Here is a 135,683-nt window from a genome sequence, read left to right on the forward strand (position 1 = left end):
TCTCTCTTCCATCCGTGGCTTCTTCCACTTGTGCTTGTACATGCTTGGCCATTGATCTTGTGAGAGGACCTAGACGGTCTAATGGCACACCTAGACGCTCCATGGGTAGACGCTTTCCTTCTTCACGGTCTAGACGCTCATTCCTTGGAGCTAGACGCTCTCCTTGGTCTAGACGCTCTTCATGGTGTGGGCTAGATGTGCTTGGCCCTCCTCCATCATCCCCTCCCCCTTGGAAAGGATTTGTCCTCAAATCCAGCTCGTCATCGTCATTGGTACCTACAAATGGAGAAAGATCAATTACATTAAAAGTGTCATGTACTCCATATTCAAGAGGTAGGTCCAATTTATATGCATTGTTGTTGACTCGCTTGAGAATATGGAAAGGTCCATCTCCTCGGGGACTTAGTTTGGACTTCCTTTGAGTTGGAAATCTATCTTTGCGAAGGTGAAGCCAAACTAAGTCTCCTTCCTCAAAAATTATTTCTCTCTTCCCTTTATTGTTGTATTTTGTGTACTTTTCATTTTGTTGTTGTATTTGGAGTTTAAGCTTCTCATGCATTTTCTTTACAAAATCAGCTTTGATTACGCCTTCCTTATGCACAAAATCTTGTGGATTAGGAAGGGGTATCAAATCCATGGGTGTGAGAGGATTAAAGCCATATACTACTTCAAAAGGAGAAGCATTAGTAGTCTTGTGAACTACTCTATTGTAAGCAAACTCAATATGGGGAAGGTACTCATCCCAAGATTTGTGGCTGCCCTTCATGATAGCCCTAAGCATAGTTCCAAGAGATCTATTGACTACTTTGGTTTGTCCATCCGTTTGAGGGTGACAAGAAGTTGAAAATTGTAGTCTTGTTCCAAGTTTACCCCAAAGAGTTTTCCAAAATTGGCTGATAAACTTGGGATCTCTATCGGACACTATACTTCTAGGGAGACCATGGAGTCTCACCACTTCTCTAAAGAAGAGTTTAGAAATATTTTGAGCATCATCTACTTTGTGGCATGGAATAAAATGGGACATTTTGCTAAAATGGTCCACTACCACAAAGATAGAGTCATAGCCTCTTGCAGTCTTAGGAAGTCCTAAAATGAAATCCATGCTAATGTCTTCCCAAGGAGCATTTGCAATCGGCAAAGGGGTATAGAGTCCATGCGGCATTGTTCTAGACTTTGCTTTTAAACATGAGATGCATCTAGAACAATGTCGTTGAACATCTTTCCTCATGTGTGGCCAACAAAATTTTGCTTTTAAAAGATCTAGAGTTTTATCAACTCCAAAATGGCCCATGAGTCCCCCTTCATGTGATTCTTTGACAAGGAGTTTCCTATGTGTTCCTTGGGGAATGCAAAGTTTTCCCTCTTTAAAAAGATATCCCTCGGACACATAATAACCTCCTTGCGCTCTATGTAGACATTGGGCATAGATGGATGAGAGTTCTTGGTCATCTTGGTAAAGCTCTCTTATGTGGTAAAATCCAAGAATTTGGGCACCCAATTTTGAAAGGAGTGTATGCCGTCTTGAAAGAGCATCGGCCACTATATTGGTGCTCCCTTTCTTGTATTTGATTACATAAGGAAATTGTTCAAGAAATTCCATCCATTTAGCATGTCTCTTGTTGAGCTTGTGTTGGCCCTTTAAATATTTTAAAGACTCGTGATCACTATGTATGACAAATTCTTTAGACACAAGGTAGTGTTCCCAAGTCTTTAGGGCTCGCACAAGAGCATAGAGCTCTTTGTCATAGGTGGGGTAGTTGAGGGTGGTACCATGGAGTTTTTCACTAAAATAAGCAATGGGGTGTCCACCTTGCAACAAAACCGCACCTATGCCTACCCCCGATGCATCACATTCTATCTCAAAGGTTTTGGAAAAATTTGGAAGAGATAGGATGGGAGCATTGGTGAGTTGAGCTTTTAGCCTTTGAAAGGCTTGATCATGCTTTTCATTCCAACAAAATGCAACATCTTTTTTAACAAGTTCATTCAAAGGAGATGCTAGGCTAGAAAAATTAGGCACAAACCTTCTATAGAAGCTAGCTAACCCATGAAAACTTCTTACATCACTTACATTTTGTGGAGTTGGCCACTCTCGGATGGCTTTGATTTTCTCGGGATCTACATGCACCCCCTTATTGTTTACTATGAAGCCTAAAAAGACTACACTATCTACACAAAAGGTACACTTATCCCTATTTGCAAAAAGACTATTTTTCCTAAGAACTAGAAGAACTTCCCTAAGGTGACTTAGATGGTCTTCTAGGGTTTTACTATATACTAAAATATCATCAAAGTAAACTACTACATATTTACCTATACAATCCCTCAAGGTGTGATTCATAAGCCTCATGAATGTACTTGGGGCATTAGTAAGCCCAAAGGGCATCACCAACCACTCGTATAATCCAAATTTGGTCTTAAAAGCGGTTTTCCACTCATCACCCTCCTTGATTCGAATTTGGTGATATCCACTTTTAAGGTCAATTTTGGAGAATAGAGTTGACCCATGCAATTCATCAAGCATATCATCAAGCCTTGGAATTGGATGCCTATACTTGATGGTGATGTTGTTGATTGCTCGACAATCACAACACATGCGCCATTTTCCATCTTTTTTTGGCACCAACAAGACAGGTATAGCACAAGGGCTTAGGCTCTTTTGAACCCAACCCTTCTCCAACAAGTCTTGAACTTGTGATTCTATCTCCTTAGTTTCCTCGGGGTTGGTTCTATAAGCAGGCCTATTTGGTAGGCTTGCCCCCGGAATAAAGTCAATTTGATGTTCTATTCCCCTTAGAGGGGGAAGCCCAATGGGTCCTTCTTGTGAGAATAGATCTTCAAATTCACTCAAAAGATTTTCGATTTGAGGAGGTAAATTCATAAGTTCACTACTTGTGGCAGTGCATGTAAGTGCTCCTTTACACAAGATAAGGCTTGGTTGTTCAACAAGAAGCAAGTTTTCAAAGACGTTTTCAAGAGGCTTTGCTTGTTGACCAACCTTGTGGGAAGGAACACTCTTCTCCCACTCCTTCCTATCCCTAAGGATTTTCTCTTTTTCTAGCGCTCTTTTTTTTTTGTTTTCCTCATCCCTCTTTTGCTTCATTTGTATTTGGTCTTTTACCACTTGAAAATGTGGTAAAGGACTAAGTACAAACTTTTTATACTTATGGGTGAAGGAAATTTCGTTAGTGAGACCATCATGCAAGGTTTTCTTATCAAATTGCCATGGTCTCCCTAATAAAATATGACAAGCTTCCATAGGCACTACATCACATAAAACTTTGTCTTTGTAGTTCCCTATGGAAAACTTGACTTCCACTTGCTTGTCTACATGTAGTTCCCCATTTTCATTAAGCCATTGAAGTTTGTAAGGTTTTGGGTGGGGAACCACTTGTAGCTTAAGCTTTTCAACCATCCTAGCACTACAACAATTACAACTAGAACCACTATCCACAATGAGAGAGCATATGTTTTCTAAAACATTGCATCTTGTATGAAATATGTTCTCTCTTTGTGTTTCAATGGATGTGCTAGGGTGATTGTTGAGGGTTCTCCTAATCATAAGCAATTCTCCCTCTAGTGGAGCTACCCTCTCATCCTCTCCCCCTTCCTCTCTCTCACTAGGCTCATCCTCGCCACTAGTGTACTCATCTACACCTTTAAGAAACAAAGTCCTTTGGTTTGGACATTGTGCTTGCACATGCCCCCTACCATAGCACTTAAAACATTTAACATCTCTAGCTCGGATGGGTGGGGTTGAGGTTTCTTTGGTGAAGGGCTTGGTAGGCTCTTTTGGTTTTTCCTTGGATGTACTACCCTCCCTTCTAAACTCTTTCTTGGGATAAAAGCTAGAATAGGGGCTCACCTTTTGACTTGAGGTTTTGCGCAAGTTTTGTTGCTCAACTTTAATGCAAAGTTGAACCAAATCATTCAAGTCTTGATAAGGTAAGAGCTCTACTCTATCTCTTATCTCAAGTGATAGGCCACTAAGGAACCTAGCTATGGTGGTTTCCTCCTCTTCTCTAATGGATGCTCTCATCATGTAGAGCTCCATTTTTTGCCTATACTCTTCCACACTCATGTTCTTTTGTTGGAGTCTTTGGAGCTTGTCCATCAACTCCCTATGGTAGTAGGAAGGTATATGTCGACGTCTTAGGGCTCCCCTAAGGTCATTCCAATATGTAATGGAAGGTTCCCTATGAAGACGTCTATCTCTTTCGAGAGAGGTCCACCAATACATGGCGTTCCCTTGGAAACTAAGGGTGGCTAAGGGTACTTTTCGTTCCTCACTTACCCTATGGCAAGCAAAGAGTTGCTCTACCTTCATCTCCCAATCTAGATATACTTCTACGTTTTCCTTTCCATGAAAATGAGGTAGGTCTACTCTTGTTTCCCTTGGCACCTCTTGTTCCCTTTGCCTAGTTCTTCTAGGGGGTGGTTGGTAATAATCATTGATTCTACGGCTTCCCTCCCCTAGAGACTCAATACTTTGAGAATGGGATGCATGAGTTTTTTTTTATTTTTGTGATTTTTGTGATTTCTCTTCTTGAGCTTTATCCAACTCATTGATTTTGTTCTCATTCTCCAATTGTCTAAAAGATATCAATTGTACCGCTTGGGATACTTCTTTTAAAAGAGTTTTCAAAGATTTTACTTCACTTTCTATAGACTTTGGAGAGTGAGAAGAAGAAGACATGGCTAAAACTTTGTGTATATAGGTGTTTTACTTTGAGAAAGTTTAGGAAAGTTAGAGAAGGTAGTTTTCCAGGTAAGGGAGGTGAGTCACAAAGGACTACTTAAGTACCAAGACTTTTCCTTGCCAAAAACTATCCCCCAATATCTTCACACAAGACTTTCTCTTAGTGAAACACTTAGAACACAAATAAGTTGAGAAATAAATGCAAGAAAACAATGCAAGCTAACTATGCAACAAAGCTAGTCGGTTTAGCACAAAATTTAAACAAAATTAAACATGCAAAGCGTAGCTATGAAAGCAAGAAAAGCAATTACAAACAAGTAACAATTACTAATCAAAAATTGCTATACTATTCGGCCCTAGGTGAGGCTTCTTGGACACTTTGAGCCCTTGAAGACACACTCACCGTCTAAAACGTAATTAACAAGGTAATTAAAAAAAAAAAACCAAGTTGCAAAGGAAATAAGAGAACTCCCTTTGTTGATCCTCTTTTGATTAGTGCACTTCCTTGTTGTCTTTGATTGTTGATCTTCCAAGTGTTTGTAGTGTTTATTTCAAGAATGTTTGTTTCGGCTTTGACCTTGTCTTCTCCTTAGAATGATGGCCTTTAATCCTCCAATTTCCAGCACCTAGCAAAGGGCTAAACCTTAACCAAATCAAGTTCCCATTCACATAAGCACCAAAGAAGAATTAAATTCCAGCACCCAAATTAGAGGTCAAAGAACAAAAGCAAGAAACAAATTTAATTGAATAAAACAGTACCACCAAAAGGATTTAGATTGTGACAACTAGAAAGAGAGTCAAGTAATTAAAGCAAACAAATAAAGGTACTCAAATAAAAGTTGACACACAAAAGAATTCCTAAAGAAAAGCACTAGATTAGATGACCAAATAAAAAAAACAGCACCACTGGAAAATGTTGTGGGCCAGAAAACGTGTTTGTTCCCCGATTTATGCTGATCTTTATTTTTGGAATTTGGCTCTGAAATTTGTTATGCAATATATTCAGGATCTTATCTAAAATCTGGCTTTGGATTCACTCAAAACGGATGCACCATTTTTTTTTAATAAATTTTGCAAAATTGGTGTTCGGTTAGGCTAGCTGGAGCGCTTCAGATTTGCACTCTGATCTTAAAAGATTTATCATTTTTTTTCTGTTGCTTCTTTTGACCTAATTCTTTTTTTGTCTTTTCTATAACACTTTAAACTTGCATTTTCCAGAAAATCAGAATTTTCCTATGGGTGGAAATATTTTTCTGGGTTAAAACAGCCAAAACAGAGAAGGTGTAAACAGGGGAATCTGAAAACTGGAAACAAAAACAGCAAGATACCAAAGTTTAGACACAATGGAAATTTGTGAAATAGAATTGTGTATGATCTAAACACAATATGAACTCAAACTAAAAATTAAAAAGGCACCAAAGGAGCAAAGAACAGCAGATTCAAGCAAAATAAAGAGACCCAAAATCAAGAAAAAAATAAGCCAAATAAAAGGACTACTATGAATTGTTGACAATATGGACGAACATGACTTGACAAAACATGTATAGATTCAGAAAATTAAAGACTCAAAGCATAATATGAAGCAAAAATAATGAAAGCAATAAAGACTCAAAGCCTAAAACAAAATAGCAACACAAAGGTGTATGGAATCCTATCACAAATTGCACAAGAACTTGTTCAAGATCAAATGAACAAGAGTGCTTCGGTTGGATCTTCCACAAAGCACACCAAGAACAAATTAAAATGTAAAAAACAGCAAGACAAGTAAGGAAAGTAAATGACAATATGAAATAAAGAAGAACTAAAATTTAAAAGACAAGGAGCTACTCATCTTGAAGAACCAAAGCTCATGATACCAAATGATGGCATTTTCATGAAGTTCTTCTTGAATCATTGTAGAGTATGGGGCGGAAGCAATGAATGAGAGTGAGCAAGATTCTCCTAAGAGTGGTGTTGATCTTGTAGGTGCATGATAGGTATGGGTATTGAGTGGTTCGGCCAGCTCAAGGGAAAAGATGAAGGAATTGAAGTTTAGAGCCTAGGATTCTAGGGAGAAGCAAAGTTGAGCACAAATGGGCAGCATAACTTTACTCACAATAAACTTGCCAAATACATGAGATAGCCTCCCTATTTATAGGCTATTTGGGACGTAAATCATAAGCTAATGCTTAATGAAATGTAAACCAAATGAAATGCAAAGCTATGCCATGTGCCATAACCGGTCACACCTAGCAAAGTTCTAGAAGGTTTCATTTCAAAATACTTTCTAGACTACCCTATCTACTAAATACCCCTATTGGGCCTTGATGCAACATATACAAGGCTTTCTCTCTTCCATCCGTGGCTTCTTCCACTTGTGCTTGTACATGCTTGGCCATTGATCTTGTGAGAGGACCTAGACGGTCTAATGGCACACCTAGACGCTCCATGGGTAGACGCTTTCCTTCTTCACGGTCTAGACGCTCATTCCTTGGAGCTAGACGCTCTCCTTGGTCTAGACGCTCTTCATGGTGTGGGCTTTGGCTCCCATGGCTAGATGTGCTTGGCCCTCCTCCATCACACAAGCCCCCTAGTCTTAAGCGGAGACTTGTCCAGCGAAAAGACTAAGAAGTCACGTCACCGTCGATCTACGTGGCGCTGGTACGGATTTCCGTACGTCCGTACCCTCTGCTTTTCTGACGCTCCACCAAACCCTCTTTTTTTTTAATCGCTCGACACGTGGCTTCATCAACGGTCGTCTTCAGCTGTCGTTTGCGCTTCCGAAAACGTTCGAAAAACCCTTAAACCCCTTGCGCTTCCACTGTTCCATCATCTTTCTGCACTCTCAAACGTTCTAAGTGTTTCCTCTGCAACCCACGAAGCTTCTCAACTCTCTCAATCTCCAACTTTCTTCAACGCTCATCCGATCACAAAAAGGTACCCCTTTTACTTCTTCTGTTGATATTTGCTGCATTTTAACCGATTCGCATCATCCATTATCTGTCTGGAGCATACGTTGTGGGCTATTTTTTCCTTTTCTCCTTTTCTCGTAACCTAAAGCTTCGTTCTTCGTAACGTTTATCCCAGCGAACCCCTTTTCGCTCATCTTGTCTTCTTCGTCCTCAATCGAGTCGTTCGGTTGTCCTCATTTCATCCCTTTCTCTTTCCTTTGCAGTTCCTGCGATGGCTCACATGAAGTCCACCGCGAACCCTCCTCCTTCATCGCGAAACCCTCCACCCCAAGCGCGTAGGGTTGCTCCTGGGGCAAATCCTCCACCAGCGCGCAACCCACCACGAGCATCTGGTGCTCCTTCTAACCAGGCTGAGAGGCCTGCTACTTCTCACGCCAATCCCACCCAGGCAACTCCGCCAGTCGCCGAAAGGAGCTTCCCTTCCTCCACCAGACTATGAAGAACTCTATCCTTGGGCCACCCCAACCTTGCTAAAAGAGACTTCTTCAATAAACACGGAGTTGGGCGTGCACCGACTAAGGAAAGGATACCAGCCCGACCTTTCCTTCCATAAAGAACATCATAGCAAGGTGGTCGTGCTGCCCTGCTTCCCGGGTGAACCGGTCTGCGCGGACGATAAGGGGAGCAACGGCGAGTTGTTCTGCTTCATCTACACCACCGTATTCAAGAAAGTGAAGCTTAGGCTTCCTTTTACCCGCTTCGAGAGAGAGCTACTAACCGAGCTCAATATCGCCCCCGCCCAGCTTCACCCCAACAGCTGGGCGTTTATAAGGCATTCCAAATTCCTTGTGCACATCTGCTGTTACCGGCCTCAGTTGACGTCTTTCTCTTCTTATTTGAGGCAAAAAACCCTGGAGATCGCCTCTGGGTCAGTCTGAACGGGATTGCTGGGAGATCCATCTTCTCAATCTTTCAGCAGTCTTACAAAGACTGGAAGGGGAAGTTCGTGAAGGTGTGCCAAAACGACCAAGATCCTTCACTGCTCGACGGCTTCCCCTTATATTGGGTACATAAGGGGGACAAGGACGCTAAGGACAGCTTCAGAAGACCAAGGAGCCCTGACAACATGGGGGAATTGGACAAGGACCTTTTCCTCTTCTGGAAGAGTGTAGCTGCCCCCAACATTACCTTCCCCACTGCCTCAATCATTCCCTACGAGTTCTTCGAAAGCCAACTTGAAATACACATAAGTTAGCTCCTACCTCCACACCAAGTCCTTCACTTCAAGTTAATACTTAACTTAGCGTCTTCTCCGCTCTACTTTGGCATTCTATTACTCTGTGTTGCTTATGTTGTCTCTGCATAAATATGCTTGTATTATCTGCTTCTGTTTTGATTGCTCAACCGTTCTCTACCTCATGCATATAATATGTTGGGAAAAGGGAAATTAGCAGAATTGAGGGCGATCGCCCGATCTCACAAGCTGGCGGCGGGCTCCCAAATCGTGCCTAACCCGGTGGTGGCGATCGCCGCTACTCAAGACAAAACCCCGCCCCGAGGTGCAACCTCTTCCGGGGTACTACCCGCCCCTCAAAGGAAAAAGCTTGTCTTGAGGAAACCAAAGAGAAAAACTCCTCAAGTGGTACAAGAAGAAGATGATGATGAGGCGACTGAGGATGGCCTCGTCACCAAAAGAACAAGGGTGGCTCCCTCTTCACCACCTGCACTCCCAACACCAACACCGCCCTCACCTCCAGCTCCAACACAACCAGTCCAAGCAACACCCTTGGCTGTCGCACCCCCCGTGGTTGAAAACAGCGACCCCAATTTCATAGAGAACCCTCCGAGCGCCTCCACGCCGTTCGTATCTGCTGGAGAGGGTCCTTCTTCAACCACCTCTATCGCTGGGGCCGCACCAGGAGGAGATGAGGGTGCTCACAACTCTCCAATACTCATAACCGAATCTCCAACCTCACCACCACGCCAAGAAGCCCCCCTTGCTCTGCAAACTCAAGAGGGTGGTGGTGAAAGTCAGCACCAAGCTCCTCCAGCACCTCCACCAGCAACAACTTCAAGCCTCCCATCCTCCATCGAAGAGATCTTGGGGCCCTTCACAGCCAAGCTGAAGATGATGGCAGAGGATCTCCCCTCAATTGTATCGAAGGCTGTGAAGGACTCCAACAAGAAGCTCCAAGATGAGAATTCAGCGCTTAAGGAGTCAAACCGCCTGATAAGGATGGAGGCGGAAAAGCTCTCTTGCAACCTGATGATGGCGGAGATCGACCATTCAAGGATGGAGGACGCCATGGACGCTGAACTAAGAGGCGCACGTAAGGAGGCCTCCGATCTGCGCCAAAAACTGCACCTCCAAGCCCAAGAGAAAATCGAGCTGGAGAGCAAGCTTGTACCTTACAGGCTCAAGGTGGCCAACTTGGAGGCTGCAATGAAAGCAGATGCGACCAAGGTGGAAAACCTTGAAAAAAGATCGGCAGATCGACCTCTCCATGGTATCAATCTGCAACGAGGTGGTGGATGGGAAGATCGTGCCAACTGAAGACTAACTGCCTCCCTCCATCACCTTATTTTTGAAACTTGGCGCTTATCTTTGTTTGTAAAAACTTTATATGTAATAGTTGTTTGTGTATAAACCTGTACTGATGTTGCTTTATATAACTTCTTCTGCTAAGATGTTGTTTTCTGATACTTCTCTTTGAATACTTCTTCCTCGCTGGGTGGTTAACCAACATAACCAGTAGAACTTACTCAAATAAATCAACTCAACGATACTCGGGCTTAACCGTTTACTCACTGCTTTGAACTTGAACAAACTGTTAATCTTATAACAATTTATCAAACTGTTAACTCAAAGTAAAACTTGAGCAACTATTAACTCTCAAACGATGACATTTAATACAACTTGCAAACTTAAGGCAATAAACCTCAACATGATCTACTTACTAGGCAGCAGGTTTTAACTTAAACTGGTATCACAATACAGTTTACCTGATCTGCCCGGCAAGGATAGCCTTTACTCCCGTCATCGCCTGGAATTCTTTTGATTGCCGTAGGGTTCTGTCGATGTAAACTTTCTTTGCCTTCATAACTTGACTATTGTTCCCTCATCTGGGGGGTAGAGGCGCCTTTCGGATCCTTCTCTACCTCCCTAAGTTTCAGAACAAAGAGCTGGATAGCGAGGTGTTCTCTTTGAACCTACCTTAGCTATCTTTTAAACTTCTTTCACCCTTCACGCCATACTTGAACTCGTTCAGGACGAGAAGGATTTTATCTGCCTTCACACCGCCTACAAGCGTGGAAGCTTTCTCTGGTCTTACTAAGTCAATATTGATGTTTCACTTAAAGGGGGAAAGGCGTTTTCCTTCCCTTCCCGCCGTTTAAGGTCACGAACACCCCTGACTTTTCAGTTCATCTTGCCTGAACTCACTCTAAGGTGAGAAGGACTTTTTCTGGTGCCTCAACTTGCCCAGGGCGTACATCTCCTCCCCCCTGGATGCACTGAGGACTTTTAACCTTGCCTCTATCTGTTTGTGCAGAGAGGTCTTTCAATCTGTTCTCGCCTGCGCTCGCTCAAGGCGAGGAGGACTTCCTTCATTCTCGCCTGCGCTCGCTCAAGGGCGAGGAGGACTTCATCTTGCCTGAACTCGCTTAAAGGCGAGAAGGACTTTATCTGGCCTGAACTCGCTCAACGGCGAGAAGGACTTTATCTGGCCTGAACTCACTCAACGGCGATAAGGACTTTATCTGGCCTGAACTCGCTCAACAGCAAGAAGGACTTTATCTGGTGCCTCAACTTGCCCAGGGTGTACATCTCCTCCCCCCTGGATGCACTGAGGACTTTTTCTCTTTCTCGCCTGCACTCGCTCGAGGGCGAGGAGGTCTTTTACTCTTTCTCGCCTGCACTCGCTCGAGGGCGAGGAGGTCTTTTTCTCTTTCTCGCCTGCACTCGCTCGAGGGCGAGGAGGTCTTTTTCTTTTCTTGCCTCAAGACGCACGAGAGCGTTGAGGTCTTTAATCATCGCTGGTGCCTCCGATCGCCGAAAGACGATGAGGACTTTAAAACTTCAACTACTGCCGCCGATCGCCGAAAAACGATGGGGACTTTAAAACTTTTATTTAGAAAGCATGCAACATAACTTTGAACTTGCCTTGAATCACGTACGAGTGATAAGGTCTTTTTATTTTTTTTTCTAAAACTTTCGAAACAACAAGCATGCAATCTTAGAAGCTTTAAACTTTGAAAACTCTTCTTTATTGGGTGGCCTCATTAAAAACCCTCCTTAGGGAAAAAAGAGTGCCCCCTTCAAACTGTTTTAACAGAAAGCTTGTAAATCTCTTCATGTTCGATTTACTTACAAAGCTTTAACTGTAATATAACTTGAGGTGTGTGGCGTTCCAGGTGCGAGGAATCGCCCCACCTTCTAACGTCTCTAAGCGGTAAGCGCCGTTCCTGAGCGCCTCGGTTATTCTGAACGGTCCTGTCCACTTAGGCGATAACTTGTTCTCCATCTCGTACTGATGGGCCTTCCTCATCACCAGGTCGCCCTCTCTAAACTGCCTTGGCATCACCTTCGAGTTATACCTTCGCTCAATCCTCCTTTTCACTGCCTCAGCCTTTACCCTTGCCTCCTCCCTAACCTCATCCAATAAATCCAGATTCAACCTTCTTTCTTCGTTCGAGTCTTCCGCCACAAAGTTCTGGAATTTCGGCGACCTCTCCTGGATTTCGACTGGAATCATTGCATCACATCCATAGACCAAGCTAAATGGGGTCTTGTGGGTTCCTGACTGCTCAGTGGTATGGTATGCCCAAACTATGCGGGGTACCTCTTCAGCCCACGATCCCTTAGCTTTCTCTAGCCTTCTCTTCAAACCTCTCAGCAACACCCGATTGGCAGACTCTACTTGGCCATTTGTCTGCGGGTGCTCAACGGATGCAAACACCTGTTGTATTCCCACCTCTTCGCATAGCTTCTTTAGTAGGTGACTTGCAAACTGAGTCCCATTGTCTGACACCAAGCGCTTAGGCACACCAAACCGGCACACGATGTTCTTCCATACAAAACTCTCGATCTTGTGTGCGGTGATCTGGGTTACTGGTTCCGCTTCGATCCACTTGGTGAAGTATTCAATCGCCACCACCAAATACTTCATCTGCCTGACCGCCAATGGGAAAGGTCCCAGAATGTCAATTCCCCAAGTATGAAACGGCCATGGGCTATAAATTGACTTTAACTCTTCTGGAGGCGCCTTGTGCCAATCGGCGTGCTGCTGGCATTGCTTGCAACACTGTGCATACTTCTTGCAGTCCTCCCTCATCGTTGGTCAGTAATAAGCTGCACGGAGGGTTCTTGCAGCCAGAGCTCGTCCCCCGACGTGACTCCCACGTATACCTTCATGGAGCTCGGCCATAATTCTAGTGCATTTTTCTCCGTGCACGCATTATAGGAGTGGGTGTGTAAACCCAAACCCATACAGCTCGCCATCGATCATGGTGAACTTGCTGGAATTCTTCTTTATCTTCCTAGCCTCCGTCGGATCCAGCGGGAGAAGGTCGTCTGCCAGGCAGCGCTGGTATTGCGTTATCCATGTGTCTGGCTCATGCGTAGCGCAGAACTGCGTCATGTTCACCCTCTCCCCCCGGCATGCCCTTATTCTCGGCGATCTCAAGGTCTCCTGGGTCAAGGACCTGTGACTCCTTGCCGCTTTCTCTGTCGACTTGCTTATCTGCAGAACCAAGTGGTCTGCCACAAATGCTCTAGGCGTCTTCAGAGTTTCTTGGATCACTGTCCTCTGCCTACCCCCCTTGCCCGAACTGGCGAGCTTGGCTAGCAAGTCAGCTCGGGCATTTTGTTCCCTGGGCACATGCACCACTTCAAATGAGACAAAGGAACTCTTCAACTCCTGCACATACTCCAAGTAAGCCGCCATTTAGGGATCCTTGGCCTGGAACTCGCCTGTTACTTGTCTCGTCACCAATAACGAGTCACTCTTGGCCATCAGCACCCTAGCCCCCATCTCCTTGGCCAGCAAGATTCCGGCGATCAACGCTTCATACTCTGCTTGATTGTTGCTAGCTTTGAAGGCAAACCTCGGGGACTATTCTATCAGCACGCCGTTGGTCCCTTCTAGAATGACTCCAGCACCGCTACCCTGCTGGTTAGACGATCCGTCCACCGAAAGCACCCAACGAAAGTCGTCCCCTTCAACTCGTGCTGCTTCTGACGAGAGCTCGACCACAAAATCAGCGAAAATCTACCCCTTGATCGGTCCTCGGGGCTCATATTTGATGTCGAACTCCGACAGTTCCACCGCCCACTTTACCATTCTCCCAGCCACATCAGGCTTCTTCAAGACTTTCTGAATGGGCAAGTCGGTCATCACCAGCACTGTAAAGCTGTGAAAATAGTGGCGCAACCTCCTCGCCGAAAATACTACAGCCAGTGCAGCTTTCTCCAAGGCCTGATACCTTACCTCCGGGCCTTGCAACACTTTGCTGACAAAATAAATAGGCTTCTGAGCCTGGTCTTGATCTTGGGCGAGCACCGCACTCACCGCCCTCTCAGTTACAGCAAAATACAACCTGAGAGGGGTTCCCACCAAAGGTTTGCACAAAACTGGCGGGCTCGCCAGGTACTCTTTAAGCTTCACGAGAGCTTCCTCGCACTCCTTCGAACAGACAAACTTGTTGCTTCGCCTCAAACATTGGAAATACGGATGGCCCTTCTCTCCACTAGCTGATACGAAACGAGACAGGGCGGTCATCCGACCTGTAAGCTGCTGCACTTCCTTCACGGTAGTCGGGCTCCTCATCGCCAATATGGCAGCACACTTATCAGGATTTGCCTCTATTCCTCTTTCAGTCAAAAGGAAACCCAAGAATTTCCCTGCCTCCACGCCGAAAATGCACTTCTCGGGGTTTAGCTTTAACCTGAACTTGGCGATCGTGGTGAACAACTCCTCTAGATCCGAGACGTGCTTGCTCTTCTCTAACGAGGTCACGACCATATCATCTACGTACGCTTGCACATTCCTTGGCCCCCACATTCTTCAACCTAAAGGGCATCACCTTATCCATCAATCTTTGGTACGTGGCCCCCACATTCTTCAGCCTAAAGGGCACCATCTTGTAACAGTAGCACGACCTCTCAGTCATGAAGGCAGTTTTCTCTTCATCCATAGGATGCATCTTTATCTGATTATACCCCGAGAAGGCGTCCAGAAAACTCAGCAACTTGCACCCTGCTGCACTGTCGACCAGGGCATCTATGCTTGGCAAAGGATACGAATCCTTTGGACAAGCCTTGTTCAGGTTAGTGAAGTCGGCGCACATGCGCCACTTCCCGTTACTCTTCTTCACCAGTACGACATTAGCTAACCATTCAGGGTACTGGACCTCCCTAATATGGCCTGCGACGAGGAGCTTCTGTGTTTCATCCCTTATCGCCTGTCTCCTCTTCTCATTAAACTTTCTTCTTCTCTGCCGCACTGGTCTGACTTGTGTGTCCATTGCCAAATGGTGACACAAGAAGTCGGGGTCAATTCCCGGCATGTCTGAAGCAGACCATGCGAAAGCATCCATATGCTGTTCTATCACCTTGGCGATCTGGTCTTGGAGCTCACCCTCCAAAGATCTTCCCAGCTTGAAGATCTTGCCCCCGATCTCCCTCTCGAGCCACTCCTCGACGGGCTTGGGTCTGGTTTCCCTGGCGATCACCGCCCTAGCGATTCCCGACTCCCTCGCTTCCTCTGGGCGGTTTCTCGCTTCTTCTTCTCGTCTGGCGCTCTCTCCCTCAGCCTCAACATCCATCTTGGTGACATCGCCTCCGGCGGCCACTTCCATCGCCGCATCAACAACTCGCCATTCTGTTGGCCTGGGCTTCACATCGGGAGGCGGCGTCGTGGTGATGTAACTTACTGACCTTTTATTCTTGAGGCTATTTTCATAGCACTTCTTCGCCTCCTTCTGGTCAGATCTAATGGTGATCACCACCCCCTCCATTGATGGTAACTTAACCTTCATGTGCCGGGTTGAGGGCACAACTCCTATTCTGTTGAGGGTCGGTCTCCCCAACAGAATGTTATACGCTGAGGGGGCGTTCACAACGAGGTACTTGATCTTCTCCGTCCTCGAGGCCACCTCATTCGTGAACGTCGTTCTCAGCTCAATGTACCCCCTGACCTCCACCTGATCGCCAGCGAACCCATACAAGCATCCTCCATAGGGTCTTAGCTGGTCAAGGGGTAGTTGCAACTGCGTGAAAGTCGGCCAGAACATTACATCTGCCGAGCTTCCTTGGTCCACCAGTACCCGGTGGACTTTCCTTCCCGCCGTGACGAGCGAGATAACTATGGGATCGTTGTCGTGAGGCACAACGTCCCTAAGATCCTCCTTTGTGAACGTGATGTCCACATCTGGCGAGTGATCCTCGAACATATCCACCGTCATCACAGACCTCGCGTATTTCTTCCTCTGTGATGTAGTGCATCCACCACCCGAGAAACCTCCAGCGATGGTGTGGATCTCGCACAGAGTGGGCATCTCATGCTGCTGAGCCTCACCACTCGCCGGCTGGGAGCTCGACGCACCTCCCGTCCTCTTGTCCAGCAGATAATCATTCAAAAAACCGCTTTTGACCAGGTCGTCAAGCTGGTATCCCAGGGCCAAACACGAATCAACGGTGTGACCAAAACTCTGGTGGAACTCACACCAGGCGTTTGGTTTTGGTCCTAACACCTTGTCGCCCACTTTCTCATGCGCCTTAAGCCTGGCTGCTATGTTGGGAATGGCGATCAGATCCGCCAACCCCATGACAAACTTGTACTTTGGTGGGCGATTGTACTCCCTGGGCACCCTGGGCCCCTTCCCTTGTTTTTTCTTGGATCATAAGGATGGCGAGTCCTCTAATCCTTCTTGGTCGCCATCGTCTCCAGCACCCTCTGCGGCTGGATTCTAGTCTGGGCTCGTGGCCTAGCAGGGGCCACGCTCCCTCTCTTCTCGGCGACCTCACTCTCGTCGGTGATGTGGGCCACCGCAAGTTGCCTAACTTCAGCAAACGTGGCGGGGTGTGCCCTAATCAGCGCCTCACAGAAAGATCCCGGCAGCACGCCCTTTTTGAAAGCGTATACCAACATCTCCTCGTCTTTAGCACGCGAGCGGACCATCTGTGCTACAAAGCGATTCAAATAGTCCCTGAGGGACTCTCCCTGATACTGCCTTACGTCGAACAAACCATAAGACACCCTAGGTGGCGCCTTGTTCACAATGTACTGGTCGACGAAGAGCTTCGAGAACTGCTGGAAATTGGTTATGTGACCTGTAGGCAGGCTGACAAACCATTCCAACGCTGTTCCCTGGAGCGTGCTCACAAACATCTTGCAATATACAGCATCTGAGCCTCCTGACAGCATCATCTGCGTGTGGAACGTAGTGAGATGTGCCTCAAGATCCTCCACACCGGTGAAAGAGGCTTTCACAGGTACCACGCTCGCAGGGATCGGCGTGTCCGTGATCACCTGAGCGAACGACATTGGGAAAACGCGCGGTGGCGATGACGGCGCAACTTCCTCAACCACTGTGCGTCCTCTCTGCTCCTGAAGAGCTTGTCGCAACTCCTCAGTGACTTTGCTGAGCTCTTCATTCCTGGCCTGAGAGGCGACCAGGTCTTCATGCATCTTCGCCTGCTCTATGCGCGATGCTTCCACGTTCTCTTGCAACGCGCACATGATTTCCATCATCTGCGCCATGGTCATGGCGCCTTCTGCAGCAGCTGGCACAACGGGACTTGAACGTGTGCTTCTCATCTTTCTCATGAAAAATCAACAGAATCAAGCTTCAGCGAACAAAACCTTCACCAGCAAGCAATCGATCTAGCGATCAATCGGTCAAAAGCTCTCAAACTCCCAAAAACTTCCAAGAACGCAACCTCAACAGCACACCGATCGATTCAGACGCAAAACCTTCACAGAAACTTTCGATCTCAGCACAAACCTACTGCTTCTTCGCCACAACTCCCGATTCACCGGTCAAAAGCACGAGCGAACGGTAAAGGCTTCGATTTACCGATTGAAACTCGTACAAACAGCGAAACTTCAACTCACCGAACAAGAGCTCACACGAACGGTGAAGAACGTCAAACTACCGATCAAAACATCGAACGAAAGATGAAAAACGCCGATGCACCGAATGAAAACTCGAACGATCGGTGGAAAACGCCAAAAATGGTTGCACCAGCACCCAACCACACAAAAATCTTAGAAACCTCAAGAACTCACGCTGTGGATGGGGAACAGGTTTTACAGGGCCCCACGGTGGGCGCCTGATTATCCTGCAGGTTGACTCGAGTGCAAGAGTCTTGCCACGTCAAAGGTATCTCCCCCTGGATCGGCTTTGCACCACGCTAGCTCCCGTCCTTCACACCTCGATTCTCCTCGAGAACCTGAAAAAGACAGAGTGGCGCCGCTGCGACCGATCGCGCTCCGACGCTCAAGTCAGTGACGAAATCACCAAAAATCTAAGAGAGGAAAGCTAAAACTCAAGGAACCGTGCAAAATCTCTCTCAGCATACTCAAGTGTTCTCAAAGCGTAAAGAAGTGTTCTAAACGCGCGTACCTTAGAATCTGTTAAGAGTTCCTTATATACCTGAGCATTTTCTCTCTCCTGACGGTTACACCTCCGGACACGTGGCTCGCATCCAGCTGTACACGTGTCACCATCTGGAGCGTCCTCTACTTGAGCGTCACTTCTACTCTTCAGGCTGTTCGACTAAGTTACTCATGCGAGGAGTAACTCGGTGCATAGCTGCCTTGGAGCGCGATCTCTTCTAGTGGCGAACACGGGGTGTCACCATGCACACCTTCTCTGTGGTCTCGCCTGCCGCTATGATGATCTGCTTTAGTTGCTCATCATGCATGTTCTGGTAAACTGTTTCCTTGCCTCGACCTCTGCCAGGGAAAGATCATCTGATAACTTCATCCTTCGTACTCGTGCCCTTTGAAATCCTTAAGCAGGCCTTCCTGATCCTTCGGCGATGTGCTCCTTTCGGCGGTCTCTCACTACTTGGTCGCCTAAGCTCACATACGGCGACTATGACACAAGCCTGGTGACCGCCGGTTATACATGCTAAAGATCGGAGAACGCCAACTTAACGATTGGCGACTACACAGACTTCCCGATGTACTTCCCTTTTGTCAGCCAGGTGTTCCGCTCTACACGCCTATATAATCGCTTGCTGCCACGTTATCACTCCCGACTACCTGGTCGGTACAGTTTATATGATTTAGTGTATAGAAATTTTGACTTTGCACATTACTTTATAATTTCATTTTATTGATTATATATTGTTTTATACGTATTTAAAAGTTTTTTGCATTATTATTGAATCTGGTTGGGGTTTTAAACTAGACAAGTCAACTTAGAGGGAGAAATGTAATAAACATACCAAACAAACAAAAAATCGACATAGGCGACAAATTTTACCAAAACTGTAGTTTATGATTTATCGAAAAGGCGATGATTTTGACTATAATCATTGTCTATGCTTCCCTTTTGTGCTTTTTTATATGGCTCTCTCATTAGGCGATGATTGGTCAACTAACCTTTGCCTATGAGGTATACATTGGCAACAATTCACACAAAAATTGTCGTCATATAGAAAAATATACGCGATAACTTGAGTCATTGTGTATATTCAATTACTTTAGACAATGTTTATGATTTTAAATTTGTCGCTTAATGTATTTAAAAATCACAGTCTAAACACCTTAATATGCTAAAAGTTCATATTTCAAATATGACAACAAATGTTATGCTGCTTTACCTCAAATTTCTTTAATTAGTTGTCATCTTTTTACTTTCCCCGTGACTCTTTTGGGTTTGATAAAAAGAAACATACTTAATATTGTTGCAGCTATGGTGTATTTGTTGAATATAATTCTTCTCATGAAGAACTTGAAGATTAAAAATGTCATATGTTTCTTTTATTGAGCCCAACTAAAGCCTTATTCTAAACTTTTCTATTATGCCTAAGTTTACAATAATTAAATCCTAAGAATTACAAGTTTAATCAATAAATAAAATAAAGGAAAGAACTCTTTGGTGAACAATAACATTAAAGAATAATTTTTTTTACAATTTATAAAAATTTAAATAGGTTGAATTTGAGTTATTTTCATTTCAAATTGTTTAATTTTTTATTATATTATTGTTTTAAAAATTATGATTTACCAAGTATGAATTCATCTATTCTTGCTAAAGATTTTGAATTACAACAAAATTAAGATGTGAACCAGGACAATGGATTAAAAGAAAAAACGAATTTCATAAGATATTCACAAATTATTATTTTATATAAATGACATTCACATATTAAATATGTTGTATCAAATCTGTTAGAATATATAGCTTTAAACAAGAGGGGGTGAATTGTTTATAAGAGATTTTCGCAAACTTTGAAGGTATAATGAAATTCAATGCTGAATTACAAAGAAAAGAATCAAGGAAACAAAGACTCAAAACTGTTTTAAGATGATATCAGAAAAACAATCGGTTATTTATACCAGTTAGAACTTAAACAGCTTAAAAACAGAATTTAAAGAGTTAAGGGTAGGAGATAAGCACACAAGCAATTTATAGGTTCACCCTTAGACCAAGAGCTACATCCAGTCCCCAGAAACCACTAGGTAATCCACTATGCAATCAAAACCAGATTACAAACACCACACACCAAAGTAGTGACCTTGAACCCCTCAAGAAACACACTACCTTTGGCAAACCACACCAAGAATGTTGATCTTGAACACCTCAAGAACACACAACACTCCTTGGCAACACAAATACAAAAATACAGTAATCAAGGAAGAAGGGAGTAGAATACACCTGGATATTACAAAACTTAAAGTTCAGAATTACAACCCAATCCTATTCCACACACCTAAGAATGATCCAAAGCTCTTTCAAATCTTGGAAAAACTGTTTTGATAAACTCTTTCTCTTACTTCAAGATTAAGAGCGTAAAACCACCTTTATATAGACCAACCAACTGGTAAAAAACATTTAATAAAGGAGCCAAGGTAGTTAGGATCATTTAAAACATATTAAAACCACTTAACAGAATTTTGTTAAGATTTTCAGAAAAACAATCGATTGTTTTGTCGAAACAATCGGTTGAATTGACTTGACAACAAAGTCAAGCTTTTCAAAACTTTTTCAAAAACTGCTAAGGTAAAACAACCTGTTGTTTCGAAATTTCAACTTGTTGAAACTACTAAGGTAAAACAACCGGTTTCAACAGCATTTTAGAAACTCATCTTTTCAAAAGGTTAAAGATTCAAATGAATTTGGATCATCTTAAGGAGTGAATTAACAAGTTTCAAACAATTAGACAACACACACACCCAACAACAAGGTCTTCAAGCTTTTCTCTTGGTTTTGGAGACATCAAAGCATCTTGTTCAACAAAATCAATATAATAATTAATCATTTTGATCTTTAAAATTAATTTTTATTTAATAATTTTATTATAGTGGTGTGAGTGATAGAAGATCTTATAAGAGATTAATGATAAAAAGGAGACATATAAAAGTGTTTCACAATGGTTAAGTGGAAAATACACTTCAAAAGGATAAAAGTTAAATAGGGATTTTATTGCTCATCTAAACTTAGAAACAAGAGTATTTAGATGAAAGAAGAAAGTAAATAGATATAGTTATTACAAGAGTGAATTATCGAGAGGAGAGGAGAAATGAGGGTCCATAATCGAAAAATAGAAATTAGTTGTTGTCATACCAAGATTGCTTTTGAAGATAATCAATTGTGCTCTTGTCGACCTGAAAAGCCTTGGTTAGAACCTCAGGAGAAATAGGTGGATCAGATTTAAACAAAGCATTTGCAATAGTGATAGTTCCTGGATTTTGGCTGCTAAGACCAGCAATTGCAACAGCATTGCCGTATCCAACATTAAGTTGGAAATGAATGAGACCAATTGGGAAGACAAAGACATCGCCCTTGTTCAAAACTTTGGTAAAGAGACGGTTTCCATCTTGATTGGAAGTAACAAATCCAACATAAAGAGTACCCTCAACAACAATAAGGATCTCTGTGCCCCGAGGGTGAGTGTGGGGAGGGTTTAAACCCTTTGGTGCAAAATCTATGCGAGCCAAAGATATGCCCAATGTGTTTAGTCCAGGTAGTTGATCAACAAACACTTGAGTCACTTGTGATCCTAGTGGATTCTCAGTCTTCGCAGGTTCCACATGCTTGAAGAAATCTTCAGCTTTCACCACCTTCGTATCTTTGCAGAATTTTCCATTCACAAAGAGAAGACCGATGAAATTTTCCACATCAAAAAGAAATAAGTGTTTCGGTAAGACGTTACTGTGATATTATTTTATTCTGGGAAGCTCGTTAACTAAATCAAATATCACTTTAGACTTTGTCTCAATATTACCCACTTGATGATATGAACATGAGATTTCTACTTTCTAAATTTATTATACTATTATCTTTTGACTTTGTATTGTTTTGGCCTTATAATTCAAATAATTCCTCTCGATATATAATTTAAGTTAAAAAACATATGATAAAGTCATACGTGGATGGATATATAAAGTCATACTTCACCACCCAAACAAAAAAGTCACACATATCTAAAATAATTTATATTAGACCCATATTTTAATTTCTGTATATGGAATAAATACTGTTTTTCAAATCCAAATAGAAATGTAGGCAAGGAAGGCATGAAACTCCACATGTCTTTTCCTCAATTGAGAGTATTTGCACCAATAAGGTGGTGGCACTTGTCGCATTCTCATTTGATAGGTTTTAAGAGACTTTCTCCTATAAATAGGAGTCCTATTAAGAAATGTGACAATCAGTCGGTTGAAATGTCGTTTTAACCGGTTGAATTGGTTTTGACAGTTAGTCAACCAAGTCAAAAACAGTTTTGAAAACCTTCAAACAAGCTAAGTGTAAAACAACCGATTATATCGTGATTTCAACCGGTTGTTTTTCTCTTTGCTTAGAAAAACATTTTTCTCTTTTAAAACAGATTGATTCAGCTTGTGCATAGGATTAAGAATGATATTTACAAGAATTCTAAACACCCTAGAACTAAGCTCCAAACAAAGCAGCAAAGCATCAAGCCTTCATCACAAATTTTGTTCATCAAAGCTTCCATGTTCTACAATCTCCCCCTATTTGATGAAGACAAATCCCTGGGATGCTTTTTGGAATGTTCTGTTTAGAATCTTGCTTAACTTGCATTCACAAGCAAAATTGGAAATATAGGATAATCTATTCCAGATTAATCAGGCACCATAAACTAGTTTCCACTAGATCATTTCCAAAAAGAAACATGATCCTGCCTGTTGACCGGAACGCTGGAAACTGCCTCGTCAAGGGATCGACGTGCGCACCGCTTCAAACCTCCGTTCCTCTTCGAGATCCACCTCAAGAACCTGCAAGGGAACAGAACGGCGCCGCTGCGGCCGATCGCACTCCAACGCCCAAGTCAGTGACCGAATCACCAAATACTAAGAGAACAGGAACCGTGCAAATTCTCTCTCACAGTAAGCTCTATAACTCGCAAGCGTAAAGAGTGTAATCTGAACGCGCGTACCTCAGAAAGTTCGTTGAGAACTCTTATATACCTGGTTACTTTCTCTCTCCTGGCAGTTACAGACTCGGACACGTGGCTCGCATCTAGTTGTACACGTGCCTTCATCTGGAGCCTCCTTGACTTGGGCGCTGCTTCTACTCTCATTTTGCTAAGTTACTTATATGCATGGTACTGCCCAGTGCATAGCTAACTTGGGAGTGCGATCTCTACTGGAAATGGCGAGTTAGGAGGCCTTCGTACACCTTCCCTGTGGTCTCGCCGGCCGCCTTCATAATCTGCACCACCTTCATCTCTGGCGATGTGCTTGCTCTGGCGATCTCCAATCACTAGGTCGCCTGAGTTTACATCTGGCGACTTCATCTTTAACCGGGTGATCGCCGGTTCTGGTATGCTGGAGATCGGAACACGCCAACTTAATAACTGGCGACTTCACGAGCCCCTCGACTTCCTTCCCTTCTGCCAACCTGGCGCCTTGTCAACACGCCTATACTGTAGCTGGATGCCACGTCATCACTTCCGACTACCAGGGCGGTACAAAACATAAGCCAAATTTTCCTAAAAGGAACATCAACCAAATCAATGTGAGAAACCAGTCAAACATGCATAGGTGCAGCATCAGAAAAACAATCGGTTATTTCACAGGAATAACCGATTAAAATATGTATAAGAGTTTTATAACAAGTCAAAAAACCAGTTAGAGCAATGTTCAATCAAATGTGCAAAGCAAAACAAATGCAAATATAGGAACATTACAACCTAAAACTCACTTCTCCCCCTATTTGTCTTCACAAATAGAATGAAAGAAGGATTAAAAAACAGCATGAATTTAAGATAAGGCTTGTAGATAAACTATTCCCAATTCATTTCTTAATGAATAAAACTTGTCTTTGGATAAGGGTTTTGTGAAAATGTTTGCAAGCTGGCTTTCAATGGCAACAAATTGAATCTCACAGTCACCATTACTGACATGATCACGAATAAAGTGATGTCGAATCTCAATGTGTTTGGTTCTGGAGTGCTGAACCTAGTTTTTTCTGAGATTTATTGCACTCGTGTTGTCACAAAATAAAGGGACCTTGCTGACTTTCAACCCAAAGTCCTCTAGTTGTTGCTTGATCCATAAGGACTTTGCACAACAGCTCCCTGCAGCTATAGACTTAGCTTCAGCAGTTCACAAGGCTACACAAGCTGCTTTTTGTTGTGCCATGATATAAGGTTTGAAGCTCGTTAACTAAATCAGATATCACTTTAGACTTTGTCTCAATATTACCCACTTGATGATATGAACATGAGATATCTACTTTCGAAATTTATTATACTATTATCTTTTGACTTTGTATTGTTTTGGCCTTATAATTCAAATAATTCCTCTCGATATATAATTTAAGTTAAAAAACATATGATAAAGTCATACGTGGATGGATATATAAAGTCATACTTCACCACCCAAACAAAAAAAGTCACACATATCTAAAATAATTTATATTAGACCCATATTTTAATTTCTATATATGGAATAAATACTGTTTTTCAAATCCAAATAGAAATGTAAGCAAGGAAGGCATGAGGTTTTAACATACTTTCTCCTATAAATAGGAAATTTTTGTACATGATTTTTAACTTTAATTTGAGTAATGATATGTTGTCCAATTGAGACACTTTTACTTGTTCAAAGTTCTATCCAGAGTTGTCTTCCTACTAGACAAATTCGAGACTCCTCCTAGTAGTGTTGACCGAACCTCACTCTAGAAACTAAGTGTTGGTTTAACATCACTCTAGAAACTAAGTGTTGGCCTAACATCACTTAGATTCAACGTCATAATTTTCATCTCTTTCAAATTTCTACAACTCTTCATGCTTCCGCAGTAGTCTTCATCATCCGTAGAAGATAATTCAAATCAAAACAACGAAGAAGAAGTACAAATAAAGATGCAAAAGCTAGGATTGCATCACATCATGTAGTTGATAACATGTACACATAAATATTTATGGCATAACATTGAGTTGATGGATCTAGTCAAACATTTGACTAGTAAAGTTTACTTTTATAATTCTTATAAATAATAGTACATATCTAATTAAAAAACGTTTATTTTGCTATTTTTTATTATAATCATCTTAAATTATGTACGAACTTCTATAGCAATAACAGATGCCTATGAATTATTATAATTTTCTCATTTTTAAAGGTAGATTCAATTCTTAAAATTAATGCATGGTTAAGTCTCCACACTAACTTTTCATTTTTAAAGGTGAGAGAATGTAAAAGTTGGCTTTGTGGTGTGTTCAATATTCACCTAAATGATAGACCTTTATGAGTATTGTGGTGAAGATGCTAAAGGGTGAAATTCAAATTTCTCCACCTCCATTTCTCTTCCAAAACCTGGTGGTTGTTATGCCAAACTTGACTAAAAGATTTTTTTAGCTTTTTCAATTTACAATTACAGTACACATTCTGCAACCCAATTTGTTGCCTAAACTAATTCAAGAATCTAACGGAATTCAGAGCATTGAAAGTAAAAGATTATTATAAAAGAATATTTCAAATGAAAATGATTAATTTTGAAAAGTTAAAAAATTCCAAACAAAACTTATCTCTCTTAAAGTCCAATATGAGGGATATTAATTAGAATGGTAGCATATGCTTGGATAGAATAATAAATTCAATTTTATGTAATAAAACAAATATAATAGTAAATTATTTCACCCCTTAACACAATTGAATTTTGTGTAACTTTTAATAAGGGTACTCCTAGAATGAGTACATGTAGATTATTCTTTTATGTATAACATATGTAATAAAACACAAACAGGGAAATTTGAAGCATACAACAATTTTTACTGCATTAATCCTGTCAAAATTTTATTCCCAGACAATTAACTATTGTATCTTGTGTTGTTGTCAATGAGCAGTGTTCTCATAGTGGAACACATTTTAGGTGGGTCTGCTTACAATCAAGATTAATAGCGGAATTCATAATCCTAAGCTACTCATAATGCAAAAATCCAAAAATAAAATAATAAATCCAAGGGATAAAATGTCGAGATACGCAAGTAATAAATAGACTTGGGGTACTGAAACCCCAAAATGTACGATAGTTCCTAGAACGAAAACACACCACAATCTCTATAGAAAATGCACCATCTAAAAATAATTTGTTCACAAAAACATAAAACACACTAAGAGTTAGCCACAAAAATGATCTAAGTCGTGCGAAATTGGGAAAGTGACAATTAATTTTGACAAACCAATTAGGGCACAAGCAGATAGAATATCAATTGAGGAATGAAGAAATCAAAAGAGTTGAATATGATATACAGTGGAAAATTCGTGCAAACGTGATTTCCTTTGAAATGAAACTCGGGTTGTATGAACGTTTTTCCTCTAAAATGAAACTACGCCCTTGGGAACGTTTTTCCTCTGAGAACATTTTAACTTTGAAATGAAGCTGCCATAGGAATATTTTTCCTCTGAGAACGCTTTGCCTTAAATGAAGTTGCGCCTTGCGACAATGAAGTTACGCATTGGTGAATGTTTTGTAAAACAGTGCGTAAGAGTGATACTATGTAATTTTTTTTTAAATAATATAAGCTTTCCTACGATTTGTTTAAAAACTGTCAACACTTAACGGGGGTTTGAAAAACTCCAAGTGGTGTATGTTTTAATGGAGGTTATTGTAACCTCAGTAAAGAAACCCTTGATAAAATTAAGATTTTTGTATTATTTGTTTACTATATAACTATTAAAATCATTTTAAAGATAGAAAAAGTAATATATATTAAAAGAGAATCAACCATGAATATAGGTGCATAAACGAAGATAAAATAAGAGTAGTTTAAAATCATGAAAAGAGAACAAATTCGTTATGATTTTGAGTCACATTATGCCTTTAGAAGCTTGTAATATTTTATCAGAACGACCTGAGAAATTTGATCGTACTCATGTTTACCATGGTCATTTTAATAAAATCACTTTCACTCAGAAAAAATATAAGTTTGCGGTTAGTTTTTCAATACCTTTACAAATAGAGGAAAACCAAATGCAAACAAAGTTTAATTTTGAACAATCTCTATATTGTGCTAGATCAAGTGTTAAACAAGGTGCTTTGATGTCTCCAAATCCATTCTTTATAAATCCAAGGTTAATTGAATCTCAATCCTTTTGAAAAATATGTGTTTTCTAAAGAGTGTTAATATTCAACCTGTTGAAATGTCGATTCAATCGGTAATTTTACACTTAGTGTATTTTGAAAAGGATTTGAAAAAACTTGACTTGTTGTCAAACCAATTCAATCGATTGATTCATGTTTTCAATCGATTGATTTTCTGAGAATGTTAATTGACTAAAACTAATTTTGGTTCTTGAAATAAATGCTTTGACCATCTGATTGGAGTTTAAATAAGTTCTTTTATGCTTCTGGTCAAAGATCAACTAAGAGAAATCATTCGAGTCAGTTTTCTAAGATTTCAAAGTGCTTTGGATCATTCTCAAGTGTGAAATAGGATTGTCCTATATTCTCTGTACTTTAATCATTGATTGTACCCAAGTGTATTTCATTCTTTCTTTCTTGATCACTGTAATTCTGTGTGAATTGGTGTTGTGCAATTTCAGAGGTCGTTCTAAAAACTATGGTGTTTTCCAAAGGTGGTGTGTGTTATGGAAGGGTTCAAGATCATCACTTTGTTGTGTTGTTTGTAATCAAGGTTTGATTACTTAATGAATTCTTAGTGGTTGTTGAGGACTAGATGTAGCTCTTGGTAAAGAGTGAGCTAGTATAAACATTTTTTGTTAATCTCTTTATTCTTACTCTCTTTAAAACTAGTTTTGCTTTGATTTTCAACACTACTGGTATAAACAACTGATTGTTTCACAAAAACAACCGGTTGATTTTCTGCAATCAAACTAAAAACAATTTTCTAATTGGCTGTACAGTTTTCTAATTGATTGATTCTTCACTGACTTTCAATTTACCTTCAATGTTTGTGAAAATCTTTCATAAACAATTTTTTCCTTCTCTTGTTTAAGGCATACAATTCTAACATCAAGTATACATGAAAATTATTATAGAGAAAAACTTAGTGCAGTGTTTCCTAAAGAAGATGATCAAAAGATTAAGCAACTTCACAAGGTAGAGAAACAAAAATAAAATCATACTCCTTGGATTAATCTTGTCTACCTATTAGGAAAGGGGTACAATGACCTTGGAAGCAAGGTCCTTTCTTCTACTTTTGTTCTTGTTCTCTTTGAACAAATGCCATCTGTTTTACTATTTTCTTATTTCTGCACGATGGTGTTTGATCCTAGAGCACAATAAAGAGAATACAAATATAAAGGTGGCAACCTTGGAGTAGAAAGTCGGGATTTGAGGACAGATGCTTTTGAAGAGGGAGGAAGGACCATCCTAACCACCAAAATAACTAGGTTAAGAAGAGAGGAAATTTTGATTAGAAGTTCTTTTTCTAGAGAATTCTCGTTTTGTAGCCTTGTAAAAATTGTATTGAGTAAATAAGATTTCCATTTCAGTCTTTAATTTTTGTATAGGATTTTTGGGCCTTGTATTTGAGCCATTATAATCTAAGATTTTAGGGATTTAGAGAAGCCAAGAGGGATGCCTATATGGCACACACAAGGCTTCACATAATCTTCCAAGATGACTTCCTTCGTGTGAGTCTTCTTCCTTTTCCACAAGGTGGTTTTTCCTCTTCTTCATGAAGCACATGGCGCATCTTATGCTTGTCTTCTCCTCTCCCTTATACCACACGTCCATTTTCTAATGGAGAGCTTTTCAAGAAATATTACAATAACAATCAAAAAATGGATAATTTTTAAGTTACTACATGCCACTCCATGAATTGAGAGTTTTTTATAGTTCTAATAGTCACTTTGGGACATTTCTAACTCTATAAGTAGAGAGTTTCGCTTATGTAATTCTTAGACTTGAATTGTGTAATAAATTTCTACCTGTTTGGTTTCAAAACTTTCTCTCAAGTCTCTCTTTTATCTTGCTCTCACTCTTTAGTGAAGTCTTAGAGATAGCTAGAAGGTTGACCTAATGATATGAATTGATTTTAGAATTACACATATTTTTAAAGGTTTCACTTGGATTAACATTTATGGTGATGACTTAGTGAAGATTGTCACTAGATATGAACTTAACCAAGTGATTAAGTAAGTGTGAAGGTTCTCTTCAAATAGCAAAGGAAAAAGACTCACACAAAGGAAAATATACAAGCGGAAAATAAGAACTCAAAATATAATAGAATTGGTTAAAATGAAAGGCATGGAATTAGAGAAGAATAAATGAAACTTAAATGGTTGTACTCATTCATGGAGGTGGAAGAATGGAGGTTCTCACACCACTTGGAGGATGGTAATTCGAAGATAAGTGATGAAGGGATTCACCACTTCAAGCATCTCTAGCCAAGATAAGACTCAGAGAATTTTAGACTCTTAGAAAATTACTCGCGCATAGTTTATTTACTAAAAATATGTTGTGAATTACAAAAGATAAATCCACCAATTTATAACATGAGATGTCGTGAGCTTAGTGGGTGGAGGGAAATTCAAAATTCAAATTAAACATGTTTAGGCTCTTAATGTGGAAAGTGTGACCACACGTGCTCCTCTAGCTAGGGTTTCTAGAAGCCTAAGGTGGGTTATTTTTCCTGGGACAATGTGAGCCCAATTTATTACATTTAATCATGTCTTATAAAAGGACTAAAACAAAGAATAGTTGATATTCTAGTCCATGCTCAAGTGTTCTTCTCCTGAGGATCCTAAATAATGGGATGTGCTTGGCCAAGCCCTTAGTTTTATGTCATGTTCATGGTTGTCCTCCTAAAAGGTTGGGCTGATTTAGTAGGTCCTTTATCAATTAGGATTTCATCACCTAACCTCCTTCCTAGCAAAATTCTCCTACAACAGACATTGATCTAAACTCATTCTTAGCCCATTTTGATCAATTCTTCTGTTGTCATATCTTTTCTCCTTCCATCAAATCATCTCAAATTGAAGAAGTTTAGAAAAACCCAAAGAGAAATTCTCAATTTCTCTTCTACTACTAGCATAATGATTGATACTCGTTCTATTCCTTGAATTTCTAACAACATTAAAATCTCCCATTGTAGCCCATGTTTTGCAGTTTTCCTCTGGTTCGATTCTTACTATTTCTTCCACATTTGAGCTTTAGTGTTATAATCATATAAGGTATATATATTTATTATTATAATCAGTGTATCACTTCTATTATACTTATCTAGAATAACCAAGAAACCCTTATCACTTGATGTGAGTTGATTTTAAGATTGCAGATCTTATGGGTTACTCTTTTGTATAGGCTTTTTGAGATTAACAAATATGGTGACAACCCAAAGAAGATTCCCACTGGAAACAAACTTAACCAAGTGGTTAAGTAAGTGTGAAGGTTCACTTCTAGAGGGCAAAGAGAAAAACATAATATGGTGATTATGATGATGAAGGTAAATTGGGAAAATGGAAAGAACATTAGATGAAGAAAGATAAGTGAAAACCAAAATAAAATACAAGCATAATAATATAAAGAGGAATGGAATGGATGGCACAAAAGGATGACAAATAGATGAAGGGATGAAGAAAGCTTATGGAAGAAGAAGGGATGTCATGCCACTTGAAGAAGGAGTCACTCCAAGATGAGTGGTGAAAGAGTCGCCACATGAAGTGCTCGCACACTCAAGATAAGACCCACTATGAGAACTCTCAAGTCTCACAACAACACTCCTGCAAAGTTTCTTTACTTTCAAAATTCAGTGTGATAAATACATGAGGCAAGGCACTGTATTTATAGGAGAAAGTGTCTTGGAGAACAAGATAAAGGGGTGTGGGTGTCATTTGTGAGAAGTCTTCTATAAGGTAGGTCAAAGAAACCATAAACCTAGAAGCACTTGTCATGAAAGATGGGCTTGGCACAAGCCCAAATTACTAAGCACAACCTACTCAAATTACTAAGCACACCCCACTCTAATTTATTCTTCTATTTGGAACCCCCAAAGTGAGTCCTATTTATTTACAAACATTTTTTTCTTGTTAGAAGACCAGAAGAAAGAACATTTGATGCTCTGGTCTATGCCCAGCTCTTCATCTGCCGAGGTCCTTCCGATTTTTGGTGGGGCCTTGTCTTGTAAGCTTAGATGATTGATCAAAGTGTGAAATATCTCTTGTTTCCTTGGTAATCTACTTGGCTAATTCAGTTTTATCATGCCCCCCAAGTTGGAAAGAATTCGACCATGAATTTAGAACTCTTGTAAATAACATAGTTAGTTTGTTCACAATTAAGACATTGTAAGATGTGGGTTGTGAAGTAAACTTATGTTCATGAAGCTTTGGAAGTTCATATGGGTGAGTTCTATATACATACAATGTTTGGAAAGAATATTTGGGGATGAAATGACTTTTTGGTGAGAATCCTCTTAGAAGGTGGGAACCTTTAGGAGGTTTTTGAATATCATCTTTAAAATTCTTTATCAAATTCTTTATCAAGTATTTAGAATCATTATGTAATGAAAAAGATAAGGAAGAAGAAGACCTTGGAGGTGCAGTTTGTATTGTTGTACGGGTGAACAAGATTGTTTTTGAAGTGTGAGGTGAGGTATTTATTCCCGTTTCATCTCCTCTTTCTTTATCTTTTTCATTTTCTTTTTTGTTTTCATTTTTATTTTATCCTCATTAACCTCTTTAAGAGAGAGAGGTTTTAACATAATCTCATGCCCTTGGTAGTTGAAAGAAATTTTGTTGGTATAACCATCATGTAAAATCTTTTTATCATATTGCTAAGGGCTTCCCAAAAGCACATGTGTGACTTCCATTGGCACAAAATCACAAAAAACTTCATCTTTATATTTTCCAATGGAGAAAGCTATGAGGACTTGTTTCTTAACAATGATTTCTCCTTCTTCACTAAGCCATTGTAATTTCTAGGGCTTTGTATGAGAGATGGTGGTTAATCCAAGTTTATCCACCACTCTTGTACTTTCCACATTTGTGCAACTACCCCCGTTAACAATTAATGAACATAATTTGTCATTAATATGGAATCTTGTATGAAAAGTATTTTCCCTTTGACTTTCATCAAAAGGTTTTTGAGTTTGTTCAAGCATGCGCCTTACTACTAACAAATTACCTTCACAAGGTAACTCATAATCTTCCTCACTTTGTGATGGCAAATTTCATGAAGGTCTTCTTGAATCATGTAAGAAAAAGATGCGGAAGCTATGAAGGTGTGTGAGCAAGATCCTCCTAAGAGTGGTGTTGATCTTGAAGGTGCATGATAGGTATGAACATAGGGAGGTTCGGCCAGCCCAAGGAAAGGTGAAGGATGTGAAGTTTAGAGCCTAGAGTTCTAGGGAGAAGCAAAGCTTGGCACAAAATGGCAGCATAACTTTACTCACAATAAACTTGAAAATACAAGGTGTAGGCTCCTCCTTTTATAGGCTAAGGAGGACCATAATGCAACCCTAATGCTAGCCAAATGAAATGTAAATGTGAAGCACATGGGTGCACATGGCACATGGGTGCACAAATGAGCACATGGGGAGGGGTGTGTCTAGTTTTTATGCTCACCCCCTCCATGGGCTTTCTAGACCGGCCTTGGTAAATTTAGAGGTTTTTTTAGAAACTCTAAGTTTACCTAGGTTGGTGTTTTAGGTGCCAAAATTAATTCTAAGAAAATTACAAATAAAGTTCCTATGCTAATTTTGACAAGAAATTAAAGTCTACTCTACACTAGAGTTTATGGCATTTGAACATGTAAAAGAACGTCTTCTTGGATCCTCTTGGCCATAACTCTATGGTTGGCCCAAATCTACCCTTTGGTGGGCTTGCATGTGGGCTTGTGCTTGGGCCTCTTCCATCATCCCCTCCTTCTTATAAAGGATTTGTCCTAATCCATTGCTTCTTCTTCTTCATGGCTAGGGGAATGGATGTGGCTGGATGGTGTCCATCATCTCCTTCTCCTTGAGAAGATCTATCCTCAGATCTAGAGATTTGATCTCGGATAGCAGCCTCTTGCTTCTTCAACTATGCTTGCCCTCCCGGATCAAACGTCCACCTAGGGGAATTATCAAATAAAGCAAATGAGTTAGTTGAAGCAGTTATATACAAATCAATTTTATGAAGTTGCCATTTTTGTTTTTCTTTTGTTTTTGGCAACTTTTTACAATATTTTTCTTTTGATGGTTGCATGTGTTCTCTAATCCTCTCATGCCATGTAAAATTTTCAATAGTGGTTACTTGTTCCTTAGGCATAATTCCTTTAGGAAGTGGTAACAACGCAAAAAGAGAAAGAGGACTATGTTCACATACAACTTCAAATGTAGAAATATTAGTAGTCTTGTGGACTACTGTATTGTATGCTTGCTCAATAGAAAAAGGATACTCATCCCAAGAATTGTGGTTGTCTTTCATGATTTCTCTAGGCATAGTAACAAGAGCTATGTTTTCAATTTTATGTTGACCATTCTTTTGAGGATGATAAGAATTTGAAAAGGACAACTTAGTTGCAAGTTTTTCCAAGAGAATCCTCAAATGATGGTTTTCAAATTTTGGAGCTCTATCCAACACTAAGTTTGAAGAGAAATCATGAAGACTTGTCACTTCTTTAAGGAAGAGTTTATCCATGTCCATGAAAATGGAATCAAAACCTTTTGTTGTCCTAGGAAGATCTAATATGAAATTTAGGCTTATGTCTTCCCAAGGATCATTTGCAAAAGGTGAAGGAGTATAGAGTTCATGAGGCATCGCCTTAGATGTATTTTTAAAACACAGAATGTATCTAGGGTAATGTCTTTGAACATCTTTTCTCATGGGTGACAATAATTTTCCTTTTAAAAGCTCTAGAGTTTTATCAACTCTAATTTGACCCATGAGTTCTCCTTCATGAAGAATTTCTCTTTTATATGTGAAGGTAGTCTCGTTGATACAACCTTTGTTCATGGAAATTTCAATTCGTTGCAAAGGTTGTCTCAATAAGACATGACAAGTTTCTTTAGGCACTATTCACATAAAAAATTGTCTTTGTAGATGCCTATAGATGACTTGACCTTCACTTGGTGATATCTTGGCATGTATGTAAAATAATCTACTATATTTTTATCTATGCAAGCCTTTTTTAAGGATTCTTCTTTTTTTTCTAGGCTTGCAAGTGTTCCTTTACAAAAGGTAAGGCTAGGTTGTTCAACAAGAGGTATATTTTCAAATGTATTTTCAACTTTTCCTTCTTGTTGAATGACCTTGTGGGAAGGAACACTCTTCTCCCACGCCTTTTGTTTCCCAAGGGTTTTCTCTTGCTTTTCTATTTTTACATTTTCTTCACTCTCACTAGCTTCTTTTTCTTGGCTACTATTCTCATCTTTGTCCCTTAAGATCATAGATCTTTCATTGAAACATTGAGATGCTAATTGATCATTGCCAAGGTATTCTAAACATGGAATTTCTCTACCTGGAGTGTGAGAGATATGCTTGGTTGGGTTTTCTTGTCTCTCTTTCCTAGCTCTCCTAGGGAATTGTTGATGATATTCATTTTTCCTAAGACTTTCTTCCCCAAGATAATCATGATGTTTAGAGCTAGATGCATGAGAATGTAATTTTTTTGAAAATTGAGACTTCTCATTCTTTGCTTTAGTCAATTCATTAGTTTTGATCTCATTCTCCAATTGTTTAGATGAAATTGATTGAATATCCTTAGTAAGTTGTTTCAAAAGAGATTTCAAGGATTTCACCTCACTTTTAAGAGATTTAGAGGAGTGAGAAGACATGACTAAAGCTTTGTGTGTAGAAGTATTTTACCTTGAGAAAAATTTAGGGAAGTCAAAGAAGGTAGTCTTCCAGGTAAGGGAGGTGAGTCACAGTGGACTACTTAAATACCAAGCCTTTGCCTTAGCCAAAAACTATCCCTCAATGTCTTCACACAAAGCTTTCTCTTAGTAAACCACTTGAAACACAATTAAGTTGAGAAATCCAAACTTTTTTTTCAATGCAAGAAAAACAATGTATGCTAACTAATTAACAAAGCTAGACGGTTTATCACAAACTTAACAAAAATAAGCATGCAAAGCGTCACTAACTAAGCAAAAGAAAAGGCAATTACAAACAATTAACAATTGCTAATTAAGAATTTTATACTAGTCGGCCCTAGGTGAGGCTTCTTGGACACTTTGAGCCCTTGAAGACACACTCACCGTCTAAATCGTAATTAAGAGGTAATTAACACAAATTAAGTTGCAAGGAAATTAAGAAAAACTCCCTTTGTTGATCCTTTTTTTGCTAAATGCACTTCCTTGTTGTCTTTGCTTGTTGACCCTCCAAGTGTTTGTAGTGTTTTTCAAGAAAGCTTGTTTCGGCCTTGGCTTTGTTTCCCCTTAGAATGAATGTTTTAATTCTCCAATTCCAGCACCTATCAAAAGACTAGACCTTACCCAAGTCAAGTTTCCATTCAATTAAGCACCAAAGGAGAAATAAATTCCAGCACCAAATTAGAGGTCAAAGAACAAAAGCAAGAAACAATTTAATTGAATAAAACAGTACCACCAAAAGGAGTTAGATTATGACAACTAGAAAGAGGTCCAAGAAATATTAAGCAAGCAAATAAAAGGTACCAAAATAAAGGTAGGCACACAAAAGAATCCTATGAATGGCACTAGAATTAGATGACCAAATAAAAAAAACAGCACCACTGGAAAATGTTGTGGGCCAGAAACGTGTTTTTCCCCAATTTATGCTGAGCTGTGTTTTTAAGATATGATTCTGAAATTTGATATTCAAGATATTCAAGATCTTAGCTAAAATCTGGCTTTGGAATCACTCAAAACGCATGCACCAATTTTTTTTAATAAATTTTTCAATTTTGGTGTTCAGTTACGCCAGCTGTAGCGCCTCAGATTTGCACACTGATTTTAAAAGATTTATCATTTTTTTTCTGTTGATTCTTTTGAACTAATTCTTTTTTTTTCCTTTCTATAACACTTCAAACTTGCATATTCCAGAGAATCAAAATTTTCCTATGAGTGAAAATATTTTTCTGGAACAAAACAGCCAGCACAGAAAATTTGAAACAGGGGATTCTGGAAACTGGAAACAAAAACAGCAAGATACCAAAATTTAAACACAATAGAATTTGTGAAATAGAATTTGTGTAGGATCTAAACACAAATAGGAACTCAAACTAAAATTAAAAACGCACCAAAAGATCAAAGAACATCAGATTCAAAGCAAATAAAGATACCCAAAATCAAGAAACAATCAAGCCAAATAAAGGACTACTAAGAATTGTTGACATTGTGGATGAACATGACTTGACAAAACATATATGGATTCAGAAATTAAAGACTCAAAAGCATAATATGAACCAAATTAAAAGTGCAATAAAGACTCAAAAACCTAAAAGAAAACAGCAACTCAAAGGTGTATGGAATCCTATCACAATTTGCACAAGAAATTGTTCAAGATCAATTGAACAAAAGTGCTTCGGTTGTATCTTCCAAATAGCACACCAAAACAAATTAAAATGCAAAAAACAGCAAGACAATTATGGAAATAAGATGAACAACATGAAATAAAGAAGAACTAGAAATGAAAAGACCAAAAGCAACTCATCTTGAAGAACCCAAGCTCATGATACCAAATGATGGCAAATTTCATGAAGTTCTTCTTGAATCATGTAAGAAAAAGGTGTGGAAGCTATGAAGGTGTGTGAGCAAGATCCTCCTAAGAGTGGTGTTGATCTTGAAGGTGCATGATAGGTATGAACATAGGGAGGTTCGGCCAGCCCAAGGAAAGGTGAAGGATGTGAAGTTTAGAGCCTAGAGTTCTAGGGAGAAGCAAAGCTTGGCACAAAATGGCAGCATAACTTTACTCACAATAAACTTGAAAATACAAGGTGTAGGCTCCTCCTTTTATAGGCTAAGGAGGACCATAATGCAACCCTAATGCTAGCCAAATGAAATGTAAATGTGAAGCACATGGGTGCACATGGCACATGGGTGCACAAATGAGTACATGGGGAGGGGTGTGTCTAGTTTTTATGCTCACCCCCTCCATGGGCTTTCTAGACCGGCCTTGGTAAATTTAGAGGTTTTTTTAGAAACTCTAAGTTTACCTAGGTTGGTGTTTTAGGTGCCAAAATTAATTCTAAGAAAATTACAAATAAAGTTCCTATGCTAATTTTGACAAGAAATTAAAGTCTACTCTACACTAGAGTTTATGGCATTTGAACATGTAAAAGAACGTCTTCTTGGATCCTCCTAGCCATAACTCTATGATTGGCCCAAATCTACCCTTTGGTGGGCTTGCATGTGGGCTTGTGCTTGGGCCTCTTCCATCACTTTGGCTTCTTGAAGAGGTAGGGGAGCTAGATCTTGAGGATTGGGAACTATGTTCACTCACTACAACTTCCCCTTTACCATCATTGTTATTTTGGTTGGACAGTTGGCAGTTGTGTGCCCAAAACCTAAACATTTAAAACATTTTCTACTTGAGGTTTTGGTGGGTGACTTAGGGGTAGAGGTGGAAGGTTGGTCTTTAGAAACTCTATGATGAGAAGTGGTTTCTTTTGAAAAATTTGAAGAAAAAGTTTTTGTAGAAACTTTGTTTTTATCCTTCCATGAAGATTTCTAGAAGCCTCATTATGAGCAGTTTTGAAATTTGTTTTCTTCAAAAGTTGTGATTCCACCTTGATGGCTAGGTGAACCAATTTCTCTAAAGAAGAGTACTTATATAACACTACAATATCTTTAATTTCTCTCCTTAAACCACTCACAAACCTAGCTATCTTTGACTTTTCACTATCATGCACATTAATTTTAGTCAAAGTGGTTTCTATGTCCTTAAAATATTTATCTACCATTCTAGGTTTTTTATGAAGTCGTTGGAGCTTAAATAAGAGTTCATTCCTATAATGATTAGGAACAAACCATGCGCGCATGCATTCTTTCAAATCATACAAAGAGACCATGACTGGCCTCTTCTTTAGCCTAATGTCCATTACAACTTGATGTCACCATTGCATGCATAGTCTAAAAACTCTAGGGAAGCTACCTTAACTTTCTAGTCCTCTTCGATTTCATACACATTAAAGATTTGTTCTACTTTAGCTTCCCATCCTAAATACAAATTGGGGTCACTTTCCCCACTAAAACTAGGTAGTTTAACAAAAGGAAAATAAGACTTTGGTGGTTGGTGTTGATGGCGCCTCTCTTCAAAGTTGTGCACTTTCCAATCTTCTTCTTCTTTTTTGTTGAACAAGATGATTTGATGTCTCCAAATCCAAGTGGAATGCTTGAAGACCTTGTTGATGTTGTGTGTGTGTGTCTAGTTGTTTCAAACTTGTTAACTCACTCCTTAAGTTGATCCAAGCTCAATTGAATCTTTAACTTTTTCAAAAGATGGATTTTCTAAAAGGAAGTGAAATTTCAACAAGTTAAAATTTTGAAATAATAGGTTATTTGAAACTTAGTGGATTTTTATGCTCTCAAATAAAATTCAATCGGTTATTTCGAAAAATCAGCCGATTGTTTTGCTGAAAACCTTAACAAAATTCTGTTAAGTGGTTTTTTCTGTTTTAAATGATTCCAACAACTTTTGGGCTTTTTTTGTAACTGTTTTAACCATTTGATTGAAAGATAAAAAGGTGGTTTTATGCTCCTATGCATTGACTAAGAAAGAGATCAATCCAAAACAGTTTTCAAAGAGCTTTTGGATCATCTCAAGTGTGTAATAGGATTGGGTCTTGTTTTCTGAACTTTGATCTTGTGATTTACCCAGGTGTATTTTATTCCCTTCCTTCTTAATAATTGTATTTATGTACAGGGTGTTGCCAAGAAGTGTTGTGTGTTCTTGAGGGGATCAAGATCAATATTCTTTGAGTGGTGTGTGGTTGCAAAGAGGGTGAGTGGGTCTTGTGCTTTCAAGATCACCTCTTTGTGGTTGTATTGTTTGTAATCTGTGATTGATTACATAGTGAATTCTCAGTGGTTTCTGAGGATTGGATGTAGCTCAGGTGTTTAGTGAACCAGTATAAACATTCTGTTTGAATCTCTCTATCCTTACACTCTTTAAATTGCTTTAAATCTGTTTTGATAAAACTGTTGATAAAAAAAACCGGTTATTTCGTAAAACAACAGGTTGATTTTCTGCACCAAGCTTAAAACTGTTTTATATTTGGCTGGACAGTTTTTTCCATTGATTAATTCTTCATAGCCTTTCACTCTATCTCCAATACTTACGAAAATCTTTCAAAAACAATTCACCCTCCCTCTTGTTTTAGCCCTATAATTATAAAATTCTTGACTCCCATAGTCAATATAATGTCTAGGAGCTCTTCTGGGCTCCCATCTCCTTTCTCTAGCTTGTTTTCATTCTTTCCACTAATTGTCTCATTTCCTCTTCTTTGTGGGCTAAGCTTCTCTTGGCATCCGCAAGCTCTCCTATAAAATATGCTCTTTGAGGAAATTGTGGCTTTAAAGACTCTCCCGAAGATAAATGATCCATGATTGTGCACAAAAGAAAGCAAACAATTAGTGAAGTAACAATTTAATTCACTCACTCACTTGTATCACTTGTCTATTTAGTAAAGGAAGGCAAAATTTTAATTCACTTAAGAAAGATTTGCACTCTAAAAAACTTGGTAGAAACACTTAAAGTGAAAAAGGTCAATGCTCTTTTCACTCGCTCACTAAAGAAACCCAATAAAATTTGAAGAAAATTTGAAAGACAGGCAAGAAAAGTTGAAAGAAAGAAAGCTAAACCAAAATGGAAGTAAGACAATGACAAAGCACTTATACAGACTCAAAGACACTTACTTGAACTTTAACTATGAAGGTTTAATGTCCTTAGAAATTATGAAAGCAAGAAGGATTAAATTCCACAAATATTTAAAACAATTTTCCATATACTTAGAATCCTCTTTGGAATTTGAAAAGTGAAAGTTGAAATGTGAATGCCCTCAATTTTTATTTGTCTTTGTTTTTATGGATTCAAAATTTCTATATCATTTTTCATGCATATTTTTAAATCACTTTTCAATATTTGAAAAAGATATTTGGGTTGGGATTCAATTCATATGAACATTTGCATTCTATGTTTGGAATTAAATCAACCACTACTCAAACCACTTCTAATTCGCTTTTATCCTTTCACAATTAAAATCAAAATAAGTAGAATGAATTTAAGACTCGAAAAACACTAAGAACATAAGACTCAGGGAAAAGGTGTAAGGAAAATAAATTGACAAAAAAAATTAAAAAGCAGAATTTAAAGTGCTTAATGAATAAAAATATGGAATTATAAATGACAAGAATCTAAAGGCGGAATTGAAATTGCTTGAAGATAAAAGAAAGAATTTAATGTGCTGCAATTTTAAAGAAGAAAATCAACTCAAAAAAGATAAGCACCAGTTAAAATCATGCACTGATTACCACATGATGTGAGTTGATTTTAAGATTGCAGATTTTATGGGTTACTCTTTTGTTTAAGCTTTTTAAGATTAACAAATATGGTCACAACCCAAAGAAGATTCCCACTGGACATGAACTTAACCAAGTGGTTAAGTAAGTGTGAAGGTTCACTTCTAGAGGGCAAAGAGAAAAACACAATATGGTAATTATGATGATAAAAGTAAATTATGAAAATGGAAAGAACATGAGATGAATAATGACAATTGAAAACCAAAATAAAAGACAAGCATAATAATAAAAAGAGGAATGGAATGGATGGTGCAAAAGGAAGACAAAAAGAGGAAGGGATGAAGAAAGCTTATGGAAGAAGAAGGGATGTCACGCCACTTGGAGAAGGAGACACCCCAAGATAGTGGTTAAAAAGCTACCACTTGAAGTGCTCACACACAAAAGATGAGACTCACTGTGAGAACTCTCAAGTCTCACTATAACACTCCTGCAGAGTTTCTTTACTTTCAAAATTCAATGTGTTAAATACATTAGGCAAGACACTCTATTTATAGTTGAGAGTGTCTTGGAGAACAAGATAGAGGGGTAGGGGTGTCATTTGTGAGAAGTCTTCTAGAAGGTAGATCAAAGAAACCCTAAACCTAGAAGCACTTCTCATGAAAGGTGGGCTTGGCACAAGCCCAAATTACTAAGCACACCTTACTTTAGTTTATTCTTCTATTTGGAACCCCCAAAGTGAGCCCAATTTATTTACAAACATTTTTGTTTTGTAAGAAGACTCGAAGAAAGAACATCTGATGCTCTGGTCTACCCTTCTGATATTTAAGTAAGTAATCTTCATTTACCATCTCTTATTTCAATTAGGATTTATCGTAAGATAACTTATATTGCAAATAATCTTATTTCATTTGAAACTTATTTATGCTTGCAACTGAAAATGCTTTTGAAAAAAATTGTGTTATGTAACAAGTACACCAAATACATGTGTTATTCGGTATAATGATCTAAAGATGTTCTTAAAAGAAATATATACTCGCCTTTAAGTTTTAAATAAGATCAACAATTACATCAATAAAATATCAAGTATAATAAATATAAGACAATATGATGGCAGAGCCTCCAGCCACACACAACCACATAATAAGGAGGATGAAGACCTAGAGGTTGTTTATTGATTTATTTGCAAAGATGGGTCTAATTGGGCTTTTGTTTCTTTTTGTAGGACCAATCAAGATGACAACTCTATGATGAAGGAATGTACAAACATATCCAAGAAGACCTCCAAGTCATCAAAACATAAACAAGAGCTTTGGCCAGAGGAATACAAGACTAAGTTTTTGATGACTACTCAACATTATTTGTGGGCCAAGCTTTAGCTTAAATAAATTGTATAAAGTTGTTTAGGATTTCATGGGCCATGTACTGGGCCTAGTAGCAGAGAATAATTGGACCAAATATTTGGGCCAGTACCATAGGTTTTCAGGCTTGTATTTGGGCCAATAGTAAAAGTAGGTCTAGTTAGGGTTAAAAGTGACTAGTTGGGGTAATAATTAGGCTTCTTTAAGCCCAATGTAATCCTAAAACGTCTAGGGTATTTTGGAGAACGAAAATCACCTTGGCATGGAGCACATGGACGTCCACATGGAAACCTAGGAGTGGAGAGGATTTAACATGGAAGGTGTGAGCTCAACAAGGAAAGAATGACTCCACATGGAACCTTCTCATTGGAGCGTTTTATTTTAAATTTTCAAATTTTGGCTCCAAAATGTTAAGCCCTCTCTCCTATAAATTGAGGTGCTTGGCTCTCATTTTATAAGATTAATGAATGAGTGAAATTGCTGCCAAAATATTGAGCCAATTCTCACTCTTGTCTTGCCTCTTTAGGATAGACACTTTAGTCTTCAACTCTCCACCCAGCTCAAGTGATTAGGCTTCACCTATCACTCTCCATACTTGGCATGCACCTCCAAAGAAACCACAAGCTCCATGTGAGCCTTCTTGCATGCCTCCTCCATTGAAGCTTTCGCCAATCCTCTCCAAAATTGAATCTAAGAATTCGGTCATGAAGGCACAATATGTAAAAGTTTGTTTGAAAGGTTGTTTGTATCATGAATTTGTAAGAAATTAAATAGAAAGCAAAGTAATGATTTGGATGAGTCAATTGGGAAAATTGGAATTAGGGTTCATCCTTCTCACTTGTTTGTATTTTTAATGAATAAAAACATATAACATTTCAGCTTGAATTACTCTACTATCTTTATTGATGTTAGAATGGATGGTTTTAAACTAGAGGGGGTTGAATTGTTTAAAGAGAATTTTCGTAAACTTTTAAAACAAGAATGAATTTATCTCTGGAAACTATTCATAAGAAATTCAGTTTACCAAAAACAGCAAACAAAAACAACAATACTAGAAAAACAATCGGTTGTTTTACCGAAACAATCGGTTGTTTTACCGAAACAATCGGTTGTTTATACCAGCAAACAACAAATAAAACTAAATTTAAAGAGTTAGAGATAGAGAGATTGTACACAGTTGTTTATATTGGTTCACTCCAAACCCTGAGCTACATCCAGTCTTCTCAGAAACCCTGAGGAAATCCACTAAGCAATCACACCTTGATCACTTACACAACAACCAAGAGTTTACCTTGAACACCTGAAGAAACACACTCTCCTTGGTCAACACACCTACACCAAGATTGTTGATCTTGATCCCCTCAATAACACACAGCCAATCTTAGCAAACAGAGGAACGAAACTTGTTTTACAGAGAGTACAAGGATTGCACTTGTTACAGAAGATAATCTGAAATCAATACAAACAGAATCCTATTCCACAACTTTGATCAATCACACACTCTTAGCAATCTCAGCTCTTTGAAAAACTCAAAAACTCTTAGCAAAAACTTATCAAAGATTGATTGTCAAATCTGTTTTTCTGAATTTATTCAAAGATGTAGTTTGTTATCAAATCTTAACAAACTCTTAAATTGCATTAAAAGATTGGTCAAAGCATTTAATGACTGGAGCGTAAGCAGTTAAAACATTTAAAGCTCAGTCAAAGATAAAAAAAAAAATTTTGTTATGGTCCCAAAACAAACAATCGGTTGTTTCCTCGAATCAATCGGTTGTTTTGGTTCTTAACAGTTCAACCATTCTAAAAACAGTTTTCAATCTTTTTCTCAAAACACCTAAGTATAAACAATCGGTTGTTTCGACAAAACAATCGGTTGTTTTAACTTAGTTTGAAAACATTTTACTTTCACAAAGATTGAGATGCTTATGCTTTAGATTTAATCAAAGGGTGGATTACAATATTCAAACTACCCCAGAACTAAGCTAAACCAGCACAGCAACATCAAACACAGCAGAGACTTCAACATCCTTCAAAGGATATGGATTCTTCAAAGCTTGAACACCACTTGGTTCAACAATTGATACCCTTTCTCTCCCTTAAATTTCTAAAGATACATGTTTGAAGTACTCGGTATAATGATCTAAAGATGTTCTTAAAAGAAATAGATACTTGACTTCAAGTTTCAAATATGATCAACGAATATGTCAATAAAAAGAGTAAAATTAGGTATACTTCTTAAATTTAGAGTTAAAAAAATTCCAGCGATCAGAGATTCGTTCAAGCCAAATGCAAAAAGATTAACATCCTCCATCTCCTTCAATTGTTTCATTTTAGTGTGTGTTATTTCAATTAGTTTAAATTGGATTTAGGGTTTATCCTGGTATATGGAATAATATAACCAAAAATGTAAAAAGATTGAAGTTGAATTGTTTAAAAATTGCAGGCATGGGAAGTAAAAGCAGAGAGAAGTTCAAAGCCATGAAACGGTAGTATCTAATGGCGCACATAATTTGTTCAGAAAATTGTGGATGAATAAATAAACTATTCCCGCCGTCGGAGAGTCATTCAAGCCAATCGGAAAAGAGAACAATAACTAAGAACAAGTCTGAAGAAATGATACCAAGTCTAAACTACTCTTTGACAATGCCTTTGTGGTTAATTTATAATTTAAGAATGTTACAGAAGAACAACTACGTATTGGGTAGACGTGGAACATCTTATTAATAAAGAATGGTTCATCACCTAATAAAGAAATAATAAATAATACCACAAGTTAAATACAGGGTTCATCCTTATAAATAGCAAAGGTTAGAAGGAAAACAAATAAATTACCCAAAATCATACAGAAATAGAGTGCAGAAGCAAAATGAAAGCTGTGTATTTCCTTGTGGCCATCTTGGCTTTGACGTCGTCCATTGCCTCTGCCTATGATCCAAGCCCTCTGCAAGATTTTTGTGTGGCTTTGAATGACACCAAGAATGCTGGTACGTACAACCATTCCTCAAGTCTTTTGCTATACATCAATCAACATGATAAGATTATTAAAGATGATCCTTTGAATTGAAAACTTTGTTTGGTGAATTTGTAGTATTTGTGAACGGAAAACTTTGTAAAGACCCCAAAGTAGTGAAAGCAGAAGATTTCTTCAGACACGTGGAACCTGGGAATACCTCCAACCCACTTGGTGCACAAGTGACTCAAGTGTTTGTGGATCAGCTACCAGGATTAAACACACTTGGCATATCTTTGGCTCGTATAGATTTTGCACCAAAGGGTTTAAACCCTCCCCACACTCACCCTCGAGGCACAGAGATCCTTATTGTTGTTGAGGGTACTCTCTATGTTGGATTTGTTACTTCCAATCAAGATGGAAACCGTCTCTTTACCAAAGTTTTGAACAAGGGCGATGTCTTTGTCTTCCCAATTGGTCTCATTCATTTTCAACTTAATGTTGGATACGGCAATGCTGTTGCAATTGCTGCTCTTAGCAGCCAAAATCCAGGAACTATCACTATTGCCAATGCTTTGTTTAAAGCCAATCCATCCATTTCTCCTGAGGTTCTTACAAAAGCCTTCCAAGTAGATAAGACCATAATTGATTACCTTCAAAAGCAATTCTGGTCTGACAACAACAACTAGTTAATCTCACCATGCCCCATCACTTCATCTTCTACACATCATTTCTTTTTCTAATAATTCAAAATTTGTCTGTCTTATATTTATATGTTCAATTTTCTTCTATTTAATTTAATATCAATAACAATAACATTCTCTTTTGTGCAATATAATATATTAAATTCAATGACTTTCTACATAACTCTTTCTCCATACATATATATATTAGAAATGATGTCACTACAAAAATTTACTTTTTAACAGGTTATATTTAACGTTTGCGGCTATTTTAACCCTCACTAAGTACGTTACCTGCGATTTGTTTTTATCCTAAAAGATTTAACATCGCTATCGACGATTTTTACTAACCTCTAAGATGTTTGAAAATGAGAGAGTTGTATATGTCACTATCTAATGGATTAAAATTGCATTTTAACTGATTTCACATAATTAGGAAATTAATCGATCAACACATCGTTTTAACATATTAAAACAAGAGATTTCAAAGACTTCATAGAACTTAAGTGATTTTAATCGATTAAAAACTTGTTTTATGATATAATTCATACTTAAAAGATATTATCAACATACTTGGGATATTATTATAAAATTTATTCACGAGTGAAAACTATTAATATTTATTTACTCAAAGATAGCATAATAATATTGTCATCACAATCTAATTCGGTCTCTTAACTACTATATAATGACAAACCTACTCATGAGACATCTCTAGTATATTTTCTTATATAACGTGACATAGTAGAAGCTAATCCTGACAGGGTACACAGGTCAAACTTTCTCAACCAAACATTTTGATGTTTCTCAACATTTGTTAGGGTCTCTAAGTTTGCCATGTGATTTATCTAATCGTGGAGATCCTCACATGATACTTCACATATTATCAAGACTCCTTTTTTTTTTATCAGCAAAGAATAAAGATAAATTAAAGAAGGTACTTAAGGGGTACACAACCCATATACAAGATCCAATAAAAACTAAAGATATTGGTTTCTAAAGAAAAACCTTACAACCAGCTCAACCAGATTCAAAAGAATCTAAAAGACCATTGTCTGGAAGCTCCCACAGTAAACGCACACCAGCACCTATCCAACCACATTCTTTATAACCAAATAAAGATTCATGGATTGTGGCTGCATAAGCTCTCATGCACCGCTAACCAACTTAACATGTGCCACCTCTTAAGAAAACCAACACCAATACCCTTTGAAAAAGGCTTAAAATCATAGAGCAGGAAGTTGCAGACTTATCCTTAAGGCCCTTAACAACTTGACATGTAACAAAAAATCCAACAACTTTTAGGCACAAAAGACGGTTGTACCCTTCCTTCGACTCCACCACATGGCTTCCAATTCCAGGCTCTTATCGCAAACCTATTTCAACCTCCAAGCTACACGGTTTCAAAAGGATAACAATTGCCCTGTCATGCTTCTCCTTATTGACATAAAACCTAGCCCTGCTTTTTCTACCTTTCAGAATCAGAAAACCCTCTGCTCCCTCACTAGCACCCCAACAACCAAGTGCTCGTTGAACTACACAAACCGATTATGCTGGGAGAGCACTTAGCTGCTCAACATCTGTAAAGCTCCATGAACATACCCTCAAAACACAAAGAGTAATCTCTGCTACCAAGGTTTCTTACTTCCATTTTAACACAAAACCAACATTGCATACATATATGTTGACTACAGCACCACCGCATATTTAACAACCAACCCAGCCTGGATCTTCTTATAATGCAACAATCAGTTGAATACCATTGCTGCACTGAATAATTAAAGCATATAGGCACCCTGTTGTGGTTGTAAACACTATAATGAGCATAAACCTACCATCCCACTTACCCTTGCTTGAACCAACAAACCATGTTCACCAAGTGCCAGAATTACCCTTAGCATAGTCAAACAAATGCTAACCAGTACTAGCATCAGAACTATGTAAGCAGGCTTCCCACAGAAAATTTTACAGCACAGAACCTGCACACCTCAACACCTCCGCCTCTGCTTCACCCTGCCCTGCTATTCCCTACTCCAAGCCATTTGGCATTCCCACTCCATAGGATAGCCAACTCCCATTTGAAAAACACTCCTTCAGTGGCACACGTAGAGAGCTAGACCACCTACACCCTCTATATCAGCAACTTTGCAAGCAGAGGTCAGGGTTGAGTAACCAATCCGAAAAGGTATAACTAAAGGGGAAGGTCCCATACTTCAGCCTTAGCCACGCTTGTAGTTGAGCAAAGTGAAAGGTTTCATCAGCATCGGGTACTCCTTGTTTAAAAACAACCAGGTTTCTTTGGTCCCATATACATTGGACTATAGCAACCCATATTCTCTTCCAAACCTGGTTCTGTTTAGCTGTGCAATGAGGTAGATGAAAGCTCTCAAAAATGGACTGAGATGTCCTTATGCTGAACAGACAAGATGCCTATCCATCTAAGGCACAGAGACCAAGCACGCTGAGCATAGATACATTCCAAAAACAGATGCTGAGATGATTCTTCTGCTGTATTACATAGAACACAAAGGGAAGAGGTGGCAGCCACACCTCTCCGGATGAGATTATCAAAAGTTGGAAGTCTTCCAAGCAGGATCCTCCATGTTGTAGACAACGCTTTGGGCATCGCTTTAGCTTCCCATAGGAGAGAAAAGACATCATTCACCAGGCCATTATTTTGATTACGCATGTTCTGATAAGCGAACTTCACTGAATAAACACCATTATGATCCCCATTCCAAACTAGGGCATCCTTGGTTCCCTTACTCAAATTCTTCCCTGTAATGAGGTTAAGCAATTCTCCCTCCATAGCTCTTTCCTAGCTGAATCTAGGTCTTCTCCACCTTAACCGCCAGTTCCACTCTAAATCCTCCCAAGAACCAACCTCAGCCACCGTCTTTCCTTGATCCAAAGAAACGGAAAAAAGCCTTGGGAATAAGGTTTTAAGCTTTTTGTTCTCCACCCAAGCGTCCTCCCAAAATCTAACTTTGTCCCCAGACCCAATTTTCCAAGCAACAGATTTTTGAAACCATCCCTCACTTTCTCCCTCATCACATTCCCTAAATATATCTCTCCACCACCAAGAATGTGACTTACTACTTTCCTGACCTCTATCTTCACCGAGACAATATTTAGAAACTAAAATCTCTTTCCAAATCCCCTTTTCCTCACTCAAGAGCCTCCATTTCCACTTTGCTAACAGGGCGCAATTGAACATTCTAATATCCTTGACCCCCAAACCCCCTTCCTCCTTTGGTTTACACACATTTGCCCAACTAACCCAAGAAATGTGTTTTTGATCAACACCCCATGCCCACAGAAATATCCTCTGAATGCTAGAGATTTTGTGACACACTGACATTGGTGCTTTAAAGAAAGAGAGATAAAATCCTTGTTAGTATATATTCTTTGGGTATCATATTGTGATCAACCTAATTTTACCATCACTTAAGTACTTTTGCTAATCAAATTCAATTATTAATACATTAAAATTTTACCATTTGTTACGATCAAATTATCTTACTAAACTAGATTTTAATAAATAGATAGATAGAGAGGATTTTCAGAGAAGCTGTGAGGTTTAATTTGAGGTTGATAACACTAGTTCAAATACACTTTTTACAACGACATATTTGGTTGGTTAAATTAGAACCGGTGTAAAAAAAAATGTCGTGACATTTTTGTAAATATTTGGCATATATTACACTGGTTGGGCTATCCAATCGGTGTGATATGTCCTGCTCAGAGAAAAAAAAGGTTTTTCAAAATTTTATCAATGGGATTACATATAACATCGGTTGGATAGAGGAACCGGTGTTATATTTTATAAATTACATATAACACATTCCCAAAGTTAAAAAAAAAAAATGAAAGCTTTAACTATGGACACTACATATAACACCAGTTGGATAGAGGAATCGATGTTATATATAATTTCCAGATTAATTTTTTTTTTTTAAACACAACTAGTGTTATATGTCATTTTAGAGTTAAAAAAAAGTTTAAGTTAATAAAAAGATATATTACACCAGTTATTATTTATAATGGTGTAATATATATTTTTTACCATATTTTCTTGCCTCGCGCCCTCACTCTGCATTCGCACTATTCTAAGTTTTCTTGCTCAAGAGTTCATTTTGCTTTTGCCACCGCAGCTGCCTCTACCGCTCCCCCAGCACTTCTCTCTTATTTCGTTCTCTTCATCTTAAGAACATCCATACCGATTAGAACACTTCTCTTCACACTTCTTTGTTATTTCGTTGCCACTCTTGTCGCCTTGCCTCCATTGTCGCCATAACTTCGTTCACATTCACGCTACACAAAAGTAATTACAAAAAGAGTCATCAAATGATGCTCATCTCCCAAAGCTTTAGCCTTGCTCCTAGTAATCCTTTGAGGCATAAAGGATGTTGAGCTCATAGGTTGGGCTTGGTGATGAGAATCAAAAAGATGTTATCAATAGAAGAAATGGACAAGGGCCAAAGCATTTAAAGTTCTTCTTATTAGTCTTTGCAAAAGATGAGGCCCAAGCCCAAAGCCCAAGCCCAAGCCCAAGAAGCCCAATTCCAAACCATGAGGGGCAAGGCCAAGCATTAAATAAAAGAGCATCATTTGAATGACTCTTGTAGGAGGTGTGGATATTAAATAAATAGGTGTGAATGTATTAGAGAGAGTCACTTTGTCCATGTGACTTAGTAGGGGGGTGTAGGTGTAGTTTTTAGGAGGTGTCATAGTAGAAAAAGGTCACACCTCCCATGTGACTTGTTTTTGGTGGGAATTTCAAATGAGTTTTATTTGAAATTTCCCACCTATTTTTCAGCACCTCTAGGCTATAAATAAAGGTGCTTAGCTTGTACAATTCAGATTGGAATTTTATAGTAGAGAGACTATACTCAAATTTGGAGAGAAATTGTGAGTCTTGAGTCTTCTTCTTCCTTTGCCTTATCTTGTGAGCAATGGTGAGCTTCAAGTGGCGGCACTCCATCATTTATCTTGGTTCAAGGTTCCAAGTGGCGTGAATGGCTTCTTCCAATTCTCAAAATCCAGCAAGCATCTTCCTATAAGTGTTCTTCTTCCTTTTTCTTCAATTTTTCCATTCGGTAGTTTTTGATTCCTAGAGTTTTACTTCATTTTCTACCGTTTAATTTTGTGTTTCCAGCATTGTTTCCTTGATTCTGTTTGGTGCAGTAGCTTAGCTTTTCAATTCTGTCCAGTTTTCAATTTGTGTTCTTCCTTTCTTGTTGTTTGATTCCATTTGACAATATATGGACTTCCATATGAGTTTTGGTTGGTGCAAAGTCTTGGTGAGTTCTTGAATTAGAACATTGATCCAATTCTAAGTAAAGTGCCACTATGACCAGCTCAAGTTGCTCCTAAGAATGTCAAAGAATCATGTATTCTTGTAGTTACATTCACACCATGTGGTATCTAGAGTCTAGGCTTGTTGTTGCTTAAATTTTGAGTTGTATTGCACTTTACTTTCAAGAGCTCTTTAATTCAAGTTGTTTACCATTCTGTTTTTAGGATTTATTTTGAGTTGTATTGCACTTTACTTTCAAGAGCTCTTTAATTCAAGTTGTTTACCATTCTGTTTTTAGGATTTATTTTGAGTTTTCTTGCTGTTTTCTTTTGTTACACCATGTGTTTGTGAAAAGGATTATGGCACTCATTGTTCATATGAGTATGGCTGCTCTTTTGGAATGGCACTCTCCTTCCTAGAGCTGACCTTAAGCTTCCTTTCACTTGTTGTTATACCTTGTTATATGTCTTTTAATTTTGTAATCATGTCAAGTTTTGTCTTAGTCATGTTATTCCATAATTGTCATTACTTCTTGTAGTACTTTTATTGCTTTGATTGTTTCTTGTTTTGGTTTACTTTCTGTTTTTGAGTTTTTTGCTTGATCCTTTGTGCATTTTCATTTTTAGATTTGAGTTCATGCTTGTATCTTCATTCTATACAAGTTCCTTTACACAAATTCCATTATGTCTTTGCTAGTTCATCTTACTGTTTTTCTTTCCTGAATAGGATACTCTGTTTTCTTACAAACGTGCTACTGTTTTCAATTTACTGCAATTAATTGGCTCACTGGAAATTTGTGAAAATTTGGATTTACATACTTCAAAGTGTTACAAAAGCATAGAAAAAAGAATCACTCAAAAATTCCAAGTACACAAAAAATGATAAATAAAATACGAAAAGTGTACAATACTGCCGAAAAGAATACGGTAATTGGGCAGCAATTTTGAAAAATTTATTTCTCTCAATTGGCTTACTGTTTTTACCTCATTCCAGTGCCATTTTTGAGTTAAGACATTGAAGTTTCTGTGGTTAATTTTTCACATTCCAGTTCGCTTTCAATCAGTACAGTTAAATCTGTAAACATAGCACAGTTTGTTTTTAAAAAAAAAAAAAAAAAAATTCCAGTAGCTGTTTTCTGTTTTCTTTAATCTACTCTAGTACTTTTCTTTAGGAATCTTTTTGTGTGCCTTCTTTATTCATTGAGTTCCTTATTTTTCTTGATTGTCTTTCATTCATATTCTTTCTAATTTGTCATACATTGCTCTCTATTTTTGGTTTAGCTTTTATTGTTTATACCTTTTTCTTGCTTGTCTTTTTGTTCTTCTTAAAAGTTGTGTGGAGACTTGTTCTTAAGTAAGTTGGTTTGCTGTGACATATTTCACTTGAAGCTACTCCATTCCACAAGCAAGGCTTGGTTGAGGACAGAATATTTTCTTGGAGTGGTTTGAGTGCTTTCTTGGGCATTTTCCAGCAGCCTACTGTTTTTTGGTCTAACAAGTTTCTTTCACTGTTTTGTTTTCTGTTTTTTTGTATTTTCTGCTCATGGCTCATTTCTCTAGTGGAGAGTCCTCCAAACCGTGTTCACCACAAAAGGCAGCCCTTTATGAAGACTTAAAGAATGCCAAGCAATCCAATGCTCACTATCTCGAGGTGATAAGGAAGATGGAAGCACAGCTCCAAAGTTTGGAGTTAAACCGAGAAGAAATGCATCAAAACCGTGAGAGAAGAACTCCTCCTCCTAGTCGGCATTCTTCAAGGCACTCCCATGGTTATTATGAAGATAATCCAAGGCCAAGACATCATTACCATGAAGAGAGGCGCCAACATGTGGCTGGCCCTTGTTTTCCTAATGTAAAACTTCCTAGTTTTAGTGGTGAAAGTGATCCCAATATATACTTAGGATGGGAGGCTAAGGTTGAGCAAATTTTTGATGTAAATGGGGTTAGAGATGAGTTTAGGGTTAGATTAGCTTCTTTAGAATTTTTAGACTATGCCATGCAATGGTGGCATCAATATCTCATGGACATTGAACTACACAAGAGGCCGCCCGTGGTCTCTTGGAACGATTTGAAAGCTTGTTTACGCGCTAGATTCGTACCCCCACACTTTAGGAAAGACCTATTGTTGAAACTCCAACGGTTTCATCAAGGCGCGCTAAGTGTGGATGATTACTTTAAACAATTAGACACGCTTTTAATTCGAGTTAATATGGATGAGAGTGAGGAAGCTAATATAGCTAGGTTTGTGAGTGGCCTTCGAAGGGACATTCAAGACGTGGTAGAGTTACAAGAATATTCTTCTTTGGAAAATGTGGTGCACCTTGCTAGTAAAATTGAAAATCAACTTGCAAGGAAAAATGCTTTCAAAAATTCTTCTAAGGATAACTACTACCACTCTTCTTGGAAAAATAAAAATAACTCTTTTTCAAATATCCCTTCTAAGGACTCTACTTTCAAACCTAGAGAGTCTAAGCCTTCCACTTCCAATTCTAGGCCTAAATCACCACCTAAATCGTCTAGTAAGAAGTGTTTTAAATGTTTAAGCTATGGACATATTGCTTCTAATTGCCCTACTAAACGAACTATGTATATGCATGATGGGGTAGATAGTAGTGAGCATGAGTCCGAATCTTCTAGACATTCCTCACCTTCTAGATCCCCAAGTGAGAGTGAGAGTGAAAAGCCACATGAGGGTGACCTATTAGTAATAAGACGCATGCTTGGTCAAGTTTTAAAACCTTTTGATGAAACTCAAAGAGAAAATATTTTTCATTCAAGGTGTCTTATTAATGATAGAGTATGCTCTTTGATTGTGGATGGGGGGAGTTGTGCGAATGTGGCAAGCACAAGAGTGGTAGACAAACTTGGATTACCTACCATCTCTCATGCCAAGCCCTACAAATTACAATGGTTAAGTGAGGTAGGTGAGATTGTTGTTAACAAGCAAGTCCTCATTACATTTTCTATTGGTAAATATAAAGATGAGGTCTTGTGTGATGTTGTCCCAATGGAAGCCACACATATTCTTTTAGGTAGGCCATGGCAATTTGATAGAAAAGTTTTTCATGATGGCTTTACCAACAAAATGTCTTTTAACTTCCATGGGCACAAAGTCATTCTTAAGTCTCTCTCTCCAAAGGAAGTTCATGAGGACCAAGTTAAAATGAGAGAAAAGAGAGAGAAAGAAAATGATATAAAAAATTCCAAGAGAAGCCTTCTCATGTCCACACAACAAGTTACAAAGGTAATAGTTACTCAAAAGCCTATTTTTTTAGCTATTCCTAGGACTATTGGATGTGAGTCGGCTAAGGATAGTCCCACATGTTTGAACAATTTGGTAAAAGAATATGAAGATATGTTTCAAGATCCTCCTAAAGGCTTACCACCTCTAAGAGGGATTGAACACCAAATAGACTTCATGCTCGGGGTTTCTTTACCAAATAGCCCTGCATATAGGACCAATCCCAAAGAAACTAAAAGAGAAAATGAAAAAACAAATGAAGTACATGCTAAACCGAGTCATAATACCTTCTCAACTAATTCAATTTTGTTGACTCGTGCTACGCCTACAAGGTATCCTTCTTCTTTGTCTTGTTCATTACCCAAGGTTCCTACTTATACACCATATTGGATGAAGAATGTTAAGGATGATTTTTTCATACCTTCTAGTTTTTCAAATAATATCATTTCTAAACAATCTTTTCCAACATGTGCTATGTATAGGACATCTTTTTCTGAACTCCCAACATTTCAACGTACTAAGTCATGTTTGCCTATTTTTTCTTGTATTCTCTTATCTAATTGCAAACTGACTTTGTTTTATGCAGGAGTACTGAATTCGTGGACGAATTCTCTCCAACTTGGGGAGTATGATGAGAATCAAAAAGATGTTATCAATAGAAGAAATGGACAAGGGCCAAAGCATTTAAAGTTCTTCTTATTAGTCTTTGCAAAAGATGAGGCCCAAGCCCAAAGCCCAAGCCCAAGCCCAAGCCCAAGAAGCCCAATTCCAAACCATGAGGGGCAAGGCCAAGCATTAAATAAAAGAGCATCATTTGAATGACTCTTGTAGGAGGTGTGGATATTAAATAAATAGGTGTGAATGTATTAGAGAGAGTCACTTTGTCCATGTGACTTAGTAGGGGGGTGTAGGTGTAGTTTTTAGGAGGTGTCATAGTAGAAAAAGGTCACACCTCCCATGTGACTTGTTTTTGGTGGGAATTTCAAATGAGTTTTATTTGAAATTTCCCACCTATTTTTCAGCACCTCTAGGCTATAAATAAAGGTGCTTAGCTTGTACAATTCAGATTGGAATTTTATAGTAGAGAGACTATACTCAAATTTGGAGAGAAATTGTGAGTCTTGAGTCTTCTTCTTCCTTTGCCTTATCTTGTGAGCAATGGTGAGCTTCAAGTGGCGGCACTCCATCATTTATCTTGGTTCAAGGTTCCAAGTGGCGTGAATGGCTTCTTCCAATTCTCAAAATCCAGTAAGCATCTTCCTATAAGTGTTCTTCTTCCTTTTTCTTCAATTTTTCCATTCGTAGTTTTTGATTCCTAGAGTTTTACTTCATTTTCTACCGTTTAATTTTGTGTTTCCAGCATTGTTTCCTTGATTCTGTTTGGTGCAGTAGCTTAGCTTTTCAATTCTGTCCAGTTTTCAATTTGTGTTCTTCCTTTCTTGTTGTTTGATTCCATTTGACAATATATGGACTTCCATATGAGTTTTGGTTGGTGCAAAGTCTTGGTGAGTTCTTGAATTAGAACATTGATCCAATTCTAAGTAAAGTGCCACTATGACCAGCTCAAGTTGCTCCTAAGTATGTCAAAGAATCATGTATTCTTGTAGTTACATTCACATCACTTGGGCCCCCACTTGGGCTTGGGATTCTTGGGCTTGGGCCTTAGACGCCTCCTCTACTTGGTTTTCATCAATACCTCATGCAGTCCTCCCTCTTAGTTGGCCAATAGTACCCAGCGAGAACGACCTTCAAGGAGAGAGCTCGCCCTCCGACGTGGCTTCCACAAATGCCTTCATGGAGCTCTGCCATGATATGGGTACACTAATCCTCACTTATACAAGTGAGGATAGGATGAGTGTAGCCATGACGGAACAACTTTCCGTCCACCAGAGTATACCTTCGTGCATTCCTCTTGACCGTCTTTGCTTCTCCGGGCTCTTCTGGGAGCATACCATCACCAAGGTAGCGCAGATAGGGCGTCATCTAGGTCTCCACTATGTCGACCTGTAAGACCTCCAACGAATCTTCTCCCGACAAGCAATAAGCATTTATCTTGGGCACCTTCAACGTTTCTTGTGTCAACGATCGGTGCCTCCTTCCTTTTACTAAGCTGACCTCCAAGGTCTCTATATGACTGACCTCTACTACTCCATTTGTAGTGGTCCTGGGTGACTTTAGGGTCTCCTGGATAACTAACCTTTTTCGACCTCCCTTGCCTGAGCTTGCCAGCTTGGCCAGCAGGTCTGCTTGGGCATTTTGCTCCCTTGGGACGTGCACCAGCTCGAATGTGGGAAAAGTTTCCCTCAGAAGTGTAACATACCTCAAGTACAATGCCATTTGTGGATCTTTGGCCTGGTACTTACCTGTGACTTGCCAGTTACCAACAACAAGTCACCTTTTACCAACAAACTTTGAGTGCCCAATTCTTTGGTGATACAAACCAAGACAACAAGAAGATGACCAAGGATGCACACTATGAAAGGTCATCTCAACATTCAAGTGAAGACCTCACCAGAGGGAAAAATGGACAAAGACCAGAGCATCTCAAGTTCTTCATGCTGCTCTACGTAAGAATAAAAACATGTTGTAAATAATTTAGGCTCACTTTACGGGTCCAAATAGCAGAGATAGGCTAGAATAAGGTGCCTTTAGCATAATAGGGTTTGTGGGTAGCATTTTAGCTTGTTCCTAGCCCTTTTGGAAGACATTTTGACCTAGTTTCTAGAAGTTAAGCCTAGGATGCGGGTTTGACTTAGTCAAACCCTAAGGCTGCCCATTTTTTCCTTTTTCCCATTCTACCCCTTTAGCTTGTTCTCTAAGGCTTCTTCACCTATAAATAGGAGACTTACCTAGTGTATTTTACAAGTTGAACTTAATAGAAGAAGAGTTACTCTGCACAATTTTGTGAGAGGTGTTAGTGAGGTTTGAATTCCTCTTAGCATTTAGGTCTTATCTTGTGAGTATTGAGAGCTCTCAAGTGACCGCTATCATCACTTATCTAGAAGGCCAATCACACTCCAAGTGGCGTGTTCCACTTGTCAACTTCATCACATAAGCTTTCTTCTTTCTTCATCTATTCTTCCATTTTCATTCCATTTTTACTCTTTGTATCATGATCTTGTTTGGTTTTCCTTGTTTCCATTCGACAATTCTATTTGATTTCCTTTCCTTGTTCTTTAATTTCGCACCTTCTAGTATCGTTTTCACCTTATAATTATCTTTTCCTTTTGCTCTTGTGAAGTGAACCTTCACACTTACTTAACCACTTGGTTAAGTTTGTGTCAAGTGGGGATCTTCTTAGAGTTCTATATTCTTGCTTAAAAATTCCAATCTAAGTGTCACACCATAAAATGAAAAATCCTAAAATCAACTCACATCATGTGGTTATCAAAGCTTAGGTTCTTGAGCTTATTTTTCTTTGATTTGATTGGTAGTTTACATTCTTTACATTCAAGCACCTTTAATTTCTTGTCTTTAAATTCAAGTACCTTTAATTTCTTGTTTTTAAATTCAAGTACCTTTAAATTCTTATCTTTACATTCTTATAATTTAATTTTCAGCCTTTATTTTCTTGCAATTTTCATTCGGCCATTTTATTTTCCATAGCTTTGTTTTGATTTTGGATTGTTATTTTTTGTGTTTTATTGTGTTCTTGCCTTTTTGCTTTAAGTCATATGTTCATTAGTATTCTAGGAGTCCTTGCTTTGATTCTACTTACTTTGCTTTTAATTTTAAAAGTTTGAGAAGTAATTAGAAACTTGTTTTAGTAGAAGTAGATTTAAGTTCCAAACAAAAGAATTCAAGTGTTCAATTATATTGAATCCTAAAGTTTTTGTGAAAACTGGAGTTGTTGGAAATTATGCATGATTAAAACTATGGACATTTCATTTCCATAATTCAAAAACTAGTATAAAAAAATAAAAAGAAAAGAAGTGAAAACGCAAATTTGTGGTATCAATTCCTAAAGAAAAACATTTTCCAAATTTTGATTCAACTTGATTGCCAAATTGATTTCAACCATTGTGGAAATTTTATCCTTTTGCTTTAGCAATTTCTAAAGAAAAGTTTCATTGTTAAAAGTTTAGTAAGTATCTTTGAGTCCTTTTTGTGTGCCTTTTTTCTTGATTGTCTTTCTTCAAGTTTTGTCATAATTTCTTTCTCAAATTTGGTTTATCTTTTCTTGCTTAATCTTTTCTTGTTTGTCTTCTATTTCTTTTCCTTAAGTTTTGTGGTGGTTTCCTTTAAGATCAAGTGCTTAAGGCCTTGACTTTTTCATTTGAAAGTATCTCAACCGCAAGAAAGACCTTTTGTGAAGTGGAAGAATTTATTTGAAGTGCTTAATTTCACCAAAAGCGACGCAAGCGTGAGGAGTGTTTAAATTGTTTTCACTAATTGTTTGTTCCTTTGTGCAAAAATTATGGATTATTTTTTTTTAGGTGAACCTTCAAAACTGCAATCATGTAAAAAAGCCCACCTTTTGGTTGAACTTGTGGAGGTCAAGATGCAACTTGTCCACAAAGACGAGAAAATAAGCCAACTAGCGAAAAGATTACAAAGACTAGAAGAAGCTCAAGCGAGGCAAATTCAAGAAAGGAGATTGGAGCTACCAAGAGCACCTAGACCATCCATGCACTATGGGAGTCAAGAACATGATGGGCTAGTGCACACTTTAGCAAAACAGCACCATCAACCACAACATTCTTTTGATTTTGTAAAGTTACCTAGTTTTAGTCGGTCCAATGACCCTACTTTGTATTTAAAATGGGAAGCTAAAGTTGAACATCTCTTTAATGTGTATAAGGTCACCGAGGACCAAAAGGTTAGGTTAGCTTCCCTAATATTTTAAACTATGCCAACCAATCCTTGCATTATCTATATGTGAACAAACTAACTATGTTATTTATAGGAGTTCTAAATTCGAGGTCGAATTCTCTCAAACCTGGGGGGCATCATACAAACCAAGACAACAAGATGACCAAGGATGCACACTATGAAAGGTCATCTCAACATTCAAGTGAAGACCTCATCAGAGGGAGAAATGGACAAAGACCAGAGCATCTCAAGTTCTTCTTACTGCTCTACGTAAGAATAAAATCATGTTGTAAATAATTTGGGCTTACTTTAGGGGTCCAAATAGCATAGATAAGCTAGAATAAGGTGCCTTTAGCATAATAGGGGGTGTGGGTAGCATTTTAGCTTGTTCCTGGCCCTTTTGGAAGACATTTTGACCTAGTTTCTAGAATGACAAGTCACGAGGGATCCATGCACGTGGTGTGTATAGCGCATACAGACGCAACACGAGTGGATAACCTTGGGGGCGCTAAGATCCATTAGGGTTAGGGTTTCCGGGAAAGTTGCATGCATGGCACGTGAACACTTAGGGCACCCACAAGACATATGTCTTAACTGTTAACTTAGGATAATTCTAAGGTCCACCTTACGTGGCCCAATATAATAGTTCAAACCCTCGACGTCCGATCTCTCCCCCTTCTGGCGAGGTCTGATGTCGAGGTCTATGGTTCCGATGTCCGAAGGCTGACCAATATCCTGATAGGTGTGTCTGGGGCCCAACTTACGTGGCCCCCTTCCACTATCAGGCACCAGTGTGAGATGTCTGAGGTCAGCCACTGGAGTCGATGACCGAGGACTGGTCGGGACATATACTGTGAATAATTATAAAGATGTAAAATATTGACATACATTTATATCTATTAGATTATATTATGACTAATGTTCTCTCTAAAAAAATCTTATTAAAAAAAATCTAATCCAAATTTATAATTAAATAATTATTATTTATATAATAATTGAGGTGTTATATCAATAGTGCATAAAAATTTGTAAAGTTAAAGTTTTTAGTGTCGTGTATGTTGAGTACTAGAAAAAAAGATGATGTAAAGACAATCATGCTCTAAAAAGCTCTAACATTGCAGGATTCAACAATCCTTAATTGGTTGAACAATTATAAAAACAAGTCATTCCATGAAAAAAAAAACTAATGCTTTACATGTGATTCTATGTGAATTGAATAAGCTGCATGCAAAGGATTGAAAAGTTTTTAATGAAAAAATGAGACTATAAGAGAATGAATATTACTTAGACATCTTTCACTGTGTGAAGTTGTTCTCTTTTACAGTAAGAGTTAACCAACTTATATTATCTTTGTGAAAGTTTTCTTGTAATTTTTAAATAAATTTGGTTGTGTTTCCTAAAGTGGCAATATGTACTTAACAAGAGGCGAAGTTGCACTTGTGTTTTATCCTAGGGAAAAATAAAGCGATTTTTAGGAGTCACTTTGTGCACTCAGGTGAGCTAGAAATAGTAATGTAAGAATACTTGTAATTAGTTTAATTAGTAGAACCCTTTACAATTTGTAAAGCGTAACTTATTGTAGTTCAATTATAACGAACCAATATAAAAACATAAAATGTTACATTACTAAGTTTATTGCTCATTTATAATCTCTTGGTTATCTAGTACACTTGTTGTGAAAATATTGCAAACTATTTTCAAACTAGTAGATGACCCTCTTTAAATATCTAATATAAGAATCATTACGAAAAGTTTTTCAAAGTGTTTTAAAATCTCTATTCAACCTCCTCTTCTAAAGCTAATCTTTATATTTCTAGGATCGTGTATGTAAAATGCATTAATAATATATTTATAGGTAGAATGATAGGATATGGACAATTAAAATTGTTTGTTCAGTCTTAAAAGAGATCATAGATCCATTACAAAAAATTTGGTGGAAGAGACCATAAATATGACAAATGTAAGATTGGTTGGATCATAATCAGGTTTAACGAATTATGGTGCGACTTGTTGCACGCAATCATACATATCATGATTCAAACATGTACACCAATATAATACAAATTAAAACAAGTATTCAAAGTTTATGACAAATTATTCATAAAATTGAGTTGAGGTATAAAGATGATTGGTCGTAATAATTGATAAGTGTTTAATTTTAGTAATATTTTATATTAAAATATAAGCACTTATGAGGATTTATTGTTAATTTACATATAAAATAATCCCTAATTTATGAATTTATACTTTTTTATATTTTTTATTATCTTTATTTGAATAAGAGTATTTTATTCCCAAATTTTGGGTTAATTGCAGATTTATAAGGAATAATGTAGATTTGGATTAAAGATTAATGATTTGAGCTAAAAAGATAAAGATGGAAGGTCTCAGACTTGGTAAAAGAAGCAAAGAAAGATTGGGCCTTTTTTATGTTTTATCATTTAGCCCATTAGCGCGACATAGGAAGCTACCTAACCCTAGAAAACTAGGATAAATAGAGGGTTAGAGGTTTAACCCTAGTGTGCCAGATTGAGAGGAAAACACCGTAGAGTGAATTGTAACCCAATTGGGAGAATGGAAGGTGCTAGAAGTATGCGTAGCTAATTCTACCCTTTGGGATTGGGAGTAATATGCTCAAACTCTTATTGAGGTGATATCTTATATATTAATATTCAGTTCTTGATTGATTATTGGTATTGTTGTTTTACTTTTAACTTTCTGTGACAAATTGAGAATCTTAAATCTGATTGAGAGGTATTTTTAGGGTTTGGACCTAAACATCAATAATTAGCATATTTGAGTGCTACGGATAGACTTGAAATGTTAATTGTCATTAACGTCTGAGTGTGATTCTAAGTTGTTTTTATAAATATGCGAGGGATCGATATTTAGGAAAAATTCTTAAGGATTTTATATGCGAGAGATCGATATAAATGAATTTTCTATGGGCATGAATTTTAATCAAAGAACTCAATATTAACATGGTAATCAAAATACATGAGACTGAGAGAGATGAAACTTAATCCCTATTTTTCCAATTGAAGCAACTAATTCTTTGTTTGTTTTCTTATTGACCAATGCCAACACAATCACTTCTAAACTTATGTTGTTATATTTAGCGAATATTGTACTAATTTACCGTTCCTTATGGGATCGATATCCATCCTTAGAGACAATTATTACTTCTGACAAATACGGTACAGTTACCGTAGAAAGTTATCAATAATATAGACAAAATTATGAGCATTAAGAGTAACTCCAAAGATTATCTAAAATTGAGATAAATAAGAATGAAGATGTACATTAGAGAAGAGAGTCTTCCTTGCTATTATCACACACCTCATCACATTAAAAACACATGTCCCAATAATCCTTAAATGTCAACTTTAAATCATTACAAAGTGTTGAACTAATTTCATGTATCATGTTTTCAATTATTTTATCAATAAAATTCTTATTCTTTTACTATTTTATAAAAAAAATAAAATTTGCATCATTCTAATTATCAATCTTTAAATGTCATTACTCGACTAAATGACATAAACAATGCGCAGAATAATTAAGTTTGACAAAAATTAAATTAGTATAATTTAAAAATAAAAAACTAATAACTTGTTATCTTCACAAACTTTGCAAAAAAAACCCTTAGTTTTTCAGTTTTCAATATTTTTTTTTCAGGCTTATACACCGAGATTATGCACACCACATATTTACCACTGGTTTCAATAACATAAAGACTACACAAAAATAGTTGAGAATTGCTTCCTATACCTAATCTTTTTGAATCTGCACCCAACACAGTTTTAAATTTTTTAAAATCTCTTCATTCAAGAAATAAAGATTTTGAAAATAATATATTATAAAAAATAGATCCAAAAAAGATTATTATGTTTTGGGACTAAAATCCAAAAACAAAAGATAAGATCCCATTTTGGATTTAATAAAAAAATTTATTTTAAAAAAAAAAATCCAGAAACAAATTTTAGAAAAAGGGGAATCGAAATGTATTTTTATATGTATCATATTTTATTGAAGGACTTTTTCGTCTTTCCCACTAAAATTGGTACTATGCTCCAGGAAACAATTGCCAAAATAATTAAGGTTGAAAAAAAATAACCTTAATAAACTTAGGGATGGCAAAGCGGGGCGGGCCGTGCGAGCCGGCCTGCGGCCCGCTAGTAAAAAATGCGGGACGGACTGACCTTTTCAACCCGCTAACCCGCATTAGCCCGCAACCCGCGCGGGCCAGCAGCGGGGTGGGGCGGGCTGGCTCGCTAACCCGCAAGAAAAAAAAATTGACACTTAGCAGCAGTAAGGCAACATAATTAGGTTTTCACAAAATTTCAAAGAAAGAAACACAACACAATCGCGTCAATAATGTTTATGTTTAATGTTTTTGAATTAATGTTTATGTTTAATGTTTTGGAATTAGGTATTTTTAATGTTTTGGAAGTGGAAGAATAATGATATTTGATGTTTATCTTAATGTCTAATGTTTGACTATATTTGGAAAGGAAGAAAAAGAATTTAGGTTTGATAGTAACAAATATATAGGTTTAATTTGACAATTTTTTAAGAACAAAATGTAAAAAAAAAAATTAAAAAAAAAAGAACGCGTGCTGGCCCGCAAACCCGCAGGCAGCTCTTATGCGGGGCGGGTTGAGAATTCTAGCCCGCAATAACTTTGCGGGGCGGGCCAACCCGACCTGCATTTTTGCGGGCCAAGCGCGGGGCGGGCCAATGCAGGGCGGGCTGGCCCGCTTTGCCACCCCTAAATAAACCTGAAAAAAAAATTATAAGAGTAACCAAGTTGTCATCAAAAACCTTTTTTTAACTTTGTCATAGTGTTTACAAGTTGACTGCTTCTTCCTGCACCTCCATCATTTCTTCGGTCATCTCTATACATTTTGAAATTCACAAATTTATCTTTCAGTAAAAAAATAAAAATAAAAGTAATATTTTATACTACAGATTACGTAATCCAGAAGTAAAAAATTACCACTTCTGGATTATGTAATCCAAAACATATTTAACCACTAAGAATACTGGATTACATAATCTAAAACTAAGAAAATAAATCTTTCGGATTACGTAATCTGGAAGTCAAAAATTATCACTTATGGATTAGGTAATCTAGAAGGTTTATTTTCTTAAATAAGTTTCAAATTATGTAATCTGGTATATTTAGTAGTTAAATAGATTCTGAATTACGTAATCTAGAAGTAATAATTTTGATTTTTGGATTACATAATTCAGTAAGTTTATTTTTTTAAATAAGTTTTGGATTATGTAATCTAGTATTGTAAGTTGTTAAATAGATTCCCGATTAGATAATTCAAAAATATTATTTTTGAAAGTGATACTTTTTTACTTCTGTGATTTGTAGTGTAAAATATTATTTCTATTTTTATCGTTTTATTGATGATTAATTTTGGAAATTTCAAAAAATTTAAGGAAATGAACTAAAGAAGTGACTGAGGTTCATGAAGAAGGAGTCTTACAAGTTTATCAACATATACACCAATAAATGTTACTCTTGTATTCAACGACATAGCTACTATCATATCAAAGTTGATAAAAATAAATTTACTCTACCAACCAAAATCATTTCAAACAACACATTTTAATCAACTCATTCAATAAATTCATTAGAAATATTTAAAAACTACTATTTCAAATTACAATTAATTAATATTAATGCGTAAATTTAAATAAATTAAACTTAATGATAACAATAATTTCCATTTTTTTAATATAGTTATCAATATATTTGTAATATTTATCCATTTTTATAATAAATTTAAATTTACAATAATAATAACAAATTATCATATTTTATATTGATAACATTCTGGAAAGATCATTCAAATATACCTTTTTAACAAACTAATTTAATATAACTTATATAAAAAAAAATCAAAAAATTATATTAAAAATAAAATTAATTGATAATGTATATATAACTTTTAAATTAAGAATCACAAAATTATTATACTTATTAATAATAATAAATTTTCATTTTTCTAATATAGTAATCAGTATATTATAATGTTGATACATTTTTCTAATAAAATTCAAATAACTATTTAATAATGTTGATACATTTAAATATAGTAATCAGTATATTATAATGTTGATACATTAAGTCAGATTATAATAACTATTTAATAATTATATTACAATGATAATAATATAAATGAATGGTTAATGAAATAAATGAATTTATTTTGAGATTGGATAAAAAAGTAGAGAAAAAGCTGCCTCAACTAATCTCTGATTGCAAGTGAAATCCAAAACATAATTGTGAAACATTGATTTTCACGGCATAATATGGACACTTGGCCAATACAATTTTGTGGAAGTTATGAATCATATCACAGTAGCATGTCAATTCTTACCCAATCAACCTGCAAATTGCTGGATTTCAACTCCTAATTAAATTACATTACAGTTGCAATTTACCATTCCCCCTTCATTAATATACATTTATGATGCATCACCAATATACCTGGATCCTGGTTTCCATACAAGTGGGCTACACAAATCCTTAACACTCTCTTTCTTTCAGGATATTTATAAACAATTAAAATTCACAGTAACATACACTTTTAACAATTAAAAAATAATACAATTTTCATCTCATCCATCAAATTCGTGACAAACTTTCATAAATTTAACATACAGTTTTTTCTTTATTTACTTTAATACAAATAAGGTCATTTTCTTAGCACCTTCCAAATTAACTCCCTCAATTCAAACCGAGACTGAAGACACTAAAATAAATATAGGGATGGGGGATTCAGGAAAGCAATACTTTATTTGATTACAGAAACATGAATGCCGAAATACATTGATCAGGAGTGTGAAGTATACCTGTTGATTTAAAACTTCATAAATGTACACTTGCTTTTTTCACTTTCAATTTCCAATCACACAACAACTTCAATAAACTTAGTGGACGCTGATATTTTGGCAGCATCAGAGAGCTTGCTCCCCTCAACCTCCATTCTCCTCAACCGAGAAGAATTCTTAATAAATAGCTCAATAGCATGAGAATCTATTCCGAAACAGTGCATAATATCCACATTTTGAAGGTGTTTGCAGCTCCTAAGCATGGAAACCACAGCAACACTAGTGAGTCCCTTACATCCTCTCACCCTCAGATCAATCAAACGAATGCACGAAACCAGCATCGAAACAAACTCCTTGTCAAGCAACATTTCGTTATGCGACAAGTCCAGCTTCCTCAACTGCCTCAAATGCTGGCCCAAAGTGGCAAGCAGCCCAGACTCCCTCTCAACCACGTCACAGTTCACCAGGGCTAGTTCTTCAAGCCCGCCGCAAGCTCCGGCAAGGGCCTTCAGGCCCTGCCCGGTTACAAGACAACAGCTTTGAAGCCTGAGACTAGTGAGCTTATTGAAGTTGGCCGCCATCGCTAAGAGATGGCCGTTGTTGAGGTCCAGAGGGAGACGGAGGTCGAATTTGCAAACCTTGGAGCGGCACCGAGTTAAAAATTGCTGCAATCCCTCTCTGCTACCACCATCATGAACCAAGAGAAAATTTAGGAAGTGACAATGTTCCACAAGCTCCAAGAGAACCCCGTACACCACACTCCTGCAAGTTCTGAGCTCAATTTCATGAACTCCGTGCAAGCACTTCACGAAAGAAGAGTAAGGCCCTCCAATACCCTGGCAACTCTGAAGCTTCAGTTTCTTAAGCTTGGTGCATCTTCTCCACAACCAACCCAGCCCCCAATCATCGCTGCGAATCCCCACCACACAAAGACTCTCCAACCCCAACTCCACGTCAAAGTCTTGGCTTTCTTCACCGCTGTTGACCCCACCAGGATTCCCTTGGTCAGGGGACAGGGATATGGACAATTGTTTGAGGCAGGGGAAGGAGGGAACCCAGCTGAGAAATAGGGGCCTGGGGAGGGTGATGCAGAGGGATGTGAGACGGGGGAAGGAGGTGGAGAGAGAAAGGAGGGAGCATAGAGAAAGGGGGGTGGGGCAGAGAGAGAGAGCAAGGAGGTTGGAGCAGGAGGAGGAGATTAGGGAGAGTATGTGTGGGGAGAGAGAGAAGGGTGGAGAGAGGAAGAGAGAGAGGGAGGAGAGGAAGGGGTGGTGGGAGAGGAAGGAGGAGAGAGAAGCGACGGTAAGAGAAGAGTGAGGGGTGAGGCGGAGGGAAAGGGATGTTGTGGAGGAACGGTAGAGGTGAAGCCAGCGCTTGCAGACGAGGGCGACGGAGGAAGAGGAAGAAGGAGGGAGTTTCTGGAAAATTTCTTGCAACAACTCATCGTAGAGGCTCTTCTCCATCTCACCAATTCTCTCTCTCTCTGTCTCTTTGTGTTCTCTAGTTTTCGGTGTTGAGAAATAAACCCATTGTTCTAGGAAGGTCTGGTTTTTTTAAGAGAGAGAGAGAGAAAGAAAGTTGATTAGGTGAGAAGAAGAGAAGTGAGTTTCAAAGAGGCACCTTGCTTTTCACGCGGGAGCAGAGGACGTGCAAGTCACGTCCTTCCCATCAAATACAAAATAGATTACAAAGAAAGTAATAGCTTAAGTGCACCTTAAAATTTGAAAAGAAATTAATAATTATTCACATCCACTTCAAAAAATTAAATTCAGCTTCATTTAATCTAAAAATTTATATTCATAAGTTTACCAGTTATACATAAATATAAAATTTCTATACTTTCAACTAATAAAAAATTTATTAGTATAGTTTTTAAAATCACTTATCATAAGAATTAACAGAATAAGAACGATATACTTACGCTTTTAACTTATCACCAAAAATCACTATTAGAATTGTGATTTGTTAACTAATGATAGAACAAAGAAAATGAAGTTTGTTTTCTCTTCATCTAAGTTTTTTGATAAAGATTTTCATGGAATAGAAAGCAATTTCCACTTCTTTTTATTATTAAGAAAATACAATAAAACATTTAAAATACATTAATGAAAAAATAAATTTGAGTAATGTTTTTAGCAAGTCAAATTTAATTAAAAATACTCAAATAGAAGTTAATTATATTTCTTATTGTTCATGGACAAGTTTAACATGCAAAATTTAGTTCATAAAAATATATATTTTTTTAGAAATAATTAATGATATAAAATAAATGTAGCTTATCATAGTAATATACGTCTAATAATTGTACTCTATGTCTAATTATGTGTAAATGAAATTCAATGTTTAATTTTTATTGTGGTCAAAAAAATAATTTCTTATTTTTTACATACAAAATATCTCTCAACTGATACTTTTGAATTTAATTTATCCAAAACATGAAAATCATTCAAATAAAATTTCCCTTTCAAAATTAAATATTTTTTCATATATAATTAAAAACATTTTATTAACATATTTAATTAAAAACATTTTATTAACATATTTAATTAAAAACATTTTATTAACATATTTAATTGTATTTAACTTTTGTTATATATAATCAAATCAAGTTAATCTAAGATGAAACACTGAAACACAGAATATGAGGATAATCATATCTTTCCTTTAACAAAATATGAAATAAAAAGATTTATCGTAAACAAATTCTTATAATGAACGCAATTTTCAAAAACAACAGGTGTACATGTCTGGATAGCTACCAAAATCACTTGTGATTTTTAAAAACATCCAAAAATTTAAAATAATAATTTATTCTAAATTATAAAAAATTTCGACTTGGTGCTGGTATAGAAGTTATGGTATCGTGGTGGATGCGAGTGGGTTTTCATCCCATGCTCCCTTGTCCAGTAGGGTTTGTGACACCTTTCACAACAATATTCAAAATCAAATCATAAAAAAACTATTCCATATAGAAAACATGCTAACTATTTTTCTCTTTCACTACAATATAATAAAACCTCTTTTTCCACACATTCATTCTGTGTTATTCACAGCCACACAACCTCCTTGCATTCATTTTGTGTTATTCACAGCCGCAGAAGCCACTCGCTCCTAGAAATGAGGCTTTCGTTTTAAACCATGATAAAATAAAATTGTAGTTCCTTGCATTTTACTTTAAATTGGTACTTAAGATTTTAAAAGTTTGAGCGTAATTAAAATTGTTATTTCTTATAGCTTTTTTAATTTATAACTTCGTATAAACTATTTCTCATGCTGTTTGTTTAAAGGTGAATAATTTTGTCGATTTTTATTTTATAGTTGTTCTTAGTGAGAAGTTCAGAGTTATAAGCTGAGTTGTGGAAAAGAAAACAAAATCCCTTTGTTGAGTTAGAGATTATTTATGGATGAGTTTTGGTAACAATGTTTGAATATCGAGTAAAAGTTTATTTACACAAATATTTTTTAATATTTAAGTCAGTAAGACTAATAATGAAAATAACAAGAAAATTATAACATTTTTTTATAAATGTATGCATTTATAAGTTTTTGGATTTGTATAACATAAGATTTTTTTTTTTTTGTGTTAATTGTACTTCACTTGTCGAGTACTTAATTATTGAATTTGATTTGGTTATGTAAGATAAGTGGATATTATTTTTATTCTGATAAGCTTGAGAGTAGGTAGGTACAAGACTCCACTCTCAAAAGTTGATTAAATGAAGTTTTAAACAAGTGGAGAATTAGTTCACATTCTTTGTAGCGAAGAGTACTTCCGGTTGGGCATCCAACAGGTAGCTTGTCTGCACGATACGTCACTGGAGGACGACCGCTATGACATTGAGAAAGTGGTGGTCGAAGGAAAACTAGTGCCGACCAATCCTGGCGACATCAATGAAGAGGCTGAGGCGGAAACTCCGGGACCACAACCGGACGCCTCGTTCGAAGAATTAATGAATATGCCATAAGTAATTGCTGGACCCGGCATGTGGGCGTCGTACAATAGTTTTATTTTGGATTTGCTGATTGACCGGATTGATATTTGTGAACCTTGTAAGTAGATTTTATTAAGTTGGATGCCGGCCTAGGCGTAGTTGATTTCATTAGCAACAATGCGAGTTAATCCTGATGCCGAACGAGGCATAAGTAATTGCAAAATAAGTGAATTCTGATGCCGAACGAGGCGTAAATAAGCTTGACTACGTTAAAGTAATGGTAATGCGTATGCTGAACGAGGCATAAATAATTTTCTTTAAAGTAATAAGTTAATTTGGATGCCGAACGAGGCATAAATAACTTTCTTTAAAGTAACAAGTTAATTTGGATGCCGGACGAGGCATAAATAATCCTTATTACTTTAAAGTAATAAGTTAATTTGGATGCCGAACGAGGCATAAATAACCCTGATTACGTTAAAGTAATGTTAATTCGGATGCCGGACGAGGCATAAATAACCCTGATTAGGTTTAGTTCAGATGCCGAACGAGGCATAAACAATCCTTATTGCGTTAAAGTAATGTTTATTCGGATGCCGGACGAGGCATAAATAACCCTGATTGGGTTTAATTCAGATGCCGAACGAGGCATTAATAATCCTTATCACGTTAAAGTAGTTTATTCGGATGCCGAACGAGGCATAAATAACCCTGATTACGTTTAAGTAATGTTAATTCGGTTGCCGGACGAGACTGATTTTATTTTATAGTGCCTCGTTAAAACCTTCTCGGTCGTAAACCCTCCTTAGGGAAAAACCGATCGAGCGAGGAAAGAGTACACTTTTTATTAAGTTCAACTGTAATAAAATTTGAGATGCGTGGCATTCCACGTTCTCGGTATGTCTTTCCCAGATAAATGTTCTAAGTAATAGGCTCCACCGGCTGTCGTATCTACTATGCGGAAAGGTCCTTCCCAATTGCTAGAGAACTTGCCTCCTTCCTTCCGAGCGCTGCTCCGCATTCGCCATACTAAGTCGCCTTTGTGGAACAATCTTGGTTTAACTTTGGAGTTGTATCGTCTGGCCGCCCGAATTTTGCATGCTTCTTCTCTAATTCTACACTTGTCCCGGAGTTCGTTGATGAGATCGAGGCCGACCGAGAGGCTTTCCTTGTTTAGATCAAGATCAAGGGTTTGCCGGCGGAGAGAGGGTTTGCCAATCTCGACGGGGATCATAGCTTCAGTGCCATACGTTAGGCTGTACGGCGTTTCTTGTGTAGTCGTCTGAGGAGTACAGCGATATGCCCATAAGACTTCTAAGAGTTCTTCAGTCCAGTTGCCCTTTGCTGGGCCGAGACGTTTCTTCAGTTCGTTCAAAATGACCTTGTTTGCAGCTTCTGCTTGTCCGTTTGTTTGCGGATGTTCGACTGAACTAGCGATGTGTTTGATGTGGAGCTTCTCGTAAAATTCAGCTAACGTTCGGTCGGTGAATTGCCGACCGTTATCGGTGATGATGATTTGTGGAAGCCCGAAGCGGCAAACGATATTTTTCCATACGAAATTTTGAACATTGCGGGCGGTGATTGCAGTCAGGGGCTCGGCTTCGATCCACTTGGTGAAGTAATCAATGCCGACTAGTAAGAATTTACACTGGCCTTTACCGGGGGCGAAAGGACCAATGATGTCCATACCCCATTGGACGAACGGCCAAGGTGATAACATAAAATGGAGTTCCTCAGGCTTTTGATGGGACAAAGTGCCAAACTCTTGGCATTTAAGACATTTTTGGACGAAATTGGTGCAGTCACCTTGGACGGTCGGCCAGTAGTATCCGGCCCGGAATACCTTGGCAGCCATTGTCCGTGCGCCGGAGTGAGTTCCGCAAATTCCTTCGTGCAACTCTTGGATGACATAGGAAGCTTGGTCTGGTGTCAAACATTTAAGGAGTGGTTGGGTATAACCTCGGCGATAAAGGTCGTCGCCGATTAAGACAAAACGGGCAGCCTGCAGCTTCATGGTTTTTTCGCCGAGAGGACTACATGTGCCGTCGAGTAAATATTGCTTGATTGGGGTAATCCAAGTAGATTCCGCATCGGTCGTTAGGCATTCCTGTAGGTCGATGCTTGGGTGTGCAAGCGTAACATGGATGACCGACCGATGCATTCCTTTACACTTCGTGGTTGCTAACCGGGACAGGGCGTCCGCGCGAGTATTGTGATCGCGTCGAACATGCTACATAGAAATTTCAGAAAAGGTGCTCATCGACTGTTTGACTAAGTGATAATATCGCTGTAAAAAGCTTTCTCGGACTTCATATTCGTCATTAAGTTGACCGATGACTAGCCTGGAATCACTTTTACAAATTAACTTAGTGATTTCCAATTCTTGAGCGAGGCGTAGACCGGCTAAAATGGCTTCATATTCGGCCTGATTGTTTGAAGTTTTGAAGTCAAATTTTAGGGCTTGCTCGATGACAATCTCGCCGGGACCTTCCAAAACGACTCCAGCGCCACACGACCTTTCGTTGGAGGAGCCGTCCATGTATAGGACCCACGATGAGTGTTCAGTCTCGGCTGAGGAAGGAGTGAGTTCGGCTGCGAAATCAGCAAGAGCTTGCGACTTGATGGCCCCTCGTGGTTGGTACTGAATATGGAATTCGGACAGTTCTATCGTCCATCCGATCATTCGTCCGGCTAAATCTGGTTTAGTGAGAATTTTTACGATGGGGTAATTTGTCCGAACAATAATACGATGATTTTGAAAATACATCCGCATTCGTCGGGCGGTAATAACGAGAGCCATAGCTACTTTTTCGATCGTTTGGTATCGGATTTCGGCGCCATGGAGGGTGCGGCTGACGAAATAAACTGGTCGTTCTTCCAAATTAATTTCTTGCACTAAGACCGAACTGACGGCTTCGTGTGAAACAGCGAGGTAGACTATAATGGGCTCTCGGACGTCCGGTTTCTGGATGACCGGCGGGGAAGATAGAAAAGTTTTCAATTGGAGGAAAATTTCTTCGCCTTCGGTCGACCATTCAAAGCGGGATGCTTTTTTCAATAGTCGGACGATGGGTCTCGTTTGTTCGGCAAGTTTAGGAACAAATCTGGATAAAGTGGTGAATCGGCCGATAAGTCTCTGAATTTCCTGAATGGAGTTGGGACTTCTCATTTCGGAGATAGCTTTACATTTCTCGGGGTTAGCTTCGATGCCTCTATGAGTTAGCATAAAACCTAAGAACTTCCCCCCCTCGACGCCGAACGCACACTTGTCAGGATTGAGTCGCATCTGGTGTTGGCGGAGGGCCTGAAAAACTTCTTTTAGGTCAGCAATGTGTTGTTTGCATGAGTCGGACTTGACAACAATGTCATCGACATAGACTTCAACATTCCTGCCGATCATGTCGTGGAATACATGGTCCATTAGTCTTTGATAAGTGGCCCCGACATTTTTGAGTCCGAAGGGCATAACTTCATAGTAGAAGTTATTGGAATCAGTCATGAAGGCTGTCTTCTTTCGGTCGGCCGGGTGCATTTGGATTTGATTATAACCTGAGTAGGCGTCAAGGAAACTGAGGATGTGATGTCCGGCTGCTCCATCAACGAGACGATCAATGGTAGGTAGAGGGTAAGAGTCTTTTGGACATGCCTTATTGAGGTCCGTGTAATCAACACACATTCGCCATTTTCCGTTTGCTTTCTTTACCATAACAACGTTGGCGAGCCATGTGGTGTAATGGGCTTTCCGAATGAATCCAGCTTGTAATAATTTATCTGCTTCGTCACGTGCGGCTTGACGTCGTTCCTCGCCTACATGTCTTTTCATTTGAGCTATTGGCCTAGCTTCTTTATACAGTGATAGTCAGTGAGTGATAACCTGTGGGACTACGCCAGGCATATCTGCGGCCGTCCAGGCGAACAGGTCGGCATTTTTAACGAGTGTCGTTCCGATGGCCGTTCGGTCGTCCGGCTTCAGCGAAGTGCTAATGTGCGTAGTGTGGCGATCATCGCGAAGCGGGAATGGATGCAAGTCTTCTCCTGCTTCCATACGAGGATCGTCCATACGAGGGTCGAGGTCAACAAGGGCTATCATCTGACGACGGGACATGTGCCGTCCGGAACGCCGAGTGAGGGATCGTCCTCGTTTTTGTGGGACTCGGTCGTCCGGATTGGTTGTGTAGAGTCGTCGAGTTGGCTCACTTTTCAAACTTGCGACATAACATTCTCTAGCGGTTTTTTGATCGACATGGATGGTTGCAATGTCGTTAGTGGCCGAAGGGAATTTCATGGCTAAGTGTGGGGTGGAGACAATGGCTTTTAATCTGTTGATGGACGGTCGGCCGAGCAGGATGTTGTAGGAAGTCTGGGCGTTAACTAGTAGATATCGTACGTTTATTGTTTTGTGGAGACCGTCTTCGTCACCAAAGGTTGTATATAAGTCTATATACCCCTTAGTGTCGACCCGTTCACCTGAGAACCCTACAATTTGTTCGTTATGGGGTTGAATATCTGATTCTGGGATACGCATTTTCTTGAAAATTTCCCAGTATAATATGTCGACCGAGCTACCTTGGTCGACCAAGGTTTTGGCGATTGCGAACTTGTCAATTTCTACAGTGATTACCATAGGGTCGTCCTGGGCTGGATCTATAGCTGTAAAGTCATCGTCAGTGAAGGTGATCGGAGGTATGTGTGGACGCCTCCTTGTGGTAGCATGAGCGGACTGGATGTCCCTGAGATGTTTCTTTCGGGCGGAATTTGAGCACCCACCACCGGCAAAGCCTCCAGCTATATAATTTGCTTCGTGGTTCGGTTCGCCCAAGTTAACGGGTCCAGCAATCATGTTGATGACTTCGCGGACTCGTTGGCGAGGACGGGTGTTTCGGTCGGGACTTGTGCTGCGGGCGCGTGTACGCCGAACGGGGCTTTCACTGCGTTTCCGCGAAGCCTGGTTATGGTCGGTTCGGCGTTTGTAATCGTTACGGTATGACCGGTCGACACCACGAGATGAACGGTCGGTACTCCGTGGTGGGGATCTTGAATTTCTTGTCCTCTTAACGAACTGTCTCAAATGACCAGCCTGGATGAGCTCTTCGATTTTGTCTTTCAACGCCTGACATCCTTCGGTCGTGTGGCCGAAGTTTCGATGGTATTGACAATGCTTAGCGGTGTCTGCATTCGGTGGCGTTTGATATTGCTTCAATATCGGGATTAAGTCTGTTTGTAGTGCTTCATCTAGGGCTCGTCCCCTCGGCAGAGTTAAGGGGGTATAACTGTTAAACCTGGGGATTCGGCCTCCTCTGCTCCGGTCGGATCTTGGAGTGATTCGGACGGTTCGTTCGGTCTCGACTTCTCTTTCTTTGTTCGGGGTTTGATCTTTGAGGACTCCAGATCCGACGGTTTTGAACCGTTGGTGGTAATCGATGTGTTCTTCGATTTGCATGAATTTGGTTGCTCGAGTTCGAAGGTCTTCCATGTCTTGAGGCGGCTTCTTGATGAGACTTTTAGTAAAACGGCTCGGCCGGATGGCCGAGACCAAATGGTGCAATGCAACTTCTTGCTTGAGTCCTTGGATGTGCATACATGCTTTGTTGAACCTATCTAGAAAAGTTCTGAGAGATTCACCTTTTTCTTGTTGTACCGCTAGGAGAGACATGGAGGACATGTGATGCGGTCGGCTGGTGGCATATTGAGTGGAGAATTTTACAGCTAAGATGTCAAAGTCGTCAATGGAGTTTGGAGGCAGCTCTGTAAACCAAGTGAGAGGTTCTCCCTGAAGGGACGTGGGGAATACTTTACACCACACATTATTATCTGTGGTATACAAAGTCATTTGTGTCTTGTACACATTTAAATGCTCGTCCGGGTCGGTCGAGCCGTCATAGAGTTTAATAGCGAGACCTCTCCATTTGTCAGGAAGTGGTGTGGTGATAATTTCGTCTGTAAAAGGATGACCCCTTTTACTGGACTTTCGTTCGACTGTTTCAGCTCTGGAAGCAGGATTGGTATTGGTCGGTGTAGGTATGAGAGAGGCGGTTCGGTCGGCCATATGGGATTGGCCTTCTCGTTCGGGATTATCGACCTGTTGCTGGAGTCGTGTATTCTGCTCTCTCAATAAGGCGATTTCTTCTTCTTGGCGGCGTCTATCTTCTTCATGTTGGCGATGGTCTTCCATCCCCTTTTGTCGCAGTTCCTCCATCTGAGCTTGGAGGGTTTGAATCATAGTCATCTGTTCTGCCATAGCGTCGTTGTTGTTTCTTGTCGCAACCATTATATCTTCAAAAAGTTGAAGATTTGCCTCGGCCCCACGGTGGGCGCCAATTGTACCTGAGTAGAGAGATGGGGCCCAGGCACGGTCGGTTGATGTAGTGTAGTTGCTGACGTGTCGGTCTTCTTCTCTTTAGGTCGGTCGCTCCTTCTTGGTGTCTCCTTCGGTCGGGCGGGGGAGGGTACCTGCGAAGGCACTCCGACGCTCAAGTAAGTGTGAGATTCTAAGTGTGGTTTAGTCAGTGAGTGAAAAACGTACCTTTCTCTGGCTTAAGCACATATTTATAGGATTGCCTAATGGGCTTTCTATTCCTTGGGCTCAGGGTAGTTGTGGATAGGTCCTGTCAATCGTGCTCCGAAATGTCCGGGGAACATATCTTCTTTAAACGCGCATTCCTTATTCTTCGGAGGTGTATCTTAACCACTTTTAGTTGTCATACATGCCTCACATTTATTGTGGCTTCAGTCGGTCGGCCAGGTTCGTCCGGTGCCTACCGATACAGGTAGGTACAAGACTCCACTCTCAAAAGTTGATTAAATGAAGTTTTAAACAAGTGAAGAATTAGTTCACATTCTTTGTAGGGATAACCAAGTTTTGTATAGGATTGACTTTTTTCACAATCGACTTATATATGGCTGACCTTTTGCGAATGATAGCTAAACATGTTTGAAAGTTTTTCAAATTATCCATAAGAACTTTAAATTTTTTACCATAAATAAATAAGTGTATATTTTTAACTAACTCAAACACAACTTTAAAGTAGGTTGGGTGTCGTTCCCAATATTAGAGGTGGCAATGCGGGCTCATTCATTCTACATAAGTACATCTTACGTTTGGTCCGTCCCACATAAGGAGTATGGACTTATTTCATTGGTTCGCCCGCATAAGAGGTAGTCCGTGAGACTGTGGATCAGCCCGCATAAGGAAAATATTTTAAAAAAAATTATTAATTATAAAAAAAACCTAGTTCTGCTGTTAAAAAGTAAAATTTTATTGTTTTAATTTATTCAATTAGGATAAAAATATGAATTCAAATGAGGATTGTTAAAAGGTTTGATTAAAAATAATTAGTTTTTGTTTTGTATCTATTTTCTATTTTCCCTATTTATATATGTAAATGTATATGGGTATCTTATTAAAGTTTTGCTACAAAATATTTTAATGACGATAACTAATTTTTTAATGAGTATCTTATTGAAATAGCTCTTTATATTATTATTTTTTATTAACAAATTTTAAATATAAGACTTTACTTAAAACTAAATCCACTATCACTCTTAATATTAACTTTTTTAAATGATTAAAATAAAAATATTCTTTTTTTTAGTATATTAAGTTGAATGTTTTTAAAATAAAATAAGATAAAGGTCACACGGTAACAATGGGTGAGTGGGGTATGATTTTTTTTTTTACAAAAAAATAAAATAATTATTTTTTTTATTTATGCGGGACAGGCCTAAGCGGGTCGGCGGACTAGATTAGTGAACCCACCCCGCGCTTTTTGGTAGCGGACTATGGGCCGACCCGCATGGCCCACCTTGTATTGTCATCCCTACCCAATATGGTCCAGTCTTCATCATTTATATTTCTTCATTCAAAAAATTTAAAAGGGAAAATTTTCAAAATTAAGAGCTCACACAAGGATGCCATGAAGAATTTATTTTTTTTCCATTCATATCTCACTCATTAGTTTTCATTCTACTAGCAAAGTACAAATAAGTTTAAATCAAGAGCACAATACTTGCTTAGTGTTGATAAGCGGATAGATATTGAGATTATAAAAGATCTTCATTATGTAATTAGAAATAAAAGTCTACTCAGTTTAAGGATAATAAAAAAAATTTATTCACCTTCTTGGAGTATTGACCTCATTTTTTTAATGCAAATGGGAAAATTTTACTGCATGCAATTGAGTTATTTCAATAATGACTATTATGAAAATCTTTTTTCTTGTATTAGATGTGTTTAATTGTTCTAGTTTTTAAAAGCATAAAAAGTATGAGATTGATAATATAATATAGCATAAAGACTAGCTATCATATCATATTAGAAAAAAGACCATAAAATTCAAATAATCAAAGTAAGAAGACACAAGAGTATATTGATAGACATTCATGCAATAAAACTAGACTCATGTGAGTCTTATGAAAAATAATTTAAGAAAATGATTTTAGTCCAAAGAAAACAAAATGTTTCAAATGTTTCATTATACATGGAATATCTTAATCTTATCTCTTTCTCTCTCTATATGAACTACATACAAATCTTTCTCCCTCGTTTTCATAAGAAAAAAGTGGGAGGTATAAGTAATCACTACAGAAGCGGTGTGTGAATGACTTCAACAAGTTGTAATTAAGGATTTGTTTTGAAAGGTGATGGTAGATTGTGGTAGTGTTTGAGAGGATGAACGGATATTGGTAGAGGGAACTACTCTTATATGTTGACAAACTCGAGAATGTTATGGCTATTAGAGAAAATTCCACTAGCCACTATTTTGATTAAGTGCTAGAAACAACAAAGCATAAAACATGGTCATGTTTTATCTATAAGATGCAAGCATTTTCTCAACAAATAAAACATGTAAGGAGCAAGTGTTCCATCTATCAAATGATATAGCATTGTGCAATCTTGTTTTTATGTTTGATAAGAATTGTGATTCTCATACGATATACACATTTAAGCTAACATAGTAGTTCTCGAATATTTGTATGTTTAATCTATGTTGTTGGGAATGCTTGTTTCATACGTCTGACTAAGAAGATCTGAAAAATCTTACATCATATTACCGATCTCTTGGAACACGAGCTAAAATTGCTTTGCTTAAAAAACTTATAAGTTCTTACTTTGTCAACTTGAAAAACTCTATATGTTTCATACGACTATGTGCTTTACTCAATTTCAAGTGAAGAAACTATATCCAAGGAAAGATAACTCCATCCCACTATTGGGATGTTGCTTAAAGAATAGGAGATCACTTAATGCATGCATGGAGCACATTTAATGCATCTTCTAAGTCCAAACTCATCAAACACAAGGAAGACATGCAAGTGATTTTAAAGCTTCCCAACGACTAAAAAAAGGATTTGCAATGACTATTTTTTCCAACACCTATATAAATTTATCATTCAAGAAGAATAGCAAAAGAATTTTGAACTGCAAAAGTGATAAATGTTATCAAAATTATTTTGTGCCCTAAAATAGCTTCGTAAGAACATTACTGTGTTCTTTTAGCAAACTAGAAGAGAGTCATTAATCTTCTAAATGTTGAAAGATGCAACCCATCTCTAATAAAAAAATCTCATGATCTTTTGATCACAACTCAAACAATTTCTTTGTCTTATCTAGAAGTGCCTTGTTGTTAAAGAATACTCGGGTTTTAGTCAAAAGTGACTAATTGTTAAAGAATACTTGTCAAGTTAGCTAGGAATGACTATATTCCGAAATAATATTTGTAAATATTAGTCAGGAGTGACTATGAGCCAAAAGAATACTCGTTTGTATCTTGAAATTGTAGTTTGCATGGTGAAACTCAATCAGTTGATTGAGTTCTAAACATTATCTATGCTATCAAACGAACCAATATAAAAACATCTTGAGTAATTTCTTCCACCCCTTACTTATATTGTATGTTATAACCCCTACACTAACTTAAGCAGGTGAATTTTGAACTCAGTTTGTAAAAATCTTTGTCACTTCGTCTTTCATTCAGAAGATACTTGCAAAAATTTAAAAAAAAATTAAAACACAAATCAACCCTCTCTTATTGTGTTTTACCTATTTTTCACAATGACACATTTGTTTACCTAGAAAACTAGCCATATGTGATATTTTTTTAGATTGGTGATACACAGTGAACATGGATTAAACTTGTTCCAAAGTCACAAACAGAGGTGAGGATGCCATGAAGAAGGTCATACAAGATATATGATGAATACTAGTAAAATCAGATTGACGCAACAACTGATGGTCTCTACTAGGATTGAGAAAGAGAAACAACCTTTGCATCTACTTTAGCTTTAGCGGTTGCTATTGCTTTAGCATTACCTTCAACATTAACTTTAGCCTCTACAATAACTTAAGTTTTGGCCTTTGGTACAACTTTTGCATCTACTAGAAATTTAGATTTTGCTTAATATCATTCAACTTCAAGTTGTTCAACTTCCTTAACTTTTTTATTTTCTTCTTCGTGTTAATTGGCATAAGCAGATTCAACCTTCTCGTGAAGGTAAGGAACAAACAAATAAGTGAGAGCGTCTACATTAATAAGCACACGATACTTAATGATATGATCATGGTAATATAGAAAATAAATATGGGAGTCATCAAAGTTTTTCATTTGTGGACAATCAAAGACGTAGATTCCCTTAGTGTTCATCTTTGAGGCCTAAGCATCAAAATTTGATGAACCAACACCAGTATTTAGTAAAGGTTGATAAGATGATATGGATGGTAGCTGGTTGAGGTGTTTTTACCAGAGGAAGGTTGATAGGAGATAACAAACTAGCAAATAAACGAAAAAAATATTCAAAAACCTAATACAAATAGACAACTAAGTAAACTACTCCAATAAAAAAATGACAACAAAATAAATAAAATAAAAACTGAAAAGAAATAACCATGTCATTCAGTTATGTGTTAAATTCATCATCTACATCAGCCATGAATGGTCGATCCTGCTTCATGTGTTGAATCTGCCCCGCCCCCAAAAAAAGTAACTAGTAATAGTTGTCCCCAAGCCAAGCAACATAAGCATCAAATTGATCAGAAAAAGGCATGTAGGGATTATGTTGCCCTTGAGGGAAATTTTGATATATATCTTGTTGAAGCCTCACTATCCCTCTATGATTGGCATTTTCATGCATTTGTATATGTTCCCATGTAGCTCTTTGTTCCAACTGCATTTGCTGCAACTGTTCCATTAACCTATCTTCCCTAAATGGTGCAGTGATTTTGGTTGGTGGATGGGTGAGTGATATATAGGAACATCTCAAACTTGTGATGATTGTTCTTCTGCAGAAGTACAATTGTTAACAATAAATTTCACATCAATTGGAGGTCTAATCTTAACATATGGGTTAACCTCCATACCATGTTTTGCACAAAGGGCAGTAATAAGAGCAGGGAACCCCCAAAGTACCCTTTGTCTTCTGATTGTTTGGGCCAATTTCAAATCTAGCAAATTTATAAATTTCATGACAAATAATTTTGGCCACATCAACAAAATAATCATCTTTTAAAATGCAATAAAGAAGATGACACCTAGGAATATTCAAGTCAGATACATGGCCATTGGGTACCAATTGGCCAGCATGAAAACCATCCAAGCTTGAGATAAAGTCTTCATATGCTTCCTTAATATCCTCCATGGTTTACCAGCTGAGCTTATTTGATAAGTGTGATTGGCTAGACAGATTTCCCTAGCCACTATGTCATCATTGAAGCCACAAATTTGAGCCTTCAACCGGTGATAAGTGCAATTCTCCTCTTAATTGCAAAGGGCCACCCAAAAAATGCACTAATGGAGTCCCTGTTAAAAGACACCCATCACCCTCGTATTCTTGATTGCAATTCTTGAGTTCCATCTTCTCCTACCCAAGCATTTGCATAAAATTCATGAACTACATCAGGATCATACATTTGAAGAGGCTCAATTAGCCTCATCCAATTCCTTCTTTGCAGCCCCCTAGAAGTGGGTCATATTGTTTTGAAAGAAATTGTACTTTTCTCTCAGGAATGAAAGCCCAATTCTTTATTTCTTCATACCTCTTATGCTTTTCTTTACCTCCAAACCTGTTTCGTGTTGTAGGTTCTAAAGACTCCATCCTCACTCTTTCCCCTTTGGCCATTTGAGTTGCAATACTCTTAGTCCGACCCATAGCTGCAAAATTTAAATGAGGCATAACCTATTGCTCATACATTATTATCATTCCAAACCTCAATTCAAAATTTAACCAATCTCATGTAATTCCCACATAAACATTTTTACAAACCCTTTTGTGCATTGTCAGCTAACCATAAAAATGAAAACCCCATGTGATTTTCACAAACACATTTTAACAAACACCTTCTGTGCATGCTTAAATTTTGGTGCAAAATAATAAGATTCCTAAGACAACCATTCAGAATGCAAGAATCAACAATCAATCATGCCAAACAAGGTCTATAAAACAAAGAATCTAACTTCATTTACCATAATCTTCTCAAAACTCAAAATCCCAAACCCCCCCAAATATTAACCCCCAAAACATAAATCCATGGCTTAACAAAGAAATTATGGCAAAATATAAAGGTAAAAGACTTACTTGGCACACAGTGAATGAAGATTTTGAATTTGGAAGATGAACAATGAATTACTAGAGCAGAATAGAGCAAAAATGAGAGCTTTTCACCAAGGGTTTTGAAAAGAATGGAACCGCTGACCCAATTTTGCATTCTTTTAAAAATGTTGTTAGGGGGCATCTCGCTTGAGGGAGTTAAATCTCGCTTGAGTGAGAATGCACCAGAGATCACACCCCTTTTAATGGCTTTCTTGCTTGAGCGAGAATGCCACAGTGAGCTTGCTCCAGATTTTTCTACTGTGGGGCAACAAAAAATATCAAACACATAAAACCTATTCTAGCACAAAATAAACAAATCAAAATTACTCGGTTGCCTCCTAGCAAGCGCTTTATTTTACGTCATACAGTTTGACGAAAGTTTTTATCAAGAGGGATAATTGTTTTGTTTAACCAATGCTCTTGTTACCACTTTTGTTTGAATATGGATCTTCAATTTCAATTGTTTCGTCCATCTTTAGCTCCTTGATAATCCATAATTTTTGCATCTTCTTTGGTCCTTTCTCCCTTGCTATTTTGAGTCTGATTGGTTGGCCTGGATGATATTCATCTTCCTCCCCTGTCTCTTATATCTTTAATTTTTATGAGGTACAACCTTCTCCCTTAGCCTTGAACCATCCATCTGCTTTTCCGCTATAGGGATGGCATAATCTTTTCCTGCAATAATGTTATTTACCTCATCAGAAATGTAAAACATGAAAGCTTTGATGATCTAAATTTGTGTTGAAGGTTGATGCTATGCTGATTTTGGTTAAGAGCTTAGTCTAGGGTGTTTAGAATTCTTGTAAAGATCATTCATAGTCCTTTGCACAAGCTGGTTCAATCTATTTTAAAAGAGAAAAGTGTTTTTCTAAGCAAAGAGAAAAATAGCTGGTTGAAACCACGATATAATCGGTTGTTTGTCACTTAGCTTGGCTGAAGGTTTGCAAAACTATTTTTGACTTGGTTAACTAACTATCTAACCAATTCAACTGGTTAAAACAACATTTCAATCGGTTGATTGTCACATTTTATAACAGCTTTTCAAAAACCTATAAAATCAGTTTTCAGTTGGATTAAAACTGTTTTAGCTCATGATTGACTGCATAGAACGCATAGTTTTAAGAGCTATAAATATGGCTTCTCTTTGAATTTCAAAAACAACAAGTATACATAAGAAAGTGAGATTGAAACTGTTTTTGAGAAGAGATTCAAATCAAAGTTTTGCAAGATTGCTAAGTAGTTGGCATTGGTTCAAGGTCTGATCTTAAGAGCTCGGTGATTCCTGTAAATCCAGGTGTAATCTGTTCCTTTCTGATTCTTGTAAAAGTTTCTTTTTCTGTAATTGTGAAGTGTGTCAACCTGTAAGGTCAGAGGGTGTTCTGACTAAGGTTGTGTGAAGGCAAAAAGGGTGAGTGGTTCTTATGGTATCGAGATCACCTCTTTGTGGCTTTGAGTGTGTGTAATATGTGAGAAACCCAGTGGTTGTTCTGGGAACTGGATGTAGCTCAGGGTTGAGTGAACTAATATAAATTGGCTATGTAATCTCCCTCTCTCTCTCTCTCTCTCTCTCTCTCTCCCTCTCTCTCTCTCTCTCCTTCTAAATTGTTTGATTTAATTTTGTTTTTTCTTATGCCATAAACAACCGGTTAAAATGAAGTTTCAACAGATTGAAATTCTTCAAACAGTTTCAATTGCCTTGTTTGATTGTCTTCCTTGATTACTTCTTCTGTGATTGTTGTTAAAACTTCATTCTTATCCAATCTTTTCAAAAATATTTTGACAAACAATTCACCCCCCTCTTGTGTTAAGCCATTAATTCTAACAAGAAAGTTTAAAAACAAATAAATTACCTATTGATACAGGAAGATTAAAACTCCCTAAATCCTTGAATTTTTTTTAGCAAGTCATTTTGTATCAAGGTACAACTTCCAGCTTCCGACTTTATATCTCTTTCTTCAAAGCAACACATCTTCTTTCTAACTCCTTCAAATAATGATTTTTTTCTCCGGCCATCCTGTAAAATAAATTTTTGGAAGCAATTTGTCAGAAAAAATCCTTTATTTTCTTTTTTTATAGGTATAAGAGAATGGAATAATTCTTTTGTAACACTCCTCTCTTCAACTTCCTTTTTTCCTTCCACTTTTCTTTTTCTCCTCTTTTTTTCCTCATCTCCTTCCCTCTTAAGCTCATTGTTTTCAATCTCAACCTTTACCATTTTACCATCTCCCTCTCCTATTTTTTTTATCACTCTTAGTAATGATCTTATTGCAATGCTCCTTAGGGTTGGTCGTGGTGTTGGCTAAAATTTGGCCACTTTGTCCCTCTGCTATTTTTTTGGCCATCTGTCTTATCTGGATCTCTATATTCCTGATAATTGCCATATTGTTCTTTTGATTGACCATAGTGGCTTGGACGAGCTTCTCCATTGCGTCCTCTAGTTTACACATTCTTTTAAGTATGGATGGATAATTGGATTGATGATGCTATTGGAAAGGCCCTTGCTTATTGATAAGAACAATGACCATTAGGATGATCACCTCCACAAAAATCATACTTGATTGGTATACTCTGACTTTGAGATGAGTGAACCACATGCAATTGTTGGGGTAGTTTAGCCATCTGTGCGGTGAGTTGCTTAATTTTCTGCGTCAATTTTTTCTTTTGATCTAGCAATGCATCTGCAGTGTTCAATTCCAACAACCCTCTCTTTTGATGACCTTGTTTGTCATGGTGAGCTTGATAATCGATTGTTGCCAAGGCTTCAATAATTATCGTTGCTTGATCTACATCCACAACCATCATTGTGTCGCCAGCTGCAGCATCTAGGAGCATCTTTGTGTTAGATTTGAGACCATTAAGAAATATGCTCAGTTCAGTAATATCTTCAAACCCATGATTTGGGCATTTTCTCAACATCATTTTGAATCTCTCCTATGTCTCACAGAAAGGCTCCTCTGCTCCTTGTTTGAACATAGATATTTCAGACTTTGCTTTGATGTAACGAGAGATTGGAAAAAATATTTGTAGAAATTTTTCCTCTACATCCTTCCAATTAGTGAGGCTCTGATTTGGATGTGATTTGAGCCACTCCTTAGCTTTACCTGCCAATGAAAATGGAAACAAGCGCATATAAACATTCTCAAGATCACTTGACTTAAAACCCATGGTTCCCACCAATTCATAAAATGTAGCCAAGTGTGTATGGGGACCCTAATGATCCATCATTGTGAATTGATGGGTACTAATGAGAGTGAGGAAAGCGAGTTTCATCTCCAAGGCCCTGTTTGTAGCAGGTTTTGTAATGCTAGAAAAATCTTTAGGCCCCTGATGCATGGCATAATCTCCAAGTGTCCTCCTAAGAGGTGGTGCTTTCTCTTCAGTCATGTTATTGTCCTTTTGAAAAAATATGAGTGGAAAAAGAAGAAGTTGTTCAAGATTCCTCTCTAGTGTCTCCTTGCTTCTCTTTTGTTTTTAACTTTCTATTTCTTTTAGCTGTCCTTTCAATTTTTGCTTCAAATAACAATTGGTCTTTGGGAATTTGACCTCTCAATATCATATAAAAACAACTAATTTAAGGGTTAGCAGAAAGATTCAGTAGTAGTGACAAAATATTTTAAAAAAAATAAAAATTAAACACAATTAAAAGAGACTAGAAAAAGGTAAATAAATTCATGAATCTAAACTAAAAAAAGAATAAATCTTGAAATAAATAGAACAAATAAAAGCAAATAATTTCAAAATTAGAATTAAAACAATAAAAACAATATAACCAATCTAAAAAAAATAAAAACAGTAAAACTTTAAACACAATTAAAAATAAATCAAAACAATAAAAGTATTCACAATATTTAGGAAATTATACTCAAAAATTAAATTGTTCCCCGACAACGATGTAAAAAACTTGATGACTTTTTACGGCAAGTGTACGCATTGCCAGAAGTAATAATGTATCCCTAAGGATGGATATCGAACCCACAAGGAATAATTTTATATTCAAGTAAAAGATTCACTAAATATAAAAACATAATAATAAAAGTTGGTTTAAAAATGGTTATGATGGCAAGAATTAACAAGAAAACAAATTAAAGAGTTTTTGCTTCAATTGGAAAAATAGGGATTGGGTTTCATCTTTCTCACTCTTTTGTATTTTGATTAGCATTATAATATTTTCCTCTTCTGATTGTCATTGATGCTCGTATAAAAATCATTTATATCGATTCCTCGCATATAAAATTCTTAAGGTGTTTCCTAAATATCGATTCCTCGCATATTTATAAAAACAACTTAGCTTTATGATTACACATTAATAGTAATTAACATTTCAAGTCTATTCCTAGCACTCAAATATGTTAAGTATTAATGCTTAGGTCAAAACCATAAAAATACTCTCCAGTTAGATTTAAGATTCTAAATCAATTGCATTAGGAGCAAACAATAATACCAATAATCAATCAAAATCAAAATATTATATTTAAAATATCACCTTAATACATCGGAGTTTGAACAAATTACTCCCAATCCCAAAGGGTAGATGATGTGATTCCAATAGCCACATAGAACAAGATTCTTGACACTTTGAGGAATCACCTTGAGCTGGAAAATGTAGAGGCACTTTCTTAGAAGTTGGATCATGGTTCTAAGATCAAGAACTCACCAATAACAAGTACCAAATCCCAAACTCATTTGGATGAACCAAATATTGTCAAATTGAATCAACAAAGGAATAGAAACTAGATTAACCGAACAGAATTAAGCTACTAAACAAAAGAACCGAACAGAATTAAAAACAAAACAGAATATAGGTGCTGAAAATAGAAAAACCGAAAGCTAGACAACTCAAAAACACAAGGCAACATGAACAATTGAAGAAGAAGAAAGGAAGGAGAAGAGAATGCTCATGAAGATGGAAGATAGGTTGGATGATCACGCCACTAGAAGTATGGATGCTCCTAGATGAGTGTGGAAGCCGCCACTTGAGGAAACCATGGTCCTTCAAGATAAGACTAGAGTAGAAGCTCAAAGCTCTCCAAATGCTCACTCCAATTTTGAGTATAGTTTCTTTAGATAAATTCAAATCTGAATTTTACAAAGAGAGCACCTCTATTTATAGCCTAAGGTGCTGAAATGTAAGCTACACAAATTCAAAAAAAACTCCCTCCCAAAAAGCTTCTAGAATTTGCGCCTAAAACAAGGCATGAGGAAGGTGTGATCCTTTCTCTCACTTTGGCACCTCCTTATTTACTCCTACACCTATCTACTAATACACCCCCCCTAAGACTCTTAACTAAAGACTAAAAGATGCTTTAACAATAGAGGTTTCTAATGTTTCCCTCTAAGCACCTTTCTAAACAATATTTATTTAAAACTTGGCCTTGCCCTTCATGGGATGGTCTTTGGGCTTTTGTGGGCTTTGGCCTTCTTGGGCTTGGGCTTGGGCTTGGGCTTTATCTTTTGCAAAGATTAACAAGAAAAACTTTAAATGTGAAGGCGAATGATCTTGTTCTTCATTATAAAAAGCCACCTTTAGTTGATTCTCATCAGTAGAACTAGCCACACATGATGACTATTACAAGCAGGGATGACATGAAAAGAAGATCTAAAATGTTTCTCTTTGAGGACTGCTTCCTCTAATATTTCTCACACTTTCTTATTCTCCCAATTGGGTTACAATTCACTCAATGATGTTTTCCTCTCAATCTGCCACACTAAGGTTGAGACTCAAGCCCCATATTTAACCTAATTTGCTAGGGTTAGGTGACTTCCTGCATTACGCTATGAGCTTGTAGATTAAAACATAAAATGGCCCAATGTTTATGGTGCTTTCTCGCTCATGCGAGATAGAGCTCGCTCAAGCGAGAAAGGCGTCGATTTTTAACGTTGCCACTGAGCAGTCTCGCTCAAGCGAGAATGGGCTCGTTTGAGTGAGTTGCTCTGTTGTTGAGTTGGGCTTTTTATGCTTTTTGTGCATTTTTGGGTCTTCTAGCTTTCTCCTTATAACTTATATTATTCCTTTTTAGCTCAGTCATCTCCATTCTTCCCTAGAAACCTGAAATTAACACCAAATTTGAGAATAAATTGCTCTTATTGAAATAAAGATCATAAAATGTGTAAAAATGTATAAATTCATAAATTAGAGATTATTTTATATGTATTTTAACAATTAATACTCATAAGTGCCTATATTTTAATATGAAATATTATTGAAATTAGGCACTTATCACCTAGCGATGCTATCTCAATGAAATTGAGGTCTGAACATTGACGCCATCTATGAGAATTGAAAACTTGTTTCCTTAGCCCTTGTATGTGGAGGCTTGTTCCGGTACGCCCAATATAGTCTCACATCACTTAAGATTCGAGGCCAAGAATAGTTTATATACATTGTTCTCCCTTAACCCACCAATGCAATCAGATGTGGTGATTGACCCTAATGATGTTATCGGATTTGAGGTAAAAACATTAATAAACATATAACATTTAGAAATCTATTGTTGTTAGTGTTAATCTCCTGAGAAGTTTTAATAGAATTACAAAAATATTGGGCTGAAATTGTTTTATAAAATATTTATACATAAAAATTGTATACAACACTTATAAAAATTCAATTAGTAAAAATATTCATTTGAAATTTTTACGATTTTGTATATATATTATATTTTTTTTTAATCTTTTAGAATCCCAATTAAATATAAGTATTTTTCTCTCCTTTTAAAAAAATTATTGATAGTCTTGAGAAAAAAAATCTTGATAAAAAAATCTTTCAAATCCAATTGAAATAATACACCCTTCAGTTTTAAAACAATTATTTGACTAAATTGGTACCCATTAGTTAATCACATGAATTTAATAAAATTTGTAACATGTGACAGATTATAAAAGATATAACTTCTATAAAGACTGATACTGTTTAATGTTAAAAATTAACATAAAGATCAATTTAATCAAACAAATGTAAAAGACTTAATTAAAATATAAGATATAGATAAGTATCAAGAATCCAATTCAAACGTGTATAGTTTTGTATTGAATAATAATAAAAGTGACGTCTTTTGAAAAATGAACAACTTTGTTTTTATCTCTTTCTTTATACAATTTTGTAGTTTAAAACTCACGTTAAACATTCTATCAACCCTTAATCTCATACACGACAAAGAAAAACTCCCGAAAATTTTCAAATATAAAAGTTATGGATAATTTTTATTTTTTTTTAATCAGCAATTAAAAGTTATGGATAATGATATGTTCTGGCTTTTAAAATTGACATTAAATTTCAAAAATTTAAAGTTTTTTCCTTACACAGAAGAAGAAAATACTTGAAAATTGAACTCATGATGATTGAAATTCCAAAGAGAAAAAAATATATTTTAAACAGGACGTGTATGAAATAATGTAGTAAGAAAAACTAATTTTTTATTTGATCTATTTAAATTATAAAATTAACTTAGAGTTTAATTTGATTTGTAAATTAATAAATCAATAAAAAATCAGAAAAACTTACCAAAATTAGTTTGCAAATGTTCTAACGAATTTTATATTTTAAATTATTATTTAAATTAATTTTACCTTTTTTACTCAAAATTAAAAATAAAGTATTTATTTTTTTGAGAAACTTCTTATTTTGAAAATAATATTATTATATACTATTGAACCTTAAATCTAAATATTATAATGTATTTTACTTTTGAATGTTAAAAATTTATTAAAATTTTTAGTATTACTAAATTATGAAAGTATATTTTTAATATTAGTTTTTATATAATTTAATTGTTAACATTACTATATAGATATAGATGTAACATGTATATAATCAATAATGATTTAATGATTCTTGTGATTTAAAAAGAAGATATTCCTACCTCTCTATTCAAGAAACTTGAAAAGTAAAAAGTAAGTATTTGGGAATTATGAGTTGATTTGGTAAGCATAAAATAAGAATATAAATTATGTAGAATAAATAAGGATTTCCATTTTTTTTATAGATATATATAAAGTAAATAACATTTTAGCGGAAGAAAATGTTTTGTTAACGCTCTTTGTTCACTAACAAAGATTTGACACTGCCAACGTGGTATTGGGTGAGGATGTGCCAGTGAGGTTTTTTGTAATTTTGATGGGAGTGATGTCGCACTGAGGGCAATTTTATAAGAGTGTAAGAGTTTAGCATTTGAGTGCAGATGCAGAAGTGGGAGAGTTTCAAACGAATGGGAGAAAGAAGCAGCGACCTCATCAGAGGGAGGGAGAAAGAAGTAGCAGGAAGCACAAACCAAACAGTAGAACAAGCGAAGCACAAACCATAAACGTATTTCTTGTGCGTTCGTCATTGTTTCTTTGTTTGTTGTTCAAGTATTCAACATCATTGGCTTTACTAATCAATCAGAACTAGCCATATATTACACCAGTTACTCGACCCAACAAGTGTAATATATGGCACAACTTCCTACAAACCTACTATCACAGCCAAAGTGATTACTTGTGTGTAAGTGGTCACCTGTGTTATGTTTATGGCCACCAACTCTTCACAGTATCAACTGTCTCAAATGAGCCACGAATTACTTCTGCATCACCCCTACAACATTAAAAACTCACCTTACTCCTCAATCACTTTCAATTTCTTCATTAAAACCCTTTGGGCTAATGACGTGGTTACCCATGGCAGAACTGGGCACCCACCCTAGCAGAACTGGTTACCCAACCACATGTACTGGCTGACGAAAATTTGGTTACCCGTGTGCTTGTAAGTGATCCCTTCTGTAACATTTAGGCCACCCACTCTTCATGAAAAATAAAATTCAAAAAGTTTTTGAATATGGGTCATATATTAAATTGGTTAGATGACTTAAATGGTGTAATATGGGTTATATATTACACCCATGGCAGAACTGGACACCCACCCTATCAGAAATGGTTACCCATCCACAAGTTCCTTCACATGTACTGGCACACACAAAACTGGTTTCCAATGTGCTTGCAAATGGTCACTTCTGTGACATTTATGGCCATTCACTCTTCATGAAAAAAATTCAAAAGATTTTTTAATACGGGCCATATATATCACCGGTTAGATGACTTAACTGTAATATGGGTCATATATTATACTCATGGCAGAACTTGACCCACCGTACCAGAACGAGTTACCCAACCACAAGTTCCTCCACATGTACTGGCACACGCAAAACTGGTTACTCGTGTGCCTGTATGTGGTCACTTCTGGAACGTTTATGACCACCCATTCTTCATGAAAAAAAAATTCAAAAAAGTATTTGAATATGAGCCATATATTACACCGATTAAATGGCTTAACCGGTGTAATATAAGCCATTCTGAGTAAAAAGTAATATATTACACCGATTGTTACTAAGAACCCGGTGTAATATATTATTTTTTACCCTACTACCCTATTTTAAACTTTTCACGTCACCAAATGCAATTTTACTCGTCAGATGTGTGTTACTTTGGCGGAACAATGAAATCTAAATAGAAAACAAAAAAAAAGGAATATGAACAAATAGGTGATGTCTGTTGAGTGGACATGGTGGGGTCCTCCTCTATATAAGGTTTTTCTCTAAGAATGATAAAGAATGTTCTATGTTCCATAACAACCCATAATAAGTTTCAAAAATAGTAATTGCGAAAACCTGTTAGGAATTAAGCAACGAATTAATTTTTACTTATAAGAGAATTATTCATTTTATGTTCTTTTAAGAGTGTTTTTTTAAAATATCAGAACTAACTATAGTTTAATAAAATAATCTAACACATGGTAGAATTTGTATAAAATTTCAATCGAATTAGTAATTTTGAGTTTGAAAGAAGAGTTTTTGTTTTTTATTGTATACTCTTATTTATCTCAAATAAGGATTATTTTAATATGTAATAGACGTGCCTTTTCTAAATAATTTCAATTTTTTTAATTTATATTTGATATTTAATCTTCATTGCTCGACTATACACACTTTAGTTTTTCACTTATTTATTTTTTATTCTTGGTATATTTCTTTTAAAACAATCTTATTTAAAATATTGTTGGAAGCTAAACTTGTTTTAGTTGAGGATTTTCTTGGACGGTATTTTTTATCCTTTATTTTAAAAGACTTAAGTGTTAACAGTGTTATAATTTCTAATTATTAGTACTAAGTTTTTTACTATTAATGCTTTCGTAATAAAGAGGTATATTTTCTAAACTGTCTTCTTATATATTTATTGGTGGACTTACCCAATTTATATCTTCAACTTCAACTTCCACTACCTACGCCTTTATCTGCTCTGTTTCACTTCGATCTATCCTCCGTCAGCTTCCTTTCTCGGCAACTTGTGGTACTCAGATTACCTTTCAGCATAAAAAGTATGAGGTGTGGCATCTGCAGGATTTCTTCAAAGTTTAAGTCAGGATTTCTCCAAAGTTTAAGTCAGTATTTATGCATTAATCATTCATTCAAAATCTAACTACAAAATTAAACGTGTTATCTATTTATATTATTCACTAATGGGCTTATTGGACCTGTCAGATTATATCCCTTTATTTATTTTTTTAATTAATCTTATACTTTGTAATTCTGTCCTTGATATTTTATTAATTCATTTATTGTATTTTACGTGACTTTTACTCTTGTAACATATGTACTTGTTTTTCCACATAAGCCTTTCCTCAATTAATTGTTGACCTTTTGGATTCTCGGTCTCGGTTAACTCTCAAGCTTTCGACATACCAGTTTACTAGCCCCCATGATGCAGGAAAACATTTGACGAAGATCTTAAAGGAAAATTTAGTTGTTTTTGATTGCTTTATTGGGTTTAATGATCTTTGTTTACGCAATCATTTTCATCCTTGAGCTTCGTGCGCATTAATGACAACTTTTCAGAATGATTCGAAAGGTCTTGATTCTGAACCATTTGATGCTAAAAGATCCAATTGTTGAGTTTTTGCATCTTTTGACCTTCCAAAATATTTCTATAAATAGTGATGGAGACGTGCCTTCATGCTTTTCGGATTTTGTTAGTGAATGGCGGAAGCATCATGGATTGAAGATGAAGCAAGGTTCTCCTAAGAGTGGTGGTGACCTTGAAGGTGCATGAGAGGTAGGGATTGAGAGTGGCGAGGCCAACTCTACTTGGAAAAGGGAAAATTTTTGTAGATTAAAAGCCTAACCTAGGAGGTTTTGGGCAAGAAGTGAAATTGACACAATTTGACAGCAATTCACTAAGTATATTAATCTTCCATTTACATGACCCAAGCTCCTCTATATATAGCAAGAGAGGGCTGAATATGAAAAGAGAATTGGAGGGAATTTCAAATGTTGGCACATGGGAAGGTGGCGCCTAAATTCAGCACATGTGAGTTAGGTTCTAGAATTCTTCCATGTGTTAGGAGATCTAAAACCTTACGCTCCACTTAGGCTAAATGTGGGTCGGACCTAAGTTTAATTAAGAGTAGGAAACTCTAATTAAACTTAGGTTAGCATTTTAGGTACCACTTTGCATGTTTCAACAAAAATGCAAAAGAATTAAACTATGCTACTTTTGACAAAAATGTAAAAACTATTCTACACTAGAGTTTATGACATGTAAAATGCGTCCTCTTGAACCCTCTTGACCATAACTCTAGTGGTTGCCTTAATTTGACATTTTTTGTGGTCTTTCAATGAATTGGTGTTGGGGCCCCTTCCATCATCCCCTCCCTCTTGAAAAGGATTTGTCCTCAAATCCAAGACTTCGTCCTCGTCATTAGTAGAGGGATGTGTGTGGCTGGATGGTGTCCATCATCTCCTCCTTCTTGAGAAAATCTATCCTCAAATCCACAGGGTCGATCTCGGATAGCAGCCTCTTGCTTTGACAACTATGCTCGTCCTCCCGGATCAAACGTCCAACTATGGGAATCGTCAAACAAAGCAAATGTGTTAGTTTGAACAGTTGTATAAAATTCAATTTTCTTAAGTTGCCATTCCTCTTGTTTTTTATTGTTTTTGGCAACTTTTACAAGATTTCTTAAGGAAGGAGTTCATAATTTTCTTTACTTTCAAAAGCTCAAGAGTTTTATCTACTCCAAAATGACTTATGAATCCTCATTCATGTGTCTCATTTACAAGGAGTTTTTCATGTGTTATTTGGGGTATGCAAAGTTTTTCTTCTTTAAATAAGTACCCCTCGTAAACATAAAACCCTCTATGTGCTCTATGTTGGTACTTAGCAAAAGTAGGTGCAAAATCTTGATATTCTTTATAAAGTTTAGGTATGTTATCAAATCCAAGAATTTGGGCTCCAATTTTTAAAAATAGGGCATGTCTCCTTGATAGAGCATCCACCATAATATTTGTATTTTTCTTATTTTATTTGATAACATATGGAATTTGCTCAAGAAATCCCATCCACTTTGTATGTATTTTTAACTTGTGTTGAATCTTTAAAGATTTTAAAGACTCATGCAGGGTCCTCACAAGTGTATAGAGCTCTTTGTTATAGATGGGGTAGTTGAGGGTTGCACCATGATTTTTTTCAATAAAATATGCAATTGGGTGCCCACCTTGCAACAACCCAACACATATTCCTACTCCCAATGCATCACACTCTAGCTCAAAAGTTTTTACAAAGTTTGGTAAAGCTAGAATGGGTGCATTGGTGAGTTGAGCTTTCAACCTTTGAAAGGCTTGCTCATGCTTCTCCATCCAACAAAATGGAGTGTCTTTCTTCACTAACTCATTGACTGGTGAAGCTAGACCATGAAAACTTGCTAGACCATGAAAACTCCTAACATCTCCTACATTTTGTTGTGTTGGCCATTCTTGGATGGCTTTGATTTTCTTGGGGTCAACATGTACCCCATTTTTGTTAGCTATAAAACCCAAAGACACTACACTATCAACATAGAAAGTACATTTATCACTATTAGCAAACAAACTATTAACCCTAAACACTAAGAAAACTTCCCTAAGGTGGCTTAGGTAATCATAAACTACTACATATTTACCTATGCAATCCCTCTTTAAAGATTCTATTTTTACTATGCTTGTAAGGGGTGTTGTAAGATATTCCTCATTCTTTGTAGATCCCTCTTCTTCTTTTTCAAACAACCCCACACTTGACTTTTCTATTTCTTTCTTCTTCTTCTTCTTCTCATTTTTTTCACTCTCACTAGGGTCTTTTTCTTGGCTACTATTGTTAGCATTGTTCCTTAAGATCATAGATCTTTCATTGGAACAATGAGATGCTAAATGACTCTTACCAAGATATTCTAAACATTGAATTATTCTAGCGAGAGTGTGTGAGATATGCTTGGATAGGTTTTGGGAAAGTTCTAGAGATGTTTCTTTTATATGTTCTTCCCCCCTTTGGAACTCATCCTTGTCATAAGATACAAAGTATGAACTTTGTTTTTGACTTGATTGTTTTCTCAAAATTTGTTTTTCAACTTTAATGCTAAGTTGAATCAAGTCATTTAAATCTCTATAGGGTAAAAGTTCAACTTTGTTTCTTATCTCAAGTTTGAGACCACTTAAAAACCTAGATATGGTGGTATGATTGTCTTCGTTAATCCCTGCCCTTTTTATATATAACACCATCTTTTGCCAATATTCTTCTACACTTAGATTTTTTTGATGAAGTCCTTAGAGTTTGTCCATTGACTTCCTATTGTAGTAGGAGGGAATATGGCGGCGTCTTAAGGCTCCCCTAAGGTCATTCCAATATGTAATGGGAGGGTCCTTATGAAGGCGTCTTTCTCTCTCAAGGGCAGTCCACCAATACATAACATTTCCTTGAAAACTTAAGGTGGCTAAGGGTACCTTTCTTTCCTCACTTACTTTATGGAAAGCAAACAAATGTTCTACCTTCATTTCCCAATCTAGATATGTTTCAACATTTTCTTTTCCATAGAAATGAGGTAGCTCTACCCTAACCTCCTTTGGGTTTTCTTTTCTTTCCTTTCTAGCTTTACTAGGGGATGGTTGATAGTATTCGTTAATTCTAAGGCTTTGTTCCCCATATGATTCATTACCCCTAGAGCTAGATGGATGTGAACTCTTTTTGGTTTTAGTGTATTCATCTTTAACCATTTTCAAATCATCTTGTATTTGAACAAATTGAGTCTCATGATGCAATTGTCTAAATAAAAGTGCTTGAACATCTTGGGCAACTTTTTCCGCAAGGTTTTTAAGAATTGTCATATCACTTTCACTAGAATTGCGAGATGGAAAAGACATGGTTAAAGACTTGTGTCCTAAGTATTTTACCTCAAAAAAGATAAGGATAGTAGTGAAGGTAGCTTTCCAGGAAAGAGAGGTGAGTCACTAGGACTTCTTAAGTACCAAGTCTTTCTTTGCCAAAAACTATCCCTCAAAACTTGTCTCACACCTTTATCTAAGTAAACTACGTGAGTCACAAGTAGAATGAAAACACAATTTTATACAAAGAAAACAATGCAAAGCAATTAACAATACAAAACAAGTAATTAAAGCAAAACAATTACTAAGCACAAATTAAAGATTGCTAACTAAAAAGCTTTAAACTAGATGATTCCTAAGGTGAGGCTTCTAGACACTTAGAGCCATTGAATGCAATTAAAACTCAAAGGAAATACAAAAGAAATTGAATTACACAAAATAAAATCCAGATTTCCTAAACTATGCACTCCTTGGCTTGTGGTTGATCTTCCTTTATGTGTTCTACAATGTGTATGTGTTTGGATTTATACTTGCTGCAGCTCCTTGCCTTAACCACTTATGGTTAGCCAATTAAAATCTTCAAAACAGTACCAACTAAGTAGGGATGGACTCACCACAAGGTTAATTCCAACTTAACAAGCACCAATTTGAATTTTGTTCACCAACAATTAGAGGTCAAGAAATGAAAGCAATGAACAATTCAAATTTAAAAATAGGACAACAGCAAATGGATTGATTTATAGGACACAACTAGAAGGAATATTGAATAAATTTAACAAGAAATCAAATAGGCACTCAACAAAAGGTGGCACACAAATTGAACCTAGAGAATGACACTAGAATTGATTAAAAAAAAACCAAAACAGTACTACTGAAAATTTTTAGGTACAAAAAGCGTGACTTATAAAATTTATGATGAGCTGCCTATTTGAAATCTGATTCTGAAATTTGAACCACAAACAATTCAAGGTCTTAGCAAACTTTTGGCGCTAGAATAACACCAAAATTATGCACCAAATAATTGTGATAAATTGTTCAAAATTCTTGTCAAATTACCGTTTCTTTTGGTGCCAGGATGTACACTTTTTTTGTTTGATTTATCATTTTTTCTATTTTGTCTTTTGATGCGATTCTTTTTCTATTGATTTTCTAATACATCAATCTGTATAGCTCCAGATTTTCATAATTTTTCTTCAACGTATTTTAATTTCATAATAAAAAACAGTCAGCACATAATTTGAAAAACAGAGTAATCCTAATTCTGGAATTAAAAACAGATTAAAGAACTTCAAAAACACAATGGAATGGATGTATATGAATTTGTATGGATCTAAGACACAAATATGAACTCAAAACTAAAAAAAAATGCACCAAAGGATCAAACAAACTCAGAATAAAACTGGACTCAAATCAAATCAAGAAACCAAAATTATAAAAAACAACACTACATGGAATTGATGACAATTTAGGAGAAACATGACTTAGACAAAACACAATTGGATTCAAAAATTAAAATTACTCAAGACACACAATATGAACCGATTATAATTGCAAATAAGACTCAAATAAACTAAAAACAAAACAACAACACAATTCTATATGGATTCCTACACAAATTTGAAAATTAGAAGCTCAAGAACAATTTGAACACAATGCACCGATTGGATTTCTACAAACAGCACCTAAATCAAATTAAAATGTAAAAAACAACAAGACAATATGGAGAACTTGAAGAACAACACGAAAACATATCTACTTTGAAAATTGCAATAAGCTGGTGGTTACATAACTACTTTCATATCAGTTTATAACGGTAACAATGAGCTAAATTGATTTTGGTCCCAAAAGAAATTTTTGAAAAGGCTTATCAGATTTGCACCAGTACAAAAAGAATCTATTGTTTTATAAAACATCAAATTTATATTTTGTGTAGTAAACTAATTTTGAAAAACTTAAAACAGATTTGAGAAAATTTTGTTAGAAATCCTTGTGCTTGAGCTCATCATCTTGGTTGTGAGATATGAGTTAGATCATAGTGCAAAAGGAATGTTTACACAACCTCTAACCTAATAAGGACCATGAATTACAATGCATCATTCTTCAAAAAGATTTTCTTCATCAAACAATTATTTGTCAAACAAATACAATGTTGATAACTAGCACACAAGCACAAACACAAACAAGATACAACAGTTCAGGGTAGAGAAAATGAGTCCAAAGGAAATAACAGTTCAGACAAAGAAGGCGAATCAAAAGAAAATATCAATTCAGAAAATGCAATCGGTAAGGAGAATGAGTATTCGATAATAGAGATTAGTGAAAGGAAAATACATGGTGTGATAGCTGATTGGAAAGAAGAAGAGTGAATGAAGCTTTTTGTTGCAGAAGAGGTTTGAGAGCGCAAGAGTTTCTGAAGTATGAAGTTTACGTGAAGAGTAAGAGAGGAGAAATGGGTTTTTAGTGTTTAAAGAGGGCAATGAAGCGGCAGCGCTTCCTAGCCGTTGATGCATATGCCACGTGGATGCCTCAGATTTAGTGTGGTGAGACGTCTCGTTAGGGAGCGCTTCGATAACCACACCTCACCTACTCGTTGGGGAAAACGTTATTTCAGCCGCTAAGTGCTTGTAAGCCTCTTCGCCTAGTTGAGGTCAACTCGGTTTTGGGCCAACCTAGTCTTAAAGGGTGGGCCATGAGCTCGACCCACGCGTTGGTAAGACAACTCAAAAAGATAGTTAAAATAGAATAAATGTTTTGTTTGTTTATAACACATACGCTAATTAAAATGCAAATAAAAGTTGTTGAGAATAATGTTGTTAGCACCCGAGAATAATGGTGCACGTGTAAACAAAACATTTTCCTGTTGTTAGCACCCGAAGATAAGTGGTGCACGTAAACAAGTGGTTTTTCTGTTACGATTATATGCTTTTTTGTTGAGATTATGATCTCATTAGTAGAAGTTGTTGAAGGGAAATCTGTAAAAGGGGCTTGAGACCCCCGGTAAAAGTATGCTATTTCTAAATACTTAAGACTAAAACTGATTACTTATTTTGTATGCTCTCACTGACTTGATCTTCGGAGTGTGATCAATAGGTAGAGCCCCATCTGTCTCAGTGGAGCGTTGTTCCAGTGTCCCAAGAGGAGACAAACCAAAAGCGAAACTTTCCATTCAGTCCAACCGATGTCAACCGGCGAGAACAATATTCATTTTTTTTTATATTTTTACATATATAGGTACTGTTAAATAATTTATTTATTTTAAATTAGTTCATGGGTCGTAATAATAATAATGTTAGAAATAACGTTCAAACCAATAGTAAATATAAATAATTTATAATAAATTATTTCAAATTATTTCAAATTATTTCAAATTATTTCAAATTCATAAATATAATGACAAAATAATATTTTAATTAATTAAAATATTATTTTTTGTGTTACATCAATTAAATTATTTATAAAATTTTATAAAAATAATTTAATATTTTCGCAATTTTTCACTCTCACCTCTTTGTATGAAACATGCTTTTGGGTTTGGAAAGCTATTAATTAATAACACAGTTACAATGAGAGGAGCTAGGGTTGGTATACCTTCCATCTATCTATAATACATATAGAGAGGACTCTCATGGTAACTTTTGATAAATGGAAACACTAGAAAAAAATTCAAAATAAATCAAAATTCAAACAATGCAAATTTTACCAAAAATAGGAATCCCAAATACATTCAGTGCGTGACAAGTGGCACTCTCTACTGTCTACATGTGTCCCATTTCTTATTTTGAATTCCTTCTCCGCGTGTCCCTCTTTTTTGTTACTTTTTACCTTTCTCTCTCTTTCATTTCTTCCGACGCACCTTTTTTTTTGCTTTATCTCTCTCTGCTCTTTGTCACTCATTTTGTTTGTTTCTCATTTCATTTTGCCTTTCTATTTTCTTTCACACCCTCCGCTTCACATAGTTTTTTTTTCATTTCCATCTTTCTGAAACTAAATCCCCTGTATGTTCAAGAACTGAGGTAAGATCTTTTCATTTTTCATTTTTTTTACGCATTGGATTTTTCATTGTAGGGTTTTTGAGGTTTAAATCGTGAATGGAGTGATTTTGTTTTTTAGTAACCATGGTTTCCACTTTTAATCGATTTTGAATCGTATTTCAATGTTTTTTTTTTCTCAAAGACCTTTCCTTTATTATTGTTAATCTTTGTTTTTTAATCGTTATCTCATTTTGGCTTTCTATATTCTTTCACAGCCACTACTATTCCCATAGTTTTTTCTTCATTTCCATCTTTGTGAAACTAAATCCCCTGTATGTTCAAGCACCAAGGTAACATATTTTCCTTCTGTTTTACGCATTGCTTTCTTCATTATAGGGTTTTTTAGGGTTTAATTGTGAATGGAGTCATTTTGATTTTTGACTATCTAGGGTATCCACTTTAAATCGATTTTTGAACCGTATTTCAATGTTTCTCAAAGACCTTTCCTTTTTCTGGTTAATCTTTGTTTTTAATCTTTGGCTTATTGATTATTTTTTTTTAGTATTTATGGTTTTACCTTTTTTCAATTTTTAACCATATTTTAAAGTAATTTTGTAAAACATATCTTCTTTTTATGGTTAATGCTTATCTTGATACATTGTCGGAATTCACCGTATATTCAGGCACCGATTTAAGGTTTTTCCTATTTTTGTACTCATGCGTTTTTTCATTCTAGGGCTTTTGAGGGTTTAAGCGTCTCATGTCGAAGTGGACGTCGGGGGAAGAAAGTTCAAGTTAGGGGGATCCCTCGTTGAAGAAGAGTGAAGGCTGATCATGGGTGTGATTGAGAAGCACATGAATGCCTTCGCATGGTCAGCATCCGACATGCCAGGAATCGACCCCGATTTCCTCTGCCATCGTCTGTCGATGGACCCCATGGTTCGACCTGTGCGACAGAGGCGAAGGAAATTCAACGAGGAAAAGAGGAAGGTGATCCACGACGAAGCGCAGAAGCTCCTTGCCGCAGGGCACATCAGAGAAATCCAGTACCCCGAGTGGCTAGCGAATGTGGTACTGGTTCAAAAGGCAAGCGGCAAGTGGAGAATGTGCGTGGACTTCACTGACCTCAACAAGGCGTGCCCCAAGGATTCTTACCCCTTACCCAGTATAGATGCTCTAGTTGATAGCGCCTCGGGGGGAAAGCTACTCAGCTTCTTGGACGCTTTCTCGGGGTATAACCAGATCAGGATGCACCCAATGGACGAATGCAAGACTGCGTTTATGACGGAACAGTCTTGCTATTGCTACAAGGTCATGCCATTTGGGTTAAAGAATGCGGGGGCTACCTACCAGCGGCTCATGGATAGGGTGCTCTCGCCCATGCTGGGAAGGAACGTACACGCCTATGTAGATGACATGGTGGTTACGTCCCAAGAGAAGAAGCATCATGCAGCTGATCTGGAAGAGCTATTCACCACCATTGCCAAGTACAGGCTGAAGCTCAACCCTGAGAAATGCATTTTCGGTGTGGAGGCTGGGAAGTTCTTGGGCTTCCTCTTGACAGAGCGGGGAATCGAAGCTAATCCGGAGAAGTGTGCGGCGATCGTGGCAATGAGGAGCCCAACGACGGTGAAGGAGGTGCAGCAGCTCACCGGTCGCTTGGCAGCTCTGTCCCGGTTTATGTCCGCTGGAGGGGAGAAAGGTCACCCATACTTCCAGTGTCTCAAACGCAACAGCAGATTTCTCTGGACACAGGAGTGCGAGGAGGCCTTCATCAAGTTAAAGGGGTACCTGGCGAGCCCACCAGTCTTGCGAAAACCCCAGGTAGGCATCCCTCTTCGTCTATATTTTGCTGTGACGGAGAGAGCAGTCAGCTCGGTCCTGGTGCAAGAGCAGAGCCAGGCCCAGAGGCCTGTTTACTTCGTGAGTAAAGTGCTGCAAGGCCCTGAAACGAGGTACCAAGCCCTCGAGAAGGCTGCTCTGGCGGTGGTGTTTTCAGCCAGAAGACTCAGGCATTACTTCCACAGCTTCACAGTGGTGGTAATGACTGATCTGCCTATCCAGAACGTATTGAAGAAACCTGATGTAGCAGGCAGGATGGTCAAATGGGCAGTAGAATTGTCAGAATTTGATATTCAGTACGAGCCTCGAGGACCGATCAAGGGGTAGGTGTTCGCGGACTTTGTAGTCGAGCTATCGTCAATCGCGACACCTGCAGAAGGGCTAGATTTCCGATGGGTGTTATCGGTGGATGGCTCCTCTAATCAGCAGGGAAGCGGCGCTGGAGTCATCCTGGAAGGACCAAATGGGGTACTGATCGAGCAGTCCCTCCGCTTTGCCTTCAAAGCTAGCAACAATCAGGCGGAGTATGAGGCCCTGATCGCAGGAATGTTGCTAGCAAGAGAAATGGGAGCAAGAAATCTGCTGGCCAAGAGCGATTCGTTACTGGTCACCGGGCAGGTTACGGGGGAGTTCCAAGCAAAGGATCCCCAGATGGCAGCCTACCTGGAGTATGTGCAGCTCCTGAAGACGTCCTTCGCCGAGTTTGAGTTAGTGCACGTGCCAAGAGAGCAAAATGCCCGAGCAGACCTGCTTGCTAAGCTGGCCAGCTCAGGCAAGGGGGGGAAGCAGAGGACCGTCATTCAGGAGACCCTGAAGGTGCCGCGCGCGTTCGTATCAGACAACCAGGTGCTTCATGTATGCAAGTCAATGGAGCGTCTAACGATCGGTCATCGGTCGTTGACCCAAGAAACGCTAAGAGCACCGAGGGTGAGATCGCGACCCTCAAAGACCGATGAGTCGATGGAGGTCCATGCGGAGAAGGAACCCGACACCTGGATGACGCCATACCAGCTATACTTAGAAGATGGTGTACTCCCGCTCGATCTGGCAGAGGCAAAAAGAATAAAGAAGGGTTCAAGTAAGTTTACTTTCATAGATGGAAGCCTATTTAGATTTGGATTCTCTCACCCTGTGCAGATCTGTGTACACGGCGAGCAATGCACCAGGCTCATGTCTGAGCTGCACGAGGGGGTGTGCGGAAGCCACGTAGGTGGTCGCGCTTTGGCAGGCAGAGTACTCCGCGCGGGGTACTACTGGCCAAAGCTGAAGGAAGATTGCATAAGGTTTGCTCAGCGATGCAAATAGTGTCAACTGCATGCAGACTGGCACAAGGCACCCCCTGAGGAGTTGAGGTCCATCCATAGCCCGTGGCCATTCCATACATGGGGGATTGACATCCTAGGACCCTTTCCCTTGGCGACAAGGCAGATGAAGTTCCTCATCGTGGCCATCGAGTATTTCACCAAGTGGGTGGAGGCAGAGCCAGTCGCACACATCACCGCACAAAAAGTTGAACACTTCGTCTGGAAGAACATTGTCTGCCGCTTCGGAATACCCAAGAGGCTGGTTTCCGACAATGGCACCCAGTTCACAAGTCATCAGCTGAGGAAGATGTGTGAAGAGTTAAAGATACAACAGGTCTTCGCATCAGTGGAGCACCCACAAACCAATGGGCAGGTGGAGTCAGCAAACCGAGTGCTGCTCAGGGGGCTGAAGCGAAGACTAGACAAGGCCAAAGGAGGCTGGGCAGAGGAGGTCCCCAGAATTGTATGGTCTTATCACACCACCCCACAGTCCAGCACCCATGAGACACCCTTCAGCCTTGTCTATGGGACAGACGCCATGATTCCTGTGGAGATACAGGAGAGCTCCCCCAGATTCTTGAACTTCGTTGCTGAAGAGTCCAATGAAGAGCGTAAGGTGAATCTGGATCTGCTAGACGAAGTGCGAGAAGAGGCCAGAGTCAGTGCTGAAGCTGTGAAGAGAAGAGTAGAGCGGAGACACAACTCTAAAGTGAGGCCCAGGCGCTTCCAGGAAGGTGATCTGGTGATGAGAAAGGCGCATCAGAATGACATGCAGAACAAGTTATCCCCAAAGTGGACAGGCCCGTACAGAGTGGTGGAGACATTAGAGAACGGAGCCTATCGCCTAGAGACTTTGGAAGGAGGAGCAATCCCCAGAACGTGGAACGCCACCCATTTAAAATTTTATTTCAGTTAAAGTTGTACAGCAATGACGTTCTCGCGCTAAAAGACACATGCTTTGTATGTGGTGGAAACAGTTGAACAGACAAGGGGGCACTCTTTTCCCTAAAGAGGGTTTTTAACGAGGCCACCCAATTAAAGAAAAATTTCCAGCATATCAAGTGTGCTCAAGTATTAAAGTTAAAATCCTCCTTGCCCCAGGTGCAAGTGCAGGTGATTGGTTAGGCCCTACTTGCCCTAGGCGCAAGTACTGGCACCGATCTAAGTCTTCCTCACCCCAGGTGTGAGCGCAAGCAGTTAAAGGTTTGAAAAGCCAGGGGTGCTAGTAAGACCAAGGGAGGGAAAGGAAAGGTTTTGACAAAACGTCCTTACCCACTTGGCATACACCAATATTGGCCCAGTAAGACTCTTAGTCCGAAACCCTTCTCACCCCAGGAGTGAGGCAGGGAATGAGCGACTCAACCCGCCAAAAGGTGATGACCTTGGGGAAAGTAAGAGGGGTTAGCGAGAAACACTTTTCTTTCCCCAAGACGAGGCATCACCTTGAACGATCGGTGTCAAAGTCCTCTATGCACTTAGCGCTAGAGCGACAGAGAAAGCTAAGTAAAGACTAAAGAACGATCACTGATGAGTCGTCAGTAATTGGCTAGTGGTGCAAAGCAGCGCACGAGGACTGTTAAACATCAAGTTGAGAGAATAGCCAGTCGTGATCAAGTAGAAGCGAAAGAATAAGAGAAGCAGATCGCGCTAAGCCTAAGCTGGTTAACACTTAGTCGTGCGCAAAGTGAAAGACGAAGCTCAAGATCGCGCTAAGCCTAAGCTGGTTAACACTTAGTCGTGTGCGAAAGGAAAGGTAAAGCCCAAGATCGCGCTGAACCTAAGCTAGCTAGTCGCGCACATAAAGATAAGTGAAGTTCAAAGAAAATGCAAAAGAAGAAACTTACGCAAGAAAGAAGCATTGAGATATTACATTCATAGCCAAGTCTTATACAATTCCAAAGTGCAAAGAAAAATTGTGCAGAAGTTAAATTTACAGAGAAGAGAAAGGTTTAAGGGGCAGGAGGGATGAGCTTTCCATCCACCACTTCATGGTAGATGCTGAACTGCGAGAGGTGCAGGTATGGGAGAACGCATCTGATTTGCTCGAGTGCTAGCTCGAATCCATCTGTAAGGGCATCAGCACCCACGTTCATCAAATCAGCCTTCTCCACCTCCAGTTCTTGCTTTGAAGCCTCCGCAGCATCTCTCTCAGTGGTGACGGCAGCAAGGGAGGAGGCAACTTCAGACAGTTTGCCCACCACCTCCTCAAGTCTCTTCTCCCCAGCAGCAGCTGCTTCTTTGGTGGACTCGAGCTCCCCCAATAGCTGAGTGTTCTGTTGGCGCAGGGAGGAAGTCTCGGCCTTAAGCTCCACCACCTCGCAGTCCAAAGAGCTCACCATCTGCCCCATCAAGATCTCCGTCTTGATGGTCTCTTGGACCTGCGCTAGGTATTCCCTCCTAGCCTTCTCCACCATGCCTCGCATCAGTTCAACGGACCCTTGAGCAGCTTCGAAGTCACTTCGCAGTGACTCCTTGTTGTGCTCAAGCTCCTTCACCCTCTTCTCCAGGGCTATTTGTTTGCGATGCTGGGTGGAGAATTCCAGAGAGAGCACCACCTGCCTTGCCAGGTGCATGTCAACCTCATCACCATTCCACTCGACGAGCTCCCGGTTACTTATGAGCTGTCGAACTAGGGTGATGACCCTGCTGAAATTCTCGTGGGTGGCCCCAGAAGCGCTTGGGCGCGAGCTAGACCCACCACATTCAGCAGTGGCGGTAGGGATTGGCAGCAGTGGTGGTGGTGCACCCCCAGTTTGGGCAGAAGCACCCCCAGCAGGATGAGCGGATGGACCAGGTGATTGGCCTGCTGGGGGGGAAGATGACAGTTTGGTAGTTGGAGGCAGCTGCTGGCTTGGAGAAGGAAGGTTGATGGGCTCTGAGGCAGTTTGAGCGCAGGGAGGAGGGGAAGACCCTTCCTCTACTTCCACCACCTCAATCTCTCCAGGCTGGAGAGATGAGGCCCCCTCAACTGCTGCTCTCTTCCTCTGGCGGTGCACAAGAGGAGAGCCTGAGCTCTCCTCTTCAGTTGAAGCAGCAGCAGCAGCAGTTGAAGTGGAAGCCTTCACCAGCCTTTTCCTCTTCTTCCCTTGCTCGGGGCCTTCAGCTGGCGCGACCGAGAGTGGAGGGGCTGCAATGGGCTCAGTTGTAGAAGAAGAGGAGCCAGTGCCCTTGGCTCCCCTACGTTTGGCAAGCTCCAGCAAGGCCAGCTTCCTGTCTTTCCCCGTCATTGAGTCTGCATAGACGAGAAAAGGAGGGGTTGGTTGACCAAGGTATGCAAGTAAGTTAAAAAACACATAAAAGCATGCATGAAAAGGTGCAGGTATCCTAAGAGGAGAATGAAGAGCTACCTATATACTTTTTTAAGGCCACCACATCGAACTCGTCTTTGATGAGACGAGCAGAATTGTACTTGGCCCCCAGGAGCAGCCCACACAGCTCGCGCTCATAGGGAGCCATAGCTTCAAGGCCCCTGGATTTCTTGAATTCAACTCCAGGAACCCAGTAGAGGGGGTACCCCTCGAGCAGATTTGGACTTTGAGGGGTAGCAGATATCATGTAGAATCTGCCCTTCCAATCTTTGAAGGATTGCTGGTACAGGCCCAGTAGCACCCGTCCAGCAACCCCGTTCAGGCTGACGCAGGACCTGTCCCCAAGGTTCTTCGCTTCGAAGAAGTAGAGGAACACGTCCACAGAGGCATTGTGCCCGAAATAGCTGCAGAGGATCTGAAACGCCCGGATGAAGGCCCAGGCATTTGGATGGAGTTGGCAAGGCGCGACGTTTAACTCCATCATCAGCTCCTTTTCGAAGAAAGTGAAAGGGAGGCGCAGCTTCAACCTCTTGAAAATAGCGGAGTAGATGAAGACGAAGGGCACCCCATTGGTGGCCTTGTCATCCGCGCAGATAGGCATTCCTCGGGGAGGAATGCGGATTTGGATGTTGAAGTCATTCTCCCTGTCGATGGAGCAGGAAGGCTCATCGGGGTTGCGACTTAGCAGGGACTTGAGATGGCCCTCGGGCAGTAGAGTGGAGGTTTCAGCGAGCAATGCCAGGGGAGCCCATTCGTAGACCCTGGCATTGTCGTGGTAGGAGGTAGCCACAGGCGGTGGTGGAGCTGGCGCACTCGCTGAAGGCTGTGCACCAGAAGAAGAGGCAATGATGCGCGCAGTTTGTTTCAAGCGAGCCATCGTGAGATAGCTGCAAATGGAGGAAAAACGAAAAAGTCAGAATGAATGGGAGAAGAAGGAATGATGAATGTTTCGGTGAAAACAGAGAGGGGAAAGGAGAAGGAGATGCCCAGGTGAAAAGAGAAAGAAGAAGAAGCAGAAGCCAGAGCGAGGGCATGAAAAACCCTAGCGCGGGTTCGAGAGAGGGAAATAGAGAAGATGAATGCATGATAACCAGAATGATAAATGCAATCGGTAAAGATGACCAAAAAGGGGCCAGGGAGAAGAAAAACCATACCTTTGGATGATCGCAAGAGTTTGGGAAGCAGAGAATTTGAAGAAAGATGGGTGCGCAGAGGAGAAGTTCGCAGAGAGTCTGGGAGTCGAATGAAGAAGATGGAGGAACAGTGAAAGGGCGCGCCAATTTGAATAAGAGAAGCGCTAGCGACGCGCAGCGCTGGCCGTTGATGGGGCCACGTGTCGCGAGATTAAGAGAAGAAGCCCAAACGTTAAAGAAGCAGCACGTGAGGTGGCACGTGAGGCGGCCCCACTTGCCACGTGGACTGAGGGCACGACCACTTAGTCTCTTCGCTGAGAACGAGTTCTCGACTCGAGACTGGGGGGCTTGTGATCCGATCGGTCATCGGTAGTCGATGACATCAGCATCAGAGAACCACGTGGACCACTCGCAGGGTGACACGTGGACCAGGTGGCAGAGAGGTCGGGGGGACGATCGCCAAGAGAGGTGATCGGTGGTCAGTAACCAAGTTACCACCGACAGATCAGGCGGCAGAGAGGTCGGGGGATAGATCACCCAGAATGGTGATCGGTGGTCAGTAGCCAAGTGGCCACCAGCAGACCATTTCCCAGACTCGCGCCTGGAGGCAGAGCGCGAGAAGCGAATAAACACTGATCAGTCATCGGGTGTATTGTCATCGGGGTCTCGTGTTACACGCAGTTAAACTGGGACCGAGGTTCCCAGCGAGAGCGTTACGCATGGATCTCGCATGAGCACGCCTCAGGGAATCATGCACGAGAGTGGCCTGGGGGAACTAGTAAGCCAGTCAGTGATTAGTGATTCCCTCAACCCATTACGTGCGTGGCATCGTGAAGGGTAAGTCGCCTACGCAGAGAGCAACGTTTGGTGAGTTTGCCTAGACCAGCCACACCCGACGTTCTCCTAAGAGTATGCGATTTACCCAGATAAGAGAAACATCCTGAGTTACTCCGCAAGGGCGTAACTTAGGCACACAAAGAGAGGCGCTAGAGCCCTTCCAGTAAGTGACACGTGTGTGGTTAGATGTGAGTTGCAGGCCTCCACGTGTCATCATCTGAGAGGGGTGCGGTCCAGACAAAAGAGCACTCCGTACCACTGAAGGTACAGACAGGCGCAGCCAAGCGCAGAGACGCGCAGACATGCACAGACTCTCACGCTCCCCACTGCTGATTCTGGAGGTACGCTGTCTCTGAAAAGCATAACAGGTTTCTGACACATGCCAGAAAAGCATAACAGAATTCTGTTATGCCCAGAAGCAGAGACAGAGAGATAAAAGGAGGAATCAGGGGGAGACGAAAAACAGAGTGCAAGAGTTTTTCACACACACATTACTAGTTTTCTAGTCTTTGGTGGTTCTGTGGACTAACTTGATCGTCGGAGTGCAAACGGCCGTTAGAGGCGCCGTCTGTGTGTTTTGCAGGTCACGTTTGGAGCAGCAAGAGAAGGTCCTGAGGGTGATTCTGCAGAAGACGCAGTCGCGTAGACAGGGCAGAGAGTGCTACGAAGCGATTCCTCCCCGTTCGAGTTGCCGGCAGGATCAAGATTTATGTTAATTTTTTATTTTGTCTTAATATTCTTGAATTCTTATTCTGATTATATTATTAATATTTTATGATGTATTCATTTGTTTATTGGTTTAACGGATAATTGGTGAGGCATACACGTTTACTTCTATTGTATGAAGTTTAATATTTATTTATTTTTGGCATCAAAGTACTATTTTATTGTAGTTCAAATGTTTAATAATAATCATGTTTTATCATTTTCTATTATATTTTATTTGAATTTATATTTATATTAGAAATGTGGTTGCATAATTGGATGTGCCTTTACATTCAATGGACTTTCTAAAATGTACTTAATTTAACATTTAACATTATTTCTTATTTTTATATTATTTATTTAACATTAGAAATTTATATTGCAGTGATTACCTGAAGATACTTTTCTAGATTTGACCTACAACTGAAATTCGTGGCCAAAGGCGAAGTTAATTCTATAATTTCGTTGGGAATATCGGATTAGATAGTATAACTTTGAAATTATTTCACATTATTGTAATGTCTATCTTATGGAAAAAATTAATTTTTTTATTGTTTTTTAGTTATCATATTTTACTTACATTAGAAAGTTATGTAATTTGATGTTATTTGTTATTAAAGAATGTATTTATACTGTCTTTTTTATTTCAATGTTTTACTTGATAATTTTTTTATCTTATATGGACAATTAAACATTTGTTAACTTTAAGAAAAAAAGACAAAAATTGAAAAATGTTAAACAACAAAAGAAATCATAAAAAACTTTGAAAATAGTTGATGAATTGACAAATTAATTTGTTTAAATCAAAGAAAAAACTTAACTATAATAATATACTCCATAATGTATCTATTTATCTTTTGTGCTTTCTTTACTATGTCACCACTACTAATTATAGGTTTTTCTTCATTTCCATCTTTGTCAAACTGAATCCACTGTATGGAAATCACCTAGGAAGATTTGTCATTCTTTTGTACACATGGGACAACAAAACTACATCGTTTGCTGATCTGTTCCCTAAATTGTGTAACATGTTTTATAGGTTTTTCAAGAAGACTAGCATAAAGAACATTAGATGCTCTAGTCTTTGTCCATTTCTCCCTCTGGTGAGGTCTTCACTTGAAAGTGGAGATGACTTCTCACAGTGTGAATGGTAATTTGCATCGTTGGTCATCTCCTTGTTGTCTTGGTTTGTATCAACTACTAATGTGGTCTATAGAGAAATATTTGAAAATGTTTGAAACATATTGTTACAACCATACATATCTGGTATGAACATTCTTTAATAAAAAAATTATTCTTATTTCTCATCTTTTTGTTCTAATATATGAAGATCAATTTAACAATTTATATATGTTGTTTGTAATAACGGGTTTCTTCTTCTTTTTCCTGACAAGTAAATCTTTCAACAGGACTATAATGGATAATCAAGAAAGGTATAAATCTATAACTTTTTAATAAATTCAATAACTTTAATTGTCTAAAATTTTAATTTTGTTAAATTTGTTTGTTCTGAATGGTCCTAATACAGGAACTTCAATGTCCTTAGTAACCCAGCTGTGCATATTCACTACAGGCAATAATCCAGTTATTATACTTTACACAGATTTTGTAATATAATATTTTATACATGTTTTGTTACATATTGCTCCCTAAATAAAGTGATCAAACATGAAATGTGTTTATTTTTGTGTTATGTTCGTTTCTTATAACATTACATTGCATATAAACATTCTTTGTATATATAGTTTAATTATTTAAAGTATTCAAACATTAAATTATGTATTAAAAGATTAATTCAATTAAAATAACTAAATGTTGTACTGCATTCAAATAGGAATTTGGTTGTTTGTTTACAAAATCAAGCAGGATAGTCACCACACCAACTTCCGCATAATGGCATGAACAAAAATTAATATACATTTTTGTTAATCAAATTTATTGTATCATATTATTTTATCTTATTTTTTCTGGAACTATTAACATGACTTCTATGTTGTGTTTAAACTACTAAGACAGAAGCTACGTCAGGTACTCAATCATTCTTCATAATTTTAAATATTTTCATGTGTTTATTAATTGTTCAGGGTTACATTCAGATTTTTTATTTATTTTTTCTTTTTTGGGGTAATGCAATTAACGTGTTGTGCTAATTCAGATGTGTTGACATTAAATATAATATTGATCCACACTCATATTATAGCACCTAAAGAAAAACAACTATGTAGTCCATTTTGTATTGTTTTCCGGTATGTTTTGTTGTTTTACTAAGTAGATTTTTTGTCACAAAGCTTTAAATTTAACCGTACAACATTTTTCGTAACTATTGTTCTGGAAATTATTTTATGTTTTCCATGAAATTGTTGCAAAATTGTTTTATGAATTGAGTGTTAAATAGAGTTATGATAAAGTAATGAATCTACTGCATTATTTCTCTAACAGTACTTGTTATAGTTCGTCATATGTTGCGTTATGTGACAAATATTATGTCAAAAGTGTTTATTTAATAACAAAAAGTCGGCATACAATGTTTTCCAAAATCATGCATACATGTACGATTATATATTTTAAGTTCTGGCTTGTTGTCTTTAGAACAATGTGTTTACTACTTTCTATGTGGTTAACATGCATAATAAGGTAGCTACACCAATATATGATTTTTAAATTTTTATTCTTCATTACTACTTCATATGCATATTGTATCTGAAAGATACTCTATCCTTTATTTTTGCAGCTATCAAATGAATTAAACATAGTCACACCAAAATAAAACTTCATTTAGAGAGCTCATTTGGTTACCAATAATGTTGAAATAAAAGGTATATTTAGTTCATGTATTTTATTATTTTCAAAATTAATACATTTTATCTAATTATTTTTGTAACATTATAGGTCTTTCAAGAGACTCTACAATATTTTGGATTGATCATTCGTTTTGGTCATAATACTTTGTTTTTTTGTCGATTTTATCTATTCTTAGATTATGTACTTAATAATTAATTTTGATTTATAATTATGATAAAAATCATATTGAATGTCAAATTGAATAAATTGAATGTAATATATCAACATTATTTCTCTTATTTAATATTATAATATTATAATATAATAAATTAAGTATATAATTTTAGAAATATGATCGTGCGGTTAACTATTATTATAAAAATTAGATGATATACTTCATAGTTATTTTATTTATCGTCTTTTAAGTATTTTAAATTATTAATTATTTTCAATTTTTTTCTATATTGTATTTTTAATATAGCAATCTTATCTACCTTTAATTTATATGATTTTTAATTAATTTAATTTTGATTTATAAATTATTGTATAACTAATATTATAATTTAATATATTACATTTAAAAAAAATATATTTAATCTACTATATTCATTAATTTAATATAATTTAATTATTATTATAATATTATCATTTAAATATGAAATTTTTAAAAAATTTACCGTGCATTGCACGGGTCAAAAAGTACTAGTTTTAGACAATTGAGCATTTCACACCTGACGTTAACGTTGTTTTCAGATTCTTCTCAACTTTGGCCTATTCATGTTGTCACTTGCCTTGCTTCGTCTTTCACATGCGTCATATTAAAAACAACGTCATATTTAGGTTTAAAAAATTAATTATTCAGTTACTTTATATAATTATACAAAATTTACCTTTTGTCTTTATACTTAAATATAATTTATTTTAAGCTTTTTCTTACATTATCATTTGTTTTAATCCTTATTCATAATATTTAAATTCTTTTGGTCAGGAAACTGTTTTCATTCTTTTACGTTACTTAATTTAAACTCTTACGAATTCAATATGTACCGACCAGGTCATCGGATGTGATGACGTGGACAAGAGAAAGGTAGGTGGTCAAGAAGTCAACATAGTCGCCGTATGTAGAAGCGGCGTTCTGCAGTATACATAATCGGTTATCACTGAGATGTGTCACCGCCAAGATGAGTCATCGCCCAAGAGAAGGACATCGCCTAAGCAAGACGTCGCCCAAGCGAGACGTCGCCCAAGTAAGACATCGCCCGAAGAGTCAACCCGCGTGACAGAAGCATTTCGCAGAGAAGAGGGCCCACACGATGGAATAACCCTAAGTTGGGTGGCGGCGCTGTGGGACCCTCTGCACAGAATAAACGATCAAGTCAAAGGGGCACGTGACAATGCCCACGTGCTCATTAAAGATCTCCAAGGAAGGCTGCATGCATGACACGTGATTAATTAGGGCACCCACAAAGTATGATGGCGCGAGAGATACGGCGCTCAAGTTAGAACCCAAGCGGCCACAAGGTTATTCATGGCAATCCAGATAAGGGAAGTCCACGTGCCAGATACGCTCAGATCCTAGGAATAGCGGCGCAAGGACCTTCTCCAAGGAACCCTAGATAAGAGCAGCAGCGCAAAGCTAAACCCTAGTTTCCACCTATATAAAGGGCACTAAGAGCCCTAGTAAGAGACAGTTTTACAAGCTTTAACCTAATTCTCATAGTTACACAGAGCACTAAACCCTAGTTGTTCTTGACGGCGCACCCACTGTGAGCACAAGGCAATTGGGGCAACACCATTCTAGTTCACAGTTTTTAGTCACTCAGTACAGTTATTTCTGACCACCCTCAGAGCATTCTTTACGGTGTTCCGATACTGGGGTGCGTCACCTTTTAATGTTTCTCGCTAGCTGACTTGATCGTCGGAGTGCAAACGGTCGCGAGGGCGCCCATTTGTTCACTTCTTTCAGGTACTCACAGACGGAGCAAAACGAAGGTGCCCTAGCTCGCGAGGATAAGCCACGCGCGAAGACGATCCCGGTCAACCGGCGGGAACATTTGGCGCCCACTGTCGGGCCCGATATAAAACATCAGTCCCACCACACAAGTTTTTCAGTTCCAGTTGCAGTTTCCAACCTAGTTCCAGCCCTCAAATCGCAGATAGTCAAGGGGGGCTTCCAGAAACCACGAACATGAGACCCGTACGCACTAGGAGCGAAGAGATGACCATACAACAAATCGTGGAGAAGCCCTCCAATCAGTGAATGAAGAAGCCAAGGATGACCAGTTAAGGCCATTCCTTGAGCGTGGAATGTGGCAAACCTCAAGTTGTATTTCAGCTAAGATATTCGTGCTTAATGCTTTCTCTTTGAACAATGTGTGATAAATCTGTTCTTGGAAGATGATGCATTTAACTTTGTTGATTTATCTGAATTGGCACATGATAAGTTGACCTAGCTCGATATAAGTACGAGCATAGGCGCTCTGTGGAATTGATCTGTTTGTTGATTTGTTTAAGCACAACACAGGTAAAGTCAACCTAGCTCGGTGCCAGTGCAACCACTCGAGTATAGGCGCCCCGTGAGTAAATGGTTACCTAGTGCCAGGTAAGACAGGGGCATGAGTACCATGCAGGAGAGCCCGTCAGCTCGACCCAAGGGTGCGGGGGAGGTCATCGGTGATTGGGCACAAGAGGTGAGTCGTGAGCTCAACTCAGATGTTGGTCAGCGCAGAAAAGGTAACAAAGATAAAGAGATATTTTATTTGTTGTGATATTATTCTGGAGATAAAAGATAAAGAGATATATTGTTTGTTGTGATATTATTCTGGAGATAAAAGATAAATAAATATTTTATCTGTTGTGATATTATATTTGTTATGATATTATTATGAAGATAAAAGATAATGGAATATTTTATCTGTTGCGATATTAGTCCAAAGATAAAAGATAAAGAGATATTTTATTTGTTGTGATATTATTTTGGAGATAAAAGATAAAGAGATATTTTGTTTGTTGTGATATTATTTTGGAGATAAAAGATAAAGAGATATTTTGTTTGTTGTGATATTATTTTGGAGATAAAAGATAAAAAGATATTTTGTTTGCTGTGATATTATTTTGGAGATAAAAGATAAAGAGATATTTTGTTTGCTGTGATATTATTCTGGAGATAAAAGATAAAGAGATATTTTATTTGTTGTGATATTATTATGGAGATAAAAGATAAAGAGATATTTTGTTTGTTGTGATATTATTCTGGAGATAAAAGATAAATAAATATTTTATCTGTTGTGATGTTATTCCCAAAGATAAATGATTATTATTTTTATCATGTTATTCTGAAGATGACGTGAACGATTAATTATCATTTAAATTTGTTGTGATATTGTTATCATGATCATGATCTCTAACAGTAGAGAAGTTATTCTTGTTGCTGGTCATAGAGCATAGTAGTGAAAAAGTACATGTCTAGGAAAGTTCTGGCGAGGAAAGACTTGGTATTTAAGCATGTCCGTTGGTGACCCACCTCTCTTTCCTGGGAACATACCTGGTGTACTAGTTCACGATCTACAACATGGAAAAAAGATCAACTTTGACAAATTTTGCAGAACTAGTGTGTCGAGAATGAAAAATTATTATGTCCTACCGTAGCTCGACGGTAAAGGGCAATACAACGTCAAACTTTTACACCATGCAGGGTCATAGAAGTATTGGACGACGAAGCCTGTCGGTGAAAAGTCAAGTCACCAGGACAACTCCTCTAACAGGTACATTGCGACTCATGTGCACTGACCCTTGGCTCAGAGACAATCTGGACATGGGCACCCTTAATCGCAGCTCGCCACCGTTGTGGTTCGAGCCTTTGAACAGGTCCGTAGCGACTCTCAAGTCGCCGCTCGCCACCGTTTTGGTTTGCCCCTTTTTCTTTGCAGGTGAGAGGTTTCTTGATCAAGGAAATACGATTCTCAGACGAAGATAGAAGGGCTAAAGTCTACCGTTGGAGTTAACCAACGAGAAGAGGCCTCAGCCAGTCGAGGAGTGGCTTGAGAAGAAGATCAACGGCAAGATGTTTAAGCTGGGAAAAAATTTAGACGGCGAGACACAAGACCAGATCGCCAAGGTAATAATTAGAAGTAGTTTCAGTTAAAGCAGTTTTTCAAGGGGCACTCTTTAAGAAGTAGTTTCAGTTAAAACAGTTTTATCAAAGTTTCCAAGTTATTTAAGTTCGCATGCTTATCGCTTTAAGTTTTCAGAAAAAAGACCTTATCGCTTTTATGAGATTTAAGGCAACAGTTTAAAGATTATGGCATGCATTCAGTTTTTAAGTCCTCATCGCCACCTGGCGATCGCAGGCACGAGCATAAAGTTTTCAAGTCCTCATCGCCATCTGGCGATTGGAGGCACAAGCACAAAGTTTTAAACCCTCATCGCCACCTGGCAATTGGAGGTGAAAGTTAAGTTTTAAGTCCTACTCGCCTAGAACGAGTATAGGTGAGAACAAAATAAAAAGTCCTACTCGCCTAGAGCGAGTATAGGCGAGAACAGATTAAAGGTCCTACTCGCCTAGAACGAGCGTAGGCGAGAACAGATCAGAAGTCCTACTCGCCAAGAACGAGTTTAGGCGAGAACAGATTAAGAAGTCCTACTCGCCAAGAACGAGTATAGGCGAGAACAGAATAAAAAGTCCTACTCGCCTAGAGCGAGTATAGGCGAGAACAGATTAAAGGTCTTACTCGCCTAGAACGAGCGTAGGCGAGAACAGATCAGAAGTCCTACTCGCCAAGAACGAGTTTTGGCGAGAACAGATTGAGAAGTCCTACTCGCCAAGAACGAGTATAGGCGAGAGTTCAGAGCAAGATGATAGGTATGTCCAGTATGAGTTAAAATCCGGGCGCCTAGTCCTTGAGCAGGGGTTAAGGGATTCCTTCGGGACGCCCCCTCCTTAAGTATGAATAGCTAGCCCCGGTACCAGAGAAAGTCCTCCTCACCCTCGAGTGAGTTCAAGCGAGATGAGATTAAAAGTCCTCAGTGCATCCAGGGAAAAGGTAGCCCTTGGGCAAGTTGAGGCACCAGAGAAAGTCCTCCTCACCCTCGAGTGAGTTCAGGCAAGATGAGATTAAAAGTCCTCAGTGCATCTAGGGAAAAGGTAGCCCCTGGGCAAGTTGAGGCACCAGAGAAAGTCCTCCTCACCCTCGAGTGAGTTCAGGCAAGATGAGATTAAAAGTCCTCAGTGCATCCAAGGAAAAGGTAGCCCCTGGGCAAGTTGAGGCACAAGAAAAAGTCCTTCTCACCCTCGAGTGAGTTCGGGCAAGAAAAGATTAAAAAAGTCTTACTCGCCACGAGCGGGTGCAGGCGAGATGAGATTAAAAAGACCTACTCGCCGTGAGCGAGAATAGGTGAGAAGAGATTAAAAAGGACCTACTCGCCGTGAGCGAGAATAGGCAGGAAGAGATTGAAAGTCCTCCTCGCCTAGAGCGGGTGCAGGCCAGAACAGATACAAGACCTCTTTGCGAGAGCGAATTGAGGCAAGATTGCAAGTCCGCAGCACATCCAGGAGAAGAGGAGAGGTAACCCCTGGGCAAGTTGAGACTCCAGAGAAAGTCCTTCTCACCCTAGAGTGAGTCCAGGTGTGGTGCAAAGGACGAAAGAAGTTACAGGATGGCTGAGGTAGGTTCGTAAAAGACACCTCACTACTCAGATCAAGTTGTTTCAGATTAAAGGCTCAGGGAAGGCAGAGGGGGGTCCGTTAAAGGCAGCTCTCCTCCCATAATGAGCAGAATTGATAGCTCAAGATATGAGGCCGCTCCCCAGAGGACGCCTTGGCAGATAAAAAGGAAAATAGCATCCAAAGAAGCCCACGACTTTGTGATTGAAGCTCGAAAAAAGAAGTACACGACGAGAACTAAGTTAGCAGAGTTTGAGGCGATGACATAGAAGTGCGCATGTCACTTGGCAGATCAGGCGAGCTAGATTTCAGATACTAAGACTGACCCACGCCTACTGCCCAGTAAGTGATTTTGCGTTAAATGTTATGTTATAAACTAATAGTTTGTCCAGTTAAGTTGATTTTCACAGAGCTAAGCACCAGTTGGCGCTAAGTCGATTTCTTTAAAGCAAGAGTTAGTCAGTTATATCAGATGATTACACAGCAAATAAAAGCGAAACCATGCGCACATTTATTGAAGAAGAAAATGGAACAGTGAACTTCTTAGTCTTTTTGCTGAAAACAAGTTATCAGCTCAAGACTGGGGGGCTTGTGTACCGACCAGGTCATCGGGTGTGATGACGTGGACAAGAGAAAGGTAGGTGGTCAAGAAGTCAACATAGTCGCCGTATGTAGAAGCAGCGTTCTGCAGTATACATAATCAGTTATCGCCGAGATGTGTCACCGCCAAGATGAGTCATCGCCCAAGAGAAGGACATCGCCTAAGCAAGACGTCGCCCAAGTAAGACATTGCCCGAAGAGTCAACCCGCGTGACAGAAGCATTTCGCAGAGAAGAGGGCCCACACGATGGAATAACCCTAAGTTGGGTGGCGGCGCTGTGAGACCCTTCGCACAGAATAAACGATCAAGTCAAAGGGGCACGTGACAATGCCCACGTGCTCATTAAAGATCTCCAAGGAAGGTTGCATGCATGACACGTGATTAATTAGGGCACCCACAAAGTATGATGGCGCGAGAGATACGGCGCTCAAGTTAGAACCCAAGCGGCCACAAGGTTATTCATGGCACTGCAGATAAGGGAAGTCCACGTGCCAGATACGCTCAGATCCTAGGAATAGCAGCGCAAGGACCTTCTCCAAGGAACCCTAGATAAGAGCAGCAGCGCAAAGCTAAACCCTAGTTTCCACCTATATAAAGGACACTAAGAGCCCTAGTAAGAGACAGTTTTACAAGCTTTAACCTAATTCTCATAGTTACACAGAGCACTAAACCCTAGTTGTTCTTGACGGCGCACCCATTGTGAGCACAAGGCAATTGGGGCAACACCATTCTAGTTCACAGTTTTTAGTCACTCAGTACAGTTATTTCTGACCACCCTCAGAGCATTCTTTACGGTGTTCCGATACTGGGGTGCGTCACCTTTTAATGTTTCTCGCTAGCTGACTTGATCGTCGGAGTGCAAACGGCTGCGAGGGCGCCCATTTGTTCACTTCTTTCAGGTACTCACAGACGGAGCAAAACGAAGGTGCCCTAGCTCGCGAGGACAAGCCACGCGCGAAGACGATCCTTGTCAACCGGCGGGAACACAATAAAATATTAAAATAATATGTAAAAGAGATAAAAAAACAACTATTTTTTAATTTTTGGGCTTCACTTTATGAGTAAAAGAAATATAATCTTTAAATGAGTTTACTGATATTTATGTGAATATAAAATATGAAAATACATAACATTTTAATGGTCTATCATTTTATAACAAAGAGTTCAACTGTGAGACACATCGAACTTCGAGAAAATAAACGATGAAAAAATGTATACAATCTAGGTTCTTAACTATTTTTATATTATTTACTAATTAAAAGTGATTTTTTACGTTTATTTTTCATAATAAATATTTAGCTTAAAAATACCAATCAATTTCTTAAATAAAACATTAATTATGATTAGAAAATATTTAAAGAAATTAATTTTGGTCCTTTAGGAAAAGACAAAAAGGATAGTGATGCTAACACCATTTGGTATGAAAGTGCAATCTTGAAAGCAGCACCACAACTGTGGATTCCAATTAAGTGCATTAATAACAATATTTTAATACTGTCTTTTATCACAATCAACGAAATGAATGAGACGTTATTATAAACAAATAACTAATATTGTCTTCAAATTTGGAAAAAAATAATCAAATAAAATTAAAATAACTTTAAAAATATAGCATTTAAAAAAATTAGAATAATTGTTGTTCATTGTGCTTGTGTTTTAGCTACCGAAAACAAACAACAAATAAGTGATTTATTGTTTTTTCCGCTAGTTATTTGTTCTTCTCCTGAAGCAAGTGTATTCTAAACTTCAATGTTGGAACATCTTCTCATTGGAGTACCCATTAAAAAGTTAACGCGCATGATTTTAAGCATCCAACCCAAATTAGGTTATAAAGGTTATAATGCTTTCACACTTACATTCTTCTCTTACATCCAATTTATAACTTTATAAGTTATTATCTTATTATAATATTTTATTATTATTTTAATATAATATTTTATTCAACTTACAACTTTATAAATTATTATTTTATTATGAAAAGCTTTTGTTTAAGTGAATGCAACTAGAAATATTGGGAGTGTCAAACAATGTTTTTCCATTAGCCATATTCAAGTCTTATTGGACATAGAGGCACCGGGTTTAGTCCTTCGGCTACTTTGTAGTTGGCAATTACTTTCCGTAATGCCTTTCAATAAAAGGGAGTGCACATAAAAATACTGAAATCCCATTTCGGAATTTTTTTGGATTTATATTTTTGGAATAATTTTCTGAATTTCTTTTTTGAATACATTTTCAAATTTTATTTTCTGAAATTTTTTCCATAATATTTTTTTATATTTCAGAATTGTTTTTTCAGAATGAGATTTTAATTTTCAAATTATATTTTGAAATTTTATCTCTGAAACACTATAATCTATTCCAGATTTGATTTTCTGGAGTATACTTTTTAGATTTTGGATTTTCTAAAGGGCTTTTTGGAAATTTAAGTACATAGGGTGCAAGTTCAAAAGAGTAGGTGTAAGAAGAATTTTCCTTTGTAGGTTTGGTTCCCTAAATGGGTCAACAGCCCATTCTATGCGTGAAAGTCCAATTTATAACAAGCTGAATAACAAGACAAAGCAAAATTTAAATGACAATTGGTTTGTGCACCATATAACTGCACCCAATTCCAATGGAAAAGACGAAAATTTTCTTAATATATTATTTTTTGTATTAAGGATTTTCTTATTCAGAATGGGTTTTTGATTTTTTTTTCCAGATTTTTATTTCCAGAACATAAAAAATTTTCTAGATCTATTTTTTCGGAATGTATTATTTTCTATTTTGGATTTTTATTTTCAGAATGAAGAGTATTTTTGAAATTTTAAAATTGTATTGGGAAATATTAGATGTAGAAAGAATTTGTCAATTTAAATTGTCTCTGTTTTGTTATTCATAGATTTAACTGTTTGGCAAGTTCTTCCTATTGAATTTTTTTTTATCAGCAATAAAATAAATTAAATTAAATTGAATACTTCAGGGGTATCCCAACCCGTATACATCAACCACATTGTTACTTCTCCAAAAAGCTTAGAGAAAACACCCAATATGTAGCTTAACCTACAAAAACTCACCCAAAAAAGACTGAAACACACAAAAACTGCAAAGAACTGAAAAAGAACTGAAAAAACTGAAACTGAATAATAACAACACTTAGTTGGCACCTAATCCCAGGGGCAAAGGCCATAAGATAGAACAAGGAATAGCAAGCAAAAGTACACCAATCATGACGAGAGAACTAAACCAGTTTTGGTAGGACCCAAAAAGAAAAACAGCAACCGTGCCAGGAATTTTTCTACGTCACTTTAAGGCCAACAGAAACTCCTCCAGCATTCTAGCAGAAATCACACCTATCCCTTGGCTTCCATAATCGGTAAACCAACTTAGGCTTCCCCTGCATCCAAGTACCTAACCCACGCCAATACCCTACTGTTCATTCCTTTCACCTTAATACCGTGACATCTTCGTATTTGTGCCTCCAATCTTCTCTCATATCCAGCACTTTATGCTGGTCCAAGGATTAATGCAGGTTTTGTTATAAAGTGAACTTGGCTAGCAACATGGCAAGCTGTCAAAGCTTGGTCACCAGTAAACAATCACTGGTTAACACAATACTTCACTTGGTGAGCTCCTGAAACAGTTGGTCAGTGTATGTGCCTAAGTCTTTAATGGCAGCATTATACAGGTGCACCTTTGGCACGGATTGTGGCAGCCACCAATTTAGCAGCTAGGTTGCCTAACAACTCCTTATACTAGCATTACCAATACCCTACATACTCAACGGGCTTACAGTAAACTCTGCACCAATCTATATTCTCATCTCTGCAGCACTTTACTGAAAAGACTACCAAAATCAGTGTTCTAATGCTCTAAACTCATAATAGACCTCTTCAAAATTCCTACCGCCACCCATTATTACTATTCTGAACGTGTTGTGTAGGTGCTCCTGCTAAATAACTGGACAAGCCCAACACCAGCTGCATAGTAGGATTGGAACTTGCCTCACTTAGTATTGCATTGGACCAAGCAGATTCTAACCCTTCTTTGACATATTCCAAGGCAAACCCTCCATTTCAACTCTTGGTAAGCCACACTATGATTGTTATTTATACTCAGTAGGAAGAAACCTCTACTGGCATAAGAATTCACTGCCATTCTAACCCTTGTAACTGATAACTTTTCCACTACTTTAACCCACTGCCACTGCTTTTCCAACCCTGAATCTACCTTCTCCGTGATCCTTTTGCTAACATAGAAGCCTTCATTAGATATTGTATTGTGTAACACCTGTATCCCTTAAATCCCCTTGTATCAACAAACCGGAAACCAGAAACCAATAACACGAAGCAGCATGACACCTTTGCAGCATGAAGAAATGATATATCAGCTAACAACAGTAAGGCACTGGATGAGATTCAAAAGCCAATCGGAAAAAGCATATGAGAATCCAGGTGCCTTGTGTTTTAACCACAGCCACGACAGTAACTGAGCATTTTGGAAAGCTTCATCTACATCGGGGACCCCTCCTTTAAAGACAACTTGGTTTCGTTGCTCCCACATACATCTAATAATTGCTGCCCATAAACCTCTCCACACCTGATTTTGCGCACTTGATAAGTGGATTAAGTAAAAAATTTCCAAGTGATTCCTGATGTATTTGTTGTGGACCCCCAAAATACCAATCCAGCGATAACAGCGGGACCAAACACGTTGCGCATGTTCGCATTCAAGGAAGAGATGTTGAGATGATTCCTCAAACAATCTGCACATAACACATAAAGGTGAGTCCACGGAAACTCCTCTTCTTATGAGATTGTCAGTGGTTGGGAGTTTGTCAATAAGGACTCTCCAGGCAGTGATAAGTACTTTGGGCATGGCTTTTAGCTGCCATAGAATCCCAAAAACATTATCCTCTGCTCCAATGGTTTGATGATGGCACAAGGTGGAGTATGCTGATTTAACTTGAGCATCCTGGCGTATGATACCTGTTGTCAAGCTTGATAATAGCTCTTCTTCCATGTTCACCTCCCATACAAATCTTTCTCTTCTCCAGTTTAACCGCCACCGCCATATATCACCCTCCCATCTTCCAACCTCTCCCACCGTTTTACCTTGATCTAATGACATAGCGTATAGTCTAGGATATAAATTTTTGAGGCAAACATTTTGAAGCCACACGTCCTCCCAGAATCTAGCTATGCCCCCATCCCCTACTTTCCACTCAACAACTTTATGGAACCATCCCTCTTGATCACTCTCGCCACATACTTTGATTAGATCCCTCCACCACCACGATTGATATTTCAGCCCTAGTTGTCGACCTCCTGTTCCTGCGACATATTTTGATTTAAGTATGTCTTTCCATTTCCCTTCCTTTTTACTCATAAACCGCCATTTCCACTTTGCCAGTAGAGCAGTATTAAAACTTATGATCTTTTTGATCCCTAACCCACCAAGAAATCATTTTGTTCTCTCTTCCCAACGCCCAGAGAAATCTTCTTTGTATACTCTTTATCCTGTTGCATACTGCTACTGGGGCTTTAAAAATGGATAAATAGAAAAGTGGTGTGGTAGTGAATACCGATTTTAGCAGACATATTCTACCTACCATAGATAGAAATCTTCCTTTCCAGGAACTAAGTCTAGCTTCTAATTTTGTCACAACCAGCTCCCAGAATTGCTTTTTCCTCGGATTACCACTAACTTCTACCCCCAAGTATTGGAATGGTAGTCTCAATGTGTGGCAGTTGAGCGTCTTCGCATAGATATTCAGGGTGAAGCTGTCAACCCTTATACCAACCAACTTTGATTTATGGAAATTAACTTTCAAGCCTGATACTATTTCATACCATCGCAGGATGGCCTTAATAGCGAAGATATTGTTGAAAGAGTCCTCACACAGAAAAAGTGTGTCATCAACAAACTATAATAAGCAACACTCAATGCCATTGCTCCCTACCTTGATGCCCCTGAGCACCTCCATACTCAACGCTTGCCTCACCAGCCCTGCTAGTCCTTCAGCTACCACCAGGAACAAGAATGGAGCCAAAGGATCTCCCGGTCTTAACCCCCTACACGGTCTGAATTCCTCCATAGGACTCCCATTGACCAAAACGGATACTGAAGACAAAGCCAAATATCCTTTCACCCACAGAATCCACTTTTCATGGAAACCCAGCCTCCGAAGCATATCGAATAGAAAACTCCATCTAACTGAGTCATATGCCTTTTCAAAGTCCACCTTAAAACATACTCCACTCCTCTGATTCCTCGTACACTCTTCCAACACTTCATTGGCCATAACGACACTATCCAAGAGACCTCTGTTACTAAGGAAAGCTGATTGGCAATCATCAATGACGTCAGACATAACTTCCTTCATACGGAGTGACAACACCTTTGTAATGATCTTGTAAACAGCACCTACGAGAGATATGGGTCTGAAATGTTCAAGCGACGAAGGGTCTCTTACCTTAGGGACAAGGGCGATGAAGAATGCATTACACCCCTTCGAGAAGGATCCTGTAGTATGAAAAAATCTCACAGCTTCCATTATATCAGTTTTTAGGACATCCCAACACTGCTTAATGAAATTGAAATTGAATCCGTCCGGGCCCGGACTCTTTGATCCTCCACATTGCCACACGGCGTCCTTCACCTCTTCCTCAGTGAAGCTAGTTATCATTTTTCTGCTTGCCTCCATTGATAACGACTTAAATTCCATTGAACCCATAGTAACACCATAGTCTTGTGTGGCTTTAAACCTGTTTTCAAACACTGACTTCGCCTCTCTACGGACAACTTCCGGTTCCTCACACCATTGAGATTCTATCTCCACTCCTTTAACCTCGTTCCTTAATCTTCTCCATATAATTGCAGAGTGATAGAACTTTGAGTTAGTGTCCCCATATTTGCACAAGTTCACTCTTGCTTTTTGTCTATATATAGATTTTAACTTCTTATCCACCAACCCCAACTCACTAAGCAGTTCCATCCTTCTCTTACTACCAATTCCATCAAGGCCATTAATATCATCCTTGCCATATAATTCCTCAATTTCTGACACAATGCGTTTTTTGTTTGTTTCCAGACAGCCAAAGGTATCTTTGTTCCACACTTTAAGGTCAGCCTTCAGGAGCTTCAGTTTATCTTTAAGGTTGGACATCCTATCGCCTTGCACATGATACGCATCCCATTTTTCTTTTACCATATTCTTGAAATTTGGCTCCATGAGCCACGTGTCAAGGGATCTGAATGGTCTAGGACCCCAGTTTTTCAACCTTGCCTTCACCACTAAAGCACAATGATCTGATACCATTCGCGGCTGTACATACTGCTTAGAAGCAGGCCATATTTGAATCCACTCTTCAGACACCAGAATTCTATCTAACCTGCTCTTAGCTGTGCAATTGGCTTTGAACCAGGTGTACTTCTTACCTACAAGGGGAATGTCCAACAACCCATTATATTCAATGAGGCGATTAAAGTCTTCAATCTCCTTCCTTTGGCTTGAAGAGCCTCGTATCCCTTTTCTTTCGTCTACCCTCCTTACCGCGTTGAAATCTCCACAAAAACACCAAGCCAGGTCTGTATGTTGTTGCTTCAGAGACGTCAGCTCTTCCCATAGGCCGACCTTGTCATTTAGGTGGTGCATGGCACCAATCGGCATGCCTCTGACATTGTTCACATCGCTAGACATATTTCCTGCAATTTTCCTTCATCGTCAACCAATAGTAAGCTGCTCGAATGATTTTCAACGAGAGAGCTTGCCCACTAATGTGGCTGCCAAAAATGCCCTCGTGAAGCTCAGACATTATCCGAGTGCATTGGTCTCCACTTGCACATGTGAGGAGTGGGTGAGTATAAATGTAACGAAATAGGTTCCCATCTATTAGGGTATACCGACCTATGTTCCTCTTGACAATCTTAGCTTCTATGGGCTCGAAGCGAAGTAATCTATCAGCAAGATACCGCTTGTAAGGCGATAACCAAGTATGTATGGTACTAATCTGTATAACATCAGAATGTTCAACTTCAGAAAGTTCATGAATGGTTATTCTTGGGACTTTCAAGGTTTCTTGGATCATCGATCGATATTGTCTCCCTTCCTCTAGGTTGATCTGCAAGACCTCTAGGTGGTCAATCTCGAACAACCCTTCTACGGTTGGCCTTGGCGATTTCAAGGTCTCCTAGATTACCGATCTTTGTCGACCTCCTTATCCCGAGCTAGCCAACTTAGCTAACAAGTCCGCTAGAGAGTTTTGTTCTCTGGGTACATGAACAAGATCAAATGCAGAAAAAGACGCTCTTAAGATCTTCACATACCTCAGGTACGAGGTCAGTTGCGGGTCCTTGGTCAGTCACTCTTCACCAAAAAGCATTGAGCTCCCAACTCCTTTGCCAACAACATTCCTACTATCAAGGCCTCGTACTCAGCTTGGTTGTTGTTCTCCTTGAATGCAAACTTAAGGGCTTGTTCAATTAAGAGCTCGTTTGGTCCTTCTAGAGTGACTCCAACTCCGCTCCCTTGTAGGTTGGAGGACCCATCAACTAAAAGGATCCTTTAAAAATCATCAGCGTCAAGTTGGGAGTCCTTGGAAGAAAGCTCTACCATGAAGGTTGCGTATACCTGGCCTTTAATTGGCCCTTGCAGTTCGTATTGTATGTCAAAATCGAACAACTCAACTACTCAACGAACCATCTGACCTGCAGTGTCAGGCTTTTGCAGAAATGGGCAGGTCGGTCATTACAATCACAATGAAGCTTTGAAAGTAATGACGAAGTTTTCGAGCTGTGAACACCACAGCTAGAGCAGCCTTCTCGATAGCTTGGTACCGAACCTCCGGTCCTTATAGCTCCTTGCTTACAAAATAGACTGGCTTTTGCACCTTCTCCTGTTCTTGTAGGATAACCGAGCTGATGGCCCGGTTTATTATTGAAAAATACAAACGAATAGGAATATCAGGAGTCGACTTACCAAGAACTGGGGGACTAGTCAAGTGTTCCTTTAGTTTGACAAAAGCCCTTTCGCATTCATTAGTCATGCGAAACGATTATTCTTCTTAAGACATTGAAAATAAAGATACCTTTTTTCTCCACTGGCCGATAAGAAATGAGACAAGGCGACCATGCGCCCGGTTAGCTGTTGCACTTCCTTCACATTGGTCGGGCTTCTCATTTCTATAATCGTTGTACAGTTCTCTGGGTTCGCCTCTATACCCCTCTCGGTTAATAGGAGACTTAGGAATTTCCCTGCTCCAACTCCAAACACACATTTATCCGGGTTTAACTTCAAATTGTACATTGCTATCGTGGTGAATAGCTCCTCCAAGTCAGTAACATGTTGGTCTTCCTTCTCTGAGGTGACCACCATGTCATCCACATATGTCTGGACGTTGCACCTGAGCATTGGTGCAAGGATCCAATCCATGAGTCTTTGATAAGTCACCCCAGCGTTTTTGAGGCCGAAAGGTATGACCCTATAACAATAACTGGCGACCTCAGCATAAAAGACATCTTACTCTCGTCCTTCGGGTGCATACGAATCTAATTGTACCTTGAAAATGCATCCAAAAACCTCAACAAATGACACTTTGAGGCGTTGTCTACCAAGGACTCTATGCTCGGTAAAGGATAAGAGTCCTTGGGAAAAACCTTATTTAAATCGGAAAAGTTGACACACATCCTCCACTTCCTATTTTCCTTTTTCACCATTACGATATTCGCTAACCACTTAGGGTATTGGATTTCCCTTACGTGGCCAACAACAAAAAGTTTCTGAGTTTCTTCTCAGATGGCGAGGTGTTTTTCTTCATTAAATTTTGCTTCATCTTTGGACCACGGGTTTAACCTTTTCGTCCATGGTAAGCCGGTGGCATTAAAATCTGGATCTATTCTAGGCATATCCGCAAAAACCATGCAAAAGCGTTCATATTCTCCAAGATGACGTCAACTATTTTATCCTTTAATGACTTGCAAAGAGAGGCGCCGAGATTGAATTTTTTTTCCATTTATCTCCCTCTCCCAAACTTCTTCAGCAGGACCAGGTCATCTTTCATCACTGATGTCAGCCTCTACTATCCATCCTGGCTCTACCGGTTGGATAGTGATTGCCTAGGTTCCTCTACAATTTTTTAAACTACTCTCATAGAACTTTCGTGCCATCTTTTGGTCAACTTCCTCGATCTTGGCTTCTTCCTTAATTCGCTCTTGCTCATGTCGGTATTCTTCGTTTGCCTCCTAGAGAGCCCTCGTAGCCTCCATAATTTGTTTGTTTCCTTCAAATCCCAAATATCCTTGTCTCGTGTTTCTCATCATGTTGGAATGCTCAGTCATAAATGAAGGTGGGATCAGGTTTTATCGGGCCCCACGGTGGGCACCAAATGTTCTTGTCGGTTGACTTCGGTCGGACTTGTTAGTGAGCTCTGAGTTAAAACGAATTTTCTTGGTGTATTGAATCAAGATGAAGTCAGTGAGAGCATTCAAACTATAAAATTTGTATTAGTGTAGAGTTTTCAGAAAAGCTTACCTTTACTCATGGGCTTAGCCCCCTTTTTATATACATTCCTTTAACAATTTATTCAATAAGAATATAACTTCAACACCAAGAATATAGTTTCAACAGCAAGAATATAATTTTCAAAGACAAGAATATCCTGTTGACATATATCTTTATTTTTCAGGTAGAATGCGACATTATTCCTAACAACTTTTATTTACAAAGAAAATATATATACATTCAACTACTTCAGTTATTCACCATGTGGTTTTGCTTTTAGTCATCCTCTTGATATGGACTGCCAAATGTCTGGTCCGACCTCATGACAAACCATTGGGACCGTTACTTACCTTAGGTCGAGCTAGGTATCTCTCAAAATGGTCTGTCTAACTGAATGACTACTATTCGGTAATGACAGTCACTTAACTACTAGATCCCATTATCAATCAACCACTCGGTCATTGCAGTCGCTTAACTACTAGCAACCCTTATCAACCAACTACTCGTTAATGGCAGTCGCTTAACTACTAACGACCCTTATTGATCAACCACTTGGTCAAGGCAGTCGCTTAACTACTAGTGACCCTTGCCGACCAAACGACTACTATTCAATAATGGCAGCTGCTTAACTACTAGTGACCCTTACCAACCGAACATGTAACTCTTCGGTCAAGGAAGCTTGCTTAACAATTAACAACCTTTCCACTATATGTAACTCTTCGGTCAAGGCAGTTTGCTTAAAAATTAGCAACAATCCCTACCAATATCTTAAATCTACACCCTTCGGCTAAGGAAGCTTTGCCCCTAAGGAAATCCCTCCCGAACGGCTAAAATAAAGTTTGCTTTAATTAAGGAAACTATTTTAAAACAACAATCTACAATGCCCGAACAATGTTTAACCTATTTAACGCTCGACACAACTTACTTAAATTATTTTGTTTCAAGTATTAGGTCGACATTCAATTTGTTAAAGACTTAGCTTATTTAAGTTATATTGATTCAAGAATATGCTAACATTCAAAATTATAAAGCAATTCAAAAGGTTGAGCAACATGTAAAGGATCTTAGTCTTAACGATCGTTCAACATACATTGTTAAAACTATACAAGTGTCAATAGAGGCATTAAAACAACTACTGAAAAGATCAAAAGCATTAAGGTTGTTCGGTCAACAATCAAAGAAGGAAAAAAAGTCACTTCATACCTAGAAACACCCAACCGTCACATCTAGACTCTTTTGAAGTAAACGTTCCTCGAGCCTAGGGGACAAGTGTACCGGTCGATACCGGACAAGCCATGTCAATCAGTCTCGATGATCGATCGACCACATTAATATATATTAAATGCGCTCAATAAATGACAACAATGACAATTATGGAAAATCCTTACGAATTATGATTATGTCCTACCAAATCCAGGTGACATCAATATACCAATATACCTTCCTATAAATCAATAATCGTGCTATACAATTCATATGGATAATCACTTGATGTGAGTTGATTTTAGATGGTTCCATTTTAGAGGTGACACTTTACTTATGATTGAGATTTTAACAAGTATATGGTGAGACCTAGGGAAGATCCCCACTAGACACGAACTTAACAAAGTGGTTAAGTAAGTGTGAAGGTTCACTTCCAAAGGTAAAGAGGAAAATCACATAATAGGATGAACATGATGTATGGTGCGGAATGTAAAAAACATGAAAGGAAACACAAGATAAGGAAGGAAACTGAAATGGAAATGAAGCAAAATAAGAATACCAACACAAAGATAAAAGTGTAATGGAAAATGGAAGAAAGGATGAAGGAAAAAAAACTTATGGTGATGAAAAGAGAGTGGACACGCCACTTGGAGTGTGGTTTCCTCCAAGATGAGTGTAGGGGGCCGCCAGTTGATAGCTCTCAACTCACTCAAGATAAGACCTAATGCTTAGAGTAACCAAGCCTCACACAATTTGTGTAGAGTTTTCCTTCTTCTATAAAATTCAACATGAAAATACATGGAGTAATGATACAAACCGACAGATTACTAAGGACACAACAAGCACTTCCCAAAAGGGTCATTCATCTCAAGATACAAAGTCAGGCCCCACCAAGCCTCGAGAAAGAATCAACAAAAGAATAAAAAGTTATAAACCCGAATATCAGAAGTTCTTCCTTTTGGTCTTCTTAAAAAATAGAATATGTTTGTAAATAATTTGGGCTCACTTTAGGGGTACAAATAGAAAAGATAGGGTAGAGTAAGGTGCCTTTAGCGTAATAGGGAGTGTATGTATCATTTTAGCTTGTTCCTAGCCTTTGTGAAGTGAACCTTCACACTTACTTAATCACTTGGTTAAGTTCATGTCCAGTGGAAATATTCCTTAGGTCCTCACTTCTAATTGCTAAAATCTCAACCTTAAGTAAAAGTGTCACCATAAATGAAAATATCTAAAAATCAACTCACATCAAGTAAGGCACCCTATTTGTAGAAATGGGTGCCTTGGAAAACAAGATGAGCAAGGATAAGATGGAAAATGTGTGAAGGGGCTGCCTTTAGGGTTTGACTAAGTCAAAACCACACCTTAGGCCACTTCTTCTAGAAAGTAGATCAAAAACAAACTAAAATGATAACTACACTCCCTATTATGCTAAAGGCACCTATTCTAGCCTATCTTGCTATTTGGACCCCTAAAGTGAGCCCAATTTATTTACAAATTTTTTTATTCTTAAGAAGACTAGACGAAAGAACATTTGATGTTCTTGTCTTTGCCCATTTCTCCTTCTGGTGAGGTTTGCTAGATCCTTGGTGCGGTCTTCACTTGAAAGTTGAGACGACTTCTCATAGTGTGAACGGTAATTTGAGTCCTTGGTCATATCCTAGTTTGCTTGGATTGTATCACCACATCAACCCCTTTTACATGTGAATACATGTTCTCACCATCAATAAGAAGATTTGTGTAGAAAACCTTTACAAGATTTGGATAAGTGTTTCCGGACATCTCAAGAAACCTTCTTAGATTCTGTTCTTACAAAGCATTTCTCACATCCTTGAGTTTCTGCTCCTTTAGCTAGTTCAAGGATATCAATTTTGGGTTATTGATAGCTTTTCGGCTTGACTCATACAAAAACTTCTTAATCTTCTCATTATCACCCGAAAACCAAGTTTTAAGGTGACCAACTCTTTAGGTGACACGAGTTTTCATCCTTTTTAGTGAAGGGGATGAAGAGGCCATGATCCAAAAATGAATATTTGAAGAAACAATGGAAACAACTAGTTTCAAGTGAGGCACCAAAAAAACAATGGGTTGTTTCTGTGAAATATTCAGTTGAAATGACACACATTTATAAGCAGAAAAAGCTAACCAAGATAAATTGGCTTTTAGTGAGTTATTTTTCCAAATAAAAATAATTTGTTGCAGTGGGAATACGTAGTGTGTCGAACCCAAACAGAGGTAGCTTTTAAAAACTCTTTATTTTGATTGACTATCCATAAAGAGCACTTAAATTTCCAAGGAAAACACATAATATATTCTTTTATGACTAGAATATATTCCATTATGATATGATTCAGAGGTACATTAAATGCATATTTGACCCATAAAAGATTTTCAAAAGCAGAAACAGTTGTAACCATGCGTAAGCAACCATGACAGATTTATGCAGAGTTGTCAGAGGCAAAACACCCAGTTGTTTCGAGCTTTCAATCGATTGTTTTACTGTGACAACATGAAAATATTTTTCAAAACAAATCATCTTTCAAAGTGATGGGAAATAACTAATGTAATTCATTCATACCTCTGCACAGAGATAACCTTAATAATTTAACCAAGAGAAAAACGTTTAGATGTTCATTTGGTCATATGTGGCACATGCATGGGATGAGATTATCCAACTTACTTTACATGGGTCAAGAATTTCTTTGACTTGTCAAAAACATATGTAAGCTACATACATTTGAATCATAATAACAATTATTGTTTTGGTTGGCTTTCCCCAAAGCACCTTTTCTTTGATCTCAATGTTTCCTTGACTGCCAAGAATACCTACAAGATAAAAATCAAGAAGCAAGATTTGGTTCCCTTACAAATTTGGGTCCATGGGCATTAACTGGGACATTAGGAACCTTAGAATTCTTAGGAACCCACTTTAAAACACCTCTGGGAATAGAAAACCTGCTCACTTTGCAGAATCTAATAGTATGACCCCTTTTCAAGTAGTAAAAGCAAGTTTCAACAAGTTTTTTCGACAAAACAATAGGTTGTTTTTCAAAGAAACTGGAAAAGGGTTTTGATGGTAATAACACAATTTTGTTCAGCCAGTCCAACCAACCTTTCTAAAAACACAATTTTGTGAGGCAAGAACAATTTCAAGATTTGATTGGTCTTTGGAAAACTTGTCCACAATTTTTAAAAGATAGTGGACCTTCTTTTGAATTGATTCACGATTTTCACAAAAGCTTTAATCAACACACTTACAAGAAGAGTTTTGGTAAATCATTTACAGGTTTTCAAAATTAGTTTTTGAATATTTTAACTCTTCTTCTAAGGTCTTGACTCTATTTTCCTACCAGTAGTTTAACCCTTTCAACTAGTTATTCAAAAGGGCCAGCCTATTAGCTTCCTCATGAGTTTCTTTGAAGGCATCAAGAAGTTGGCTATAATTTTCAAAATTAATAGACGTGTTTGAACTTACACTACTTGATTTAGATTCTTCCTTTGCCATCAAACACAGATTGACTTCTTCATCTTCAATCATCATTATCTTGCCAATCTATGTACGCTCTTCTTGTTTTTCCTTTCTTTTCAAACTTCTTGATTGCCCCTCTCTGATTGTTTGGACAATCGGCCTTGATGTGACCCTGTTTACCACATCCAAAACAAGTATAGTTTGTAGAATTAAATTCATTCACTTTCTTACTATTATACTTGTTTGATACTTGATTCTTGTCCCGATTGTTCTTCTTCAAGAACTTGTTAAACTTCCTTGTGAGCAAGTTGAGAGTCACAATCATATCTTTTATATTCAGAATAATATCACAACAAAATTAAATAGTCACAATCATATCTTTTTATATTCAGAATAATATCACAACAAATTTAAATAATAACAATCATATCTTTTATGTTTATAATAATATCACAAAAGATTTAAATAATAACAATCATATCTTTTATGATTAGAATAATATCACAAAAGATTTAAATAATAGCAATCATATCTTTTATTTTTAGAATAATATCACATCATATTTAAATAATAACAATCATTTTCCCGATTACCTCATATCGGGTTTATATCCGATTAAGATCATATCGATCAATGTACAAAACTTTCCAATTAGGAGGAAGTTTTGCTTCCATAATTTGATTAGTAAAGGGATGTCCCTTAGGTTCCTCGTTCAAAATGACAGTGCGTTCCAATTTGTGAAGTCTGGATTATTAATGATTTTGAGTTCGGAGGATGACCGTCCTCTCTTGATTTTGTGTGTACTTGGATTTTTTTGGGAAGGCTAGTTTTTTGGCTTCTGGATTTGGCTTTTGAGGCCTTGGTTCAGGTATGAACAGGGGCAGGTGTTGCTACATTTGATCATTCTATTCTAGGATTCATATCTCTTCCTCATTCTTCTGGTGCATGATTGACATCTCCTCCTTGTTCTTCTGACGTATCTCTTCCATTCTCTCACTTGCCATCTGCCTTGTTGATACTATTTTTTGCTCCTCAATACTATTGAGTCCCATGGTGGACTCCAATTGTACTTGTATAAACTAAGAAAGCTTAGATAGTACCTAAAATTGGCAATAACAATTATCTTTGATCTATCGGTCGCTCTTCTTTCGCCCTTCTCATACTCGTTCCTTCCTGCTCGGTCGTTCCTCCTTTATTCCTTTCATGTTCCTCAACTCTTTAACGCTTCATCTCTTTAATCAGGAGTAAACCTGCAAAAGGTTCTCCGACGATTAAGTAAGTACTCTGTATTAAGAGTGTATGATGTATATTGATAAAAGTGTACCTTACTCTTGTGTAACAATGTTTATTTATAGTGTTAATAGTGGACTATTTCATTAATGGGTCGTATTGATACATACCTTTAACAAAATAGTATTACCTAATTTATCACATGGTTATTGGATTTACAAAATATTATATGATTTATTGTGTATCTTTTCATTTTCTATTTGATATAACCAATTCATTCGGTTGGTCAAGCACCGATGCCGAGTGACGTGGCTTGTTCGGCTCCAACTAGTACAGAAAGGTACGATTCCTCCCCCGATAAGCCATAAGTGTTTATTTTAGGCACCTTCAATGTTTCTTGTGTCAATGATCGGTGCCTCCCTTCTTTTACCGAGCTGACCTCCAAGGTTTCTACATGACTGACCTTTGTACTTCCATCTGCAGTGGTCTTGGGTCTGACCTCTGTCGACCTTCCTTTCCCGAGCTCGCCAGTTTGGATAGTAGGTCTGCTCGGGCGTTCTGCTCCCTTGGGACATGCACCAACTCGAACGTGGGGAAAGCTTCCCTCAAAATTGTAACATACCTCAAGTACGAAGCCATTTGTGGATC

The 135,683-nt window shown here is 38.1% G+C and overlaps 6 protein-coding genes and 1 pseudogene across 6 annotated transcripts; 3 read left to right on the forward strand and 4 right to left on the reverse strand.

Moving 5' to 3' along the window:
* Positions 1-21,367: 21,367 nt before the first annotated feature.
* LOC137825021 (germin-like protein subfamily 1 member 7) lies at positions 21,368-42,669 on the reverse strand. Its single transcript, XM_068630693.1, has 2 exons — positions 42,608-42,669; positions 21,368-21,978 (listed from the first exon to the last, which is right to left on the reverse strand). Exons 1-2 carry the CDS (start codon positions 42,667-42,669, stop codon positions 21,375-21,377), a joined length of 666 nt encoding a protein of 221 aa, XP_068486794.1. The 3' UTR covers positions 21,368-21,374.
* A 2,174-nt stretch (positions 42,670-44,843) lies between these two features.
* LOC137824444 (germin-like protein subfamily 1 member 7) lies at positions 44,844-45,778 on the forward strand. Its single transcript, XM_068630092.1, has 2 exons — positions 44,844-44,996; positions 45,101-45,778. Exons 1-2 carry the CDS (start codon positions 44,879-44,881, stop codon positions 45,649-45,651), a joined length of 669 nt encoding a protein of 222 aa, XP_068486193.1. The 5' UTR covers positions 44,844-44,878; the 3' UTR covers positions 45,652-45,778.
* Positions 45,779-48,031: 2,253 nt separating this feature from the next.
* Positions 48,032-48,454, reverse strand: LOC137825022 (uncharacterized). Its single transcript, XM_068630695.1, has one exon. It carries the CDS (start codon positions 48,452-48,454, stop codon positions 48,032-48,034), a length of 423 nt encoding a protein of 140 aa, XP_068486796.1.
* A 1,632-nt stretch (positions 48,455-50,086) lies between these two features.
* On the forward strand, positions 50,087-54,930 carry LOC137826915 (uncharacterized). The gene is made up of 2 exons (XM_068633068.1): positions 50,087-54,516; positions 54,771-54,930. The coding sequence occupies exons 1-2, from the start codon at positions 52,487-52,489 to the stop codon at positions 54,814-54,816; spliced, it is 2,076 nt and encodes a 691-aa protein (XP_068489169.1). The 5' UTR covers positions 50,087-52,486; the 3' UTR covers positions 54,817-54,930.
* Positions 54,931-65,794: 10,864 nt separating this feature from the next.
* LOC137825787 (F-box/LRR-repeat protein 4) lies at positions 65,795-67,518 on the reverse strand. Its single transcript, XM_068631577.1, has one exon. The coding sequence runs from the start codon at positions 67,309-67,311 to the stop codon at positions 65,926-65,928; it is 1,386 nt and encodes a 461-aa protein (XP_068487678.1). The 5' UTR covers positions 67,312-67,518; the 3' UTR covers positions 65,795-65,925.
* A 6,121-nt stretch (positions 67,519-73,639) lies between these two features.
* Positions 73,640-76,048, reverse strand: LOC137825023 (uncharacterized). Its single transcript, XM_068630696.1, has one exon. It carries the CDS (start codon positions 76,046-76,048, stop codon positions 73,640-73,642), a length of 2,409 nt encoding a protein of 802 aa, XP_068486797.1.
* A 9,201-nt stretch (positions 76,049-85,249) lies between these two features.
* Positions 85,250-85,355, forward strand: LOC137827386 (small nucleolar RNA R71; annotated as a pseudogene).
* Positions 85,356-135,683: the final 50,328 nt, after the last annotated feature.

The sequence above is a fragment of the Phaseolus vulgaris genome, chromosome 8, assembly GCF_000499845.2.
Source record: "Phaseolus vulgaris cultivar G19833 chromosome 8, P. vulgaris v2.0, whole genome shotgun sequence".
Taxonomy (NCBI): Eukaryota; Viridiplantae; Streptophyta; class Magnoliopsida; order Fabales; family Fabaceae; genus Phaseolus; species Phaseolus vulgaris.

What these genes read in the sequence shown, in the direction of transcription:
- LOC137824444 (XM_068630092.1), top strand. Translation starts at nt 44,879, where the DNA reads ATGAAAGCTGTGTATTTCCTTGTGGCCATCTTGGCTTTGACGTCGTCC. An exon ending in GAATGACACCAAGAATGCTG is followed by an intron (nt 44,997 to 45,100) that starts GTACGTACAACC and finishes GTGAATTTGTAG; the next exon opens with TATTTGTGAACGGAAAACTT.
- LOC137825023 (XM_068630696.1), bottom strand. Translation starts at nt 76,048, where the DNA reads ATGGTTGCGACAAGAAACAACAACGACGCTATGGCAGAACAGATGACT.
- LOC137825787 (XM_068631577.1), bottom strand. Translation starts at nt 67,311, where the DNA reads ATGGAGAAGAGCCTCTACGATGAGTTGTTGCAAGAAATTTTCCAGAAA.
- LOC137826915 (XM_068633068.1), top strand. Translation starts at nt 52,487, where the DNA reads ATGGCTCATTTCTCTAGTGGAGAGTCCTCCAAACCGTGTTCACCACAA. An exon ending in ACTCGTGCTACGCCTACAAG is followed by an intron (nt 54,517 to 54,770) that starts GTATCCTTCTTC and finishes TGTTTTATGCAG; the next exon opens with GAGTACTGAATTCGTGGACG.
- LOC137825021 (XM_068630693.1), bottom strand. Translation starts at nt 42,669, where the DNA reads ATGGAGGAGGCATGCAAGAAGGCTCACATGGAGCTTGTGGTTTCTTTG. An exon ending in TCTTTGGAGGTGCATGCCAA is followed by an intron (nt 21,979 to 42,607) that starts GTATGGAGAGTG and finishes ATAATATCACAG; the next exon opens with TAACGTCTTACCGAAACACT.
- LOC137825022 (XM_068630695.1), bottom strand. Translation starts at nt 48,454, where the DNA reads ATGGAGGGAGAATTGCTTAACCTCATTACAGGGAAGAATTTGAGTAAG.